The sequence below is a fragment of the Bombina bombina genome, chromosome 2 (genome assembly GCF_027579735.1).
Source record: "Bombina bombina isolate aBomBom1 chromosome 2, aBomBom1.pri, whole genome shotgun sequence".
NCBI lineage: Eukaryota > Metazoa > Chordata > Amphibia > Anura > Bombinatoridae > Bombina > Bombina bombina.
In genome coordinates, this window is record NC_069500.1 from 202,129,657 (window position 1) to 202,273,835 (window position 144,179).

Consider the following 144,179-nt stretch of genomic DNA (forward strand, 5'->3'; position numbering starts at 1 on the left):
GTATGTGCTATCTCTCAACTAGGCCCTAGTGCTCTGTACCACAGGTTGTAGAAAAAATCTACATATTGGGACAAATGGTCACAGAGAGAATATATACCAGAAAGAATGGGTCTACCTGGGGGATTATTGAGATCCTTGTGGATCTTTGGAAAATGGTAAAAAGTAGAAACCTTTGGAGAAGTTTCAAATACAAATAGATATTCCTCATTGGACAAATTTTGCTTATCTTTGGCTTTACATAACATTAGGTTTAGAGCTCTCCCAAAATCAGCGGTAGAGACGACATCTAAAATGCTATCGCCTAGATTACGAGTCTTGCGTTAGCCTTAAAAAGCAGCGTTGAGAGGTCCAAACGCTGCTTTTTAATGCCCGCTGGTATTACGAGTCTGGCAGGTACAGGTGTACCGTTCACTTTTTTTTCCGCGACTCGAGCATACTGCAAATCCACTTACGTAAATTGCGTATCCTATGTTTTCAATGGGCTTTTCCTAACGCCGGTATTACGAGTCTTGGAAAAAGTGAGCGGTACACCCTCTCCTGTCAAGACTCCTACCGCATTTAAAAGTCAGTAGTTAAGAGTTTTATGGGCTAACGCCGTAACATAAAACTCTTAAATAAAGTGCTAAAAAGTACACTAACACCCATAAACTACCTATTAGCCCCTAAACCGAGGCCCCCCCACATCGCAAACACTATATTAAAATTTTTAACCCCTAATCTGCCTAACCGGACATCACCTCCACTTCAATAAATGTATTAACCCCTAAACCGCCGCACTCCCGCCTCGCAAACACTAGTTAAATATTATTAACCCCTAATCTGCTGTCCCTAACATCGCCGACACCTACCTACATTTATTAACCCCTAATCTGTCGCCCACAACGTCACCAACACTAAATCTAAGTATAACCCTAACCCAAACACCCCCCTAACTTAAATATTATTTAAATAAATCGAAATAAAATTACTATAATTAAATAAATTATTCCTATTTAAAAATAAATACTTACCTATAAAATAAACCCTAAGCTAGCTACAATATAACTAATAGTTACATTGTAGCTATCTCAGGGTTTATTTTTATTTTACAGGCAACTTTGTATTTATTTTAACTAGGTACAATAGTTAATAAATAGTTATTAACTATTTAATAACTTCCTAGTTAAAATAAATACAAATATACCTGTAAAATAAAAACTAACCTAAGTTACAATTACACCTAACACTACACTACAATTAAATAAATTACCTAAATTAAATACAATTAATTACCATTAAATTAAATACTAAATTACGAAGAAAAACCCCCCACTAAATTACAGAAAATAATAAACTAATTAAAAAAAATTTAAACTAATTACACCTAATCTAATTCCCCTAATAAAATAAAAAAGCCCCCAAAATAATAATAATCCCTACCCTATACTAAATTACAAATAGCATTGCCCCAAAATAATCAGCTCTTTCACCTGTAAAAAAAAATACAATACCCCCCAACATTACAACCCACCCACCACCCACACACCCAACCCCACTCTAAAACCCACCCAATCCCCCCTTAATAAAACCTAACACTACCCCCTTGAAGATCACCCTACCTTGAGACGTCTTCACCCAACCGGGCAGAAGTGGTCCTCCAGATGGGCAGAAGTCTTTATCCTATTCGGGCAGAAGAGGTCCTCCAGACGGCCAGAAGTCTTCATCCAGGCGGCATCTTCTATCTTCATTCATCCGGAGTGGAGCGGGTCAATCTCCAAGACATCCGATGCGGAGCATCCTCTTCGTTCGACGGCGACTGGAACAATGACGGGTCCTTTAAATGATGTCATCCAAAATGGCGTCCCTTCAATTCCGATTGGCTGATAGGCCGATTGGCTGATAGAATTCTATCAGCCAATCGGAATTAAGGTAGAAAAAATCCTGTTGGCTGATCCAATCAGCCAATAGGATTGAGCTTGCATTCTATTGGCTGTTCCAATCAGCTAATAGTATGCGAGCTTAATCCTATTGGCTGTTCTAATCAGCCAATAGGATTGAACTTCAATCCTATTGGCTGATTGGATCAGCCAATAGGATTTTTTCTACCTTAATTCCAATCTTTTACAGGTATAAGAGCTGATTACTTTGGGGCAATGCCCCGCAAAAAGCCCTTTTAAGGGCTATTTGTAATTTAGTATAGGGTAGGGATTTTTATTATTTTGGGGGGCTTTTTATTTTATTAGGGGGAATAGATTAGGTGTAATTAGTTTTAAAAAATTGCAATTATTTTATTATTTTCTGTAATTTAGTGTTTTTTTTTTTTCGTAATTTAGTTTATTTAATTTAATTGTAATTAATTGTATTTAATTTAGGTCATTTATTTAATTGTAGTGTAGTGTTAGGAGTAATTGTAACTTAGGTTAGGTTTTATTTTACAGGTATATTTGTATTTAATTTAACTAGGAAGTTATTAAATAGTTAATAACTATTTAATAACTATTGTACCTAGTTAAAATAAATACAAAGTCGCCTGTAAAATAAAAATAAACCCTGAGATAGCTACAATGTAACTATTAGTTATATTGTAGCTAGCTTACGGTTTATTTTATAGGTAAGTATTTAGTTTTAAATAGGAATAATTTATTTAATAATAGTAATTTTATTTATATTTATTTAAATTATATTTAAGTTAGGGGGGTGTTAGGGTTAGACTTAGGTTTAGGGGTTAATAACTTTATTATAGTGGCGGTGACGTTGGGGGAGGCAGATTAGGGGTTAATAATTGTAGGTAGGTTGCGACGACATTGGGAGTGGCAAAATAGGGGTTAATAACTATAATGTAGGTGTCAGCGATGTTGGGGGCGACAGATTAGGGGTTCATAAGTATAATGTAGGTGGCGGCGGTGTCCGGAACGGCAGATTAGGGGTTAATAATATAATGCAGGAGGGGACGATGTCGGGGGCGGCAGATTAGGGGTTAATAAGTGTAAGATTAGGGGTGTTTAGACTTGGGGTTCATGTTAGGGTGTTAGGTGTAGACATAAGAAGTATTTCCCCATCGTAATCAATGGGTCTGCGTTAGGAGCTGAACGCTGCTTTTTTGCAGGTGTTAGACTTTTTTTCAGCCGAATCAGCCCCATTGATTCCTATGGGGAAATCGTGCACAAGCACGTTTTGCCAGCTCACTGCTACCGTAAGCAGCGCTGGTATTGAGGTGAGATGTGAAGCTAAATTTTGCTCTCCTCTGACTTTTTTGCGGCTAACGCCGGGTTTGTAAAAACCTGTAATACCAGCGTTGTCTTAAGTGAGCGGTGAGAAAAAAATGCTCGTTAACACCGCACACCATTATCGACAAAAACTCGTAATCTAGCCGTATATGTGGTTGAATCATTTAGCAAATTATATGCTTCTTTCAAATATTCTTCTCTATTTTGGATGATTAACCCCCAACCTTTATCACCCCCCCCTTATTATTATATCTCTATTATTCGTTAATTTCTTAAGAGATTTTCTCTCTAATAAACTGAGGTTATCAGTGTGTTTGTTCAGGAGTTTGTTTTTTGGGGCAAATGCTTTTTCTAGCTCATCTAATACTAGTATTAAGAAAATAGGTATTTGATCCCCCTGTGTTCCAAATGGATAAAAGCTCAATTTTCTTTTAAAGTTTGAATGTGATAATTGAGGCTCCTCCTCATAAATGGACAAATTAAGTAAATCATCAATTTCAAAGGGGTCTGGGGATTGTACTTGATTATTAGAGGTGTTTGCCCTTTACAATTCCCAAGGGGTTTTTAAAGTTTCTAAATCCTTGTATTCTAAGAATATGTATACTTACCTTCATGCCACTATGGACTCCCATACCTCGGGGCTCCAGTATGACCTTGAGCAGTGCACTTTTGCGCTTGCTAACTTTATACTACTCTTGTTACATGCAGCCTTATTTGTATTCATTGTGACCCTGTGCAACTCTTCTCCGTCCTATCTCCCTCTCTTTCCCCTTTTTTTTAATTATTTCTTTCTCTCCTACCCTCTTCTCGCCCTATATCTCACTCACGCATTTTTCTCCACATATCCCAGTGGTCTTTCCCAAAAAACCCGACAAGGTTTTACACATGTGTACCCTACATTTATATGCCTCCACTGAAGTTATCCACTCTTAATGTTAAGGGTTTAAACTCCCCCACCAAAAGAAGCCTACAAATATCGTTATCTACAAATATTTAAAATTGGAATTGCTTATTTACAAGAGACCCACTGGAAAAACTCATCTCCCCTAATGCTTAACTCTAAGCTCTACCCAATTTGTGAGAGGGAATCTTACTTAAAAAAAAAAAAAAAAGGGGTTTGCGATATTATTTAGAAGGGATGTAGCCTACTCTCTGACACTAATAGAGAGGGACCCAGAAGGTGGATTTCTGATAAAAGTCTGCAAACTGAATAACATACTATGCACCCTGGTAAATATATGTGCACCAAATACACGCCAGTGCACCTTTTTAAGACAACTCCTTCTTGAAAAACTTAGGAGGGGACCCCTACTTGTAGGGGGAGATTTTAACTTGACTTGACTCACTGACACTATCCAAGAAATTCCAAAGCCTAATGACCCAGCACAACATGTTTGATATATGACGATGCCTACACCCAAACAACAGAGATTATACTTTTTATTCAACGGCCCACAGTTCTTACTCCCATATAGATACGTTCTTCTGTGACTCGAGGACCCTAGATAAAACAAATAAAGTGTAGATATCCATTTGCCCCTGGTCAGATCATGACATGTGTCTAAAAATTTTAAACTTTCCTCCTCTGATGTAGGCCCAAGGTTCTGGCGCCTATCAGACTATTTACTTAAGAACCCCTGGACGACTCAAACGGGCAAAGACTTACAGGACTTCTCTACTCTAAATGACAATGGCCAGATTGCTGACAACATTCTCTGGGCCTCAATTAAAGTGTACATCAGAGGTACTTTGATAAAAAGAGAGGCACAGTTAAGACATGAGAAGGGGGCTACCTTAGCACAACTGTTTGGGGAATTAAGGACCATAGAAAGGAAGAAAAAAAAAAAGACCTGATCCACACCTTGCTACTCAGATCCATAAACTAAGAATAGACATTACGGAGAGAGAAACACAAAGAGTACAAGAGAATATCTTGAGACTTCAGATCGGTAACTAGCAAATAGATTAAGAGCCAGAACTAAATCTACCCGGATACAAAACCTAAAAGTAGATGACAAAATAGTACACTTTCCCAATGATATAGGTGAGGCCTTCCAGTCCTAATATAGAGCCCTATATAATATTGGATCCTCTCCAAATATTAAAGTGGCAGACCGACCCACAATCTACAAATTCTTAGAATCATTAAACCTCTAACAGCTAAATAAAGACAAATTTGCCCAACTCTCAAACCCCATCACCATTTCGGAGGTTAAAACTGCTATAAAAACTCTCTAACTTCACAAGACCCCAGGCCCAGATCCCAGGCCCAGACGGCTACACTCCCCTATTCTATAAAACTTATTAATCTATTTTAGCCCTGTATTTACAGAAGCTTTTCTTGAGAGAACTTGATACTGGTACTTAACCCCCAGAATTCCTTGAAGCCACCATTTTTACTTTGCTGAAAAAGGAAAAGATCCCCAGCTATGTAGTAGTTATCATCCCATATCCCTCATCAACATTGACATAACGCTTTATGCTAAGATCCTTGCCTTTAGGTTACGCCCGTTACTCCCATCAGTGGTCCATAGAGACCAAGTTGGATTCGTACTTAACAGACAGGGTACCAACAGCAAGAGAAGTTTACTAAATATATTCCTTGAAACAAATAGATTAGGACTCCCCCTTCTAACCCTTTTGTTCGACGCGGAAAAGGCTTTCAACAGGGTTTGGTGGGATTATATGACAACGGTTTTTGAGGTGATAGGTTTATCAGAAGCATTCCAAATGGCAGTAGGAGGTACTCCAACCCAACGGCTAGAATTAAAGGTATAGGTTTCTGCTCACAATCTTTCCCTCTCAGTAATGGAACGTGTCAAGCCTGCCCTCTCTCCCCCTTACTGAAATAGAACACACAGGTAGGTAACAGTACCTTTTGTATACAGTGAGCAACGTTTTGGGGCTCCTGCCCCTTTATCAAGCTAACAATAAGTGAACCACAAACAATATTTATAGAAAGTGCTTGAAACTGAGGTGACCAATCACATGTCAAGGGGAGGTGTTAGCAAAAAATGGGATCAAATCTGACCTCATCTAAACATAATTGTCAAACATATCTAACCCTTACTCTCCCTGTGTGAAAAGACACACCCCATTAAAAACAAAAGCAGCAAGTTGCCATATATATAAAAGGAGAAAATGAACCCCAAATGAAAATCTGTTTCATATCTATCATAAGCATCTGTTATATACCAAACCAGTTAAGCTAAATCTAACATAAGAAAATACAAAATATTTATATAAATGGAAGCAAATCAAATTCTCTGTTGAGTACCTTTGGGTGCATTGTTTCTAATCTCCAGATCCACCTAGCCTCGCTGTATAGGAGGTCCTTAGCCCTATCGCCCCCTCTCATATTTCTGGGGGCATGGTCTATGATAATATACCTAAGTTAGCTAGCTTGGTGACCTTTTTCTATAAAGTAAGAAGGAACTGGGAGGTGAGCAGTTTTATCATTTCTAATAGTGGACTTGTGCTGGCATATACGATCCTTGACCCTCTGGGTTGCCTCTCCTACATACAATAGCCAACATGGGCACTTTAACGCATAGACCACATGGGTCAAATTGCATGTATAATACCCTTTGATCAGGAATTTTTTGCCAGTATAAGAATGTGAGATAATGCCCCCTTTAATTACACTGCTACATTGGACACAGCCCAGACATGGAAAGGTGCCATTCTTAGGAGTACCCAAGAATTATTGTTTAGATTTCTGCTCAATGTCTTGCTTGGCAGGGCATGGCGTGTACCAATCTTTTGCCTATTTTATTGCCCCTGCGATAAGCTTCCTTCAGCAAAGGCCAATTTTTCTTAATAAGTTTGAAAACTTTCTGGCTCATAACATTATATGAAATTCAGTCTTTTAGGTTGAGGAGTAGTATATCTCTTTGGAAGATTGTGTATGGATTTCTCCACAATGTCTAACTCCTGACTGCCAATGCTCTCTGTGTAAATTTCTTTACCATCTCTGCGGATCTAACCCGCTTGATACTAGGGTCTGAAACAATCCTGTCTACCCTTATAAAATGAGATTTGGGAACACTCTCAAATACTCTTGGGGAAGAAAACTTTTGCGATGTAACAAAGTGTTATGGTCTGTAGGTTTTACAAATAAGTCAATGGTAAGGGAGCCATTCTGCTTTGACACCATTGTGTCTAGAAACTCTACTTTGTGAAGATCCTCTTTTCCTCTTTACAGCTACATTTTAAGAAAGGGATAGCACTTTTAATGTTCCTTCTCAACTGTGTCAGTTTGTCAGGGGGGCCCCGCCACACAATGAACAATTTATCAATGTAGCGGAACCACCCCAGGCAATACTGATTAGATAATCAGTCACCATATACCACCCTTTCCTCAATAGAATCCATGACCAGACAGGCATAAGCTGGGGCCACATTGGACCCCATAGCCGTGCCTTTCTTTTGCATGTAAAACTGTTTCTCCTGTAGAAAAAAAATATTGGCTAGTACCAAATCTAACAATTGTAACAACCATTCCTGTTGTATGTTACTATAATGTCCACTGGCTGCCGATGTATTACGTATACAGTCAAGCCCCACTGTGTGGGGTATCACTGTATACAGTGAAGTAACACCCCAGGTAGAAAGGATGACATCCTCCACCAAATTCTCCAGCCTAGAAATTAAATGAAGAAAATGACTAGTATCCCTGATGTATGACCTCCTTTTGATGACCATAGGGGATAGTACCTTGTCTAGGAACTGAGCTGTAGGGCTCAATAATGAGCCAATCCCTGCCACTATGGGTCTACCGGGGGATCTATTAACCTCTTGTGAACTTTCGGGACCACATAAAATACAGGCACAATTGGAAATTTAGGAATCAAGAAATCATACAATTTTCTAGTTAGCATATTATTATTATGTGACAAGCCTAACCCCAGGATTCTAACCAAGCTTTTAAAAATAAAATTCATAGGGTCACAGTCCAATTTAACATATATATTGGTATCCTCAAGCTGTCGCAATATCTCTTGTTTATATTTGGCTGTGTCCATTACCACCACCGCCCCGTCCATATCGGCGGGCTTGATGGTGATATCTTTGTAAGATTTTTTTAAAGCCTGGTATTAGTTTCTGGTTAAATTGTATGAGTCCCTTTGTTTACTTGTACTAATAAGTTTCCTAAAGTCTGTGTCTACCATTTTTATGAAAGTTTCCACGGCCACATTGTCTCCAGAAGAGTTTAACAAACTCTTGGGTCTCAGTCCAGAAGGGCAGAATGATAAGCCCATATTGAGTACATCAATTTCATCTTTACTGAGATCTTTAGAGGATAAATTGATAACATTTACCTCTTCTGTTTGTGCTTCATTTTCTGGCGTGTCCCCATTCCTTCTCCGTCTCCCACCTCGTCTGGTCTTTCTCCTCGGACACCTGTCTCCATCGAATCTGCTAAAAAAGTAGATAAAGATGCCGTATTTGGATGTTGGCTGCTTGTTATCGTTGTCGGTCCCCTTCTGCTGACGTATACGCGAAGCCATCCACCATGGACCAGCATTGGTTGGATATCTACGTGGCGGTTCCATCTGTACACGCTGCCTGAGGTATAGTCATATTCGTCACGCTTGAATTTGTGACTTTTGTGCTCCTCTATTTCATTTTTAGAGGTATTAACCCCTTCTTCAACCTCCTTGTAGGTACTTTGGAACTCCTCTTCTCCTACGGTGTCCCGCAGTTTGTTCTTCTGCAATTCGATTTTCCCGGTAAGCTCCTGCAATTTTCGGTTGGAGAAATCGATATTTAGTATAATTAAATCCATCAAATTTTTGTTCAGAATCTGCTGATACTTTGTACAGAACTTGTGTTATCCGAGAAGAAGGTGGATTGGAGGGGAGATCTCATACCATGGGGAATACGCTTAACTTTATAGTACTCCGCAAGTGTTGATGCATGCAGCTGTAGATTGACTTGTCTCCTCATCAATCTCTCCAACTCTCATTTTTGTAGGTCCTTGTCAGGAGCTGACAGAAAATTCCTAGGCCCCACTGTGAGGGTAGCAATCTGTGCCGCTTCTTCATCTGTATAAGAAAACATGCCTGTTTCACAGGCCATTTTGTAAGCAAGGTAGGTACTGTTACTACCAAAGTTACTCCAATTAATTTCTACTTAGTGGTGCTATATTCCATAAAAGGGCACAGTTCATGTAAAAACACACAAAGGAATTAGCACTCCCCAATATCCAATCCATAAAGTGTAAAGAAAATGTTCTGGTGTACACCTGAAGGGCCCCCCTTCCAAAGGTCCAAAACATAATATTGAAATTGAACACACAGGTGGCACTCAAGATGGGTAACAGTACCTTTTAATACAGTGAGCAGGGCCGGTGCAAGGATTTTTGACCACACAGGCAAGGATACATTTTGCCCCCCTCCCCCCGATTACATACCATCCCATTGCTAGTTAAAGGTATATGAATCCCAAATTGTTTTAGAGCATGACATTTTAAGCAACTTTCTAATTAACTCTTATCATCAATTTTTCTTCATTCTCTTGGTATCTGTATTTAAAAAGCAGGAATGCAAGCTTAGGAGCTGGGCCATTTTTGATTCAGCACCTGAGTAGCGCTTGCTAATTGGTAGCTAAATTCAAATCAAACAGTGGTAACGCAGCATAGCAAATCAAACAGTGGTAGTGGAGCATAGCAAATCAGACAGTGGTTTTACTGCATAGCAAATCAGATATTGGTTGCGCTGCATAGCAAATCAGACAGAGGTTGTGCTGCATTGCAAATCAGACAGTGGTAGTGCTGTATATATATATATATATATATATATATATATATAAAGCACTTAAAATATGCACTCGCTGGATTTAAAACACAGCACTCTTTATTTAAGTTGTGACATTTCGGGGCATTCACCCCTTCCTCAGAAACGTCACAACTTAAATAAAGAGTGCTGTGTTTTAAATCCAGCGAGTGCATATTTTTAGTGCTTTATTTGATGATTTATGCACCCTGGTCTTGAGACTTTGGCGATATGTATGTATATATATATATATATATATATATATATATGTATATATATATATATATATATATATATATATATATATATATATATATACAGAATCTCACAAAAATGAGTACACCCCTCACATTTTTGTAAATATTTTATTATATCTTTTAATGTGACAACACTGAAGAAATGACACTTTGCTACAATGTAAAGTAGTGAGTGCACAGCCTGTATAACAGTGTAAATTTGCTGTCCCTTCAAAATAACTCAACACACAGCCATTAATGTCTAAACCGTTGGCAACAAAAGTGAGTACACCCCTAAGTGGAAATGTCCAAATTGGGCCCAATTAGCCATTTTCCCTCCCCGGTGTCATGGACTCATTAGTTTACAAGGTCTCAGGTGTGAATGGGGAGCAGGTGTGTTAAATTTGGTGTTATCGCTCTCACACTCTCTCATACTGGTCACTGGAAGTTCAACATGGCACCTCATGCCAAAGAACTCTCTGAGGATCTCTCTGAGGATCTGAAAAAAAGAACTCAGAACAGGCCTCGCCGTGGTCAACCAAAGAAGTTGAGATGTGCTCAGGGTCATATCCAGAGGTTGTCTTTGGGAAATAGATGTATGAGTGCTGCCAGCATTGCTGCAGAGGTTGAAGGGGTGGGGGGTCATCCTGTCAGTGCTCAGACCATACGCCGCACACTGCATCAAATTGGTATGTATGGCTGTCGTCCCAGAAGGAAGCCTCTGCTAAAAATGATGCACGAGAAAGCCTGCAAACAGTTTGCTGAAGACAAGCAGACTAAGGACATGGATTACTGGAACCATGTCCTGTGGCCCGATGAGACCAAGATAAACTTATTTGGTTTAGATGGTGTCAAGCGTGTGTTGCAGCAACTAGGTGAGGAGTAAAAAGACAAGTGTGTGTTGCCTACAGTCAAGCATGGTGGTGGGAGTGTCATGGTCTGGACTTGCATGAGTGCTGCCGGCACTGGGGAGCTACAGTTAATTGAGGGAAGCATTAATGCCAACATGTACTGTGACATACTGATCCCCTCCCTTCGGATACTGGGCTGCAGGGCAGTATTCCAACATGATAACGACCCCAAACACACCTCCAAGACGATCACTGCCTTGCTAAAGAAGCTGAGGGTAAAGGTGATGGACTGGCCAAGCATGTCTCCAGACTTAAACCCTATTGAACATCTGTGGGGCATCCTCAAACGTAAGTTGGGGGAGCGCAAGGTCTCTAAAATCCACCAGCTTTGTGATGTTGTCATGGAGGAGTGAAAGAGGACTCCAGTGGCAACCTGTGAAGCTCTGGTGAACTCCATGCCCAAGAGGGCTAAGGCAGGGCTGGAAAATAATGGTGGCCACACAAAATATTGACACTTTGGGCCCAGTTTGGAAAGTTCCACTTAGGGGTGTACTCACTTTTGTTGCCTACGGTTTAGACATTAATGGCTGTGTGTTGAGTTATTTTGAGGGGACAGCAAATTTACACTGTTATTCAGGCTGTACACTCACTACTTTACATTATAGCAAAGTATAATTTCTTTAGTGTTGTCACATGAAAAGATATAATAAAATATTTACAAAAATGTGAAGGCTGTACTCACTTTTGTGAGATACTGTATATATATATATATATATATATATATATATGCGGTTAACGGGGAGGAGAACTGCACCCCTGAGATAGAACAAAAGCTAGAATAACTTCCATTCCTGTTCATTTATATTGCAACTCAGGGTGCTCGTTCTTTTAGCACACTATGCCCCTTCACAGAGAAAAAATATCCTGTAGCATATCAGTCTGATCCTGCCCAATGACAGTCCAGCACCGAAATACCAGGCAATTCTTCTCTGAACAAGGGAAGCAACAACCCCAGACGATCGTTTCGGCCTTCTGTGGGCCTCGTCAGTGAGGTGCAGTTGTATCTCTCTAAGGGCATGTGTGCACGGGGTCCACGTCTGGATTACCCATTACTCTTAGGGAGACCTAAGGGTAATTTACATATGCGGTTAACAGGGAGGAGAACTGCACCCCTGAGATAGAACAAAAGCTAGAATAACTTCCATGCCTGTTCATTTATATTGCAACTCAGGGTGCTCGTTCTTTTAGCACACTATGCCCCTTCACAGAGAAAAAATATCCTGTAGCATATCAGTCTGATCCTGCCCAATGACAGTCCAGCGCCGAAATACCAGGCAATTCTTCTCTGAACAAGGGAAGCAACAACCCCAGACGATCGTTTCGGCCTTCTGTGGGCCTCGTCATTGGGCAGGATCAGACTGATATGCTACAGGATATTTTTTCTCTGTGAAGGGGCATAGTGTGCTACTGAGTGTGCCTGGCCTTGGGGCAACCCCACTCCCATCCTCCCTTCTAAGTCTCCCTCTCCCCACCCCACTGACTCCCTGACGGGGACCCTGCTGCTCTTCCTGACCATAATCCTCTCCCTGCAACTCCCCTTCCCTCCTCCCCCCCGGCCTAGCACTCCCTGACATCCTCACACTACACACACTCACACACTCACACTCACTCCCACTTCAATCACACACAATCACAACCAAACACTCAGCCTTTCACACTGTAAAAGATAAATAAAATGTGTAAGGTGTTTTAAGGCGTAATTATGTGGCGCATATTTTAGAACTGGCGGTTAGTTTTTACGATTCGTTGCCTAATTTGCATAAAACTACACTTTATTGAGACTTTACGTGAACAAAATACTGGCGTAAGTACTTGCGACTACTAAAATGTGTATTTGCGCACATTTTAGATGATCGCCGGTTTTTCATACTTACGTCAGTTTAGCATCTGACGGCGAAGTATATTGGATAGGTCGAGTTGCGAGGTGAAATTACGGACGGCGCGGGTTCCCTCGCTTGCGCCGAAAACTACGCCGTATATCGGATCGCGCCCCTAGTCTTGGAGAATATTCTGAAAGGATTATTTCAGAATGAAATAGCAATTAAAGTACCACTCTGCATTTTGAGACAAAAACAAGAGCAAAAGCACAGAAATGAAGGAAACACATCTGATTGAGTTTTCAAAATCCATTTTAATATTGCAGACACCACAAGATAGACTGTACAATAACTATTACTTGGTAACATCTACAGGGTAAATAGCAAACAATGGAAATGTTTTTGCATTGTGTTTCTTTAATCTGCCAATACAACATCTCACACTTGTTAAGGATTACATAGCATTTGCAGGGTTAATACATCATTGCCACTTTATATCAACAAAGGTTTGGTTTATTATGAGAGGAGTCATCAAATCATATCAAGAGTACAGGCAACAATAACTGACATTAGTAGAGAATTTCTAAGCATAATCTCAGTTACAAAGATTTTAAGAAATACATTGGGAATGCTTAAGTTTTCAGTTATTTAGCAGGAGGGAGAGGGATCCTAGCTGGTAGAGGCAACTGGAAGAGAGGAGCTTGTCTGTAAGACACTTAAAATATGCTGGGAAACACAAAAAATATTGCCAAAATTGACATAATTTATAAGTAAGCCCCACCCATTTGAAGTTTCTAATGTTCTAAAAAAACATAATAAAGCAGGTGTAAGGCACTGAATAAAACTGCAAGACACTGCGCAGGCACTTTATTGCATACAGAACACTTACATTTTTTGGTTTTTGAAATTTTAAAAAATGGGTGGCATTATTGGTTTGTGAAAATAACTAGCAAAGGGCTAGAACAATACAGCAAGTAAAATGGGCGCCTACATATCTGCAGATATATTACCCCTACAAGTATATAAATTAAAGGAGCATATTTGCATGTTGTATTTAAGAGCCAGATTGGACCATCTGGCAATGTGTACAGTATAAAGTAGACCAAGCTCGAGTAGCCTAAAAGCCAAACCAGTACTGAAACATATCAGCAGAGGTAATGGTAGAGGAGTATATTGTCGATCTGTAAAGGGAGGTGGCAGATGAATCCCTGCGACCGATTTACAGAAAGCCTTAGAATAGATTTCCCATAGGTGAAAACATGGTATCATCAGGCAATACTCCCTTCACATCCCTCAAACACTGTACTTTGAGAGGAACTGGGCTTCAATATGCTTAGAAGCGCCTATCACAGAAGAAAATCAAGCACAACTTGCTTCACCATCTCCATGTGAGGCAAAGTTTGTAAAAGGAATGTATATCCCACACGTCACTAGCTCATGGACTCTTGCCACTTACATGAAAGAAAGCTGGAGAACCATCAACACTGGCTCCGTTTACCCTCTGACATTCAGCCACAGTAAATAAAAGACCAGATTACAAGGGGCATGCTAAATAATTTTTTTGCTTTTCCACCAATTTAAACGTGGCCAAATTAGCGTGCGTATTACAAGTTGAAAGTAAAAGGTAAATTTTAGGACTTCTAAGGGGTGCACTGAAATAAAAGCTGAAGATGCATTAGGAATACAGTACTTCAAATTCCTATGTTCTTCACATAAAAGAAAATGTTTTTTTATTTTAAAATATATATTACTAAACATATGTCTGAATATTTTTGTAAAATAGATAGATATAAATATTGTATTTACAGATATATAAAGAAATATTTTTTTTCTAAGTGAAGAACATAGAAATTTAAAGTATTTCTATTCAAAACACATTAAAAGACATTAAACATGAACAAAAGCTATATTGCATGTGTATATGTATTTGACTGAGAAGGGCTCAAAAGGATTAAAAGAGATATGGTATATGGCAAGGTGACTGGAAAAGGCTCCAATGTATATATACTGTATATATATATATATATATATATATATATATATATATATATTTCTAAATATGTGTGTGTATATATATATATATATATATATATACGTGTATGCATGTATGCACATATTTATACATGTATACACAATTATATACATATATACACATATAAATATATATACATATACACATACATAAATTTAGAAATATATATATATATATATATATATATATATATATATATATATATATATATATAAAAGAAAGTAAGTCCCACCAGGGGGAGAAAAAGTAGGAAACCCGAAGACAGGAGACTTGATGTAAATAAGTATCTTTATTTAGCAAGATTGCCAAATAACAGGTGTAAGTTCAGATGGACACCTGACGCGTTTTGCGCATGCATACATGCGCTTCATCAGAGGCTAAAGAGTCTAAGTAGGTCAAGACCTATGTAGGGGCCAGAAAAAATAGGAGAAAGTAGAGCACTCGCAAAGGGAGACTAGTATAAGTGGCTATTCAGTGGGTATATAATATTAAAACAACATTTATTATTCAAAAAATATCCACAATGACCCCAGAATGTATACCATAGAAACTCAGAATAGAGTAGGAGGGATTTTTAGGCAGATATACACCAAAAAATGGTTCACGGATTGCACCAAAATCTATCTAAAAAAGAGGATTGACCTCAAACAAAATTATACTATCTAGTGCAATACTGGACCGGTGTAGGTCTGTCCAAAATATTCCCTATGACAAAATTAGTATAGTGACTAAGAGGGGAAGTGTAGGTAGCAAGATTCACATAGTCCATACATTCAGCATATTACACAGACCCATTTCTATAGGCAAGAGTGAAGTGTTCACAAACACAAATTAAACCAAAAATACGATCAATGAAAGGTAATATGATTCTATAGATATGTTAGAATAAACACATTGACTAGTGAAATGTCACTTGCATAGTTACACTTAGTGGTTGATACAGCCGTAGGAAGAGTGCCTTTATTGGTTAAATTGTGGTAAGCTAATACTTGACGGGGAATCATTAAATACAACTTCCATTACCACTATCCCTATCTTTATTATATACTATATAGGGGCCAGCAGCCAATCAGCAAACAGACTATATATTGCAATAGGCAAATGGTGAATAGATTACTGTTTGTGAAAGGGTGTCGGCTCCCTCACAGGTCTCTCAAGATACAATATTCATATCTAACAATAAACACAATAACATATCTTAACAATAGAAGCAAAGGTAAAATAATAATAGTAAACATTGTACATTTTCAAAAAAAATCTGATTATTTTTCGACAAATTAGTTTTTTGCTTAAAAAATTATAGAAATAAATATGAGGGTAAACAAATAATATGCATATATATACACTGTGTTGCCACTTTATTAGGTACCGGTGTTGGTGTAGCGTGTTGAGCCTCCTTTAGCCTTCAAAACAGCCTGAATTCAATTAGGCATGGATTCAACAAGATGCTGAAAATGTTGTGGAGGTACCTTTTATACATGAGTGTGTTACGCAACTCCTGGAGATTCAACAGAGGTGTAGGCCTGCAGCGAATAGCCCTTTCCAACTCATCCCAAAGATGTTCAATAGGATTGAGATCCGGGGACTGAGCGGCCCACTTTAGCAAAGAAAACACGTTGTCATGTTTCCAGAACCATCCCATAGTGATGCAAGCTTTGCAATAGACCAAACGTGTGCCAGAAAAACATTCCACCACACCATAACACTGCCCCCACCACCTTGCACAGCTTTCATCAGACATGACGGGTCCATGGATTCATGCTGTTTTTGACAAATTTGGAGCCTGCCATAAACATCATGCACTAGGAGCTTTGACTTGTCAGACCAAGCAACCTTTTTCCAGTCTTCGATGGTCCAGTGCTGGTGGTGTTGTGCCCACAGAAGGTGTTGCTCTTTTGTTCTTCTCTGATAACAATGGCACCTGACATGGCCGTCAGCTGTTGTAGCCCATTCGAGACATGGTGCGCCTAGTGGTGCATTGCAATATATTTTTTTCTGCACCAAGGTTGAATTCTGATGTGATTCCCAAAATTGTGGTCTGTCTGTTTGCTTGCACAAGTCTAGCCGTCCTTTCCTCAACTAGTGTTTTTCTTGCACAGGACTGCCTCTTACTCGATGTTTTTTGTTAATTGCAGCATTCTCGATACACCCTTGAAACTTTGGTACGTGAAAAGTTGAGGAGTGCTGGCATTTCAGACACGTTTTGTCGAGCACGTCTTGCACCTACTATCATACCACGTTCAAAGTCCATTAGATCACTGCTTGATCCCATTCTCCCTGCGGTTTTTACGTTTAACTGATAGTAGGAAGGTTGTTCTGCTGTTTTTATATCAAAACTTTGGCCTTGTGATGTGCAGCATAGTGGAGCGAACCATTTGTGTGCACAGCAGGGCTGTACCTAATAAAGTGGCCGCACAGTGTGTATATATATATATATATATATATATATAGTGGCCGCACAGTGTGTATATAAAAAGGTGAGTCATTGTGAACCTCATTTGCATATCATACCCAGATTCCTTTGCTGCATTGGAAACAGTGTAGTCAGAGAGTTTCTGGGTTTAATGCAAGTCTTCTGACTTGTTTAGATTTGTAAATGGTTTACACAATGAGTTATTTTCTCTATATTTTGTATTTAGTGGAGGATTTTAAACTCACTTTTCGCCTCCCCATAATTTTAATTGTTGTTGAATTTCCCCCAGAAATGAACTTTTCCAAGCAGTGATTTAACCTACTCCCAGCTGATGAGTGGCAATAACCACGAAACAGCTGTCCTGGGATTGGTCTAAATCACTGTACTAACCCTAGCTAAGCATTAAAGCTGTGTAATGCAGCAGTGCTATGGCATAAAGGGAAGTCTGTCTTAAAAAGCAGGCTAAAAGTAAAAAGGTGAGTCATTGTGAACCTCATTTGCATATCTTACCCAGATTCCTTTGCTGCATTGGAAACAGTGTAGTCAGAGAGTTTCTGGGTTTAATGCAAGTCTTCTGACTTGTTTAGATTTGTAAATGGTTTACACAATGAGTTATTTTCTCTATATTATATATATATATATATATATATATTGGAGCCCTTTCCAGTCAAACACCTTGTCACATACCATATCCCTTTTAACAACTTTTTATTAATATTAAAATGTTTTTTTGTTTTGTGAAAAAACATTTTAACCCTTACACTTTACTCAAGTCGCACTATATATTCTAGCGCAATTTTGGCTTTCACTCAAGCGAAAACTATAAATTTAAACTTGTAATACCAGCGCTATTTAGCGCAGTTGCGATCTCTTTTGCTAAAGTGGTCCCTTCTTCATCTGATGAAGAAGGGACCTATACGGATTTAACCCCTTCGAAACGCGTAAGGTTGCTAATGTTTTATGGGAAGGATTACCCCTATTTGATTTACCTGAACTTTTGGGTTTGAATTCTTTGCACTTTATTTGTGCATTTGAGAATTAAGGATATCGACTTGTTTGTGTACCAAGCATATTTTATGCTCCATTTGTCTTACGTGCTGTCTCCATACCTCATGTGTTGAGGATTTTAAATGTTAGTTGAACCTATCAACCTGTTCTTATATTAAGTGTGTATTAAAAACGGTTTTACACTATGTGCTCTTTTCTGTTTTTTTCTATATAATGGTGACTGAGATTGAAAGTTTCCATCCACCAGAGAGTGCAAGATTACAAGTGGCACGTTGAATTTTGAATACAGACAAAGGGCTTCATTCATTTTTTGGAGCTTGTACATAAAGAAACCCAATTGTTCGGCTGATCCATACTTCAGGGGGTACCAAGCCTTTCAGCGATATTGCTTCATTCTTACCTCATAGGATTGAGGTTGCTTAAAGTAAGTGCACATCTAAGGGGGAAAGATTGATGAAGACTCCATTATAAACATCTACTAACAGACAGTGTTACAGCAATCTGGGACTGTGTACTTTGTATTTTCATCCTAACCCTAACTGTTTATTTCTTTTATTATTATGGTTATTGTTTTATGATTAAGTGGAGACTGATTAGTATCAGTTTGTATTATCTGTTGTACCAAGCGCCATCCTGCTACCCTTTTGTTTATATGTTTTTGTTATTAGAGGTATGAAGGGACTCCTCTAGCCACTAGGGACTGGCTGCAGGTATATCCAACAGTAAGAATAGTATATAGAGGTGCCCGATTTAGGGGTACTTGATTCCCTTTCTAGTAGCGCTATAGGGTGAGTTTGGGGCTCTCAACCCCTACTTTCAACTTTTCATTCTAATGAATTATCTATGCCTACTTAAATTGACAGATATGGATTATAACATATAAGCATGTGTTTAACATATCAACAGAAAAGCAACAGTCCATAAAAATGATGGGTCAGATTACGAGTGGAACGTCAACAGTTACGCACAAGCGATAAGGGGTTTATCACGGTGTTTGCGCTCATTGGGTTTACCGCTGGTATTACAAGTTGAAACAATACATTACAAAGTACATTTAAAGTCATAATAACTCCATCTAATAAAAATGATTTTCAAAAAAGTATTGAACACAAAAGTTATAAGGGCTCAAAAATATGAGGTCTCAGGTGTTAGGAAAAAAAGGCAGGCAAAGGGCTTTAACATAGAGAAACATACATATACATGTCTATTGATGGATATGTATGTGTATGTGTATATATACAGTATGTATTTATGTATTTAGATGTGTATTTATGTATTTGCAGACATACTATAGAAGACATTTATAGAAGTGCATTGAAGTTTTTTGCAGTTAAATAGATGAAAACATGAAAAAACATGTTCTAATGTTCTATGTATTTATAAATAACTATTCCTATATATATATATATTAGATTTAGTTTAATTCATCAGATGTATTTAAGTTGTGCTATAACTTCCTTTTTTATATAGATATGAAATTAAAATACCGCATGCTCCACCGTGCCATATGGGAAGAGCACTGATTGGAGGACATTTCAAACCGGTAGCTCAGAGAAAAATTAACTTTTGAATAGGGCGGCGGAGCACAGGATATTTGAATTTCATATTTATATTAAAAAGTAAACTATAGCTTATATACATTACAACTGATGAATTAAACTCCATCTAAAATATCACTAATATTACAGATCTGTTTTTTATAAAGGGAAGAGTTTATCATCACTTTAATTTCCCACCTCTGAGGTGGTGGAGAGGTTAAGAAACCACAAGGGCTCAAAAGCTGAGAGAGAGATGGTATAAACAAAGGTTTATACTTTATGGGTTTTGTGCATTTTTATTGCAATTTTAAAAAAATAAAAAAGAGTTTTTATTCTGTTTCTGATTTATTGTATTTATTTTTATTTTCCATTATAAACATTGGATTTATGTAGCGGAACTTTATGCCAAAGATAATGGATCCTAATGCCGATGGTTCCAGTCATTATGAATACATTAGTTGTATGTTATGTGCCTCTCGGATTACAACTTCCTAACGCCACCTGGTAGCTTTCTTACTAACCAATGTAACAATGTTATGATCTATAATAAATCATAAGGAATCATTACATAAAGTGGATTGAATGGTCAGAAGAAGCAAAGACCATAACATATAAAATAGATTATTATAGCAAAATCTCTTTATTACGTAAACATCTCCATGCTATATTGACATTTCAGGAACAAAAATGTGCAATGGTAAATTAAATCTAATTCTATATGCTTTATTTAATTACAAAAATAATTATAAAGATTTATGGAATGACAATAATAAACACAAATACATGGGTTGGTTTACAAGAGAGCACATTGAAGGTGTAAATAAAAAAAAAATATGTTCATATTTAAACCATTTGAATAAGTAAATGAATAAATGCTACATTCTTTAACTGCTGTTTTTGAAATCAACTAAAATAGAGATATGATTTTTTTTGTAACCCTCTAGTTATAAACATTTTAACAAGAAAGTATTGCATGACGTCCGCCGAGGGCAATCGCAGAGTTTCCCTATTCTGGCTCCTTTGCGGACAGCACACTGCTCTCCTGCATCACACTGCAACAGAAAAACACAGTTAAATGCATCCACTTAAAGGAGTATTTATTCATTAATGCGTAAGAAATTGTTAACTGCATTGTAAAACACATGCATGAAAAATAAATGTTTTAAAAGCAAGGTCCTTGACACACACCCTTTCTCCCTTTGGCCAATTAGGGACAGATATAAACAATCTCTAACACATATAATCTAATCACTGTGCAGCAAGTAACAGTGTTGGGGTTCTGCATTCTACAGAATGCACTCTAGCCTCTCTGGGGGACTACAGTTTTCAGAATTAAATTAATTTAAAGCAGGTAAAATATGCATAATTAATCTTTTAACGGGGAATAACATTTTAGGTTTAATGCCCCTTTAATGTCTGAAAGCACCTTAAACCTATAGTTGTGTAACTAGTACCTAAAGTAACCTATAGGGGTAGATTTATCAAGCAGCGGATGCTGCAATCTACCCCCGAAATTTCAGGTCTGCCTGAAACTTAAGTTAAGAAGCAGCGGTCGTAAGACCGCTGTTTCTAAACTCATCCGCCACCCGAGGTGGCAGACAGCAATCATCTCGATCTGATACAATCTGGATGATTGGCACCCCCTGCTAGTAGCTGATTGGCTGCGAATGTGCAGGGAGCGGAATTGCACAAGCAATACAGCGGATCATGTCCACCGGAATTGCACAAGCAATAAAGCGGATCATGTCCACCCGACATTTGATAAATCTACCCCATAGACTAAAGATATTGCTATGACTAATTCTATTTAATTGTTAGTGAAACATAGATTTTCCTGGTTTCTTTCGTACAGTTTATTAAAAGGATTTTGCTATAATCTGTATATATTAGTGGTGGGCTTCAACAAATACCCATTCCATTTCTGCATAAAGCAATATTTTATTTTCTTGTTGGGCTTGTAAAGGTTCCTCAACAGAATTGTAGGACTTTATCAGGGAATACACACATGTTACTATATTATGCTCATTTTAAATTTAAAATGTAAAATACAAATATTTTTCAACATGATTAATCATCAAAAAAGTATTATGAATGTGTCAGGCATTCACTTGCTTCGTTATTTTATTTATCACTGTCTCTTCCATCTAGCAATCCTTTCTGTATAACGTGATTTTGCCAATTAGTCCTGAACCTTTTACACTCTAATTTTAGATCATGCATTAAATTGATATAAATGATCTTAATATATATGAAAATGTATATTGCATGACACCGGTCACTACTCTCCTTCAGGATATATATACCTCAGTGATTCATTTTCTACTTGGAAATTTGCAACAAGTAACAACTCTGTAAAGTGGGCTGTAGTTGGTGTTATAAACCTTGTAACTATTAGCTGTTTAGATAAGTAAAGCCGTTAGCTGGAGAAATGTTACTGTTGTGTAATCAAAAGTATCATGAGTTCTGTAACTATTGGGTCTTACAAAATGAGTTATATACTGGATAAGTTTTACAAGGACCTATGCAAGAGATCATTTCTTTCTCCCATGTGACCAATCTCCACAATATCTGCTCTACTGCAGTTCTTATTAAGTATGAGGAATTCAGTGATGTCTTTGAGGAAAAGGGGGCAGATAAATGACCACCACATCCTCGCTACCACTGTAAAATGTAATTATATCCAGGAGTCTCTATTCCTAAGGGAAGGATTGACACCAAAGCACCAGAGGAATATATTAAGTGAAATATCATCATCCCCTGAAGGAGCTGTATTCTTCTTCTTGTAGAAAAAAATGAGGGTCTACAACCTTGCAATGATTATAGAGCCTTGAATAACATTACAATAAAAAAATATTCTTTACACATGATACCAGAGCTTTTTGATTACCTTTGAGTACTAAGCTGGATTTATTTTATTTTTTTACTATTTTTAAAAATTGTTTTTTTTTAACTCCCCCCCCCCGATCCCCAAGACTTATACCATTGAAAAGGTTAGGCTATTACCTTTCCAGCGGTGGGTCTTGGGGGTCTGTAGCTGCTTAGATGCCTGAGAAACAGGCTTCTAAGCAGCATGCCCCCTTTCCCTATCTTGTCCATTGTCATTTTTAAATAAAGTTGCACAGTGACATCATCACGTCATTGCGCGTGACGTCACCACACATAACAGGAAGCCCTGGCGATGCCTGTCACTATACATGCCCGATCGCCGGGGTGGGAGTCGATGGGAGCCCCCAGATTGCTCTCAAGGTAGGTGAGTGCTAGCGACAGCTCTAAACCATCGTTGGCACTCAAGGGGTTAAGAAACCAAATTCTTCACTAAATTAGACCTATGAGGGGCCTATAATCTTGTAAGGATTCATCCTAGACAAGAATGGGAGACCATCTTTAACACCCACTCAGGAAACTATGAGTACTTAGTAATGCAATTTGGGCTCTGCTTTTGCAGTGTACCAAGTTTTAAACTTTATCTTCCAAGATCTTTTCAATCAAACTGTGATCAATTACTTAGATGACATCCTAGAAGACATCAGATTCACGTAAAGCAAATTCTCTCTAGACTACGAGAGAATTCTCTGTTTATCAAAATTGTAAATTTGAAAAGACACAGACATCATCTCCTCAGATGGTTTTGGTATGAATCCAAAGAAACTTACTGAAATTTTGCAATTGCCTCAACCCACATCATTTATTGGGGGGCAACTATTCTTGGATTATCCAAATTATTATTGAAAGCTCATCCCAGATTGTTGCAACAATTAAAGCCTTAACTAAGAAAGGGGCTAACTGTTCTTCAAGGCCATTACCTGCAGTTGAGGCTTTCCAAACACTTAAGTCTGCCTTCTACCCTTTCTATTAAATGTCATCTTGATCCTAAATTACAGTTAATATTAGAAGAAGATGATTCAGATTTGGGAAACAAGGCAGCCGTTACAGAGAGAGTTCCTTTTATTAATAAACTACATCCTGTGTCTTTCTTTTAAAAGAGATTCTCCCAATCAGAGTCAAACTATGATGTAGATAACAAAGAACTTCTAGCTATCAAATTAGCTCCTACTGTGTGGAGACATTGGCTAGAAGGAACCAGTAGTAATATGTTGATTCTTACTGACCATACAAATTTGAACCATCTACTAATGTCTCTATATTTGAATACCAAACAAGCCAGGTGGGCCAATGTTTTTCTTCAGGTTTTACTTTTTGGTATCCTATATTCCTAGGACAAAGAATACTAAGGCAGATGCCATATGCAAATTGTTTTCTTTGGAACCCTTATCAACTCCAGACTTTAGTCTGCCTAATCTTCCAGCTCATTGTTTTATAGCACAGAAGTCCATTAATATACTAAGATAATTTCAATAAGTTCAATCTCAAATTCCCTCAATTTACAAACCACGTTCTAATGTTCTTCATGCACCTACCTCCATCTTTAAAGGGACAGTAAACTCAAGATTATATTTTCACTATTTGTATAGAACATGCCATTTTAAACAACTTTCCAATTTACTTCTATTGTAACATCTGATTTGTTCTCTTCATATCTTTTGTTGAAGAGTTAACCTAGATAGGCTGAGGAGTGTGCACATGTCTTTAGCACACAACAGCAGCATCAGTGATTGAAAGAATGTATTACACTTCTAGAAACAATGTTGCTAAACACTGCTGCCATAAAGTACTAAAGACACAAGCGCACTTCTGAGACAAAGGATATCAAGAGAACAAAGCAAATTTGATAATTGAAGACTGAAGACAGTTGTTTAAAATTACATACTGTATACAAATACTGGGCACATGAAGGAAAACCTTATGGACACCCAGGTCAAGATCAAACATATTACTTACTTCACTAACTTGTATGGTGGTCTACTATGGAGAAAGATTCTATTGATTATGTCTCAGCTTGTATTGTTTGTGCATCAAATAAAAATATACATTCCCCACCTCCGGGATTACTTCAACCCTTGCCTGTACCAAAAACAACCATGGATCCATCTAGCCATGGACTTCATTGTAGACCTACCTCCAACCAATGACAATACTTTGATTTAGGTAGTAACTGACCAATTCTCCAAACACACTTCTTTTTTTAAATATTTTATTTATTTCCAGCACCAATCACAACAACAAGCCATGTCAATTAAAGATAACTTTGCACAGTACAACAATGAGCTTTGTCACTACAATAGCACTGGGATTTTATTTCTATTTTTATTGTCCCTTCTCATTTATCTCAATTCTCCCTACTCCTCTTACTCTTTCCATTCTCTATGCTCAACCTTGGTTGCCTTAATCTAAATATAACTACTATTGGAAGTAACCTAACTGATTAACATTTATACATTTGTTGCTAAACTGTCGCACACTCCTCTTGTTTGAGTAGTTACTCCAGTGTCCCGTTTTTCTCTTCACTGAGAGTGTCCAAAAGTCTGTGATGTGGAGTCTTATCCTTTGTGTAATAAGATCTGTCTTTCTCACAGATTGACCTCTTATTGTTCCACAGTTGACCCATTACAACGCATTCCATATCATTTCTATCGCTCTACCCTGTCTCCAAAAGTTTATTTCTCAATCTCACCTCGAGGCGCCCCCCCCCCCAGGGTCCTCCCTCCATTTTTTTGTTCCTGTCCATCTACCACCTCCCTTATTTATTTAAATGTTTAGGTAAATATATTCCATTTTCCACGTAGCTGTGCTTCTAGCACCTGTTCTGAATCTTTAAGTGGGTAAAGGATTTGTCTCTGATGCGATCGATCTAGGCTACAGATCAGGGGCTCCCATTTGGAGAGGAAGTGTCGTGTCCTTTGTGTTATGTCTCCCAATGTGTCTATTTGCTCACATACCATTTGTTTTAGTAGTGTTTCTTTTAGGTGAGTTAAGCTTGGTGGTGTGGGTGTCATCCACTGTTTAAAAATGAGTTTTCTAGCATGTAGTATTACATTGTGAATAAACTTGTTGTGGTTCCGTATCTCTGCCTGTGGGTGTAGAAATATCACCATCTCTATTGACAGTTCTATTCGTTCCCTGGTACTATGCTCTAACCACCTCTGTGTCATACCCCAGAATTTTGTTAACCTTGGGCACTCCCATATCATGTGTACGAGATTCGGGTTGGGGAGTGAACATTTTGGGCAGAGACCCGAAGCCTCCGGGCTCCACCTGTGGAACATTTTGGGTGTTATATATGTGTTGTGGACTAGTTTTGTATGTGACTCTCGTATTTCGTTTGACAAAGATGCCTTTCTCACCTTTATGAAGCTTTGTGTAATACATTGTTCTGTAGGTGTCTGTCCAGTCAATGTGTTGCATATTTTTAGGATATGGACCGTAGTAGCATTGTTAAGTGCGGTTTGAAGGGTTTTATATGTATGGGTGATTGAAGTCATTCCCCCCTTCGTCACAGTCAACAGTTTGTAAATGTCACATTTGGTGTCGGACATATCTCCAGCCCTCAGGAGGTCCTGTACATAATGTCTCACCTGGAGAAACGTAAAGTGGTGATTGTTGGGTATATTAAAGTCTTTTTGCACATCTCTAAAGGGTCTAATCGTTGTTTGGTTTTCCATCAAGACCTGTCGGACAGTTGTCACACCCCACTCCTCCCATTGTCTAAAGGGTTTTGTGGTGAATCCCGCCTGGAAGCCAGGATTACCCCGCAAGGGTATGTATATAGTATGCCGATGTGAGATTCCCAGGGCTTTACATATTTTCCACCATGCCTTTATAGGCTGGTGTAGAAGGGTTGCTTCTCTAGTTATGGCGTTGGCTTGTACGCGAGTCATATGTGGGAGCATCTTCAGTGACCAAGGTTTAATGATCTCTGACTCTAAATTGTAATTGGTAAAGTGTCCCCTATCCAAAAACCAATCCATCACATACTTGGCCAAAGCTGCCCAATTGTAATGTTCAATGTTTGGCAGACCGAAACCTCCCATCGCAGGCTCGGATGTCATTTTAAGGTGGCTTATTTTATGTTTTTTCCCCTTCCACAGGAAATGCAGTATGTCCCTATTTAGCAGCTTGAGATCTTGTTTGTGTATGAGCTCTGGAAGCATTTGCATGTTGTACAACAGTTTGGGAAATAGTATCATCTTGATTAGTCCTACTCTCCCTGATAGGGTGAGCGGGAGGGTGTACCAGCTTGACAACCTTCACCGTAAGTCTTTCAACAGTGGGCGGAAGTTAACCTTGTACCATTGGGTGGGATCTCTGGTTAGGGTGATACCTAGATATTTGAATGTGTTAGTGATTATTTTAAAATTGTCAGGAAGAGGCACAGAAGGGTTACCATTCTGTAACCATAGCAGTTCTGATTTATCTTTTTTTTATACAGTATCCCGAGATTTCGCTAAAATCAGTAATAATCTGCATTATGTTAGGGATATTTCGCCTAGGTTCATGTGTGTAGAGGACCATGTCGTCTGCAAAAAGGGACATGTGAATATTCTCCTTACCTATTTTTAAGCCCTCCATGTATTTCCTAATTCTAATTGCCAGAGGCTCTAGGGCCAGGTCAAAAAGTAGCGGGGACAGGGGGCATCCCTGTCTTGTACCCCTCATGAGCGAGAACAATTTTGACGGTGTGCCATTAATCAGTATCGCTGCCTGAGGCTCATTGTAGATGTCCTTTATAGCTCTCATGAAAGAGCCCTGTATGCCAAACTTTCCCAGGGTAGTGAATAAGTGGTCCCACAATATCTTGTCGAATGCTTTTTCCGCATCCACAAGTATCAGACAAGCGTCGTCAGTACAATTGGTCTGGTCGCGTCCGTCTTTTCCTCAGTAGTGTTTGAGTACTAATTGTAATTTTCTCATGTTTTTAACTGAGGATCTGCCTTTCACAAATCCAGTCTGGTCACTATGTACCAAAAGGGGAAGTATCTCTGCTAGTCTGTTGGCCAGAATTTTTGTGAATAATTTGTAGTCGGAGTTAAGTAGGGAGATTGGTCGATAAGATGAGGTTAGTAATGGGTCTCTGCCTGGTTTGGGGATAACTGTCACGTTTACTTCCGTAAATCTATTGGATAAATTTGCCCTCCCTTCTAGGATCGCATTGTAGAGTCGTGTGAGGGTGTCTGAGGTCTCTTCTTTTACCATTTTGAAGAATTCCCCTGGTAATCCATCCGGCCCCGGGGACTTGTCTAGGGGCAACGCCTCAATTGCCCTAGTGACCTCTAGAAGATGTATTGGGGCATTTAGTTTAGTAATTTGGTCTTCATGTAGCTGTGGAAGATTCATATCCTTCCAAAATGTTTGCTTCCTCACTATGTCTATATCTTGTGAGTTGTACAGGTTAGAGTAGTAGTCAATGAAAGCTCTATGTATGTCCGTTTCCTGTGTGAGTATCTTGTCCTTGTCCCTAATGGCAACTATATTATTAGGCTTTCTGTCTAGTTTGGTGATTTTTGCTAATAGTTTCCCTGTACGGTTCCCATACCGGTAAAAGTCAGCTTGCAGTCGATTATGAGCAGTTATTGAGGTCTGTATAAGATGTGTGTCCCTAAAGGCTTTAGTATTTCTGTATTTAGTTCTGTTTTGGTCTGTCGGGTTTCGCAAGTATAGATTCCTGGCATTCAAAAGTTGACTTAGGAGTAGGTCCCCTCTCATTTTGTGAGTTTTTGTTAACTTTGCCGCATAAGCTGTCACTACCCCTCTCAATACTGCCTTTGCAGATTCCCAAAACAGTGAGATGTCGTTCATATGTTGGATGTTTAGCTCTTTGTATACTAACCATTCCCCTATTAAGTGCTTCTTAAGATTAAGGTCATGGTACAAGTATGTGGGAAAACTCCATTTACGAGTCTTTCTATGAGGAATGTCAGTGTCCAGCTCCAGCAAAACTGGGGCATGGTCCGAAATAGTGATGGGGTCTATCTTTACCTCCCTGATCCTTGGGCATAGAGATCTAGAGACTAAAAAATAGTCTATGCGAGACAGAGTAGTTTTAGAGGGGTGTAAACACGTATGATCTCTCGCTTCTGGATTTCTTTCCCTCCAAACATCTAAGAGGCATAGAGTATTTCTAAAATGTTTTAATATCAGCGTTTCTCTCTTGGAGTTTGGCCATGACTTTGGTTGGGGTGTGACTAGATTAGGGTTACGAAACCTATCTGCTGGTGATTGTGGCGCTATATTATAGTCCCCCCCTGCTATTATGGGGAGATCTGAGAATTGTATGAGTTGACTTTGTAGGTGGCTCAAGAATTCTCTCTTTCCCGTATGGGGACCGTATACTCCACATAGAATCAAGTGATGTGTGCCTAATTGCAGTTTAACAACCAGATAACGTCCCTCCGCGTCAGTCACTATCTGTAAGATATTGTAGTCCAGACCTTTCCGGAATAGCATTGCCACTCCCCTTGCTCGTTTCCCCTCATATGGAGTGTATATTACCTCACCTACCCAGCTTTGTCTCAGTTTCTGGTGTTCTGCTTGTGAGAGATGTGTCTCTTCAAGTATCGCTATGTCTGTTTTCCTATTGTTGAGCTGTCTTAGGATCGCCTTTCTTTTAATTGGGGATGTAATCCCCCCCATGTTCCATGTGACTATCCTCATTCTATTATGTTATAGGTGGATAGTGTGTGGTCTAATCTCTATATATCAGTGAGAGAATGTATGTTGTGATGTGGATGACTCCTCTGGTTTGTCAGAGTGTGCTTGATTTACTTACATATGACGTCACCGAGATCTCTCCTTCTGGTCCCCTGGGGCAGCACCTCAAGACTAAGTATACTAAACCTACTCTCAGAGAAGATAGTAAATAAACAGAACAATAAACAATAACTTTTCCCTTCCCCCCAACAATTTAATCACACACAAAGTTTCTTCCAAGAAGAAGAACAGCCCCCCCCCCCCCACTTGTAAAGGATATAGCTTCACATGACTAAGTCTGTAAGTTCTTTGTAGTGCTCTGTTTCATAGCATTGATGTTGATCTTCAGGTTCACGAAGTAGAAGGTGAGTTTTCCTGATCTACTGTTGGCTGTAGTTCATTCTCCCTCCTCAGGTGTAGTTTGAGTTGCATTGGTGAATCAAAGAACAGGGGTCCATTTGTTGTATGAAGTTGAAGTCTTGCTGGGTACAGTAGGGCTTCTCCCCTGCTCGATGAGTTGCTTGCAGTAAGGTGAGAATTATTTTCTCCTAGCTGCCACAGCCGCAGAGTAGTCTTGAAATAGGTATATTTTTTTGCCTTCATACTCCAGGGAAGAGATCTTCCTATACGCTTGCAATATGAGTATTTTTGTCTTGAAATTGAGATATTTTACCATGACCTGCCGTGGTTGTTGATTATTTCCTCCTTGCCTTTTCAGGTCTCCAACTCTGTGGGCTCTTTCTACTGTACATGGTATACATGATCAAGGAATATGTAGCAGGGTTGGCAGGGTGGTTTCTGCAAATTCAACCAGCTGTGCCCCGGGAAGGGACTCTGGTATCCCCACTATTCTTAGGTTGTTTCTTCTCGACCTGTTCTCCAAGTCATCAATCTTTGCCCACAGCCATTCAGTCTGCTGTTGCAGCGATTGTATATTAGTTTCAGCTTCCCTGTGACGAGTTTCTCCTTCTGCAACCTTTTGTTCCACCTGATTCAGCCTGCCATTGAATGACTTAACTTCTGCTGTGAGTCCATCCCTGTTTGAAGTTGACTCTATCTTTGGCAAAAACAAGGCAGATATCTGGGAAACAATCGGGTGTGTGTCTCCAAAGTTGGTGTTTGGCGTATCTTCAGGGTTTAGTGGAGTCTGTGGCGTCTCCATTTGCTTCTTTTTTTCTGCATTCTTCAGCCTGTTCGCCATGGTGGCTGTTTTTTTCACGTATGAGTTGTAATATTTTTGCATGCAGATGTAGGCGCCACTCAACCGTGATCCCCAGTTAGTAATATTTTGTAAACAGTTCCAGGTGCCCCTCAGCTGTATTCTTTTATTGTGTATATCTAGCTATAGGTCGTCAGGGTTATGAAATGATCTCAAGGCTACAGAGTTATAGTCTATCCAGACTCCCTATGAAAATTAATATTTGGTGGGTGAGCGAGGGGTATGGACTCGTGGCCTCTATCCCTGCATCTCTCTAGGGTGCGCTTTTAGTACTATGCAGAGTCTTAGGCCCTAGAGCCAAGAGAATGGCAGCAGAATCAGGCCACACAATACCATGAAATAGTGTGCTCTCTCTGAGACTGTTAGTGTCTCTAGGAACACTGAGCTTGACCCTTAGAAAGTCTATTCTTGTCAGTTTAATTTTCCTATGGACTTTATTTGAACAGGGCCAACTTGTGTCACTTGGATAAGTCCATTATTCCTTTAGCTCTTATGCCCTATGTCTGCTGAGAAGGGTGCCTGAGATCTGATGCCCCCAACTTCTGTGTCATGCAGCAAAACAACAGCAGCCTGTCAGCTATCTTTAAATTTATCCCAACGCTGTTTCTTAGATTAAAGGGTTGTTCTTTTGTGTGGTTTTTAATGTATATGGGTGTTAACTGTGAGGCGAAGCTGCTTTTAGTAACCTGGGCAGCAATCTGATCTAAGCCAGCCCTCTCCAGTCACGCCGGGCCGCCACTATACTATGTAGGTGTGTTGCGCACTAATCAGGCCTCTGGCAGTGAAGGCAAGATGGCGGTTTTCCCGCCGGTGGCCAGACTCGCCCTTTGAGCTTGGGGACCTGTCTGTTCAGCAGCCCGGACTTGTGTTAGGTATGTGAGTCCTTGCCGCTTGCTTCTTGTAAGGTGATGGGTCTTCCTTGAGTCTCGCGCTGTCAGGAACTCCTGTGGCTGCAACCGCAGCCCTTCTCCGCTCTCTCTGTCTGATTGCTTTTGCGGTGGGGGAATCAGATGACAGATTCCTTGCTGCTCAGGGTCCGGACAGGTGCTTGTATCACCTGCCAAGGATATCAGCACTGTTTTAGGTGTTTTCCTGGTTTTAACACAATTTAAGAACCCAGATGCTCTGGAGCTCTATCTCTTGCATCCACTCTGTTACACCCTCCCACCGGAAGTCTGCTCCCAAACACACTTATTTTATTGCATTAACTTAATTAATAACTGTTTGGGAGCTTGCCACCTTATTTTTTTTTCTTCATATCATCCATCTCAATGGCATCCCAGAACAGATTGTGTCAGAAAGAGGCTCTCAGTTCATCTCTGCCTTTTGAAAAGGCTCTGTTGTGCATAAGGTACTACTTTTTGTCTGTCCTCTAGCCCTCTTCCTCAAACCAATGAACAAGCTGGGAAAATTAAAGGGACAGTCAACACCCGGCAGAACTTAATACCATCATTTAGATACTCAGAATAAGATCCGCCTGCACCACCTCCCATGTTAAATACCTCTAACCATATGGAGTAATCGTCCACAACACATACGTTTTTCAGCTGTAGACATGGCCGCCAAACTCCACCCCTCTTCCTTCATCCCCCTTTTCTATAGAACTCATGCTCGTTCATGCTCTTGCTAATGCGCATTCCTGTCTGCTCGCAAGCAGAAACTTTAAATGCTGCTGGGTGACCGCTGGTATAGAATCCGACTGAGGATTCTATTATGATTGGCTGTTTATTTAAAAAAGAAATGTATTACGTTACGTTGGGTGGAGTTTGTCGGCCATGTCTACAGCTGAAAAATGTATGTGCTGTGGATATCGTTAGAGGTATTTAATATGGGAGGTGGTGCATGAGCATCTTATTCTGAGTATCTAAAAGATGGTATTAAGTTCTGCCGGTTGTTGACTGTCCCTTTAATCATGATCTGAAATCCTTCTAACAAGCCTATGTAAATGATCGGTAGCCAAATTTATGCAAACCTTCTTCTTCTGCCAGAACAGAATACTCTCTAAAATTCTTAATTAAAGTGTTCTCCTTTTCCTGAAGCCTTAGGTTTGTCTCCTAGCACCAAATAAATGTAATATTTTCAATGATAAAATGAAACCAATGTTAACGCATCTAATCACAATATGTTATGCTAGTACGGCTATAGTATATGAATACTATAGCTGGAGATTATTTTTGAAGAAGATAGAGCTGCAGTTAAATGGACAGTATAGTTAAAATTAAACTTTTATGATGCAGATAGATTATTCGATTTTAAGCAACTTTGTGGTTTACTCCTATTATCAAATTTTCTTTGTTCTTTTGGTATCCTTACTTACAGGGAAAGCAATGCACCACTTAACTGTCCCTTTGTTGAAATATGTTTTTGCATGAAAATAACTAAATACTGTTACATTTCATTTGAAGCTAGTGAGGTATTATTGTATTGTTCAATGGCTGAGGGCATTTTGTTATATTTAAATCTTGCAACATATTACAATATCATTATTTTGCCAACCAAAATTGTAACCCCCCAAACAATAAGAAAAACAAGATTATTTATACTGATAATTTGACAGGTACTTCAGGAAAATGGAAAACTAAGATACATACCTAAAGCATAGTCATACAAATATAAAAACAAATATAATTCAAAAACAAAATGATTGACATTTCTATTCCACTGCAAACCTTTTGTAAGTCACCTCACACCTGAGATCAGATCCATAGTCCTGCTGCACTCTATAAGTCACATGGAAACATCAGCTATAAGATCAGACCCATTTGCCCTGCAATCCCCTCTATCATCCACATGCCCACATCAGGTTTCTAATTAGTCCTCTGGCCCTGTTGCCTGTTATCTTAAGTCACTGATGGTTGTGACTGATGTTTCCCTGTGTATGTTCTACTGTAACTTAAGCACCACTTTTGGATTATTTCTGTGCGAGTGGAGTGGTAAAAGGAGGGAACTGGCCTGGTAGCTTATCTGGCCATAACGTGCATAACCATTTTTCTTTGTTTAAAGGGATATGTAATCCAATGTTTTTCTTTTCTGATTCAGATAGAGCATACAATGTTAAACACATTTCCAATTTACTTATATTATCATCATATGCTTTGTTCTCTTAGTACCCTTTGTTGAAAGAGCATCAATGCACTACTGGCAGCTTGCTGAACACACTGGATGAGCCAGTCACAAGAGGCATATATTTGCAGCAAACAATCAGCAGCTAGCTCCAAGTAAAGAATTGCTGCCATTCTTTCAACAAAGGATACCAAGTGAACAGAACACATTTAATAACAAAAGTAATCTGGAAAGCTATTTATGCTATATGTGAATCATAAAATAAAAAAAGTGAGTTTTATGTCTCTTTAAGGTTAAACTTATTTTGCTCTGGTTTATAAGGAGTTAAACTTAGTATCTCAGCTTTAACAGATTTGATTAAACTGTCTTTAAAAGAAAATTATAATTTCCATCTAATTGTGTGCAAAACTAACAATTTAACTTGTAGCACAAATATTCATTTTTCCATTGGGTCTATTGACTGGTATAGAACAACGCTTATATCCTGTTTATCTGCAAAAAATCCTGACTCACTCTCCATTTCTGATTTCCCACAAAGAATCATTGTAACTGTATCTGTAAAACATCATCACCCATGTCCCTGCCTGTGCTTCTAATTTATTTAATAACATTTATAGCATTATATAATAAAATGTATAGCCTGTGTCAACATTATTTAGATTTATAATCTATATGTATAAATTATTTAAAATGAAAAAAATATCTGTCAAAGTAAATTAAAATGTCCCATCATGTTGCTTCCATTTTAGAGATGCTGTGTATTGCATATATTGGCTATTTTTTATTTTACTTTTTTTCTCTCTCTCTAAACATCTCTGCAAGCAGAACTTCTACCCCAGTCTCTGACCACATACCCACCTCTAGTAATTAAAGGGACAGACTACTCTGGAATTGTTATTGTTTAAAAAGATAGATAAACCCATTCCCCAGTTTTGCATAAGCAACACGGTTATATTAATACACTTTTTACATCTGTGATTACCTTGTATCTAAGCCTCTGCAGACTGCCCCCTTATTTCAGTTATTTTGACAGACTTGCATTTAAGACAATCAGTGATGACTCATAAATAACTACAGATGAGTGAGCACAATGTTTTATATATATGGCACACATGAACTAGCGCTGTCTAGCTGTGAAAACCTGTCAAAATGCACTATGCACTGAGATTATCAGTGGCCTTCAATGTCTTAGAAATTAGCAAATGAGCCTACTTAGGTTTCGTCTAGAGCAAAGAATACTAAAAGAACAAAGCAAATTTGATGATAAAAGTAAATTGGAAAGTTGTTTAAGAAAATTACATGCCCTACATGAATCATTAAATTTTTGACTAGACTGTCCATTTAATTGTCAGCTCCTACCTCGATCTCTCGCTGATAGAGATCTGATAATTTATTCTACATCAACATATGAAATAAGGATATTAGTATTAATAACTAGTATAAACCACAGGAATGCACTTCTGTTTTTTCCAGTAGTGTAAATAAAAATGCTGTTTAGTCAAACTCATAATTATGAGACATTAATGCACAGACCTCTACAATATCATTGTTCATTTTACTGAATTCTTCCTGAATTTCTATAAAATGTTGTACCATATTATCTTTCTATGGTTTAAAGGTATTGTTTCCTGCATTTGTATGCATAATAATTTAAATTCTATTTTTACTTTATCAGTTCCAAAACAATAATTTATAGTATTTTTAGGAATATATAGCCATTTACAAAAAAAAAATTGCAAATCCTCATATGAAATGTTTCTCAAGCAACAGTAAATAACCAAATCAAAGTTACAAACTTTAAAGAGAAATCTAATTATTTAATTAACAGATTTACTGAAATGGCAAAAACAGAAAACCACTGTATACACAAGATAATCAGCACTTAGTGCAAGGTGTGATTTAAAAAATATAGTTACACTCACCATAGGTACCTGGCTAAATTTTTTTTCATATGAAGAAATCCTTTTACTTTTTAGCTTTTCTAATACTTCTTGCAATGCATCAATCTAAAAAAACAAACATATGTTTAGATCATCACTTGAAGTATAATACTGGTATATTCAAGGTGTATATATGTATATGGCAGGCAATATACCTGTATATACCTGTAATTGCCTGTATATATACCTGTAATTGCCTGTATATGGCAGGCAATCTTCAGGCAAACAATGCCAACAAAATATATTTTCCCCATACAAAATATTTGAGAGTTAGCATCGTTTTTGGCACTAATGAAATATTAATTATTTTTTCGGTAAGCTTAAAAAAAGTAGATTTGCATAATAAGTTATGCAGTTATATAATAGAATTGGATACGTCTGAACTTCACTGTAAGAAAAAAGGACAAAAATGCCAATGAAAGCCCAGTTACATCTGCTCACACAATCTCTGCATATAAAGTTCATAATTTACCATCATTTTAAACGGTAAGACAAAGTCTTCTACAGTGTTACATCGGATGTATTCATTAGATTAATAGGATATTGTGAACAAATTATTTAGTAACAGACTAAAAGCCTAAAAACTATATGTATCAGCTATGTTGGCCATATATTCCAGCTAGTATAGGTTGTAATTCTGAAATTAGGTACGTTTTTATAAATATTTGGGAAAAAAATGTATTAAGTACAATTATCTTTTAATTCACGTTCCCTTCCCATTAAATAAAAACAAAATAAAAAAAAAGAAAATATGCAAAATACAAACCAGCTCCTTCTCGTGGAAGTTGTGGTCTATGGGAGAGTAGAATTCTACAGCTCTGGGCTCCACATAGTCTGTGTCTTGGCAGCTCACGGTGATTAGGAGGAGCAGATAAGTGCCCAGCAGGGTGATCAGATGCATCATGGAGCTCTCCGTGGTGCTGAATCTCGCTCTGCTGACACCAGGGCTGCAGTGAGTGCTATATATAGGGTGAGGGGAATCTACATTGACATCATTGCTTGCCAATAATCATTTACACAGGGATTTACCAATAGTAGGGTAGTACACAAAGCAGCGTCTTACACACAGTAATAAATTAACAAGTAATAAATTAAGCCATTACTAAGCAGGGTATAGTGGGTAGTTTACATACCCGTTCTTTCAAAGCTGAATTTATTAACTGTCTTTATATAATAAATAAATGTTGTGTCACTTTGTTCATTTTGCCAATACAAGTCATTGCAACAGTGTAGAAAAGATATGGTAACAATACTCGATAGGGGGGAGTTTAAATTAACCTTAATAGAGGTGCTAAAATATTGCCCATAAAAAGCTTAATATCATAGGGGGGGGGGGGGGGCGTGATTTTCTACTGCTTATTTCTGTTTTTCGTAATTAAAGGGACTTTAAACTTTTTTTATTGCACTAAGGTTATGGATACTTTTATATTCCTCAGGCTCATAGCAACTCAACTGTCTAATCCAAAAGTCTAATATAAAAAGTCAGAAACATAGGCTTAGACAAAGAAAAGCTGGTGGTGACCTGGTAAGTATAAACCTTTTAGGTTGTGAATAAACAATAAATTAAAATGAATACAGTCACTTTATTTTAATATTAACACATAAATAAATATGTATATAATCATGTACATATATAAATGCTGTTTATCGCTGCACTACTTGCCCCCTTCATTGCACTAGTTCTTGTGCTGTGTCTCACAGAATGAGAACAAGGCTTCAATTGCAGCCTATGGAAGCACGCTCTCATGAGCTTGTGTTCGCATTACGCTCAACTTGTAATACCAGCACACATTAGCGTGGGCTCACACATTAGCGTGCACTGGTATTACTCAGTGAAGCACTAATAATGCTTTTGGTAAAGCGATATTTAGCGCCTCACTTGTAATCTGGCCCCAGGTGAGGTAAGAAAAAGGAATAAGAGCCAACAAAGGAGTAGGGAAAAAATATATGTGCTGAAACAAACTAACCCCCAAAAAAACACAGGGTGGGCTCTCGTGGACTCTCACCATCATGAAATAAATTAATTTATCAAGTAAGCAAATATTATGTTTTCTTTCATACAGGTGGTGAGAGTCCATGATCCATTACTCATTGGCACTAATAAACAAGCGGTGGAGTTTATGAGTAATAACATAAAGGGAGGATTTTAAAAACATCTTTTTCTCTGAGAAAATAAATCCACAACCCCAAATAATTCTTTTTATTTTTATTTTTTTTTGTTTCTTATAATGCACTTAAAAACAGACATAACCATCAAACTGAAAAAACTGTCTGAAAAACCTTTCTACCAAAGGTTACTTCAGAGAAAGCAAAAACATAAAAATGGTAGAATTTAGTAAAAGTATGCAAAGAAGACCAAGTAGCTGCCTTGCAAGTTTGATCAACTGAAGCTTCATTCTTAAAAGCCCAAGAAGTGGAAACTGACCTAGTAGAATGAGCAGTAATCCACTAACCTGTCTCCAAATAAGCTTTGTGAATCAAATGGATGCTTTTTTTTAAAATGTTTTTTTATTGAGGGTTGAAAAAGAGGTATTCATACAGGTATCTTGCATGAAATAGATACAGCGCTCCAAGCAAACTGGGATTTGCTTGGAGCATTTTCTTCACACTTGCAAGTGAGAGGCTGGGGTTTTTTTTAGCGCTCTGCTGAAGTAAGTCCCAGCACTTCCAGCGTGCTGGAAAAGCTGGGACTTTTCAGAGCAAGCTCAGATGCTTGGCAACATGGCAGTCCCCACACACGTGTTGCTCGTGGAGGCTGCCATGTTTTTATAAGGAGCAGAGGAGGGACAGGTATTTCCACTTTGCCCTGTACAAAATGCTGCTGTCAGGCTTATCCGGTTTGGACACATTTCCAGAATCAGCTGCTTGTCCTGTCTCAAGCTTTTTTGAATTCCAAGTAATCCTGAACAGCCGTCGCCCTACGTTTTAAATGGCATCAAATAAATAATGATTGTTTCCACATGTGTGTTTCTGTACTTTGAAAGCAATAGTGATCTACATGCCTTTAGGCTACTGAAACGTTGTTATGCCGAAAATGGTTTCCCCAGTGTTTCTGGTTTCCCCTGCCTCTCGGCAAACATCGGAACTTTGACCCACCACCATTCAGTTGCTCTCAGCTCAGCCCTTGTAAATTAACCAGCCCCATGTGAGTGATGGGAGCTGCATCCCTTATATATTTATTTATTATTAGCTGAATGGGGCATGATAAGCTACAGGGGATGAGCTGAGAGCAGCTGAATAGAGGGGGGGGCAGAGTTCCAATTTTTGCCGAGAGGCAGGGAAATCAGAAACACAGGTAAAACCATTCACGGTTTTGTGTAACAATGCTACAAGAGAGCTTAGAAAAAACGCTTGCATGCACAAAGTCCATTTCTAAGCTCCCTTGCTTGTGATGTCACCTAGCGCCACATCATCGCTGAAAGTGAAGTTCTTCCACTAGCTCCTGAGTGCTGCCCGAACGCATCCAAAGTCATACAGCTTATATAGTAATAGGTTAAGGCTTACATTGGCATTTGCAGATAATACATAGTAGAAAATAATAAACCTTAGAGTAGCAGACTGTCCAGACTACTTGCTGTGTAAAATATAAGATCTCAAATACTGTCTCTCATATTTTAAATTCTACTTAAAGACAGATGGGGCCACTCTTGGACTTCCAGATCATATAAATTGCACAGAAAGGTCACTTTTGGACCTTCAGAACGTTACTAAAACACATTCGGCTAGTTTACGAGTTTTGCAGTAAGCTGAAAAAGCAGCTTTTACAGGTCCTAACGCTGCTTTTTCACTACCGCTGCTATTACGAGCAGTGGCGTCACTAGGGGGGGGCGGGGGGGGGGGGCGGGCCGCACCCGGGTGACACCCTCCAGGGGGTGACACCAAAAAAAAAAAAAAAAAAAAAAATTTTTTTTTTTTTTTTTTTTTTTTTTAATTTTATTGAAATTCAAAGAAATACAATGTTGAGATGCATAGATTTTTTTTTTATTAGAGGGGCTGGCATTTGTAAACATTGGTGGGACTGGGGAGGTTGTAGACACACATTTTTTTTGCCCCTTGAGCCAGTGCTGCAATTTCAACAAATAGTTTTCCCGGCTGCTTTTGCTTGTTTGTACTTTGCTTCTCCCCTGCCCAATTTCGCTATGAATGTTGTGGGCATGCCGTGGGGCTTGCAAAGTTGCGCTGCTAGCCTAAACCTGCCTGCCTATCTGTGCTCACTGCTCAGTGACATGTGGAGCAGTGGAGTCACTCATTGCTGTGCTGTCTTTCTAAACTGGAACTGGCAAATCATGAGGGGATGCCTGGCACCTGACCGCATGACTGTTTGACACTGTCTTTAAAGTGAAGGAGCCATGTATGATGCCCACCAGACCATTACGGTTACGGTACACTAAGTGCACACTGAACAGGTAGGAGGGTGGGCGGGGGTCTGGGGGTGGGCAGAGTGCAGAGGTGATTGGCCATAAGAAGCGGTAGGCACGCGGCCCGGGGCTGTGCACTGACAGGCTTGGAACAGAGTCAGAGAGCAGAATTTTCATAGTTTGCGCCTAAACCTTTTCTTTAATGATTTATTTTTAGAGTGCTCTGTTTATCTTTCATTTGATGCTCTGCTGAGCCAGGGAGCAGCTCTAGGCATGAGCTTTATAATTAATGCAGTGCAGTTTACATATTTTGTAAGTGTAGTGTGTGTCTGAGTTTTTGTGTGTGTGTGTGTCTCAGTGTTTTTGTGTGTGTGTTTTTGTGTGTGTGTCTGAGTGTGTTTCCGAGTGTTTGTGTGTGCATCTGAGTATGTTTTTAAGTGTGTCTGAGTGTTTGTATGTGTGTGTGCCTGTGTTTTTGTGTGTGTCTGCTTTCTGGGGGGGGGGTGACACCATGACTTACCGCACCGGGTGACACCAACCCTAGTGACGCCACTGATTACGAGTCTTGCAGGTTTAGGGGCTCCACACACTTTTTTGGCCTTACCACAAACCGACTTACGTAAAGTTTGTAAACCCTGTTTTCTATGGGACTTCCATAGCGCTGGTATTACGAGTTTGTCCTGGGAGGCCAAAAAGTGAGCGGTACAGCCTCTACCTCCAAGAGGTAAGAAAAAGGAATAAGAGCCAACAAAGGAGTAGGGAAAAAATATATGTGCTGAAACAAACTAACCCCAAAAAAACACAGGGTGGGCTCTCGTGGACTCTCACCATCATGAAATAAATTAATTTATCAAGTAAGCAAATATTATGTTTTCTTTCATACAGGTGGTGAGAGTCCATGATTCATTACTCATTGGCACTAATAAACAAGCGGTGGAGTTTATGAGTAATAACATAAAGGGAGGATTTTAAAAACATCTTTTTCTCTGAGAAAATAAATCCACAACCCCAAATAATTCTTTTTATTTATTTTTTTTTTGTTTCTTATAATGCACTTAAAAATAGACATAACCATCAAACTGAAAAAAAAAAAACTGTCTGAAAAACCTTTCTACCAAAGGTTACTTCAGAGAAAGCAAAAACATAAAAATGGTAGAATTTAGTAAAACTATGCAAAGAAGACCAAGTAGCTACCTTGCAAGATCAACTGAAGCTTCATTCTTAAAAGCCCAAGACGTGGAAACTGACATAGTAGAATGAGCAGTAATCCACTAACCTGCCTCCAAATAAGCTTTGTGAATCAAATGGATGCTTTTTTTAAAAATGTTTTTTTATTGAGGGTTGAAAAAGAGGTATTCATACAGGTATCTTGCATGAAATAGATACAGCGCTCCAAGCAAACTGGGATTTGCTTGGAGCGTTTTCTTCACACTTGCAAGTGAGAGGCTGGGCGTTTTTTGAGCGCTCTGCTGACGTAAGTCCCAGCACTTCCAGCGTGCTGGAAAAGCTGGGACTTTTCAGAGCAAGCTCAGATGCTTGGCAACATCGCAGTCCCCACACACGTGTTGCTCATGGAGGCTGCCATGTTTTTATAAGGAGCAGAGGAGGGACAGGTATTTCCACTTTGCCCTGTACTAAATGCTGCTGTCAGGCTTATCCGGTTTGGACACATTTCCAGAATCAGCTGCTTGTCCTGTCTCAAGCTTTTTTGAATTCCAAGTAATCCTGAACAGCCGTCGCCCTACGTTTTAAATGGCATCAAATAAATAATGATTGTTTCCACATGTGTGTTTCTGTACTTTTAAAGCAATAGTGATCTACATGCCTTTAGGCTACTGAAACGTTGTTATGCCGAGAATGGTTTCCCCAGTGTTTCTGGTTTCCCCTGCCTCTCGGCAAACATCAGAACTTTGACCCACCACCATTCAGTTGCTCTCAGCTCAGCCCTTGTAAATTAACCTGCTCCATGTGAGTGATGGGAGCTGCATCCCTTATATATTTATTTATTATTAGCTGAATGGGGCATGATAAGCTACAGGGGCTGAGCTGAGAGCAGCTGAATAGAGGGGGGGGCGGAGTTCCAATTTTTGCCGAGAGGCAGGGAAATCAGAAACACAGGTAAAACCATTCACGGTTTTGTGTAACAATGCTACAAGAGAGCTTAGAAAAAACGTTTGCATGCACAAAGTCCATTTCTAAGCTCCCTTGCTTGTGATGTCACCTAGCGCCACGTCATCGCTGAAAGTGAAGTTCCTCCACTAGTTCCTGAGTGCTGCCCGAACGCATCCAAAGTCATACAGCTTATATAGTAATAGGTTAAGGCTTACATTGGCATTTGCAGATAATACATAGGAGAAAATAATAAACCTTAGAGTAGCAGACTGTCCAGACTACTTGCTGTGTAAAATATAAGATCTCAAATACTGTCTCTCATATTTTAAATTCTACTTAAAGACAGATGGGGCCACTCTTGAACTTCCAGATCATATAAATTGCACAGAAAGGTCACTTTTGGACCTTCAGAACGTTACTAAAACACATTCGGCTAGTTTACGAGTTTTGCAGTAAGCTGAAAAAGCAGCTTTTACAAGTCCTAACGCTGCTTTTTCACTACCGCTGCTATTACGAGTCTTGCAGGTTTAGGGGCTCCACACACTTTTTTGGCCTTACCACAAACCGACTTACGTAAAGTTTGTAAACCCTGTTTTCTATGGGACTTCCATAGCGCTGGTATTACGAGTTTGTCCTGGGAGGCCAAAAAGTGAGCGGTACAGCCTGTACCTCCAAGATTCCTAACACATTCTAAAGTCAGTAGTTATGAGTTTTACACTACAAAGCCGTAACATAAAACTCATAACTAAAGTGCTAAAAAGTACACTAACACCCATAATCTACCTATTAACCCCTAACCCCCTCCTACATCGCAAACACTATAACATTTTTAACCCCTAATCTGCCGCTCCGGACATCGCCGCCACTATAATAAACATATTAACCCCTAAACCGCTGCACTCCCGCCTCGCAAACACTAGTTAAATATTATTAACCTCTAATCTGCCGCCCCTAACATCGCCGCAACCTACATTATACTTATTAACCCCTAATCTTCCGCACCTAACATTGCCGCAACCTACATTATATTTATTAACCCCTAATCTTATGCCCCCAACATCACCGCCACCTACCTACATTTATTAACCCCTAATCTGCCGTCCCCAACGTCGCAACCACTATTCTAAATGTATTAACCCTTTAACCCTAAGTCAACCCTAACACCCCCTAACTTAAATATAATTTAAATAAATCTATATAAAATTACTATCATTACCTAAATTATTCCTATTTAAAACTAAATACTTACCTATAAAATAAACCCTAAACTAGCTACAATATCACTAATAGTCACATTGTAGCGAGCTTAGGGCTTATTTTTATTTTACAGGCAAATTTGTATTTATTTTAACTAGGTAGCATAGTTATTAAATAGTTATTAACTATTTAATAACTTCCTAGCTAAAATAAATACAAATTTACCTGTAAAATAAAACCTAACCTAAGTTACACTAACACCTAACATTACACTACAATTAAATAAATACCCTACATTAAATATAATTCAATAAATTAAATTAAATTAGCTAAATCACAAAAAAACCCACTAAATTACAGAAAATAAAAAACAAATTACAAGATATTTAAACTAATTAACCTAATCTAAGAGCCCTATCAAAATAACCCCCCCCCCCCCCAAATAAAAAAAAACCCTAGCCTAAACTAAACTATCAATAGCCTTTAAAAGGGTCTTTTGCGGGGCATTGCCCCAAAGAAATCAGCTCTTTCCCTGTAAAAAAAATACAAACAACCCCCCAACAGTAAAACCCACCACCCACACAACCAACCCCCGAAATAAAAGCCTAACTAAAAAAACCTAAGCTCCCCATTGCCCTGAAAAGGGCATTTGGATGGGCATTGCCCTTAAAAGGGCATTTAGCTCTATTGCAGGCCCAAAGCCCTAACCTAAAAAATAAACCCACCCAATACACCCTTTAAAAAATCCTAACACTAACCCCCGAAGAGTCAATTACCGGGAGAAGTCTTCATCTAAGCGGCAAGATGTCCTCAATGAAGCCGGCAGAAGTGGTCCTCCAGAGGGGCAGAAGTGGTCTTCCAGATGGGCAGAAGTCTTTATCCAGACGGCATCTTCTATCTTCATCCTTCTGGCGAGGAGCGGGTCCATCTTCAAGACATCCGACGTGGAGCATCCGCTTCTTCCGACGGACTAATGAAGAATGAAGGTACCTTTAAATGACGTCATCCAAGATAGCTTCCCTTAGATTCCGATTGGCCACTCGGAATTAAGGTAGAAAATATCCTAATAGAATCCTAATCAGCCAATAGGATTGAGCTCGCATTCTATTGGCTGTTCCAATCAGCCAATGGAATGCAAGCTCAATCCTATTGGCTGATTAGATCAGCCAATTGGATTGAAGTTCAATCCTATTGGCTGATCCAATCAGCCAGTAGGATTTTTTCTACCTTAATTCCGATTGGCTGATAGAATTCTATCAGCTAATCAGAAGCTAAGGGACGCCATCTTGGATTACATCATTTAAAGGTACCTTCATTTGTCGTTAGTCCGTCGGAAGAAGTGGATGCTCCGCGTCGGATGTCTTGAAGATGGACCCGCTCCACGACGGAAGGATGAAGATAGAAGATGCCGCCTGGATGAAGACTTCTGCCCATCTGGAGGACCACTTCTCCCAGTTTGGAGGACCACTTCTGCCGGCTTCCTTGAGGACATCTTGCCGATAGGATAAAGACTTCTCCCGGTAAGTGAATCTTTGGGGGTTAGTGTTAGGATTTTTTTAAGGGTGTATTGGGTGGGTTTATTTTTTAGGTTAGGGCTGTGGGCCTGCAATAGAGCTAAATGCCCTTTTAAGGGAAATGCCCACCCAAATGCCCTTTTCAGTTAGGCTTTTATTTGGGGGGTTGGTTGTGTGGGTGGTGGGTTTTACTGTTGGGGGGTTGTTTGTATTTTTTTTTACAGGGAAAAGAGCTGATTTCTTTGAGGCAATGCCCCGCAAAAGGCCCTTTTAAGGGCTATTGATAGTTTAGTTTAGGCTAGGGTTTTTTTATTGGGGGGGGGGGTTATTTTGATAGGGCTATTAGATTAGGTGTAATTAGTTTAAATATCTTGTAATTTATTTTTTAATGTAGGTGTTGGCGATGTCGGGGCGGCAGATTAGGCGTTAATAAGTGTAAGATTAGGGGTGTTTAGACTCGGGGTTCATGTTAGGGTGTTAGGTGTAAACATAACTTTAGTTTTCCCATAGGGATCAACGGGGCTGTGTTACTGAGCTTTACGCTGCTTTATTGCATGTGTTAGACTTTTTCTCAGCCGGCTCTCCCCTTTGATGTCTATGGGGAAATCGTGCACGAGCACGTACAACAAGCTTCCCGCTGACTTAAGCAGCGCTGGTATTGGAGTGTAATGTGGAGCTCAATTTTGCTCTACGCTCACTTTTTGTCTTTTAACACCGGGTTTGTAAAAACCTGTAATACCAGCGCTGTAGGTAAGTGAGCGGTGAAAAAAACTGCATGCTAGCACCACACAGCTCATAACGCAAAACTTGTAATCTGGCCGATTCATAATTAATATATATGAACAAACAAGATCACCATCAACTATAATGAAATGATATCAGCATGGATTTTCAACTCAAGGTTAAAAGACTTCTAACAATATCACATATAATGAGAGAGGCGTGAAGTTTAGGGCCACTTTAGAACCCTTAGTCATAATATTTAGTGGGACAGGAACCTCAAGACCATGTGTCATATAAATGAAGATAGGGCCTACCAATCAGTTAATGTGTTAAACTTCTGTTATATTGAAATGTAAGTCGATGGGCTAGACTAGACATGTGCGTTTAGTTTAGTTCCGAATTGAAATTCGGAGCTTCGGATTTCGAATTTCCGAATTACCGTAGCAACGAAACTAACGAATAAATCCGAATTAGTCGAATTTGTTCGTTACATTCGGATGGCCATGGACTAATCACAATTACACTATCGGGGACTTTAAAAATGCCTAGGACAAGCATAAGGCTATCCTATGAACTAGATAAGCTTATACTGTTAGGTAATATCGGGCAGACTTGCTGGGCCTATGGCTCTTATATGCCGTCAATATCTATGTTTCTATGTTACACTAGTATTGTACAGTATATTAGGTTATATCACTCTGCTATGGGTTACACCTAATATTACAGTACATAATACTAGTCTAATACACAGCACATCCCACCTAACATATACCGAACTTCCGAATTTATGAATCTAATCCGAACTGAATACATCTGAATTTATTCGAATCCGAATGAATCCGAAATTAATGCATTTGAATGTATCCGAATTTGAATCGATCCGAAAACGAAATTTGAAAACATCTGAATCAGTCCGAAACAACCAAAACTAATTTTTCTGCCGTGCACAAGTCTAGACTAGACCGCACAGTCAGAGGGCTTAATTTAATTAAAGCACTAATGAGGTGGAGTAACACTAGAGAGGCATGAAGTTTAGGGCCACTTTAGAACCCTTAGTCATAATATCAAGTGGGACAGGAACCTCAAGACCCTGTGTCATATCAATGAAGATAAGGACTAACATTTAGTTAATGTGTTAAGCTTCTGTTATATTGAAATGTAAGTTGATGGGCTAGACTACACCGCTCAGTCAGAGGGCTTAAGTTAAATAGAGCATTAAGTTATTGAGATATGAGCGTGAGCTTATTATATAGCAGATTAAACTTTCTGCTAGAGATACTAAGGGGGCATGAACCAGTACTAGTTACCTTCAGTATATGTGCTACATAGCTCTAAGCCGTCACTATGAGGACTACTAGTAAACATGTTTATCTGAGGTTATAATATCCTCCTGTCTGAAGTCTAACCTATTGATTGCTGGTTTATTTCCCAGTCCTAGGTGTCTCATAATTCAATGCCCCTCACCTTCTCGGCCGCGGTCAATGAGGCGGCAGAGTGATATGACATTGGGGATATAGCCAGGAATGAGGGCAGATCAGACAAGGTAGAGTGTTCCTTCGCTAATCCTCGGGCTTTGCAGGATAGCTATGCTAGGAGATAATAAAAATTAAGGCTAGAGTGCAAATATATTATATGATTTAGTTCCCAAACTCCCTTACTTATATAATTCTCCATGGATGCTCGATGGCTAATAAGTCACTCTATGTTGTGTAAACATCTAGCGGGTCATGGCAAAAAATTAGGTCCCATAAATGTAACCTAGTTTAACAGAAAGAGTAGTGAGATATACTTAAGGAGCATTGTAAACCAAAAGAACAGGGTACAATCCAAGTTAGATGATAAACAAATATAGTACAATGGAATTAGTGTAAAATGCTGCATAGTTTCTAGTCGACCCTCATGGACATGACAACTTAGTTGTATGAAAGCAGTAAACAACAAATATATTACAGCCTAAAACAACTACAGATTATAACAAGTTCAGTTTAATCTAAACAATTAACATATATGTCTTTTAACATCTTATACCCCTGACATTGAAAAATAGGAGCAATATATAAATAGGAGCATATATAAAAATATATGATTTATATTGGCATCTCAGAAAGTCTCCTAGGGCATAATAACTTATAAGGCTGTTAGAGCTAAACCCTATAGCAGTGATGGCGAACCTTGGCACTCCAACTACATTTCCCATGATGCTAGACTGGACTTCAGAATGCCTAAGCATTATGGGAAATATAGTTCTGAAACATCTGGAGTGCCAGGGTTCGCCATCACTGCCCTATAGAAGTGTCACTGATTGAACATAACAACTTGTCATAGTTTCTCTCTACTTCCAATCGTGTAAGGGGAGCTTCAAGTTGCAAGGCCTGAGGAACTCTTGTTAGAGCACAGTGTTCTGGGTGGTACCGCGGCCATATCCATCTAATGGTCTCTGATGGCTGCCTATTTCTTATATAACTTCGGTTCTTGAGAGAATCCCTGGTGATATCTGAAGTCGGGAGTGAGTAAATAATATTAACTGCACCACTAGGATTGGAAAATAACAGGTGTGTAGTTCCGACATAGACCCCACTCTGTCCCTTGTAGTCAGCCGCTACAGCAGCATGGGTGTCAGCAGGGCCGGATTTCCCATTAAGCACAGTAGGCATGCGCCTACAGGCGCATTGCAGTGAGGGGTGCCTGCCTGAAGTCAGTGTATTAAAAAAAAATACATTCTGAGGGCATTAATTTTAGTAAGAATGGTGCTGCCAGCTGCTTACAGAGTCAAGTGTTTCATTGGGAATATGTTACAGCAGTCCAGGGAGCCATGAAGGAGAGAGGGGCAAAGATTACAACTAAATCCTTCCCATTTTCGCCCAGGCATGTTTACTGTGAAAGTTTCACTTTTATTTTATGTACTTCTGTTGCCTCCCTCACACAGCCAAGCTCCATGCTGATAACTGTGGTGCAGACACTTTTTAGGACTGTACAAGTTTTCTAATGCTGCCTAGAATGACATAACATAACAAGCAGAGCACACTTTAACCCCTTGGCTACCAGAGAGGATTGCAGTGTATTCACTTGTTATGTGCTGTAGTGCATTTTGATAGGCAGGGGGTTAAATTCTACTTCAGGATGTATGTTTTTGTTTTATAAAGGCCTTGGAGGTGAGGAGGTTATGTGCTGCTCTGCTCTTTATTAGAAGCTGCCGATTGTGATTTACAGCCTTTAGGGCACTTTGACAACAATGTTTGTAGACTGTAAGGCTGTTGCTATAAATGAAGAGCTTGATTACTAAAGGTTAACTAGCAAAATAAAAATGTGTATGTGTGTAAACCACTCACATGGCATATTTGTGTATATATATATATATATATATAATTTATACATATCACATTAAAAATTGTTCATCTTATTTTATCTAGTGAGTGTGGTATGTTTGTGTTGTGTGGTAAATTGGAATTTTACGCCTGACTCGTGACTCCTAAGTTTCTGGATTATTTACTATAGATCTATATACAAATACCACTCTCTAGGTCCTAAAAGTAGAGCTCCTAAATATGATTACTGCCTTCTAATTTTAAACACATTTGTTGACCCCTGGATTACATATAATCTACACTCACACATTTTCCTTTGAGAGCAACATCATATTATATTTATATTACAGAATAAAATAAATTTAACATCTGTGTGTATTTGTACTAAAAATAGAGTTTTTTCATGTAGTAGAAAAAAGACCTACATTTTGGATTTTCTTCCACTGACTGCAAAGGTTGTTGATGAGCTTGCATGCTGTGTTTAACTCCAACAAAATGTTAAGCACATAGTAAAAGTCATCTCCAGAAAAGCAATACACTAATGGCTTGTCAGTAAACATGTCCTATGAGCCCATCTGGGTCTGCACAGATCTGTATTGCTGTCGCAGAACTGACATTGACTATGTGTTTAACTCTTTTGCAAGAGGCTAACACTCTTCTGTGCAAGCTCTAGTGCAATAATAAAACGCCCTAGCAAACTGTCACATTTTATGTCCCTTTAAATAGGTTTTTCTTTAGATTTTTTAAATTCAGATACAATATCATACACAAGCACATTTAAAAATACAAGTTAAATATTTGTTTTAATGATAAATGTATTACAGGAAAAATGTAATGAACAGGGCCGGACTGGGAAATCAGACCGGCCCTGGAAATTTGTATAGACTGGCCCAGCCCAGCCCCGCCCCCTCCAGTCTAGCCTTGCCCCTGGTTTTCCCTTCAATATATATATATATATATATATATATATAGATGTACAATATATATATATATATATATATATAATACAATATATATATTATATATATACAGTATATATATATATATTATATACAGTATATATCATATATATAATATATATATCATATATATATATATATATATATATATATACTGTATATATATAATATATATTTATATAATATATATATATATATATATATATATAAAATATATATTTATATAATATATAGTGATTTACAACCACACATTAGCCAGTAAAGAACACTACAGCACTAGCCTAGGCATAAAGTTGATATTATATTGTTATTTAATATGATTTCTGGTAAATACTGTCATTTTACCTGGCTTTGAGGAGCAGTGAGCACAGACTGTCTGAAATAGATCAATCATCGGTGACAGTGAATTCTACGGCCTGGGTAGCACTCTCTTTGCCTCTGAGCGCGCAAATCTCCTCCTTGCCTCGACCGGCCTTTTCCCCCCTGTCACACTGAGTCCAGTGGCAGCCGGGCAGCCCCATCTCTCACATGATCCCGGCTAAGAACTCCCCTGGGCAGGCCTATCTATTCTGTGTCGACTGCTCCCTGAGCCCTCTTGCTGCGCTGATGCTGTGCGCGCTCTCTCCTCCACTGTGACTGCAGCTGTCTGAGCAGCCTCTGCCGGCCGGCAGCCCTCCGGGATTTTTCCCGGTATCCCGGCAGCCCAATCCGGCCCTGGTAATGAAGGAAGTGAATAATATACACACACACACACACACACACACATATATATATATATATATATATATATATATATATATATATATATATATATATATACAGGTGGCCCTCGTTTTACAACGGTTCAATTTACACCATTTCAGAATAACAACCTTTTTTTCGAGTCATGTGACTGCTATTGAAAAGCATTGAGAAGCAGTGCATTTCATAAAATAGCCAGTAGGTGGAGCTGTCCGCTTGTGTTGCAGCAAAGCCAAGCAAGCTGAAATTAATCAGTTTAACCACACCTGAGCTATCGAGCAGATTTCAAAGGAACAAGATCTTCCTGTCTATAACTCAGTTCAGATTGGAATGCATAGAAAGAACTGTTTGCAGAAAAATGTAAGTGAAGTCTGTGTTGTGTGATTATTTTATTAGGTTTATAATGCTGTTTAGCAAATGTTTTTGTTCATTTAACTTAGTTTAATTATATATTTTGTGTTGTGTGATTATTTTATTAGGTTTATAATGCTGTCTAGCATTTAAAGTCTTCATTTCTAAGCTTTAAAAATAATGTATTAGGTGTTACTTATGACAATTTTGAGAGGGGCCTGTAACCTATCTCCCTTACTTCCCATTGACTTACATTATAAACTGGGTTTCAATTTACAACGGTTTCGATTTACAACCCTTCCTTCTGGAACCTAACCTGTATATATATATATATATATGTATACAAGAAAAACTCTTTTCTCTTTTTCATACGTTTTTCAACATTTATTTTCCAATGTTTCGGCCCCAACCTGTGCCAAAACGTTGGAAAATAAATGTTGAAAAACTTATGAAAAAGAGAGAAGAGATTTTCTTGTATACCTATATTCATCTGTGACTCAGGCTCTAAGAAGTTATGCTAGAGTGCTAACCTTGCATGGAAACATATATATATATATATATATATATACTGCATATATATATATGTGTGTGATTGTGTGTATATTTTTCCCATATACTGTATATAAATTTTTTTTTTTAACACATATATATGTATATATATACAGTATATATATATATATATATATATATATATATATATATATATATATATATATATATATATATATACACAAATTCCTACTCTAACACATATACAAATATATTAGAGCGGGAAAAACAGATTAACAGATCCAGCTATGAATTTTGCACTTTGCTGCATATTTTCTGTCTTTGAATTGTAATATAGTTCAAAATAAGGAATATCATTAACTCCCTGTGACACATACAAGGAATAAAACACAATTAGTGAGGCTGTGTTTGAGGGGTCAGACAAGTTGTTGTGTTTGCATACACTGTGGCTGGAAAATCTCATAGGAGTGAGTAACAGTAAACTTAACTGTAAGTAAGTCAGTGTGTTTTATTTGCAAATTGATCTATCTGATGCAGAATTATTTGCCCAAGAGGCCATAAAGTGGGTGACTGAGGGGTACAAAATTTAACCCCAAGAGGCTGAAGAAGTCCTGTGGAGCCTCTGTCAATAAATACACAAAAGAAAGTGAGGAGTAGATTGCTTAGCTCTGCCTTTAGACTCAGGTAGTGGTTGTCTATAAGTAGTGTCATCTCTTCTCATCTGATTAAGGCCTCCATATTCAGGATATTCAGGATAAGCTTCAGGCTGATCCTCCACAATAGCGCTTAACCTTCTGATATCTGATATATCAATAGATGGTGAAACACAGTCTACTCAGTGCTGCTTACCCCAATTTATGGGGGGGGCTGCTGAATCCCTGTAGAGAGGCCACTGCCCGAGGTTTCAATGGTCTAGATCTGGGTCTAGTGTTCATAGAACTTTTTGGACGGCTTAGGCAGATCACATTAGGAGCCACAGATATTGTGAACAAATCCCAAGAGGCTTAAGAAATAGCAGAGATCTTTCAGAAGCATTCTTAGAATTAGGACACAAAGAGGGAACAACAATCTCTCTACTAAAGTTGTCTGAAGAAACAACCTTAGGCAAAAAATGAAATGATGTCAAAACAGGCTTATCTTGATGAAAAATCAAATACATATGCTCACAAGAAAGAGCAGAGAATTCAGAAACTCTTCTAGAAGAGGATATAGCCAAAAGAAAAAACACTTTCCATGAAAGTAGTTTAACGTCCAATATATGCATAAGTTCAAATGGAGGAGCCTGCAAAACCTTTAACACTAGGTCAATATTCCATGGAAGAGAAATAGGCTTGATAACAGGTATAATATTGACCAGAGACTGAATAAAAGAATGAACTGGAAGATAAACCCTTATCTAGGCCATCCTGCAGCATCTGAAGAATCATAGGAATCATACAACCATGATTTATGCACCAGGAAATGAAGGTTTTCCAAACCTTATGCTATATCTTCCTTAAAACAGGTATACGAGCCTGAATCAGAGTTACAATCACAGAATCAGAGAAACCCCTATGTCTCAGAACTAAGAGTTTAATTTCCATGCCCTCAAGTTTAAAGACTTAGGATCCGGATGGAAAAACAAGGATCTTGGGACAGAAGGTCTGACCACAGAGGAAGAGGCCAAGGAGGGCAACTGGACATTTGAACCAGATTCACATACCAAATCCTGCGAGGCCACACTGGGGCAATCAAGATTACAAATTACTTCTCTAGCCTTATCTTGGAAATTACTCTGGGAAGAAGAACCAGAAGAGAGAACAGATAAGCAGGCTGAAATGACCAAGGAACTACTAAAGCATCCACTACCTCTGCCTGTGGATCCGTGGACCTCACAAAGTACCTGGAAAGTTTGTTGTTCAAATGAGAGGCCATCAGATCTATTTCTGGGAGAACCCAAAGATCCATAATCTGATTGAACACATCCCGGTGAAGAGACCACTCCGGTGGATGTGGAGACTGACGAATGAGAAAGTCTGCCTCTGAGTTGTTCACTCCTGGGATGTAAATCGCAGAGACTAGACAAGAATACGCTTCTGCCCAAGAGAGAATCTTAGAAACCTTCATCATTGCCAGGGAACTGTGAGTTCCCCCTAATGGTTGACTTAAGCTACTGTTGTGAAATTGTCTCTCTGGAAATGGATATGACTCCCTTTTCAACAAAGGCCAAGCTTGAAGGGCCCTAAAAATTGAATGAAGTTCCAGAACTTTGATTGTAAAACTCACCTTCCGAGGATCTCAAACCCCCTGTGCTGTCAAAGACCCTCAAACAGCTCCCCAACCTGAAAGACTTGCATCTGTAGTGATCATAGTCCAGGTAGAACGAGCAAAAGAAGCCCCCTGAATAATACGCTGATGATCCAGCCACCAAAGTTAGAAACTGACTTGTACTGGGATTCAAAAATATCTTTTGAGACAGCCGAGTATAATCCCTACACCATTGATGCAGCATACAAAGCTGAAGAGGCCTCATGTTAAATCGAGCAAATGAAATTGCATCTGAAGCAACAATCATGAGACCTAGTACTTCCATACAAAGAGCCACTGAAGGAAACGAAAGAGACTGAAGGTTTAGACAAGCTGACACCAATCTTAACCATCTCTGCTCTGTTAGAGAAAGATTCATGGACACTGAGTTTATTTGGAAACCCAGGAAAGTAACCTTTGTCTGAGTAACCAAAGAACTCTTTGAAAAATTGATCCTCCAACCATGCTTTTGAAGAAGCAACTAGAGTTGTTTGGTGTGAAATTCTGCTAAAGGAAAAGATGGAGCTTAAACCAAGATATCGTCCAGGTAAGAAAATACTGCAATTCCCTGAGCTCTAATTACAGACAAAAGGGCACCCAGAACTTTGGAAAATATTATTGGAGCTGTAGCCAGACCAAATGTAAGAGCAACAAACTGAAAGGGATTGTCCAGAAAGGTAAACCTCAGAAACTGGTTATGTTCTTTTTGAATTGAAACATCAAGGTAAGCCTCCTTTAAATCTATTGTGGACATAAACTGACATTGCTGAACAAAAGGCAGAAACATCCTGATAGTTTCCATTATGAAAGATGGAATCCTTATATCCTTACAAACTTATACAGAGTCTTTAGATCCAAAACTGGTCTGAAAGTGCTTTCCCTTTTTGTAACAATGAATAGATTTGAATAAAATCCCATCCCCTGTTCCTGCAAAGGAACTAGAACAATCACTCTCATATCTTCCAGATCCAAGACAGATTAAAGAAAAGCTTGAGCTTTTACATGATTCCTTGGAACATTGGACAGAAATAAACCTTTCTTCAGAAACTGGTTATGTTCTTTTTGAATTGAAACATCAAGGTAAGCATCCTTTAAATCTATTGTGGACATAAACTGACTTTGCTGAACAAAAGGCAGAAACGTCCTGATAGTTTCCATTATGAAAGATGGAATCCTTATATCCTTACAAACTTATACAGAGTCTTTAGATCCAAAACTGGTCTGAAAGTGCTTTCCCTTTTTGTAACAATGAATAGATTTGAATAAAATCCCATCCCCTGTTCCTGCAAAGGAACTAGAACAATCACTCTCATATCTTCCAGATCCAAGACAGATTAAAGAAAAGCTTGAGCTTTTACATGATTCCTTGGAACATTGGACAGAAATAAACCTTTCTCTGGGAGGCCTTGTTCTGAATCCAGTTCAATATCCCTGAGAAACAATATTCTCAACCCATACATATGAGAGAGACTGAAACCTAGCCTCCTGATAGAGGCTTAATCTGCCTCTACCAGAACTTCTGGGTTGGGGGCTGCATATGCATGTGGTTTTAGAAGAAGAGATAGATTTCTTACCCCACATAGACTTGTTTCAGTTAGCATTAGGTCTCCAGACTGAACCAGAGGAACTTGGCTTCTGAACAGAGGAGTCAGTTTTCTGTTCCTTATTCTCACAAAAGGAACGAAAACAATTAGAAGCTTTGAATTTTCCTTTAGACTTCCTGTCTTTAGGATGAAAATCTCCTTTACCTCCAGTAATAGTAGAAATAATAGAATCTAAATCAGACCCAAATAACTTATTTCCCTGAAATGAAGGAGACAATAATCCAAATTTAGATACCATATCAGCAGACCAGGATTTAAACCACAAGGTGCTCCTGGCAAGAATTGCTAAAGACATCCTTTTGACATTAATTTTCATAATATCAAACACAGCATCACAAATAAAAGACTTGGCACTCTGAAGCAAACCCAATAGATTTCTACAAACAGGATCAGAAAACCGCTCTGAAAGACTAGACCACTAGTAAGAAGAAGCAGCCGCCATATAAGCAGTAAAAATAGCTGGCCTAAAAATATAGCTAGCATGTAAAAAGGCCCTTCTATGAAGGGATTCTAACTTTCTGTTTAAAGGGTCCATAAAAGAAGTGAGAGTAGATTGTACAAATAAGTGCAATCTAAAAGTTCCTAGACTTTTAGATTGCAGTTATTTGTACAATCTACTCTCTCTTTTTATGCCTATTTAAATAATTCTATTTCTAGGTTGCACTATAAGAAATCCCATAAAAGAAGTACTGTCTTCCAAAGGAATAGTTGTACGTTTAGCCAAAGTGGAAATGGCCCCATCCACATTGGGAAATGTTTAGCATAACTCTAGATTAGAAGCAGGTAAAGGATATAACTTTTTAAACATTGCAAAATTATTAAAATACATACCTGGCTTAGACCATTCCCTAGCAATCTTGTCAGAGACAGCATATCATGAAGTCCTAAAAACTGAATTTAAATGATTACAAGGTTTATCATCAGAAGTTTTAGGATCTTTAACCCCTAAATTAATTAAGACCACTTTTAAATGAGAATGAAAAAATGTTTAACTTTAAACAAAAAAGAGGAAGTATCAGGCTGAACTTCAGATGAGGAATCCTCATCCCCAGCAGAAACTTTACCATCTGAAGATACAACAGTATCCCTGGGTTCAGGGCACATAGCACTTGTAGAAGGTAAAATCTGAACTGACCTTTTATGCTTATATGAAGGCAAGAGAGTAGCCAACGCCTCAGAGACTGCAGCCTTGATGAAAGTTTTCATGGCAGGAGGCACTAATGCAGAATTAACCTGTAATTAACAAATAGTAAGTGCATTAGTACCCAAAGAAACAACATTAGATTGGTCGTATGCATTAACAAATCTAAACACAAGCCACATAAATGAGCTGAAGAGAGCGCTAACCCGATAAGTGTAAACCCAATGTGTGCAATCCTGATGCGTGAAAACAGTCCGACGCGAAAATAACTAAGAGCGCCAAAAAAAGGCGCATAGTGAAAGATAATAATTTTAATAATAAAATAATATTTTTTTAAAAAAGTGCCCATTATATAAAATTACAAATATATATATATATATATATATATATATATATATATATATACTTACCAATACACACTCGTCCACTAGCAATCAAATAGCTAACAGTATTGAAACATATCAGCAGAGGTTATGGAATAGGAGTATATTTGTAGATCCATAAAGGGAGGCAGAAGACACATCCCTGAAAACAATTAGAGGGTAAATAAAAGATTTCCCATGAGGTGAAAACAAAGCAACATAAACCATACCCCAAATACATCCCCTGACAAGCACTATACTCTGAGGGGAACCGGGCCTCAACATAAACTGAAAACCCCTTTCTCTGAGGAATCACATGCACATCTTCATTCTTCAACCACCTCTAGCGGAGGCAAAGTAAAGACTGAGGTATGTGTGAAGTGGGAGAGGTTTTATAGAGCTCTTGGGGTTTATGAATCTTTGTCTCCTCCAAGTGGTAGAGAAGAGTAATTCCCATGAGTAATGGATCACCGACTTTCACCACCTTTATGAAAGTATATTTGTAAGTAAAAATATTTTCCCAATCCGTCAGAGCATATGAGGCTCAGTGCTAACCAGTGAGATCTCACTTCTATTATTTATCGACTTAATCACTTAGATATTTTCTTAAATGCCAGCAATGTAGATTTTTTCTCTATACTAACAGATATTGCGATGCTGTGTTTATATCACAAGGTTATATTACTTTCTTGATTTACCTGCCAAGTCCTACTCTGTTGCCTTTTTCACTACTCCCTTAAGTTGATGCTTTTCTCCATGCACATGCCAAAACTAAAGGTGCAATGACACTAAACAGGGAGGGTTGACATCACATTCTTTCCCTATAAATTGCAAGGTACTTACTCAGGAGGTTTGCTTTCCCGTAGTTCCATCTGTTTTCAGTATGGCTCATTAGTAGCTTCTGTTCCAGTCAAAAACTGAGATTTGAAGGCATTGCTCCAGTTTGTTACTGACTGTAAGATTTCCAAGACCTGCTCTACTACCAAGTTGTTGATCTGGTAAGTTCCTGACTATGAGAGTGACAATACCTGTTATATTTCCAAGTTGCTGACCAGATTAGTTCCTGACTATGAAATTGCAAACTCTCATACTTCTACCAAATTGCTGTTCAGATTACCTGTTCAATGTTTATCTCAAGTATACTCAGATTTATCCTTCAGCAATTGACTTTTGCCTATCTATACAAATTTACAGCCATTTATGAGAACTAATACTACTGGAGTAAAAAATATCTGAAGTAGAGTAAAGAAACTGCAATTTAAAAACAGTAGAGCCTACATTTTTGTGTGAAGATAAAGATCAATGGCTTCAAACAAAATTGAAGAACCCATAGACATCATTGTCATTTAAGCATATTCATTGGTCTCCATTTATCATGTATGTTGTTTTTGTAGCACTTGCTGTGCAGAATCACTCATATGAGCCTGCTAACTGCAAGTTAAGATGTATCAATCCAAGGCTTTCTAGGCTTCTTGCAGAAGAATTCTCACCAGTACTATGAAGTCTTGTCCTAATTCTCTAAAGGCACAGTATGTCTCGCAAAGGGGCGTTCCCTGCTTTTAAGTATGTGAAGGAAATGTACACATTACAATAGGACTCACAAAACATTGCAAAATTAAAATCGTATAAAACGAATAAATTACTTATTGAAATAAAATTATGAAGTAAAAATTTGTAAATTTTTAATCGTATTAAAATTGTAACAAAATTGTTCTGCAAAACTTTATTGAAATTGTGCAGAAAAGAAACAATATCAGGTACACTGTGGAAATTGTAATAAAACCACACTGCACATGCAAAAACGCTGTGAAATTTGTATTTACAATATAAAATTCCAAGCCTATTATTTTCCTTATTATGAAATTAATTTCACCACCACTGCTAATAGGCTTGGCTGAAATTTCCCAGCCATGTCTGGCATATTCTCTAAACATTTCCCCCTGCAGATCTCACAGTTATTTCTTACAAACTAAAAGGTAGTGATTGTGTCATAACGCACAAAACAATTATTACCCTCATAGAAAATCATCTGCATACAAAAATAAAGGTTATTGTAAGGTACTGTACACTATTAACAGAGTAATCTGATTAGCTGCAGGATTTAATGTTTCACGTGTGCCCCCTGCTTACTTTGTTCTTCCCAGCAAAGTTTACCTTTCCAGCGAGCACCAACTTTGGGAGACATCTCACCTCTTGCAGGTACAGCCCTTTTTTTTAATAGAATTCCATGAGGGCCGCCCTTACGAGTCAGTGTGATTCTCCATGCCTGACCCAAGTAAGTTTTAATAATTGGGCACTAAGAGTATTAATGTGTATATTTGATGGAATAAGCAGAGTACCATCTCAGACCAGAGTTTTAATAATAGGCTTTTATCTTAGAGCGAGCGAAGCTCTAGGTTATGTGAATGCAAGAAAAAGAAAAAACTGAGTCCCACTGTTGTAGTCAATATATCCGATGTTTATTGGACAGGAGCCATACATACGTTTTGCACATGCGTACATGCACTTCATCAGAGTTCTAGGTTATGTGAGTAACCCTTTGGCAATTTGCCCAACCTTGCTACATTTGATACAGTGTTATTCCTCTATTCTTTTTGGTATAATCACAGAAGAAACAGTATTGGAGTGTATACAGGACCTTGTACAATTTCCTTTTCTTTACTTTGGAAGGCAGGTGGGTGGTCCAGCAGCAAAGGGGGAGGGAGTGGGAGTGGGGGGCCCTACAATACAAAAAAAAATTGAATGGGGAGCTATGCTATAACTAAAAGGTGTGGCGGGTGGTGGCGGCATCCCTAACCAACAATCACTGGTATTTATAGGTACTGGCAGACATCTGCCAGAGCCTAAGATGATGGAAATAGTTAGAGGGGGAGGGTTAGAGAGCTGTTTGGGAGGGATCAGGGAGGTTGAAGGGTAAGGGGGGGATCCTACACTGCAGAAAATATTAAAGAAAAAATATAAAAAATATTTAATAAATTTTGTGGTGGGGGTGAGGGAGGGAAGAGAGCTGTTTGGGAGGGATCAGGGGGTGGGAAGTGTCAGGTGGGAGGGTAATCTCTACATTAAAGCTTAAATTAACTTTACAAGCTACCTGATTAACCCCTTCACTGCCGGGAATAAACAAGGTGTGGTTCGTAGCTGCAAATAGCAGCCTTCTAATTACCAAAAAGCAATGGCAAAGCCATGTATGTCTGCTTTTTCTGAACAAAGAGGATCCCAGAGAATCTTTTACAATCATTTGTGCCATGATTGCACAAGCAGTATGTAAATAATTTCAGTTTGTGAAAAAGTTTACGATTTTATTTTTTTAAATATAATTTTTTATTAAGGTAAATAAAGCGTAGAGCAAAACAGGATTCAACATTATAATGACCACAGTAATACAATGTTACATTACATCCCATTCCGTACACAGAAATATTCTCCGTATATTTGTTTAGTTCAAAATTTCACACATGCTCTATATAAGAACAATATAAACATAATACCCATACCTTACATTTTTTATTTCTTTATGAACTAATATTACAACGAAACCTATAAATGATGTTTTGCCTCCTGTTACTGTGATATATTATATTATGACAACATAAGCATAAGTAAAGTTTATTATAGAGGTTACATTTTTTATCCTCGGCACACCAAACTATCTCAGTCTGTAATATTGTGAAGACTCTACAAAATAAAATATGCTTTGTAATTTCACCAGTTGTTTCTAATTCTGATCAACTTATGATCTTTATGAAAGAATTATTTGAAAGTTCAGACTGCCTCTAGGAAGTGACACATTAAACTCAGCGGACACGAGCCACTAGGGGATTTTTTGCCCAGAAACTTGACTGGGCTTAACTAATTCTATCACTGTATTCTGAATAAAAGTGATGTAATAGTTAATATTAATAATAATAAAGATAATAAAAATGGTAAGAATAATAAAAATAGTAATAATAGTAAAAATAGTAAAAACAGGATGGGCGGTGGAGGGTTTATGTAAATTGAACCCAAGATGCAAGTAAACCAACAGTGAAGTTTAACAGTTGAAAGTAATCAGACCACTTTCTGCACATTTCCAATACCAACTTTTCCGTATCAAGATGCTGGAGCTCCAGAAGGCTCCGGGGGGGGAGACACCTACCCATCTGGAGGCTACATCACACCAGAAGAAGTTACCTCATACTGCCTTCTGTGCCTTTAAAGACAGAGAGGAGGAAATCGACCGGTACCTACAGGTATTTGAGATCTAGTGTGAGCTGCAGGGCATTGATTAGGCAGACTGGGTTACCCTTCTGATCGGGAAGCTATCGTGGAGAGCTTTGTATGCTTTCGAGGCTATCTCCCTGCAAGACAAGCAGAGTTATGATCGGGTGAACGAGTGCATCCTGGTCATGTATGCCATCACTCCAGAGGCTAATCGTCTTAAATTCTGGAGCCTGAGACGGAGTCAACCCTTTACTGAGTGGGCTCACCAGCTAACCTTCTCCTTGGACTACTGGTCCACGAGTTGCCAAGTGACCACCCAGGCACAGGCATCACAACTCATACTCTTGGAGCACTTTTACAATCATTCTCCATGGGTCTGAGATCGGAAGCCCCTCACTGTAGATTGAGCAGCAGCTTTGGCGAACCAGTTGCTGGATGGACGAACCTCGTTTGATTGTCTGTCCTCCTACAGCAACAGTCCGACCTCTAGTGACCAACCGGTACCCTTCAGCGCCACCGGCTCAACCCTTCTTCTGGCCCAACCCAACCATAGAAGACAGGAATCCGGTGCTACGGGTGCGACGAAGTGGGGCATGTGAGGTCCAATTGCCCATGGAATCCTCCCTTTGCCCACTGAACCAGAGCCCCGACAGGGGTTCCCAGAGCTGTTATCCATTTTGTGGAGACAGGGGGCACCACTAACCCCTTCCGTCTGGAGTGAGTAAGAGTTTTGGGTCTTGCACGAGGAGGACCCGGTACAAGCTGCGCCTGGCGACAACCGTTTTCATCATCGTCAGCCAGTTTGGGTTAATGGCCGCTAGGCCCAAGGATTATGGAACAGCAGAGCCGCCATTACCCTTGTGTCCAGCCACACATGGTCACAAGCTCAGACCAAATGGGAAAATCTATTGCAGTTTGTGTGGTTGGGGGTAAGGTGCTCCGAATTCCCACAGCACAGGTTCACCTGGATTGGGGTGTGGGCTCCCATGCTGTGGAGGTTGGTATTATGGGCAATTTGCCAGCAGAGGTCTTACTGGTGAATGACTTGGGACATCTTTCCAAGTAACCAAGTGTTGGGCCAGAACTACTGTGGGGGTGCTCATGAAGACTGGGGTATACTGCCAGACCCCTCTAAATAACAGTATTCACAAAATGTCCACAGCACCTTTTTTAAAACAAGCAACGTTTCAGGGATTAACCCCTTAGTCATACAGCATGACTAAGGGGTTAATCCCTGAAACGTCGCTTGTTTTAATGTCTGAATAAAGATTTATACTTCTTAAAAAAGGTGCTGTGGACATTTTGTGAATATTGGGACATCTTTTATCATCCTTTCTTGTGGATGTACACACAGATATTTGCCCTGTCACCACCCGACAACAAGATAGACTTAATGCAGAACCACTCAAGAATGGGACCCAGGTAAGCCACTCCAACCCGACAGTTGTCCCGACTGATTCCTCTGTCTCCTGGAATTCCCCCTCTGACTTTGTCCAGGAAACGTTAAATGACCATACGTTGGCCCCCTACCAGGAACAGGTGGGAACAGACCTATGTGGGTTAGGTGGAACCGCTTTGAGTGGGGCCCAAGGCCTCCTTTACCGGGTTATAAAGGGTAGTGGGCGGAGGCAGGTGACCAAGTGACAGTTGGTGGTACCACAAAAATATTGGTAAGACCTACTATGCATAGGGCCCAACATTCCCCTTGCAGGACACCTAGGGATTACTCTGACCCGCCACCGATTTACCTAGAACTTCTTCTGGCCAGTGATTACGGGGGACATTAGGCAGTACTTCCATACTTGTGACACATGTCAGAGAGTGGGGGAAGATAGGTGACCACTCTAAGGCTTCCCTGTATCCCCTCCCTATCATTGGTGAACTGTTCAGCAGGATAGCTGTTGACATAGTTGGACTTTTGCCCTGTCCCAGCCCCTTGGAAAAGAGTTATATCCTGTCGGTAGTGGATTACGCTACCCGGTACCCTGGAGGCAATTCCCCTGGCCAACATTCAGGTGGAGACAGTGGGAGATGCCCTGCTCCGGATCTTTGGGGTGGGTTTCCCCTGTGAAATTATCTCGGGTCAAAGGAACTCAGTTTACTGTTGAGCTCACCCAGCAGCTATGGAAGCTCTGCAGGATAAAGCCCCTACAGAGCTCAGCATACCATCACCAGACTGACTGTGCAAGAGGTTTAAAGGGATAATGAAGCAGCTGCTTCGTACATTCTCTGCCACACCTCCTGTTCGCTTACCGGGAGGTGCCGCAGGAGTCTACCGTTTTTTCTCCCTTTGAGTAGATCTACTTAGAGTCCACTGGGAAGGGTCTGTTGGGGAGGAGGGACCTTCCATTGTAGGTTATGCCCTAGAGTTTAGGGACCGACTGAAGGAACTTGCCAACACTTTGCGGGAGAACCTTCAGGTCACCCAGGGTAGACAGAAGTGGTGGTATGACCATAAATCTCGCAACCGCACCCTGGATGTAGGGCAGAAAGTTCTTGCCCTAAAGCCTACCAAGACAAATAAGCTGCAGGCCGCTTGGCAGGGGCCCTACCAAGTAGTTGAACAACCAGTGGCAACACTAGGGGGTGCAGGCTGCACCTGGGTGACACCCTCCAGGGGGTGACACCACCAGCCAAATTTTTATTTTTTTATTTTATTGAAATTAGAAGAAATGCAATGTAGAGATGCATAGATTTTTTTTATTAGATGGGCCAGCATTTGTGAACATTAGTGGGACTGGGGAAGTTGTAGACACTTAATTTTTTGCCCCTTGAGCCAGCACTGCAATTTCCACAAAAAGTTTCCCTGGCTGATTTTGCTTGTTTGTACTTTGCTCCTCCCCTGCCCAATTTCACTATGAATGTTGTGGGCATGCCGTGGGGCTTGCAAAGTTGTGCTGCTAGCCTAAACCTGCCTGCCTATCTGTGCTCACTGCTTAGTGAGCGTGTAGGGCAGTGGAGTCACTCACTGCTGCGCTGTCTCTCTAAACGGGAACCGGGAAATCATGAGGGGGGTGTCTGGCACCTGACTACATGACTGTCTGACACTGTCTCTAAAGTGAAGGAGCCATGTATGATGCCCACCAGACCAGTATGGTTATGGTACACTAAGTGCACACTGAAGAGGTAGGAGGGGAGAGCAGGCAAGGGTCTGGGGGTGGGCAAAGTGCAGAGGTGATTGACCATAAGAAGCGGTAGGCACACGGCCCGGGGCTGTGCACTGACAGACTTGGAACAGAGTTAGAGAGCAGAATTCCCATAGTTTGCGCCTAAACATTTTCTTTAGTGATTTATTTTTAGAGTGCTCTGTTTATCTTTCATTTGATGCTCTGCTGAGCCAGGGAGCAGCTCTAGGCATGAGCTTTATAATTAATGCAGTGCAGTTTACATATTTTGTGTGTGTGTGTCTGAGTTTTTGTGTGTGTGTGTGTCTAAGTGTTTGTGTGTGTGCCTGAGTGTTTTTGTGTGTGTGTCTGAGTGTTTTTGTGTGTGTGTCTGAGTGTGTTTCTGAGTGTTTGTGTGTGCATTTGAGTGTGTTTTTAAGTGTGTCTGAGTGTTTGTATGTGTGTGTGCCTGTGTTTTTGTGTTTGTGTGTGTCTGCTTTATGGGGGGAGGGTGGGGTGACACCATGACTTACCGCACCGGGTGACACAAACCCTAGTGATGCCACTGAGAACAACTTTGTGATACTACATACCTAGTAGCTAAATGTTCTGATGAACGAGTCTGCCAGACTTTTCATGTGAACATGCTGAAGGCATACTAGGAGAGGCCGGAAAAGGTAGCCAGCATATGTGCTCCGGCCATGGAGGAATCAGAGAGTCTCCCCATGCCGGACCTGCCCGGGAGGAATAGGGAGCAGACAGGCATAGGACATATAAAGGTAGACAAGAGGCTAGGAACCCTGCAGCGGGAGCAAGTCAGGCAGGTGTTTGAGAGTAGACAGGAAATGTTCTCCACAGACCCTGGGTACACCACTGTAGCGGTGCACCGAGTGGAGACCTCAGGACAGTTGCCCTTTACGGCAACCGGCGTACCAGATCCTCGAGTCAGTTAGGGAAGGTATGTGCAGCGAAATTAGAGAGCTGCTCGATACTGGAGTTTATCGAGCCGTCCAATAATCCCTGGGCTTCCCCGGTAGGGCTCATGGGTAGGCTACCGTAGACTTAACGACCGGACCACAACCAACATCCTATGCCCTGGGTTGATGCACTGTTAGACAGCATCGCCTGGGGTAACTTCCTGAACATGTTAGATCTCTGTAAGGGTTACTGGCAGATTCCTTTAGACCCGGAATCTATTCCGAAGTCAGCATTCATCGCCCTATTTGGCCTGTACCAGTTTAAGGTAAATTCCGTTTGGTATTGAAGAATGCTCCGGCAATGTTCCAGAGGATGGTGGATCGACTCATCCATGGCCTCCAGGATTATGCTTGCGCATACCTGGATGACATTGCGATCTTCAGCGATACCTCGGAGGAACATTTGGTTCACCTGGGTACCGTATTGGACCGCATCAGAGCTGCTGGTCTGACTCTGAAGCCAGATAAGTGCAAGGTAGGGATATCTGAGGTGCAGTACCTTGGACACAGAGTGGGATAGGGGTAGCAGATCATAACCGCCTGGTATGGCTTAATAGGGTCTCTGGGGACAATGGACACTTGTTGAGGTGGATTAAGCCTTGCAGCTTTTTAACTTTACCATTCAGTATCACCCGGTGAAGAGTAACGGCAATGAGGATGGCCTTTCCTGGCAAACTGAATTAGAATGACACCACCGGAAAAGCCCCAAGCCGACCTGACAGGAACTATCCGGGCCTGCCAGACTATGGGTCAGGGGGGAGCACTGTCACGGATACCAGGCTGCAAGGGCCATCCTTTCCCAGTTGGAACCACTATTGTATTTTCTTTGGCCAATTGTTTGTTACAGCAACTGGACTTTGCCCTGGAAGAGCCTAATTTTCCCTGTTCAGGCACCCTGGACTCTTTTTTCACAGGTCACCCTTCTTTCCCCTGACTGGGTTCCAACCGGAATCTTATGGAACTTTATGCTGGCTGAGATCGGCGGGGACAGCCACTGAACTTTATCCGGCGTCGCTCCGGAAGCCCATTGCTTCAGCACACCACTCTTTTGGAGACTTATTATACCTTTGAAGGAACCTGGGCTGGGGTGATTACTTAGAGGGAGCTCACTCAGGAACCTGGAGTTCTTGTCAACCTCACTGTGACGGAAGAGTGGGTGCCAAGGCTCACTGGTGGGGGGTTGGGCCCACATGGTTTCCCTTTGTCACAGATACCGGGCTGCAAGGGTTAAACCTCTACCCCCTACTACATCACAACCTCTTGTTTTTTGGTGCTTTTGGGGTCCTCAGAGCAACCGCAATCAACAAACCCTTCCCTTTTGTGAGAAATGTATGTTGAACCTGATCTTGAAAGAGGTGGTGACTGACCTATCCCTCTCCGGCCGGCAGGGCTCCTGGAACTACCGGCCGGCCGCCGCATCCAGCACCCTCCGGGAAACTTTACCTCCGGCCACTCCAGAGGCCCCTTGTACAAGAGCTCCGCTCTCTTGGGGATTGGTACCCCATGGGAAGGGCAAGAGGTGGGTCAGTTGCCGGAGGTGAGCTCCATTGGGTACAGGGGTTTCCGAGCTCTTTTAAGCAGACCGTCCTTCGGCTGGCCAGCCCCATGGAACTGCCGGCCGGCGGCATCAGCTTGTATCCCCGACCCTCTTTAACCCAGGTCGCTCCAGCAGTCCTTTGTCCCAGAGCTTCACTCTTCTGGGAATTAATACCTCATGGGGGGGACCAGGGGTGGGGTGATTGGCCCAGTTTCCAGTGGCCTTCCCGGTGTATGGTTGGATGTCCATAGCTCCGGCCCTCAGTCATGAATGCACCATCCCCGTACCGCTGGACCCTGGGGAACAATGAACACTTTGGTGGTGACAGCCTGTCTGGAGGGGCTGGAATGGCGGGAGATTTAAGGGACTGATAAGACTCTTATCAAGATCAGTTTGCGTATAAATGTTGTGTGTGTTTCCTAATAAATTGTACTTCGTGTTTTCACCTGAATGCTAGTGTGTCTAGTTATTCGGGTGGGCTTCTGCTAAAATCACTTTCTCCGCAACATAGCGGCTGGATCCAGGTACTGGGAGAATCCTTGGCGGAGCTACCCAGTCGGAGTATCCGGTAATCAGTCACACCATTATTCTGTGTTTTGATGCCTGCCTCTCATGCATGTATGTCAATAACAGTGTGTACAAAGAAAGATTTTCACAGTCTCTGCTTAGAAGACTGATTTACATATCTGAGCAGGCTGCTTCAAAGCAGAGAGTTAATTACTCATAGCAGTAAATCTTCTAGGGACAAAAGTGGTATCTTGTCCATCTATTACCCTCAGATCTGGCACTTCAAAAGGTTAAGGAAATAACTGCATTTGTACATCCTCAGATTAAAAGTGTCCAGCTAGCCAGACTGACTATATTCTCAGCAGGTGATCAGTGAGTAGGACTGATAGCTATTAACAGTGATGCCCCTCTGTGTGCTGGGTTACGATTGGTTGCTAAGATCATCGCTAGGGGGCGTGTTGTGAGCTGACAAGAGAGGATGGGCAGTTTTCAAAACCACTTTGCATGGGAAAAAAAGAGAGTTATTCCAAGTTGCCTGAACTATACAGGAGTCAATTAACCAAGAGCTCTCTAAAGGGCTATAACAAGACAGTGCAAGAGGACTGTTCTACTGACTGTGGCTGATAGAACAGGGTAGTTTTTATCCTAGCCCCAAAGTGAGTGTGTTCTTTCTGTATTTTGTGTAATTCTGTGTGTTTGCTTATTTTTAGTGAATAAAGTACAATTTATTTCACCATTCATTTTGCTCATTGAAATGATCCCAGTAAAACAACGTTATAGAGTGCTGGTCTCCTGTGACACTCACCATGGACTGTTCCTGGGTACCTTTACCAGGCTGCCGCTCCGGTCCCCAGCCACGGATCATGTCGCTTTTTGGACTGTTGCATCTGGGGGTCTGGGGCTATTGAATGGTACCTTGGGATTACCGCTGCTCCCTCAAGATCACCCCATTAGATTAGGTAGGCTCTCAGATGGTGATAGTTTATAAACAGTGGCGGCTCATGGGTTTTTCAAATGGGGGTTCACAATATATAAATTGTGAAAATTAAATGAAATGTTGATTACTCAAGTGAAAGTTTTGTTATAAAAGATAACTCTTTAGGTAAGTAGTTTTGCTGTTATATAGCTCTGCCTTTTTTTACAGCACAGAGCACTCCAGTCTTTAGATATCCCTCCCACCATCCACCAATGTATATCTGCAAAAAGGCTGCCCTGCTTAAAGGGACAGTCTAGTAAAAATTAAACTTTGATTATTCATATAGAGCATGCAATTTAAAAAAACTTTCCAATTGACTTTTATAATTAAATTTGCTTTGTTCCCTTGGTGGTATTTTTGAAAAGCTAAACCTAGGTAGGCTAGTTCACGTGTGTCATATAGATAACATTGTGCTCACTCCTGTGGTTATTCAGGAGTCGGCACTGATTGGCTGAACTGCATGTCTCTCAAAAGCACTGAGATAAGGGGACAGTCTGCAGAGGCTTAGGTACAAGGTAAAACACAGAGGTAAAAACATATATTAATATAACTTTTTCGGTTATGCAAAACTGAGGAATGGTTAATAAAGAGATTAGCTATCTTTTTAAACAATAAAAATCCTGGTGTAGACTGTTCCTTTAATAAGTCTTATTTTTTTTACTGTCAGTGTCTTTTAAACTTAACTAAGCTAACTAAAGTAGCTACTCTCAGCAGATATCCACCAGTGTATGTATCTGCAAAAAGGCTGCATGCAGCAGTTAAACTGTCTTTTAAAATAACTTTTTAAACTGAAAATCTAAATACAAGAGCTTCTCTCAGCAGATATCCCTCCAAGTCCCACCATCCACCAATGCAGAAGGTAGTGATAAACTAATAGCCAGAGAACACTTTAGACTACACCTCCCCTAAGCCAAGGTGCTTTCAATCTAACAAGAGTTCATCATGGATGGGATACTACAAGGCCTGTCAGTGACACTGTAATATGCCTCTTTACCTTATCAGAGTTGTTATCCTGATATCCAATCTCACCTGGCTTTATCCCTTGGCCGACTTTCCTCCCCCGCTCATTGCTGCCGGGACCGGACCACTGGGTGCCGCACGTCCAGTCCCTCCCACCGAATCTGGTGTCCTCCAGCTCGGCTCCGGTTCTTCCTGTAATGGTGGCACCAGAGCCCGAAATTGGAAAAATTCTATTTATTCAGCCAAAAAGTTTCTTTTTCTTCTTTGTTTTTTTTCTCTTAGGGGTTCACGTGACCTGTGCTCCTAGGGAGGAGCCTCCACTGTGTATAAATACAGTGCAGTTGCTGTATTAAATCAGTTCTTGTTTCACATTAATACTGTTCTTGTCTGGTCATTAGGGTGTGCTATATGCTATTTTTACTTACTAGCTCCATTGCTACATGTTCCAGTATTGAAGAAGGTCCTTCTGGCTGAGATACCTAGTTGGGGTATCCGGGAGTCCATCACAGTAGTCAATAATTCGAACCATCAAACATGCTGCACCCTTTTAAATCAAAAGGGGGTTAAACTTGTGACAGACACAATCTGGACAAAATGCATCAAGTAATAATTTTATACAATATCCCTTCAATGCACAATTTATATGACAACTGTTGTCTTGGCTGATAAGCATTGACATCCTTGCATTAATAACTTCTTATCCTGAAGGCAAAATCCAATAGAACAATTCCTGAAACTGTCACTCTTCTGGCTCAAGCACATTTTCAAAATAAGATTCCCTAGGAAAACTTTACTCATGGGTTTTATAAAACACATATTGAAGACTGTAATCACCATGGTAAGTATGAATGAGAGCTCATTCAATATAACTGTCAAGTTTAAGTGCCATGTGACTCCATTCAGAACTTTTATCAAATTAATGAGATGTAAGTTTTATACAGTAAAATTATTTGTAACTTTGTTACCAAAACAGTCTGTTAATTATTAACGTTCTAAAGCACAGTATCAACACTAAGTTTAGGACTTTGCAATCCACTATTGTTAGTTGCTACTGTTTTGGCTTTTCATTGACTGTGGTTACTGTTGGTGCTAGAGAGGAGGCAGCTGTTAGTAAATTGATTTAATGTATGGATAACAAGTAGCAATAAATCTAACTTGACTGTGTAAAACACTACTTTTTGTAGACAACTTATATTTAGAAGACTAGCTCTTACTGATTGTATTAATTGCCTTCTTCAGCATTCACTACTTAGTCTTCAATAACTTAAGGACATTTGCTCTGTTTGGGGAAACCAATAACAAATGATATTTGTTTTTAATGAAAGGAAGCAGCGGCTGTTTGTTGGGTTTTCAATATATGAAACAAAAGTCATTACTAACTCATTATTTCTTAACGTCTGTGTAACGTCAGCAATCATATTAAAGGAATTAAAGACATGTTTATGCAAATAACTTCTTTAATACTTTGTTATGCTTCCTAATAGAAGTAATTTTCAAGAGGATAAAAAAATGTATAAAATAAAATGTTTTAGATAGATAGATATGTTTATATAGAAAGAAAATTGCAAAGGAAGATTCATAAAAGTTGCAGCACCCAATTGTGCTGATTCAGCCCGGCTGCACACTCACAGAGGACTGGATTCCAAGTCTCAGCAATCTAAAGACTCAGCAAGCTTAAAAGATATACAAGGGGGCCCTAAACAAAAAGTGTACTTGTGTAAAAACAATGTGTATTTGCAATCTGTTGCTTAGTTAAAAACAAGCCTTTTCCTCAGGCATGTGCACAACACCACCAGTGACACCTTCCCACCAAATTACACGTTTATAGTTACTTGCGATCTTTGTAGGTCTTGAGCACTATATGGCAGCAGTGATTGCCATAATGTCATACATGTTATACCATACTACCTAAGAGTTACACATGGCAACTAATAGGACAGGAGATGCTATACCCCTGAATTGGATTTCTACAGCTGATGAATCAGCCCCTTCATGTTTCATACACTTAAAATAAATGTATTAGTGTTTCATGTGCAAGTGTCAAAATACAAATAGTGTCCCCAATAATGCACTTCACAGCTATCATGGGTTTCACAGGTCCCACAAATTCATAATATTTGCGTTGACAGGATTCACACCATAAACACTAGATGCTTTATGAGCCAGGTCTGGTAATTACAAATACTTTTATTAAAGGGATATGAAACCCAAATAATTTCTTTCATGATTCAGATAGAGCATGTCATTTTAAGCAACTTTCTAATTTACTCCTATTAGCAAATTTTCTTCGTTCTCTTGGTATCTTAATTTGAAAAGTAGGAATGTAAGCTTAGGAGACGGCCCATTTTTGGTTCAGCACCTGGGTAGCGCTTGCTGAATGGTGGCTAAATGATAACAGGCGTAAATTAGAAAGTTGCTTAAAATTGCATGCTTTGGGGCATATGTATCAAGCTCCGAATGGAACTTGATTCCCCGTGTTTCTGGCGAGCCTGTAGACTCGCCAGAAACAGCAGTTATGAAGCATTGGTCACAAAGACCGCTGCTCCTTAACCTGTCCGCCTGCTCTGAGCAGGCGGACAGACATCGTCGGAAATCAACCCGATCGAGTACTCAAATCCAAAGTGCTTCCCTCCTTTTAAGGAGAAGTTCCCTATTGCCCCCTCTCCTTGGAATAGGTATATGGTCAATTATTTGGAACCTTAATTGTGAGACTGTATGGCCATTGTCTACAAAATGGTGTGCTACTGGGGCATTAAGGTCACCATTTCTAATATTAGATTTGTGTTGGAGGATTCTATCTCTGACCCTTTGGGTCGTCTCGCCAATGTAAATTATACCACATGGGCATTTAATTAAATAAATCACATAAGTGGCATTACAATTATAGTATCCTAGGAAGCCTAGTGTAGGCAGGCATAGGCAGTTGTCTAAATGCTTTCACCTCGGGGTTACACTCAGTAACAATATGCCAATGTTTACGTATAATCCGTTGTATTTTTGGACTACAGGCATTATATTCTGTAATAAACACCATCCTATCAGGATCTTTTGTTTGTCTTTTCTTGTTAGGTGTTAGCAATACTCTTTTAGTAACCTCATCAATCATTTTCTGTGGATATCCACGCTCCACAAATCTACACCCCATTTCCTTAAAGGGTTACTTTCTGTTATACCTTTTAAGCTAAACAACTAACATATTAAAGTTAATAAACATTAATTAAAACCTACTGACCTATATTTTCTCAAAAACAAAGTTTCATAACGTTCTAAAAGTTCTAGCTTTTATAGCACACCATTTTGTAGAGAAGGACCATACAGTCTCACAATTAAGGTTCCAAATAATTGACTATATACCTATTCCAAGGAAAGGGGGCAATAGGGAACTTCTCCTTAAAAGGAGGGAAGCACTTTGGATTAACAAATTAGAATCACTAATTCCCAAAGGCATGAATAGGGAGATAGATTTGAGTGTATTTTAATATAGGTTAAGTTTAAGTGAATATCTGGAAGTGTTAAAGAATTATCTTTGATGTAATCTGTTTATTAGAACTATCCCCTCCTCATCAGTATTTATACTATGTTTTTAACTTTTAAAAAAATGTTGTTTAAAAAATGTTTGTAACATTGACAGGTGTTGACCACTGGGTGTCAGTATTTAGAAATAAAGAATTGTGAAGTATACCTGAAAGTGTTAATCCAAGAGGTGTGGTTACACCTGTCTGTAGGTATTTAAGTTTGTATGTAGTGGCTCATTTTGTATGAACATGAATAAGGGTACATAACCCGAAACATTGTTCTATTCTATTGCTGTTTGCTATACTTGTGTCATGGAATAAAGAAAAAAAGATTGGAAATACTACAGTGGTGCTGCTGTGATTTTGTTAATTAAAAATAAGAGTATAAACAGAGTGCAGGCTTATATACGTTACATATGCAGTATTTTTCATGGAACCTTAGCATACTCTATATTTGTGTTCTATATCTCTAAAATATTTTGACTATAAGAATAGGACAAGTTTGCAGGGTCAAAGTATCCAGATATACACACCAAACAATAGAGGACATACTAATACCTGTATATGCCAAACAAATATCTGCTAATAAGCATCATTAAGGCAGTCGTTTAGTAGTCATTATTGAATGTTAGCAAGCTAGAAAAATAACTCACGCTACACAAAATTACATGCATTGTCAGATAAGCTATAGCCTGAATCTTTAAGAGCTCCTTCCTCAGCCCACTCCAGTCCTCCAGTATATATCAACTAGCAGGTAGCATGGCCATGGGGACAAAAGAATTAGAACACTGGAAATGTTCACTCTTTTCTGTAGTCCGTCCAGAATAAACCTTGTGGCACAAACTATCAAGGTAAACTGTCTCTCCATTCTCCGCGACCATGCTGCCTATCCGAAGCTACGTATATCTCTTTCGTGGCTCTTGTTCTGGTAAGAGGGCAAACTTTTTAAAGAGTGAACCATGTCACTTCCTGTGATTTTTCATCAGCTGTTTCACACATTTTGGACCTAATGTGCATGCGTGCCAGCGTCATCACATACCTGGCCGCATACGTCACTGCTAAAATATTTATTGCTGTTAAATTCAGGAACCCTTTATAGAGCGCATGCGTGTGATTTTGTATCACAAATGGTGCGCTCATGGAAAGCTGTTTATTAGGCTCCTCGGCAATATTCGGAACTCCGCCCCCCACTGCAACTACTCCCATTACTACTACTACTACTACTGTAAAGCTGAGTCTCCGTGCATGAGAAACACTGCTTCTGATGATCCAATGCAGCTTTTCACAGGCTCCGTTCAATGTCATTATCTTTCATAAGATAATGACATTGAACGGAGCCTGTGAAAAGCTGCATTAGATTCTCATGCATGAGCACGAAGACTCAGCTTTATAGTAGTAGTAGTAATGGGAGTAGTTGCAGTGGGGGCGGAGTTCCGAATATTCCCGAGGAGCCTAACAAACAGCTTTCCATGAGCGCACCATTTGTGATACAAAATCCCATGCATGCGCTCTATAAAGGGTTCCTGAATTTCACAGCAATAAATATTTTAGCAGTGACGTATGCGGCCAGGTATGTGATGACGCTGGCACGCATGCACATTAGGTCCAAAATGTGTGAAACAGCTGATGAAAAGTCACAGGAAGTGACATGGTTCACTCTTTAAAAAGTTTGCCCTCTTACCAGAACAAGAGCCACGAAAGAGATATACGTAGCTTCGGATAGGCAGCATGGTCGCGGAGAATGGAGAGACAGTTTACCTTGATAGTTTGTGCCAGGTATGTGATGACACTGTGCAACAGCTGATTAAACGTCACAGGAAGTGACATGGTTCGCTCTTTTACAAAGTTCGCCCTCTTACCAGAACACCGGTGTTCTGTATTATTCCCCGACTGAGTTACGTTTTGCACGCATGCGCTCACTGGCACATTCCCACAATAACATTGAAAATTACACTAAAGAGCATGCATGCACTCACTGCGGCAGTCGGCAAATTTTACAGAAGCGGGACCTCCACAATTTGGGCACTAGCCAGAGGGCATACAAATAATATTGTGGGGAAAAAAAGGATTGTAAATAGTTACAAACACTCTGGGGACATCTTAGTACCACTAGCCAAATAAAGAGTAAACGAGTGAACGTTTTGCATAAAAAAACACAAAAATATAAATAATTACAAACATTCCCTTTCAAATTATGGTTTCAGCTGGAAAGGGATTGTGTGTAATTATTTATATTATTGTTTTTTTTTATGCAAAACATTGACTCATTTACTCCTTATAAAGCGCACGCATGCGCTCACTGCCGTAGTCGGCAAATACTACAGAAGCGGGACCTCCACAATTTGGGCACTAGCTGGGGGGCATATAAATAATATTGTGGGGGGAAAAAGGATCGTAAATAGTTAAAAACACTCTGAGGACATCTAAATACCACTGGCCAAATAAGGAGTAAATGAGTGAACGTTTTGCATAAAAAAACACATTAATATAAATAATTATAAACATTCCCTTTCCAGCTGAAACCATAATTTGAAAGGGAATGTTTGCTGTTTCTGGCAAGCCATTCGGTCCTTTTTAAATCTTCCCCATAGTGTGAATACTGCAGAATGTATAGCTATGGTTATAAAGAAAATAATGTTTGCTTTATTCTAGTTAGGAAGTAGCAAAGTTACCCAGCAAGAACGGGGGTGGGGTTTCGGCCTTGTGATTAGCCACAACTATAGGCATTTACTGTCTGGTTCCCAAGTCATAAATACAAAAGCTAATACTATTACAAGGACTCCACATTGTTAAGCACAGACATATTTTTCTTCTTATAAGTAGATGCTGAAGATTAAGGCAAATAATCAGTGGATTATTAAATACCATTAAGAGCTTATGTAGATGCGTCTTTTCAAGAACGCTTTCTGGGCATCCCCCAATAGTTTATTTATCGATTAACAAAGCTCAAAGGGAGTGAACAGAAGAAAAATCAAATTAATATTTTGTGTGATCACCCTTTACCTTCAAAATAGTCAGGAATTTTGTAGGCATATAGTCAGGTGCATGATTAAATAATTAGACTAGACAGGTGTTAATAATCATCAATTTAAAATGTAGGTTGAAGAACAATCATTAACTGGAACAAAATGTCAAAAGTCATACAGTATGGCAAGAATGAGCAAAGCAACAAGACACAAGGAAGTTATACTGCATCAGCAAGTCCCTCCCAAGCAGAAATGTCAAGGCTGAGAGGGATTTTCAGATGTGCTGTTCAAGCTCTTCTGAAGAAACACAAAGAAATGGACAATGTTAAGGACCGTAGACGCAGTGGTTGGTCAAGTAAACTTAGTGCAACAGATGGAAGACATATAATGCTTACTTCCCTTTGCAATCAGAAGTTATTCAGTAGTGCCATCAAAATTGGCAGAAACCAGTTGGACTCTGGTATGCCCGTCTACTGTCTGGAGAAGTCTGGTCAGAAATGGTCTTCATGGAAGGTTTGTGGCCAAAAAGACATACCCCCAACATGGAAAAAAAGTCCAAGCGACTCAACTATGCACAAAAAAAAAATATTTTATATATAGTAGGCAGTGGCATTGTTAATTCTGCCAGAATGTGAAGCATCATTAATCTCTACAGAAAATACTTAACAGTTCTTTTCAAGTCCCCTTAGCTCAAGTCCTGTGGAGGAAATGTTTCTGGTTGGCAAAGAGCAGCTCCCTTTTTTTTTTTTTCTTCAAACGCCAACTAACGCCAGAGCTGCTCTTTGCCAACCAGACTTGAAAAGAACTTAAGTATTTTTCGGATTACACATATTCACTATATTATCTTCCGGGACTTTTGCACAGCCAGTATTTACTGGATTAGTACTTTGATATTGCATCAAGAATTATAAAGACTTGTACATTCTGACCTACAAGGATTATAGAATTAAATAATCCTTACCAGTCATTTTTTAGAAGGAACTTTTATATATACTAATCGTTTTACATAGAATAAATTGGTTTAATTGAATTCCTGTTCATTATTTGTGATATCAAAGATTATTTTTGCTACTAGACATAGCCCTACTAAAACTAATATCAAGTTCCTCATAAGTTACTGCTCTTTACTCCTGGTGATTTGCTAAAAATTTCTGCAAATACTCCATCTTCAACACAGTGGAGATTACATGCTACTCCAGATGAAACACAGTGGGGATTACAACCTACTCGAGTGAAAAATATACCTCATAACATTAAGGTGTAACCAGGTGAGCAGTTTTCAATTTACTGTCTAACAGCACTACCAGAAGTGTTGTACATACTTCACTATAAGGCTTTTTTCTTTTTGTATCCCTCACTCTTTCTATATTTCTTTCCCTCCTTCCCACCCCCTTTAATTCTTGTGAGTGCAGTCCTATATCTCCTTGTTCCAAATTTCTCCTATAAGAGATCCTTCAAGAGTGACACTAGAGGAATCAATCTTTCCACAAGACAGCAGCACAGAGGAATATCTTCACCAAGAGACACATTATCTAAAAATATTGACTCTTACCTTAACATATGAGACTATAAAAAGACTGTTGATTTGCAAAATAGTTCTATATATCTCTGGAATATCTCATATAGAGAATTTTAGTTATGTCATTCAAACATAAGATACTAGGGCCTAGATTTAGAGTTCGGCGGTAGCCGTCAAAACCAGCGTTAGAGGCTCCTAACGCTGGTTTTGGGCGCCCGCTGGTATTTGGAGTCAGTGATTAAAGGGTCTAACGCTCACTTTTCAGCCGCGACTTTTCCATACCGCAGATCCCCCTAAGCCATTTGGGTAGCCTATCTTTTCAATGGGATCTTTCTAACGCTGGTATTTAGAGTCGTTTCTGCAGTGAGCGTTAGAGCTCTAACGACAAGATTCCAGCCGCCTGAAAATAGCAGGAGTTAAGAGCTTTCTGGCTAACGCCGGTTTATAAAGCTCTTAACTACTGTACCCTAAAGTACACTAACACCCATAAACTACCTATGTACCCCTAAACCGAGGTCCCCCCACACCGCCGCCACTCGATTAAAATTTTTAACCCCTAATCTGCCGACCACCACCTACGTTATACTTATGTACCCCTAATCTGCTGCCCCTAACCCCGCCGACCCCTATATTATATTTCTTAACCCCTAACTTGCCCCCCACAACGTCGCCGCAAGCTACTTAAAATAATTAACCCCTAATCTTCCGACCGCAAATCGCCGCCACCTACGTTATCCCTATGTACCCCTAATCTGCTGCCCTAACACCGCCGACCCCTATATTATATTTATTAACCCCTAATCTGCCCCCCTCAACGTCGCCGACACCTGCCTACACTTATTAACCCCTAATCTGCCGAGCGGACCTGAACGCTACTATAATAAAGTTATTAACCCCTAATCCGCCTCACTAACCCTATCATAAATAGTATTAACCCCTAATCTGCCCTCCCTAACATCGCCGACACCTACCTTCAATTATTAACCCCTAATCTTCCGATCGGAGCTCACCGCTATTCTAATAAATGTATTAACCCCTAAAGCTAAGTCTAACCCTAACACTAACACCCCCCTAACTTAAATATAATTTACATCTTACGAAATAAATTAACTCTTATTAAATAAATTAATCCTATTTAAAGCTAAATACTTACCTGTAAAATAAACCCTAATATAGCTACAATATAAATTATAATTATATTATAGCTATTTTAGGATTAATATTTATTTTACAGGCAACTTTGTATTTATTTTAACCAGGTACAATAGCTATTAAATAGTTAAGAACTATTTAATAGTTACCTAGTTAAAATAATTACAAATTTACCTGTAAAAGAAATCCTAACCTAAGTTACAAATAAACCTAACACTACCCTATCAATAAAATAATTAAATAAACTACCTACAATTACCTACAATTAACCTAACACTACACTATCAATAAATTAATTAAACACAATTGCTACAAATAAATACAATTAAATAAAATATCTAAAGTACAAAAAATAAAAAAGAACTAAGTTACAGAAAATAAAAAAATATTTACAAACATAAGAAAAATATTACAACAATTTTAAACTAATTACACCTACTCTAAGCCCCCTAATAAAATAACAAAGCCCCCCAAAATAAAAAAATCCCTACCCTATTCTAAATTAAAAAAGTTACAAGCTCTTTTACCTTACCAGCCCTGAACAGGGCCCTTTGCGGGGCATGCCCCAAGAATTTCAGCTCTTTTGCCTGTAAAAAAAAACATACAATACCCCCCCCCCCAACATTACAACCCACCACCCACATACCCCTAATCTAACCCAAACCCCCCTTAAATAAACCTAACACTAAGCCCCTGAAGATCTTCCTACCTTGTCTTCACCATCCAGGTATCACCGATCCGTCCTGGCTCCAAGATCTTCATCCAACCCAAGGGGGGGTTGGCGATCCATAATCCGGTGCTGAAGAGGTCCAGAAGAGGCTCCAAAGTCTTCCTCCTATCCGGCAAGAAGAGGACATCCGGACCGGCAAACATCTTCTCCAAGCGGCATCTTCGATCTTCTTCCATCCGGTGCGGAGCGGGTCCATCTTGAAGCAGGCGACGCGGATCCATCCTCTTCTTCCGATGTCTCCCGACTAATGACGGTTCCTTTAAGGGACGTCATCCAAGATGGCGTCCCTCGAATTCCGATTGGCTGATAGGATTCTATCAGCCAATCGGAATTAAGGTAGGAATTTTCTGATTGGCTGATGGAATCAGCCAATCAGAATCTAGTTCAATCCGATTGGCCGATCCAATCAGCCAATCAGATTGAGCTCGCATTCTATTGGCTGATCGGAACAGCCAATAGAATGCGAGCTCAATCTGATTGGCTGATTGGATCAGCCAATCGGATTGAACTAGATTCTGATTGGCTGATTCCATCAGCCAATCAGAAAATTCCTACCTTAATTCCGATTGGCTGATAGAATCCTATCAGCCAATCGGAATTCGAGGGACGCCATCTTGGATGACGTCCCTTAAAGGAACCGTCATTAGTCGGGAGACATCGGAAGAAGAGGATGGATCCGCGTCGCCTGCTTCAAGATGGACCCGCTCCGCACCGGATGGAAGAAGATCGAAGATGCCGCTTGGAGAAGATGTTTGCCGGTCCGGATGTCCTCTTCTTGCCGGATAGGATGAAGACTTTGGAGCACCGGATTATGGATCGCCAACCCCCGCTTGGGTTGGATGAAGATCTTGGAGCCAGGACGGATCGGTGATACCTGGATGGTGAAGACAAGGTAGGAAGATCTTCAGGGGCTTAGTGTTAGGTTTATTTAAGGGGGGTTTGGGTTAGATTAGGGGTATGTGGGTGGTGGGTTGTAATGTTGGGGGGGGGGTATTGTATGTTTTTTTTTACAGGCAAAAGAGCTGAAATTCTTGGGGCATGCCCCGCAAAGGGCCCTGTTCAGGGCTGGTAAGGTAAAAGAGCTTGTAACTTTTTTAATTTAGAATAGGGTAGGGAATTTTTTATTTTGGGGGGCTTTGTTATTTTATTAGTGGGCTTAGAGTAGGTGTAATTAGTTTAAAATTGTTGTAATATTTTTCTTATGTTTGTAAATATTTTTTTATTTTCTGTAACTTAGTTCTTTTTTATTTTTTGTACTTTAGCTAGTTTATTTAATTGTATTTATTTGTAGGAATTGTGTTTAATTAATTTATTGATAGTGTAGTGTTAGGTTAATTGTAGGTAACTGTAGGTAGTTTATTTAATTATTTTATTGATAGGGTAGTGTTAGGTTTAATTATAACTTAGGTTAGGATTTATTTTACAGGTAAATTTGTTATTATTTTAACTAGGTAACTATTAAATAGTTCTTAACTATTTAATAGCTATTGTACCTGGTTAAAATAATTACAAAGTTGCCTGTAAAATAAATATTAATCCTAAAATAGCTATAATATAATTATAATTTATATTGTAGCTATATTAGGATTTATTTTACAGGTAAGTATTTAGCTTTAAATAGGAATAAGTTATTTAATAAGAGTTAATTTATTTCGTTAGATAAAAATTATATTTAACTTAGGGGGGTGTTAGTGTTAGGGTTAGACTTAGCTTTAGGGGTTAATACATTTATTAGAATAGCGGTGAGCTCCGGTCGGCAGATTAGGGGTTAATAATTGAAGGTAGGTGTCGGCGATGTTAGGGAGGGCAGATTAGGGGTTAATACTATTTATGATAGGGTTAGTGAGGCGGATTAGGGGTTAATAACTTTATTATAGTAGCGCTCAGGTCCGCTCGGCAGATTAGGGGTTAATAAGTGTAGGTAGGTGTCGGCGACGTTGTGGGGGGCAGATTAGGGGTTAATAAATATAACATAGGGGTCGGCGATGTTAGGGCAGCAGATTAGGGGTACATAGGGATAACGTAGGTGGCGGCGTTTTACGGAGCGGCAGATTAGGGGTTAAAAGTGTAATGCAGGGGTCAGCGATAGCGGGGGCGGCAGATTAGGGGTTAATAAGTGTAAGGGTAGGGGTGTTTAGACTCGGGGTACATGTTAGGGTGTTAGGTGCAGACGTAGGAAGTGTTTCCCCATAGGAAACAATGGGGCTGCGTTAGGAGCTGAACGCTGCTTTTTTGCAGGTGTTAGGTTTTTTTTCAGCTCAAACAGCCCCATTGTTTCCTATGGGAGAATCGTGCACGAGCACGTTTTGGAGGCCGGCCGCGTCCGTAAGCAACTCTGGTATCGAGAGTTGCATTTGCGGTAAAAATGCTCTACGCTCCTTTTTTGGAGCCTAACGCAGCATTTGTTTGAACTCTCGATACCAGAGTTAAATTTATGGTGCGGCCAGAAAAAAACCCGCGGAGCGTTAACAGCCCTTTTACCGCCGAACTCCAAATCTAGGCTAACACAAATCTTCATCTTGCATATATATATATATATATATATATATATATATATATATGCGAACAAAGAACTTGCACTCACTAGTCTTTTCAATAAAGTAACATTTTTACTGTGAAAAGTGACGTTTCGGGGACAAAGTATCCCCTTCCTCAGACACAGAATATACAAAGTGTAACAAACTTATAGCAATTCTCAAAACAAACCCCCCCCCTCCATTAGGATAAAAAAATGCCAAGCGGTCACTATGGTAACCACTTAAGTCACAGAATGAACAAAACCTTCATGTGATTGTAATAGAAGCTGTCTGAGCATATCATCAATCAGTGATATAATGTGAAAAGTGACTGTTTAAAGCAGGAGGAGTAAATAACAAGGAGCACAAACAGAAGAACACATAAGAACTAAATATGTTACACATATACATGTACGGTCATCTAAACTATAATAAAACTCATAGGATGAATGGGCATATCAGACACATGTATGTAAGGCACAAGCTCACTTTCTTATGGCTACAAACTGATCCGATCGTCAGAATTCCAAATAAACATTGCATTGTTGCCGCACCGTGTACCCAGAAGTAACCGCATCATACAACCCGGCACACGTCATGGTCACGTGCGTTCTGGAGCCAGTCAGGCAACGACATCATAGTAGCCATGGAGATTTAAGTGTTATGATCGCAGCAGTAAAACAAGCCTCCTGATTAGTAAGGAGAGGGTCAAAATACTCACAAGTGACTAAGGCTATGGGTATACCATGTGGGCCATCTAAAGACTTATGGCAATATAAGGCACAACTCTATAGCGGTATGCTAGGAACCAGCGTATATATAAGAGACAAGGTGACCCATACACAATAAGTGGACAATGTGTACATAAAAAAATAGCATATACCATACAGACTGTGCATATAGCACCTATGCAGGGCAGAGTCGGGTCTAAGGGGGGGGCATTGGGGGGCAATGCCCACCCAAATGGAATGCTGTGCCCCCCAGGGAAAAAGAAGTGATTTAAACATTATTTTTTTATTTTACATTTTAAAAATGACGGAACGTCCAGGGCCCCAAATGTAGCATAAACCATTTGCAGCCACTGGACACTGGAGATCCGCCACTTAGGAGGGCCCATCTAATCTCTTTACTCTCCTCTATTTACAACCAGATAACAAATAAAGTTGCATTTCCCTGCTGGTGCTCTCACAGTTAACCTAGGACTTGCACTGCCCCTCCTCCTGCTAGCCCACTTACTACAGAGCTGAAGTGAGATGATGATATCAGACCTCTGCAGGAAGTGCTGGGAGAAGCTAACAGTCAGTGAGAGGGAAGGCAGAAGTAATTTTGTGAAAACACAGCCGTATAACAAATGTGTGTGTGAGAGTAGTATCCCTTCCCTATTGTGCTTTATATCCTGGCAGCCACAGATAAAGAAGCAAATTGGGAATTCCTTGGTTTCCCCACTGCAGGTCAAACAAAACAGTGTGCATTGTGCCTGCTTTATCTGCAGTGATCAGTGTAAAATGTGTGTCAGATTATAGGTGCTCAAATACACACACTTCAAATGTAGCTGTGGGATAATGAGTGAAATAGCCTTATGTTTATTATTTACATGTTTCAAAACATCTCCTATTTGTCCCCAAGGTTGTTTTATTATATATATATATGTATATATATAGTATCCATTTTCGTTAGAGCGCTCCGTTGTGCAGGTACCCTGTGGATTTCTATGTATATATATATATATATATATATATATGTACATATATATATATATATGTACATATATATATATATATGTACATATATATATATATGTATATATATATATATATATATATATAAAATATACACATACATACACACACACACACAATACACAGTGTGTGTATATTTATATATATTGTTAGTGTGTGTATAAATATATATATATGTGTATATACATATATACTGTGTGTGTGTGTGTATATATATATATATATATATATATATGTATATACATATATATACTGTGTGTATGTTTGTATATATATATATATATATATATATATATACTCAGTGTGTGTGTGTGTACATATATATATATATATATATATATATATATACATACATACACACAGTGTGTGTGTGTATATGTATATATATATATATATATATATATATATATACTGTGTGTGTGTGTGTATATATATATATATATATATATATATATATATACTGTGTGTGTATATATATATATATATATATATATATATATATATATATATATATATATATATATATATACTGTGTGTGTATATATATATATATATATATGTGTGTGTGTATATATATATATATAATTTGTGTGTATATACATACTGTATATACTGTGTGTGTGCTGGTAAATATCATTAATAATATCTGTACAAGTAATGTACTGCTTGGCACTCAAACGTATTGTCACATAACAGCTTATTTGTTCATTAGTAGGGTCATTGGTAGAGCTACACATGCAAACAGTGTCCACTGGCTGTGTCATATGTGGGAGACATTCCTGAGATATGACAAATGTAACCCCTGCACTGCCATAAATCTGGTAAATGTAACTGCTGCGGTACTGCCAGACATCTTATAAATATAACCCCTATACTCCTTGAGATATGACACATGTAACCACTGCACTTCCAGAAATATAAACAAATCTAACTCCTGCACAGCCAAAGATCTGATAAATGTAACCCCTGGACTGCCACAGTAGGTCTGCTCTTATTTTGACTCTCATACATGCTTTTTAAATGCGTCCCCCCTCGTGAAAAAAAAAATGCCCCTCCATTTCATTCGTTCTGGAGCCGACCCTGATGCAGGGGCAGAATCATATATATGTAATCAAATATCCAAGACATCTAAAAAAGGGCATACCATAGGGCTTCTATTGAAGTTGATCTAAACATATACAGTCATATGCAAAAGTTTAGGCACCCCTGACAATTTCCATGATTTACATTTATAAATAATTGGGTGTTTGGATTAGCAATTTCATTTTGATCTATCAAATAACTGAAGGACACAGTAATATTTAAGTAGTGAAATTAGGAATATTGGATTAACAGAAAATGTGCAATATGCATCAAAACGAAATTAGACATGTGCATAAATTTGGGCACCCCAACAGAAATATTGCATCAATATTTAGTAGAGCCTCCTTTAGCAGAAATAACAGCCTCTAGACGCTTCCTATAGCCTGTAATAAGTGTCTGGATTTTAAATAAAGGTATTTTGGACCATTCCTCCTTGCAAAACATCTCCAGTTCATTTAGGTTTGATGGTTGCCGAGCATGGACAGCCCACTTCAAATCACCCCGCAGATTTCCAATGATATTTAAGGTCTGGGGACTGGGATGGTCATTCCAGAACATTGTACTTGTTCCTCTGCATTAATGCCAGAGTAGATTTTAAGCAGTGTTTTGGGTCGTTGTCTTGTTGAAATATCCAGTCCCGGTGTAACTTCAACTTTGTGACTTATTCCTCAACATTATTCTCAAGTATCTGCTGATATTGAGTGGAATCCATGCGACCCTCAACTTTAACAAGATTCCCAGTACCGGCACTGGCCACACAGTATGATGGAACATCCACCAAATTTTACTGTGGGTAGCAAGTGTTTGTCTTGGAACGCTGTGTTCTTTTGCCACCATGCATATGCCCCTTGTTATGACCAAATAACTCAATCTTTGGTTCATCAGTCCACAACACCTTCTTCAAAAATGAAGCTGGCTTGTCCAAATGTGCGTTCGCATACCTCAAGCGACTCTGTTTGTGGCGTGTGTGCAGAAAAGGATTCTTCCACATTACTCTCCCATACAGCTTCTCCTTGTGCAAAGTGCGCTGAATTGTTGACTATGCACAGCGACACCATCTGCAGCAAGATGATGTTGTAAGTCTTTGGAGGTGATCTGTGGGCTGTTTTTGACTGTTCTCGCCATCCTGTGCCTCTCCGATATTTTACTTGGCCTGCCATTTCTGCCCTTAACAAGAACTGTGCTTGTGGTCTTCCATTTCCTCACTATGTACCTCACAGTGGACACTGACAGCTTAAATCTCTGCAATAGATTTTTGTAGCCTTCCCCTAAACCATAATGTTGAACAATCTTTGTTTTCAGGTCATTTGAGAGTTGTTTTGAGGCCCCCATGTTGCCACTCTTCAGAGGAGAGTCAAAAATAACAACTAATTGCAATTGGCCACCTTAAATACATTTTCTCATGATTGGATGCACCTGTCTATGAAGTTCAAGGCTTAATGGGCTCACCAAACCAATTATGTGTTCCAATTAATCATTGCTAGGTAGTTACAGGTATTCAAATTAACAAAATGACAAGGGTGTACAAATTTATGCACCTGTCTAATTTAGTTTTGATGCATATTGCACATTTTCTGTTAATCCAATAAACCTCATTTCACTACTGAAATATTACTGTGTCCTTCAGTTATTTGATAGATCAAAATTAAATTGCTGATCCAAACACCCAATTATTAATAAATGAAAATCATGGATATTGACAGGGGTGCCTAAACTTTTGCAAACAACTTTATATATTTATATATTTGACATATAGAACCATGCAGAACCTGCACTCAACAAAGGCTGTGATAAATTTGTATTTTATTTATCTTGTTGCCTTTCTGGACAAAGCAATAAAAAATTAATTGCTTTATAAGGAAAGTTTAAACAATTCAGTGAATGGCTCCAGTGACCATATTTGCTCATCACAGAATAAATGTTCCCACTTCCAAGAACATCAGAGTGAGGGACATGCTGAAATTTACAGCCTTTTAAAAGCAATTATTTGATGGACAATTAAAACCAGATAATGTTCACTGTCATTGACCCTTTAAATAGTCTTTATTTATAGGAAATGTGAGCATGCCTGACATATCCTGTCCAACAACTAGTGACTACTGATGCATCCGTTATGCTGTGGCTTAAACAGCTGCCCTCTCTGGGGAACTGGCAACCTGCCTTTGTCTTGGAATAATTCATTGTTAAAGAACAAGTCAATACGCTGTAGGAATTTTACTTGCCGAATATTAATCTTTGCTTTTGTCTGGACATTTGCATTGCTTGGGGTATTAATTGACATGTCAGCAGAACCATTGCAAAAGAAACACTGACCCCTAGAAAATCAGGATACACCAGCAAGTTCTAACCCTATTGGGAGGAAGTACCAGTTGCACAAGCTAATGATTGGACACTGATGGATAACATGGTAAGGCTATGTACATGTAAACTCTGATTAAAACACTAGTTTATCTAATTGCAACTATGCAGGGGCATACTCATATACAGTATCTCACAAAAGTGAGTACACCCCTCACATTTTTGTAAATATTTTATTATATCTTTTCATGTGACAACACTGAAGAAATTACACTTTGCTACAATGGAAAGTATTGAGTGCACACAGTGTAAATTTGCTGTCCCCTTAAAATAACTCAACACACAGCCATTAATGTCTAAACCGTTGGCAGCAAAAGTGAGTACACCCCTAAGTGGAAATGTCCAAATTGGGCCCAAAATGTCAATATATTGTGTGGCCGCCATTATTTTCCAGCACTGCCTTAACCCTCTTGAGCATGGAGTTCACCAGAGCTTCACAGTTTGCCACTGGAGTCCTCTTCCACTCCTTCATGACGACATCACGGAGCTGGTGGATGTTAGAGACCTTGCGCTCCCAACCTTCCGTTTGAGGATCCCCCACAGATGCTCAATAGGGTTAAGGTCTGGAGACATGCTTGGCCAGTCCATTACCTTTACCCTCAGCTTCTTTAGCAAGACAGTGGTCGTCTTGGAGGTGTGTTTATGGTCGTTATCATGTTGGAATACTGCCCTGCGGCCCAGTCTCTGAAGCTCTGCTTCAGTATGTCACTGTACATGTTGGCATTCATGGTTCCCTCAAACTGTAGCTCCCCACTGTCGGCAGCACTCATGCAGGCCCAGAACATGACACTCCCACCACCATGCTTGACTGTAAGCAAGACACACTTGTCTTTGTACACCTCACCTGGTTGCCGCCACACACGATTAACACCATCTGAACAAAATAAGTTTATACATGGTTCCATGTATTCCAGGTCCTTAGTCTGCTTGTCTTCAGCAAACTGTTTGCAGGCTTTCTTGTGCATCATCTTTAGAAGAGGCTTCCTTCTGGGACGACAGCCATGCAGACCAATTTGATGCAGTGTGCGGCATATGGTCTGGGCACTGACAGGCTGACCCCCCCACCCCAGCCTATTGGGCTGTAAGGTGTTCAGTCGAAGGATCCATCTCGCCTCTACCTGTAGTAATGTTCTATTCCTGTCACCACCAAGTTTCAACGTGGGGGGGGGCATGATCAATTAGGACAAAGCAGAGATTGTTGACACTATGTCCGGCCTCCAGAAAGTGTCTCGCCATTTGCTGGTCACATTTTCCGTTCTTTATAGCACTCCTAAATGCAGACCTTTGATTGGCAAAGCACACTCTGGCATAGTTTGTGGTCTTGCCCACTTATACCTTATCACAGCTATAGTTCAACATGTATATTACATGTGTGGTAGTGCAGGTCATGAAGTTTCTGATGGTATACCTCTTCTGCATTTGTGGACGGCCAAAGGTGGAACCCGGGATAATTGCACTGCACGTAGTGCATCGTGTGCACCAAAATTAACCATTCTTCTTACCCTGTTGGAGCCAGGTATCTTTTTTATAGCAGTGAATGGGATCAGTGATCAGTAGCATATCTTTAAGACTTCTGTTTTGTTTAAAACCCACCCTAGGGTTATACCATTTGGTGAAAGGTAGTGTTGGGTCACTTTGTTTAATGTACCAATGTTGATTTAGGCTTTTGCCCAATGATCTTACAGATGGGCTGTACATGGTGGTAAAGGTCATTCTTTGATCATTATCCTTGGTATTATCCCTTGTTGGTGCTGTGGGGTCTTTAACCATTGCCTTGCTTTGGCGGATTATAACCTCTCTGGATGAATTTCTGTTTAATTTCTAACAGTTGCTCCTGTCTCCCCCGTATGTCACTGGTGTTTCTAATGACACAAATCATTTGGGCCTTTGGAATGGCCTTTAGTAGTGACATGGGATGACTGCTGGTCGCATGCAGGAGGGAATTTCTGTCGGTGGGTTTCCTATAAAGTGCAGTACCTATTTTGTTGTTTCCTTTATTAAAAATCTTTAAAACTAAAAATTGAATGGATGATTTGTCATGTGAGATCTTGAACTTCACCAGATTGTTCAGGGAGTTCAAATGTGCAAACCAATCCTCCAGTTGTTCTGCTGACCCCCTTCATATGATGAGGAGGTCGTCGATATACGGTCTGTAAAACATCACTTCTGGTTTATCATAGATCCGCATCACAGTTGTTTCATATTTCTCCATGAATAAGTTAGCTAGTGAGGGGGCCACGTTTGATCCCATGGCCGTACCAGAGATTTGTTGGTAGTACTGACCCTCGAAACGAAAATAGTTGAGCCTTAGACCAACAATTTGATTAGAAACTCTCTTGGGGAACCAATGTAAGGGTATCTATCCAAGGCCTCAATGGTATAAAGTATCCCCTTCCTCAGACACAGAATATACAAAGTGCAACAAACTTTTAACAATTCTCAAAACAAAATCCACCACCTAATTAGGACAAAAAAACTGCCAAGAGGTCACTATGGTAACCACTTAGTCACAGAATAAACAAAACCTTCATGTGATTGATGATATGATCAGACAGCTTTTATTACAATCAGTGATATAATGTGAATAGTGACTGATTAAAGCAGGAGTGAATAACAAGGAGCACAAACAGTAGAACACATAAAGAACCAAATATGTTACACATATCATACATGTACGGTCATCTAAACTATAATAAAACTCATAGGATGAATGGGCATATCAGACACATGTATGTAAGGCACAAACTCACTTTATTATAGCTACAAACTGATCCGATCGTCACAATGCCAAATAAACATTGAATTGTTGCCGCACCGTGTACCCTGAAGTAACCGCCTCATACAACCCGGCACATGTCACGGTCACGTGCGCTCTGAAGCCAATCAGGCAGTGGCATCATAGTAGCCATGGAGATGTAAGTGTTATGATCGCAGCATTAAAACAAGTCTCCTGATTAGTAAGGAGAGGGTCAAAATACTCACAACAAGTGATTAAGGCTATGGGTATACCATGTGGGCCATCTAAAGACTAATTATGGCAATATAGGGCGCAACTCTAGCGGTATGCTAGGAACCAGCGTATATATAAGAGACAAGGTAACCCATAATAATAAGTGGACAATGCACACAAACTGAAAACAAGGGAAGGGTGCACAGGAATATGTAACCACCCTAGACATATACAAAACACGGAAGGGAACTGCACTCTCATACCGGACTGGGTACACATCCCATGACCCTGCAACATGCTCAGCCCTGGGTGCCACTGGCACTCACAGGAAGCTGTGCTGTCCCCAGAGCCACAAGCAGTTAACCCCATAATTTGTTTTGTAATTTTCCCTAAAATTCTTGCACCCAGACCTGTCTGGGGTTAACTGCTTGTGGCTCTGGGGACAGCACAGCTTCCTGTGAGTGCCAGTGGCACCCAGGGCTGAGCATGTTGCAGGGTCATGGGATGTGTACCCGGTCCGGTATGAGAGTGCAGTTCCCTTCCGTGTTTTGTATATGTCTAGGGTGGTTACATATTCCTGTGCACCCTTCCCTTGTTTTCAGTTTGTTTGGATTTGAAAGCTTGCATTGTGTGGCTGTTTTAGGGTCTCAGGTATTGGAAAGGACCTTGACGTGGTACCTGAGCTTGTCCCATTTGGCCAGATGCGGTGACTAACCTTTCCATTTTTGCTTTTAAATCTTAGCTGAGAGCTTGTAAGTGAGTGCTGGGTTTTCTCTGTGTGTTGTATTAATTTGTTTTGTAATTTTCCCTATGGTTCTTGCACCCAGACCTGTCTGGGGTTAACTGATTGTGGCTCTGGGGACAGCACAGCTTCCTGTGAGTGCCAGTGGCACCCAGGGTTGAGCATGTTGCAGGGTCATGGGATGTGTACCCGGTCCGGTATGAGAGTGCAGTTCCCTTCCATGTTTTGTATATGTCTAGGGTGGTTACATATTCCTGTGCACCCTTCCCATGTTTTCAGTTTGTTTGGATTTGAAAGCTTGCATTGTGTGGCTGTTTTAGGGTCTCAGGTATTGGAAAGGACCTTGACGTGGTACCTGAGTTTGTCCCATTTGGCCAGATGCGGTGACTAACCTTTCCATTTTTGCTTTTAAATCTTAGCTGAGAGCTTGTGAGTGAGTGCTGGGTTTTCTCTGTGTGTTGTATTAATTTGTTTTGTAATTTTCCCTATGGTTCTTGCACCCAGACCTGTCTGGGGTTAACTGCTTGTGGCTCTGGGGACAGCACAGCTTCCTGTGAGTGCCAGTGGCACCCAGGGCTGAGCATGTTGCTGGGTCATGGGATGTGTACCCGGTCCGGTATGAGAGTGCAGTTCCCTTCCGTGTTTTGTATATGTCTAGGGTGGTTACATATTCCTGTGCACCCTTCCCTTGTTTTCAGTTTGTTTGGATTTGAAAGCTTGCATTGTGTGGCTGTTTTAGGGTCTCAGGTATTGGAAAGGACCTTGACGTGGTACCTGAGCTTGTCCCATTTGGCCAGATGCGGTGACTAACCTTTCCATTTTTGCTTTTAAATCTTAGCTGAGAGCTTGTAAGTGAGTGCTGGGTTTTCTCTGTGTGTTGTATTTATTTGTTTTGTAATTTTCCCTATGGTTCTTGCACCCAGACCTGTCTAGGGTTAACTGCTTGTGGCTCTGGGGACAGCACAGCTTCCTGTGAGTGCCAGTGGCACCCAGGGCTGAGCATGTTGCAGGGTCATGGGATGTGTACCCGGTCCGGTATGAGAGTGCAGTTCCCTTCCGTGTTTTGTATATATATATATATATATATATATATATATATATATATATATATATATATATGTATGTATGTATATAAAGGGCATACTCTATATACTATATAGGGCTTCTATTGAAGTTGATCTAAACATATATATATATATATATATTTATATATTTGACATATAGAACCGTGCAGAACCTGCACTCAACAAAGGCTGTGATACATTTGTATTTTATTTATCTTGTTGCCTTTCTGGACAAAGCAATAACCAATTCATTGCTTTATACGGAAAGTTTAAACAATTCAGTGAATGGCTCCAGGGACCATATGTGCCCATCACAGAATAAATGTTCCCACTTCCTAGAGCAGCAGAGTTAGGGACATGCTGAAATTTACAGCCTTTTAAAAGCAATTATTTGATGGACCATTAAAACCAGATAATGTTCACTGTCAGTGACCCTTTAAATAGTCTTTATTTATAGGAAATGTGAGCATGACTGACATATACTGTTCAACAACTAGTGACTACTGATGCATCCGTTATGCTGTGGCTTAAACGGCTGCATTCTCTGGGGATCTGGCAACCTGCCTTTGTCTTGGAATAATTCATTGTTAAACAACGAGTCAATACGCTGTAGGAATTTTGCTTGCCGAATAATAATCTTTGCTTTTGTCTGGACATTTGCATTGCCTGGGGTATTAATTGACATGTCAGCAGAACCATTGCAAAAGAAACACTGCCCCCTAGAAAATCAGGATACACCAGCAAGTTCTAACCCTATTGGGAGGAAGTACCAGTTGCACAAGCTAATGAATAGACACTAATGGATGACATGGTTAGGCTATGTACATGTAAACTCTGATAAAACACTAGTTTATCTCATTGTAATGCATATTATAAATTATAATCTGGCAAACTCTTAGTAATGGCTGAGCAGTTAGCTAAAAATGACATTTCTCCCTGCCTAGGTTAGCACATTGCATTACAAGGGTCTGCAAATTAAAAACAGATTAACTGGTTATTTTATTGTAATTATCTAGGCTCTTGTCTATATTATTATATAAATGCTATATGTAAAATCTCACCATAGTATTGTTTTCTGAACATATGAATTAAAACCACATAAGACAAGCACACTGGTTTGAAAAAAATAGCATTACCTAATTCTATATTTATGTAAGAACATTCTTAGTATAACATATGGTTGTTTGTATTACAATTAAGCTACTGCAGATAAGGTTGGATCTAGGTTTGCTGGAAGAATGTAACATAGATAGGTAGGTAGATATATAATATAATAATAATGTCATGTCTTTAACATGAGGATAGACATAGAAGACTGAATGCATTGATCTATTAGTGAAAGTACTGTATGGTGGTTTAGCACAGATGTGAAAACACTAACAATTTGTAAAGCTCAGTGTCATATAATGGTGAATAAAATCTCCCTCAGCTAGACAGATTGATAAACCACCTGACAGCAGAGGTGAAGAAAACATAATGCTGGCTTGGGGGAGAATACTAACTGTCTATCTGAGAGTTAGAGTCCTTATACATATGCACACAAACGCATGTGCTCTAATTGTGTTTGCATAAGTGTAGGAATAGAGAAGCATATTATCTGGCAATATATTAGAGCATCAACCCTGCTCAGTTTTATTACTGTTATCGCCCCCTCAAACAATGAAATGGCTAGCTGCCCTGAATTATTTTTTTTAATAAACCTTTTCTCTTTTCTCTCATATGGCTGAACAACATACTGCATATCTTCTACCCGTACTCAGTGCCAGCTAATTCTTTTGTCTTCACTTTTTTATTGCTCCCTGACTATGTTAGCCTGTGGGCAGGGAAGATATCAGGAATAAAGTATTTGTAAGAAGTCATGGTCATAAATACACGGATAGTTTTTTTTTCTCCCTGAGAGCCCTTCATCCTATATTGCACCTTGCTGGCCCCTCCCTCATCTTGCTTAATTTTATTTAAATTTATTTTTTAGTCTTATTTTTATAATAAACCTATTTAAAAAAAATGTGTATTTGATAGTATTCATAAATGATAGATGACATAATCACATACTGTATCTAATATTGCTGACAGCCAAAAACAAAACCATACTTGATTAAACAAGTTATTTTTAGCCAGCTTATCTGCCAACCAAAGCTTTGAAGGACCTTAAAGGACCCTTAAATACAGTAGAACTGCATAATAAAAAAAATGCATAATACAAAGACAATGCAAAAGCACGGTCTGAAATTCAAATCAGTAGTAGATTTATTTTCTGACAAATTTCAAAGTTAGTTCCATGTTCCTTCAGCCAATCACAAAATGAATAAATGTATTTTCAGTGCATTCTTGCAAATGCTCAGTAGGAGCTGGTGCATTAGAAAGTGTGCATATAAAAAGATTGTGCACATTTAGATCATGGAAGTGATTCGAAAAGTTGTTTAAAATTGCATGCTCTAGTAGATGCTCTAGGAGGTTCCGGTGGAGGAGGAGCTCAACAGGTGTTGCTGAGCCCACACCTCCAGCCACACACATACTGGCGGTGGATTGTTTTGCGCGCCTGCCCCAAGTCCTGGGGCTCTTTGTAAGGACAGCTTGGTAAAAGCAGCTCTGGAACCCTTTACCAGTGGCCCACCATCCCACTGGTTCATACTAACTCTTTTCATTGCCTGGACTCAACTTGTCTCTATTTTGACTTACCCAGCCTAAAAGCTATCTCTCACCACGCTACCTACCCTCTCTGCTTTAGACTGTATCTCCCTCCTCCTTCAAACTAAACTCTGCCACTCCGCTCAAACTTCAAACCTTATCTCCCCCACTCCGCCTGTAGCCCTCGCCAGGAAAATTCTCAGCATCTTCGACCGCTCTGTAATTACCTGAACCTCACCTGCGGCACCGCTGGAAGTGCCCCCCCTGCAGCGTTGCAGCTTGGTGTCCGCCCTCTCCCTCCCCCACCGGTGCTGCGCGGGAGGGAGCTGGGCTCGATCTTGGATTGGGGTTCTGACGCTGGAGCCGTCCCTCTCCGGCTGACGCCGGTGTTTGATGCAGCCCTCTTGCTCTCCTCCCACCGTTGCTGCGTGAGGAGAGCCGAGCGCGATCCTCGATAGGGGCGGAGGGGAAACGGCTACTGGAGGCAGCCCCGTGTCGGCTTGCGGGGACCTGGACGTCGCTGGCGAACACGGCGAGTGGACAGGCGGAGGCAAGGGGTGAGTTTACCTGAACTTCTTTCTTACTGCACTGTGGGTCAAACACTGCTCCTGGATACCTGAAGAGGCTCCTAAAAGTTTCAGGCCAGACCCGTTAAAAGTCAATTTGCTAAAGGCAGAGGTGAATAGGAGGAGGAAGGGGGGAGAAAGGGAAAGAATCAGGCTGATGGCGAATGGCCTGGAAGCTTACCAAGGGGGATAAACCTGAGACGCTAAAATCGTCTAGAGCACTTAATTACATTCAACAAGCTCTCTTGCTCCCTATCTTGATATCATAACTGTGGACTAGAAATATATAAAGGGGCAATTTGAACCTAAGAAGAGACCGAGAACAAAAAGACTTCTTCTATGAGAATATTTGCTTAATCTTTAACAACTTGAATATGCTCTCTCACTTTCCCCCTACTTGTTACAAAAGTTTCAAAACCTGATATTATTAACTGATTATCTTGCACTTCTCTTTTTATTTGGGATATAACACTGTCTAGCTTTATTAGATTGCGTACATACTGATACTATTGATGCAAAAAGGAATTGTCTTTGTTTGATGGCTTTTTAAAAGCGTTACTACGCTACACATATCTTCCTAAAGATGGGTCATTAAGGTTTAAACTGAATCATATCACTAACCAACATTCTTACTGACCCTTTGAAAGGTCTACATGATAGTTAGTATAGCTGCAAAAAGCAAAAATTATCTGTATTACCTGAGTTTTTTCCCTGCTCTCTGCCTACGAAAAAGATACAATAGGGATACAGGCAGCAATCTCCTGACCTAACTGTGGTATTTAATACTTTACTACTACAACAATAATAAACAGGGGTAATCTCCCCTAGTTTCTTCCCTTAAAAATAAAATATCTCTAATCAAGTCTTTAGATTTTAAAGAACTCCCTGAATCAATATTACCTGCTTATTCATATCACCTACTACTAATAAGAGCGTGGTAACTCCTGATACTCAGTATACTGAAAATTACTGTGCCACATGAAATAAGCATATATCTAGCACTGCGCAATATCTGGTAGTCTCAGTCTTTAACAAACTTGAATAAGCTCCTTCATTTTTTTTTTTTTTTCCTCTCTGATACAAAAGTTTCAAAACCTGATACTACCAACTGATTATGTTGCACTTTTCTTCTTGTTTTGTATATAACACTGTCTAGCTTTGCCAGATTGCGTACATACTTATACTGCATATGCAAAAAGGAATTGTTTTTTGTTTGATGGCTTTTTAAAGGCGTTACTACGCTATATATACAGGTATCTTACTAAAGCTGGGTCACTAAGGCTCAAACTGAATCTTCTTATTAATCAACATTCTCGCTGACCCTTTGCAAGGTCTACACGATAATTAGTATAGCTGGAAAACCAAAATTTATCTGTATTACCTGAGTTTCTTCCCTGCCCTGTGTCTAGGAAAAAAAAAAAAAAAAATACAATAGGGATACAGGCAGCAATCCCCTGACCTACCTGTAGTATTCAATACTTTATCACAATAATAGTAAACAGGGGTAATCTCCCCTAGCTCCTTCTCTTAGAAATAAAATACCTCTAATCAACCCCTTAGATACTAAAGAACTTCCTGAATCAATATTATCTGCTTACTCATATCACCTATTACCAATAAGAGCATGGTAACCCCTGATACTCAGTACACTGAAAGATTCTGGGCCATAAGTAAATAAGTATATGTCCAGCACTGTGCAATATCCGGTAGTTTCAAAATTTGGGAAAGATACTCTATCTCAGCGATTTTGCACTAAAACTAAAAATACAACAAGAGCACTGATAATTGACTTCTTATTGCTAAAGAGGTTTCCCACTAACTTACTGTCGTTATTATTCTGTCAAATATCCTAAACCCAGTGATTAAAAATACTAAAGCCCTCATACCTTAGAAAAAGCGAGCAGATAAATAACATATAGGGTAAACGCGAATACACAACGTTACTCTAAACGCCTTTTCCTTTTTTTTCCCCCTCCCCTCCCCCCCTCTTTTCCCTCTTTCTCCTCTTTTCCCACTTATCTACACAAATCACCCAAATAGCACGTAAATTAAATAGGGCATCACAAGCCACAGCCCGACACTGAATTGGCGCATTCCTCTACGCCCACCCCACTGATTCCCTTTTAGGGATCTTGAGATATATTCTTCCTTAGTTCACTTCTTCCTTTTTTTTTTTTTTTTTTTTTTATATAATCACAAACAACACAATTGGAAAATTCCACACGAAGGCACTACCCTAGATTTGGCGTACTCACAACTTCCTGCCCGACTCAATCACCTCCCATAGGTCACGTACCATCTCCCCACATTCCCCCACTTCCCTTGCACTTCTACGTTCCTTTCTTTCCTTTTTTTTTTTTTTTTTTTTTCCTTTTTTCCTCTCCCCCTCCCCCCTTCTTTCCTTCTCTCTGCTTCTCTCTCTTCTATAGAGAAGTACATGGATAAATTTCTTGGTATCTCTTCTAAAGCATCCTCACCAGGAATGGCAGGTAGACAAAGAGATAAGAAATCCAAAAACACACAGGACTCAATAGCTGAGATTCAATCAACTTTATTAAGTGCAGCCACACCTGAAGTACTAAATGTCCAAAATTTAGTTGCCAGCATTTCTGATGCCCTCTCTCCCAAATTCGATGCTCTTAGGATGGAAATTAAGCAGGATATTTCCTCTCTATCTCAGGAAATCAGACAATTCTCCTCAAGAATGCAGGAGGTCGAGCAGAGAGTATCGGATCTGGAAGACACGGTAGTAGTACAAGGCACTAAGCTGGACAGCATCAGTAGCAGTAATCAAAAAACCCTTATGAGACTAGAAGACCTTGAAAACCGTAGCAGAAGAAACAACATCAGAATAATAGGTCTTCCAGAGGAGAAACAATATGAGGACCTTGCCCTCTTTGTTTCTGACACACTAAAGACAGCTCTCAAACTCTCGCCCTTACACAACAACATCTTGGTAGAGAGGGCCCACAGATTGGGCCCACCACAATTAGCTCAAAAATCTAATAGGCCTAGACCTGTTATTGTAAAGCTACTCAATTACCAGGACAAAATCTCTATTCTCCAGCATTACCATAAAACACAACCTCTCATTATTAATGGAGCTAAGATCCTTATTTTTCAGGATTTCTCGGCTGAGACAGCTTCCAAAAGGAGAGATCTGGCACCTATATGCACTAAATTCATAAATTCTGGAATAAATGCGACCATACTTTACCCAGCTAAATTAAAAGTTACTGTGAATGGAATGGCACATCTTTTCCTGGAGGCACACGCAGCCGAGAAATTCTTCTCATCCTTAGACTCCCTAGCAACAGACGATGCAGCTCCCACTTAAACAGTGTAGGTTCGATAACTGGGAAGACCTCTTATATAGGGCTAAATGGGTCAAGTTCCATATGTGTCAGGTGGTTTTTTCTTGGTTTTTTTTTTTTTTTTTTTTTTTTTTTTTTTCTCTCCATTCCCTTTTCCCCTACCTCTCTCCCTCATCTTACTTTCATGCTATAAAGACACAGAAAAATAGAAAAACTTAGAATAGTTTCGTGGAATGTGGGAGGGATCTCCACCCCCATTAAACGGAAAACCATATTAACACAACTAAGGAAATATCAGACTGATATAGGATTAATCCAGGAAACCCATCTCAATTCAGAAGAAGCTAACAAACTTAAGTCCTCATGGGTAAGAGACGTATACTTCTCGCCAAGCATAGGCAAAAAAAGGGGAGTGGCAATTTTAATTGGTAAAAGAGCTCAGCTTGAGGTGATCCACTGCGAGCCTGATCCGGAGGGGAGATATGTCCTAATTAAAGTAAAAATCGCCCAGGAAATTTATACAATTTGCAACCTATATGGCCCTAATACCTTTGACCCAGAATTCTGGAATAGAATCCAAACTAAATTCCTCCTGTACAATCAGGGGCTATCAATTATAGGTGGCGATTTCAACATGCACCGCACTCCCCATTAGATAGACTTAGAGAATCTATGAAGCAAAAAAAACAGAAAAAGGATAATTTAGAATCTAAAATGTTTAAGAAACTAAAACAAAACCTAGCATTATACGATATCTGGAGAAGTCAGAATCCAGATGTTCAGGAATTCACGTGCCTCTCAAAAGCGCATAAAACTATGTCTCGCATAGATCTCTTTCTCGTAGATGAGCGCTTGGGCTCCTTGAGAGCCCAAGCAGGAATCACCTCTATATTGCTATCAGATCACGCCCCTATTACTTTAGACATTAAGCCTGAACAATCAAGATTCAAGTCTTCGCGCTTCTTCTTTCCATATTATTTAGCGACAGATATGAAATTCAAAACCCACATTAGATCTAAATTTGAGGAATATCTCCGGTTTAATTCAGAATATACCGAACGTCCAGAGTTGTTCTGGGAAGCCGCCAAGGCGGTCCTTAGAGGAGAAATTCTAACCTACAAGATAGCCCTGACCAAGAAATTGAAGGTAAGGGAGAGAGAGATACAAAAAGCATTAACTAATGCATATAATAAATTCATATTACAGAAGAACGCCTTAAACTGGTCTAAGTACGTACAGGCTAAGGAAGCCCGGGATACATTCTCTTTGACTCAACAAACACAAAAGGAATTAAAAACCCAGGCTAAACTTTATAGATTCAGGAACAAGTCCGGAAAGATGCTTGCCAGAATGGTCAATAACGAAAAAAAGCAACCCTATATCGAAGAACTTCTAGAGAAGGGTGTGCAAATCCTAAATCCGGATAAAATCGCATCCACATTGGTGAACTATTATCAGGAATTATACTCCTGTAAAGGCTATGATCATGACAAGGCCACGGAGTTCTGGAATATGATTAAAAGCCCTTCACTAACGGACGAAGATATCAGTATCCTTAACTCCCCCATATCAGCGCAAGAACTAACTGAGGCAATCTCTGGTCTTCCCACTGGTAAGGCAGCAGGTCCGGATGGATTACCTGGTGAATTTTACAAAATTCTTTCTTTAGAAATCTCTCCATATTTAATAAATTTATATAATGATCTCTATATGAATGGTAAACCAATCCCTCCTTCATTCTCGGCATCACATACAACTCTGATCCTCAAGGAAGGGAAGGACCCAAGGCTCAAAGAATCTTATAGGCCAATAGCCTTACTTAATTCAGATTATAAGATTCTCACCTCCATCTTAGCAGCTCGATTACAGCAAATACTCCCACAGGTAATCCATCCGGACCAAGCGGGCTTCATGAATGGACGGAACTCCTCGGCAAAAATAAGGGAATTATTACTTACACTTGAATATTTGGAAAAGGCCCGGCAGGCGGGAGGGGGGAGAGAGGAAATGCCCGGAGCACCGGACATGGCTATTCTGTCCATTGACGCAGAAAAAGCGTTTGACTCTGTCACTTTCAAGCATCTCAACACCTCCCTGACAAAATTTGGAATTAAGGGCAAATTTCCTGAATTTGTTAAGAACCTTTATAAAGGATCAGCTACACGCCTAATCATTAATGGCATGGTATCCCCATCAATAACTCTGGAAAGAGGAACCCGCCAGGGGTGTCCTCTCTCCCCTCTCCTGTTCAACGTGGCCATTGAACCTTTGGCAATCATGGTAAGACAAAACTTGGAAGGAATTAAGATCTCAAATCATGAAATGAAAATCGGCCTATATGCAGACGATGTACTATTATATATATCTAACACTAAAATTAACATCCCAAAACTTATGCAAATAATAGACCATTTTGGTACCTTCTCAGGATACAAAATAAACACAGCTAAGTCAGAAATTCTCTGGATCCGTAGGGATAAAGACTCTTGTACAGAAAATCCTTTCAAGAGAATAACAGATTCATTTAAATACTTGGGAATAAATGTTCCGGTGAATGCCGACAAACTATATGAACTTAACATACCCCCTATTATTAGGCAAATTAAAGAAAAGCTGAGAACCTGGCACACACTTCCACTCTCGGTCTCGGGTCGAGTGGCAATATTTAAGATGGTTCTTCTCCCGAAACTCCTTTATATACTTCTGAATGTCCCAGTAATCCTGTACGAAAAGGATGTAAGATTAATCAATAGCTTGATTAGCCAATTTCTTTGGCAAGGGAAAAAAGCACGAATTTCCCTTAAAAAACTCTCTCTCCCATGCGATTCTGGAGGTATGGCACTGCCAGATATCAGAGCATACAACCTCAGCTCCTTGGCACGAATAGCTAGTAGCTGGATCTTATCTAAGGATTATATCCTAAATAACCATCTTGAAAGTAATGTCTGCGATCCTTATCTTCCCCTAGCACTCCTACACTCCCCTCCTAAAGAGCTACCCCTAGAAATTAAAAGACTTAAATCTATATCCAACCCTATCAGGGCTTGGTGGAAAATATCAAAGCTTTTATCTTTCAACCCTAAAATTTCAAAACACCTCACCTTGATAGGGAACCCAAAGTTTCAACCCGGTCTACAGTCTGAGGTCTTCAATAGATGGCACAATAATGGATTAAATAAACTGATCTTACTGATAGATGGGGACGGAAAAACCATTAAAACATTTGAAAAACTAAAAGGGGAATATAACTTACCCAACAAAGACTTCTTTGCTTATTTACAGATAAGGCATTATTTCTTGGAAACAACTAGAGAGGTAGGATGGTCTTGGAAATTAGGTAAACTTGAAAATTGGCTTACACTTACGACTGTGGATCGGATTTCTATCTCTGTATGCTATCATCTTTTGGCTATTAGCAGGGGCAACCAGAATTTAGCAAGACTTGCTCTAACATGGACTTCACTGTCAGAACAAAATAGGGTAGACTCAAAAATAGTGCAACATTCTATAAGCAAAGTGAAAAAAACAACTCTCTCAGCTACTTGGCGGGAAGCACATATCAAAATTCTTCATAGGGCATATTTTACTCCGGAAACGGGTCGCAGGGTTCACAACTCAGGCTTCGATAAATGCCCCAAATGCTCATTCCCGGCAGCCAACTTAGAACACATGCTTTGGTTCTGTCCAAAAGTAAGAAATACTTGGTGCAAGCTTGAATATTGGTTGAATAAGGTGCTGAAAATTCCCCCTGTAACTCTTACCCTATATCAAATTATATTATGTAACGATAATTTAACTGAACGCCACCCCAATGATAACTTGATCTCCGTCTCGATATTAGCCACTAGATACTTAATTTGTAAAAAATGTAAAACGCGCTCAGCGCCCAGCGTATGCGAAATCCAAAACTGTCTAAAAAAACAATGCTTATTAGAACAAAAAGATACAGACATAGACAATGAAGAGGACATAAGGAATTTTTTCAATAAATGGGCAGTATATATTAAATCACTCCCTGAAAATGAAAACGAATATATGATCTTCCCATTTCAAAATTCTGAACTAATCTTACTAGGCATCTGGTAGCTGGGCGAGATGAATGAGAGATGGCCACCTTCCCTTTCCCCTCCCTCCCCTTTTTTTTTTTTTTTTTTTTTTTCCTCTCGGGTTGTTTTTGTTTTGTTTTGTTTTAATTTAAATAAAATAAAAAAACTCCAACAATGAGTAATGACCAAATAGGTGGATAATTCAGGTTAATCTATTATATATATGAATTATAATATATACTTCATGTTTGGTTGATATTGTTTCTCGTTTTCTTTTCTTCTCTGTTATCATAACATGTATGACAAACTGAAATATCTCTTGTTTTTTTTTTTTTTTTTGCCGATATGGATATTGTATTCATTGTTGGTTATAAATAAATATTTAAAAAAAAAAATTGCATGCTCTATCTGAATCATAAAAGTTTAATTTTGACTTTAGTGTTCCTTTAAACACTGAATACATTTCATGAACATCCCTCTAATTATGGGTGCCGCCATATTTCAACATGGTTGCCCCCATGACTAGAAGGAAGTGAAGGATAACATCAATACTAAGTTTATAAAATGTATTTAGTGTTTAAAGGGACATGAAACCGAGATTTGTTCTTTCATGATTCAGAACACTAATTTTTAAAGAACTGTTCAATTGACTTCTATTATGAATTTTGATTCATTCTCTTGGTATACTTTGTTGAAGGAACAACACTGCACTACTGGGAGCTAGCTGTAAAGCCAATAACAACATGCATATATGTGCAGCCACCAATCAGCAGCTAGCTCCCAGCTCCTGAGCCTACCTAGGTATGCTTTTTAACAAAGGATACCAAGAGAACTAAGCAAACAAAATAATAGAAGTAAATTGGAAATTTGTTTAAAATTGTGTGCTATATCTGAATTATGAAATACAATGTGTGGGTTTCATGTCTTTAATCACCATGGAAGTGTGGCAGGTCAACCATTCTTGTAAATATGCTCTTACCAGAATGCCATAAAGGTAAAAGGTCACGGACATCTGATGTTGTCCCTACTTCACCTGCATATTTCAATTGACTTATAAGTCAAGGCTATCTATGACCCTGGTATTGTTTATTCTATATGTTCCATTTTGCTGACAAAGCGAGAACAAGTTAATGTTGTATAAAAGTTTTTTTATTTTACATTATATCAATATCTTAGAACATTTAAGTCCATTGATTTTTCTTGTCTCTAGCAGTGAGGCTGAATTCATTTTGAACAAAAGTAGATCACATTCGAAATACTCCAAACTGGGTTTTCTGTGTTGGTGCATTAAGGGCTGCACTGAGACTCAAACCCAAAACCAGCCTGGTATCAGCTGGATCAATAATGCCATCATCCCACAACCTGAAATTACAAGAAAGCAAAGAATAAATCAGATTCATTTAACAAAACAGGAAACGAAAAGAAGGCAAGAATGAAAAGAACAGAAAGAAAAGGGAGGACGATAAGAAAGGAACGAATGAAAAATAATTAAACCATCATCACTTTCAAGAGACACCATAACATTTTCAATAAATGTAGGTATACTGTTGGGTAAAAAATAAAATGAATTGTCAGCACAACATTTTCACCACCCAGCTATAAATTACACAAATTAAAGGGACATTAGTCAGTTTTTTTTATTTATTCATCTACAGCATTAAACAAAACATCTTAATAAAATAGAAAAATTTCTTAGTACAATATGTATTGTTTTCCACTTGAATGCGGATTATCTTTATCTGTCAAGCAATGGTGAAATTGTTAAATAAATTCATGAATAAAATTATTTCAGAAGCCTTGAAAATGCTTTATATTACAATAGCACTGATACAAGGAACTTTGGTGTATTTTTTAATTATTATAGGTTACTATTTTATTTTAAGACAAAAAAGAGAGAGCTTGCCAGGCACCAAAATATTAGTATAAAATTGCACTTTATTGGTATTCCATTAAAATATTATTACAAAAGAAAAAGAGAATGTGGGGCAACCCCCAAAAGAAACAGACTAACGCGTTTCGGCTAGGAGAGCCGTACTCATAGTCCATAAAACAGTTAGTGACACACAGGTTTAAATACCCAGTGCTCAAATCTAATTGGTTGGTCATTTAATTGTATTTTAAAGGTATATCGTCTCTAATGATTGAGACAGAGTTATACTTGTTTTATAAGAGTAATATCATCAAATTAACCTTTATAATCACATTAAATGACCAAATTGGGGTAGGAATTGATTCTTATATCAAAGCTTTTTACAGCAATTGTGCTTTCACAAGATTATTTCTTAAATCAATTTATACTTTATACATTTGGAACGATTCCCATAAGCTGTTAATAAGTAGATAGAAAAAAAAATAAAATAAAAAAAAATACTATTTTATTTTGCATATATGATTGTTACCAGAAATGAAGTTTATCATATTTTTCTAATGTTTTATTTTAAGTAAACACATTATGTAAACAATGATTATAAACTCTCATAGAATACAAACATTGCATTAGCATTACAGTTCACAAAAAACATAAATTATGCTTACCTGATAATTTCCTTTTCTTCTGATGGAAACAGTCCACAGCTGCATTCATTACTTTTGGGAATTAAGAACCTGGCCACAAGGAGGAGGCAAAGACATCCCATCCAAAGGCTTAAATACTCCTCCCACTCCCCTCATCCCCCAGTCATTCTGCCGAGGGACAAGGAACAGTAGAAGAAATATCAGGGTGAAAGGTGCCCGAAGAATAAAAGAAGGATGCCCCACAGAAAAAGTACGGGTGGGGAGCTGTGGACTCTCTCCATCAGAAGAAAAGGAAATGATCAGGTAAGCATAATTTATGTTTTTCTTCTTAAATGGAAAGAGTCCACAGCTGCATTCATTACTTTTGGGAAAACAATACCCAAGCTGAAGAGGACACTGAATGCCAAGAATGGAGGGTACAATAGGCGGCCCATTCTAAGGGCTCCAAGCCTGAAACCAATGCCCATAAAAACCCCAGCTTCGTCCAAAGCAGAGAAAACTTTGAAAAGAAAAGCCCTGAGGACACTGACCCGCAGGTAGTCCAGAGCCTAGCTAGACACCGCCAATCAGACTCAACTGAGCCAGCAGGCCTCCAGGAGACACTGTCTCCCAACAGTCGGTCCCTTACCACTCACCCCTTACTAAAGAAGGGAACACCAGCCTAAATCTCTAAAGGAATAGCCGACAGAAAAAAACTAAAGGTCACAAAATCCATAAAAGGAAACCCCCCATAGCGAGCCCAGCTCACAAGGGCCCAAATGGGTCCCGACAGAGAAGGGGGGACTACCCCTAGATCAGGAGAAAACATAATTTATGTAAGAACTTACCTGATAAATTCATTTCTTTCATATTAGCAAGAGTCCATGAGCTAGTGACGTATGGGATATACATTCCTACCAGGAGGGGCAAAGTTTCCCAAACCTCAAAATGCCTATAAATACACCCCTCACCACACCCACAATTCAGTTTAACGAATAGCCAAGAAGTGGGGTGATAAGAAAAAAAGTGCGAAAGCATATAAAATAAGGAATTGGAATAATTGTGCTTTATACAAAATCATAACCACCACAAAAAAAGGGCGGGCCTCATGGACTCTTGCTAATATGAAAGAAATGAATTTATCAGGTAAGTTCTTACATAAATTATGTTTTCTTTCATGTAATTAGCAAGAGTCCATGAGCTAGTGACGTATGGGATAATGACTACCCAAGAAGTGGATCTTTCCACACAAGAGTCACTAGAGAGGGAGGGATAAAATAAAGACAGCCAATTCCTGCTGAAAAATCCACACCCAAAATAAAGTTTAACGAAAAACATAAGCAGAAGATTCAAACTGAAACCGCTGCCTGAAGTACTTTTCTACCAAAGACTGCTTCAGAAGAAGAAAATACATCAAAATGGTAGAATTTAGTAAAAGTATGCAAAGAGGACCAAGTAGCTGCTTTGCAGATCTGGTCAACCGAAGCTTCATTCCTAAACGCCCAGGAAGTAGAAACTGACCTAGTAGAATGAGCTGTAATTCTCTGAGGCGGAGTCTTACCCGACTCAACATAGGCAAGATGAATTAAAGATTTCAACCAAGATGCCAAAGAAATGGCAGAAGCTTTCTGGCCTTTTCTAGAACCGGAAAAGATAACAAATAGACTAGAAGTCTTACGAAAAGATTTCGTAGCTTCAACATAATATTTCAAAGCTCTAACAACATCTAAAGAATGCAACGATTTCTCCTTAGAATTCTTAGGATTAGGACATAATGAAGGAACCACAATTTCTCTACTAATGTTGTTGGAATTCACAACTTTAGGTAAAAATTCAAAAGAAGTTCGCAACACCGCCTTATCCTGATGAAAAATCAGAAAAGGAGACTCACAAGAAAGAGCAGATAATACAGAAACTCTTCTGGCAGAAGAGATGGCCAAAAGGAACAAAACTTTCCAAGAAAGTAATTTAATGTCCAATGAATGCATAGGTTCAAACGGAGGAGCTTGAAGAGCTCCCAGAACCAAATTCAAACTCCAAGGAGGAGAAATTGACTTAATGACAGGTTTTATACGAACCAAAGCTTGTACAAAACAATGAATATCAGGAAGAATAGCAATCTTTCTGTGAAAAAGAACAGAAAGAGCAGAGATTTGTCCTTTCAAAGAACTTGCGGACAAACCCTTATCTAAACCATCCTGAAGGAACTGTAAAATTCTCGGTATTCTAAAAGAATGCCAGGAAAAATGATGAGAAAGACACCAAGAAATATAAGTCTTCCAGACTCTATAATATATCTCTCGAGATACAGATTTACGAGCCTGTAACATAGTATTAATCACAGAGTCAGAGAAACCTCTTTGACCAAGAATCAAGCGTTCAATCTCCATACCTTTAAATTTAAGGATTTCAGATCCTGATGGAAAAAAGGACCTTGTGACAGAAGGTCTGGTCTTAACGGAAGAGTCCACGGTTGGCAAGAGGCCATCCGGACAAGATCCGCATACCAAAACCTGTGAGGCCATGCCGGAGCTACCAGGAGAACAAACGAGCATTCCTTCAGAATCTTGGAGATTACTCTTGGAAGAAGAACTAGAGGCGGAAAGATATAGGCAGGATGATACTTCCAGGGAAGTGATAATGCATCCACTGCCTCCGCCTGAGGATCCCGGGATCTGGACAGATACCTGGGAAGTTTCTTGTTTAGATGGGACGCCATCAGATCTATTTCTGGAAGTTCCCACATTTGAACAATCTGAAGAAATACCTCTGGGTGAAGAGACCATTCGCCCGGATGCAACGTTTGGCGACTGAGATAATCTGCTTCCCAATTGTCTACACCTGGAATATGAACCGCAGAGATTAGACAGGAGCTGGATTCCGCCCAAACCAAAATTCGAGATACTTCTTTCATAGCCAGAGGACTGTGAGTCCCTCCTTGATGATTGATGTATGCCACAGTTGTGACATTGTCTGTCTGAAAACAAATGAACGATTCTCTCTTCAGAAGAGGCCAAAACTGAAGAGCTCTGAAAATTGCACGGAGTTCCAAAATATTGATCGGTAATCTCACCTCCTGAGATTCCCAAACTCCTTGTGCCGTCAGAGATCCCCACACAGCTCCCCAACCTGTGAGACTTGCATCTGTTGAAATTACAGTCCAGGTCGGAAGCACAAAAGAAGCCCCCTGAATTAAACGATGGTGATCTGTCCACCATGTTAGAGAGTGTCGAACAATCGGTTTTAAAGATATTAATTGAGATATCTTCGTGTAATCCTTGCACCATTGCTTCAGCATACAGAGCTGAAGAGGTCGCATGTGAAAACGAGCAAAGGGGATCGCGTCCGATGCAGCAGTCATAAGACCTAGAATTTCCATGCATAAGGCTACCGAAGGGAATGATTGTGACTGAAGGTTTCGACAAGCTGTAATCAATTTTAAACGTCTCTTGTCTGTTAAAGACAGAGTCATGGACACTGAATCCATCTGGAAACCCAGAAAGGTTACCTTTGTCTGAGGAATCAAAGAACTTTTTGGTAAATTGATCCTCCAACCATGATCTTGAAGAAACAACACAAGTCGATTCGTATGAGATTCTGCTAAATGTAAAGACTGAGCAAGTACCAAGATATCGTCCAAATAAGGAAATACCACAATACCCTGTTCTCTGATTACAGACAGCAGGGCACCGAGAACCTTTGTAAAAATTCTTGGAGCTGTAGCTAGGCCAAACGGCAGAGCCACAAACTGGTAATGCTTGTCTAGGAAAGAGAATCTCAGAAACTGATAGTGATCTGGATGAATCGGAATATGCAGATATGCATCCTGTAAATCTATTGTGGACATATAATTCCCTTGCTGAACAAAAGGTAACATAGTCCTTACAGTTACCATCTTGAATGTTGGTATCCTTACATAACGATTCAATATTTTTAGATCCAGAACTGGTCTGAAGGAATTCTCCTTCTTTGGTACAATGAAGAGATTTGAATAAAACCCCATCCCCTGTTCCGAAACTGGAACTGGCATAATTACTCCAGTCAACTCTAGATCTGAAACACATTTCAGAAATGCTTGAGCTTTTACTGGATTTACTGGGACACGGGAAAGAAAAAATCTCTTTGCAGGAGGTCTCAACTTGAAACAAATTCTGTACCCTTCTGAAACAATGCTCTGAATCCAAAGATTGTGAACAGAATTGACCCAAATTTCTTTGAAAAAACGTAACCTGCCCCCTACCAGCTGAGCTGGAATGAGGGCCGCACCTTCATGTGGACTTAGAAGCAGGCTTTGCCTTTCTAGCTGGCTTGGATTTATTCCAGACTGGAGATGGTCTCCAAACTGAAACTGCTCCTGAGGATGAAGGATCAGGCTTTTGTTCTTTGTTGAAACGAAAGGAACGAAAACGATTATTAGCCCTGTTTTTACCTTTAGATTTTTTATCCTGTGGTAAAAAAGTTCCTTTCCCACCAGTAACAGTTGAAATAATGGAATCCAACTGAGAACCAAATAATTTGTTACCCTGGAAAGAAATGGAAAGTAAAGTTGATTTAGAAGCCATATCAGCATTCCAAGTTTAAGCCATAAAGCTCTTCTAGCTAAAATAGCTAGAGACATAAACCTGACATCAACTCTGATAATATCAAAAATGGCATCACAGATAAAATTATTAGCATGTTGAAGAAGAATAATAATATCATGAGAATCACGATGTGTTACTTGTTGCGCTAAAGTTTCCAACCAAAAAGTTGAAGCTGCAGCAACATCAGCCAAAGATATAGCAGGTCTAAGAAGATTACCTGAACACAGATAAGCTTTTCTTAGAAAGGACTCCATTTTCCTATCTAGAGGATCCTTAAACGAAGTACCATCTGACGTAGGAATAGTAGTACGTTTAGCAAGGGTAGAAATAGCCCCATCAACTTTAGGGATCTTGTCCCAAAATTCTAATCTGTCAGGCGGCACAGGATATAATTGCTTAAAACGTTTAGAAGGAGTAAATGAATTACCCAAATTATCCCATTCTTTGGAAATTACTGCAGAAATAGCATCAGGGACAGGAAAAACTTCTGGAATAACTACAGGAGTTTTAAAAACCTTATTTAAACGTTTAGATTTAGTATCAAGAGGACCAGAATCCTCTATTTCTAAAGCAATTAGGACTTCTTTAAGTAAAGAACGAATAAATTCCATTTTAAATAAATATGAAGATTTATCAGCATCAACCTCTGAGACAGAATCCTCTGAACCAGAGGAATCATCAGAATCAGAATGATGATGTTCAGTTAAAAATTCATCTGTAGGGAGAGAAGTTTTAAAAGATTTTTTATGTTTACTAGAAGGAGAAATAACAGACATAGCCTTCTTTATGGATTCAGAAACAAAATCTCTTATATTATCAGGAACATTCTGCACCTTAGATGTTGAAGGAACTGCAACAGGCAATGGTACTTTACTAAAGGAAATATTATCTGCATTAACAAGTTTGTCATGACAATCAATACAAACAACAGCTGGAGGAATAGCTACCAAAAGTTTACAGCAGATACACTTAGCTTTGGTAGATTCAGCACTTGACAGCGATTTTCCTGTAGTATCTTCTGACTCAGATGCAACGTGAGACATCTTGCAATATGTAAGAGAAAAAACAACATATATATAAAGCAAAATTGATCAAATTCCTTAAATGACAGTTTCAGGAATGGGAAAAAATGCCAAAGAACAAGCTTCTAGCAACCAGAAGCAATAAAAAATGAGACTTAAATAATGTGGAGACAAGAGTGACACCCATATTTTTTCGCGCCAAATAAGACGCCCACATTATTTGGCGCCTAAATGCTTTTTGGCGCCAAAAATGACGCCACATCCGGAACGCCGACATTTTTGGCGCAAAATAACGTCAAAAAGTGACGCAACTTCCGGCGACACGTATGACGCCGGAAACGGAAATAGAATTTTTGCGCCAAAAAAGTCCGCGCCAAGAATGACGCAATAAAATGAAGCATTTTCAGCCCCCGCGAGCCTAACAGCCCACAGGGAAAAAGTCAAATTTTAAGGTAAGAAAAAATGTTAAATTAAAATGCATTATCCCAAATATGAAACTGACTGTCTGAAAAATAAGGAAAGTTGAACATTCTGAGTCAAGGCAAATAAATGTTTGAATACATATATTTAGAACTTTATAAACAAAGTGCCCAACCATAGCTAGGAGTGTCACAAAAAATAAGACTTACTTACCCCAGGACACTCATCTACATATAGTAGATAGCCAAACCAGTACTGAAACGAGAATCAGTAGAGGTAATGGTATATATAAGAGTATATTGTCGATCTGAAAAGGGAGGTAAGAGATGAATCTCTACGACCGATAACAGAGAACCTATGAAATAGACCCCTTAGAAGGAGATCACTGCATTCAAATAGGCAATACTCCTCACATCCCTCTGACATTCACTGCACGCTGAGAGGAAAACCGGGCCCCAACTTGCTGCGGAGCGCATATCAACGTAGAATCTAGCACAAACTTACTTCACCACCTCCATCGGAGGCAAAGTTTGTAAAACTGAATTGTGGGTGTGGTGAGGGGTGTATTTATAGGCATTTTGAGGTTTGGGAAACTTTGCCCCTCCTGGTAGGAATGTATATCCCATACGTCACTAGCTCATGGACTCTTGCTAATTACATGAAAGAAACAGGAGGTATAGAACCGAGCGTAGTAACAGAGAACCGGTCTCTCAAACCTCGTGCAAGAGCACCAAAAGACAACAGAGTCCTCACATCGTCCAAGCTAAGAATACTGAAGTATTCCGCTACAAAAAAAGTCAAGAACACGCCGCCATCATCAAGATGACACAGATAATATTTGCTGAGAAGTAAAAACGGCCAGCAAAAGAACAGATTGCAAAAGACAGCTCCCAGATAGAGGGCACACCTTAGGCAATCCAGGCCCCCAGACCTACCACAGGTCTTCCCAAGAAAGGGGGAAAGCACATAACCTCCACGAGGCCCCCCAAGAGAGAGAGGTGATACCCAGAACCCGAGGTGAAGCAATCCTTGATCCCCAGCCTGTAAGCCTATGGAACTAGCTACTATGCCCACCTAGATTCTGGAGAAGACAACGTCTCTCAGAACCCACTCCCAGCCGGGGCAGCCCCAGCAACAGCAGGTCTGAACAGGGGAACATAAGAACCCCAAAACCAGCCCAAAGACTGGCGGTAGAATGGCCACAGCTAAGACACAGAGCAAGGGTACAACCCGACCCTTCAAACAACGTCTCTCAGAACCCACTCTCAGCTGGATTAGCCCCAGCAATGACAGCTCTGAACAGGGAACAGAAGAACCCCAAAACCAGCTCAAAGACGAGCGGAAAAATGGCCACAGACAATCCAACAGAGCACGGGTACACCCTGACCCCTTAGAACAGGCAACAGGACCGTAGACCCAAAGGTTCTAGCAAAAAGGTCCAACCAGTCTCGACACGGAGCCAGTAAGACTCCATATGGGGCGTAACACCCCAGAGAGAATATCCCTCTCTGCTAGGGAAACTCACAGTTCCCATCTCCTAAATCCAGGAGAAGCCCTAAAAAAGGACCACATCTCCATAAAAAGAAGAATAAGCTCTCACCCAAGAAGGGGAAAAAAACTAAGACGCAGCACCTTCCACAAGGCATGAAGCCACAGGCTAAAGGAGAGATCAACCCCCAACGCAAAAGCCCTGTTGGAAAAAGTTTCCCAAAAAACTAGCCTGCTAATGCACAATCATTGTGCAATAGTAGCAGTAGGGACACTGCAAATCCATTCACCTGCAAAGCAGTGAATACAATGGACACTACAACAAGCTGAGCAAGGGAACCACCTAAGGTGCAAAACAAGCTCAAAGAGCAACGGAACTCAGAAAACGTGACAAAACAAGCCTAATGAGCAACAGTACTCAGAAAATTTGGCCAACCAAGACCAGGTCAAGGAATCCGAGAAAAAGGACATAGCCCAAGTTCCCAGTAAACAGGGGAACCCTAAATAAGCCCTGGAGCCTAAAATCCGGTAATAACCCACAAGGGGATCCACAAGGGAAAATGCTGAGAGAGATACAGCAACCAGAAGCCCCAGGGAGAAACCGGTCCGAGCCCCCGATTGTTTAAACAAACAATACCTGAAGACCTAACACCCCGTCTGATATAACAACCCAGACCACAGGGGGCAATAATGTAATATCCAGATCAACCCGGATAACGAGAAAAACTTGCAAGTCCCAACCTAAGGAAGAGACCACCTCTTGCCGAAGTCCCACTCTCCAAAGGAGCTAAGGCGGTAAAAGTTGTACAACGACACTAGAGCTCCTAGACTCTCTAACAGCCTCAGGACACACTATGGTCCAACATTACCAGACGCAAGGAGAGAGTGATGCAGCGGAAACACCACTGACCCAATGAGCACTCCGCACCTTGACCGGACCAGCCAATCAGAACGGCGCCACGTGTCTGAACAGCCACAAGACATAATCGAACCCATCAGGACCAGCCTGCAACCCGGGACCTAACCGTCAAGCTGCATGAATCCTCCCGCAGAGGGGAAGAATAGAAAACAGACAAACATAGGACTAACATGTTCCCAAAAACAATTCCGCAGAAGTAACAGAGTATCGATCCCAGTTTAAGATTCCCGAAGGAATACCAATAAACAAAATAAAAGACATCCCAATCAGATAAAAGGAAAATAAAAGGCAACCCTTAGGTTAACGCTCAATAAGAAAGCAGGCCTAGCACAGGACCAGCCAACACGGAGCCCTAAGCTTCCAACAAAAAAACTGGGAAGGATCTCAAGAAAGAACAGTCAGGAGATTACATCATCCCCACATGTCTAATGAGGAGCACCATTCGAAGCAGACTGAAAATTCCTGTATCCGAGAAGGATAGGGTCATTTAATGACTGAAAAACATGTCTGAGTAACACGTGAAGGCATGCGACTCTGTAACGAAAGGCACAACACTCAGGGACAGTTACACATGCAGGGAACTGCACAGGCCCTCCCCAAGGTTGTAGACCCGGCACAATAGGGCACAAGCACAATCACGCATAATCGTCTGGACTCTGCAGTCGAATAATCGTCAAAAGTACATGGTAGCGAAAATGTGCTGCAACCTCCGGGGGGGAACAAGCCGCCCTGCATGGAGGAATAATCATAAACTGGGTTACACGCATGTGTAGAAGTATGGAGCGGTAGGGAACTCGCCTCTCGGAGGACTGGACCCCCAGAGGACCCCCAGCTGACCCTTGATTCCCTGAGTCCGAGGATCAAGGCGCTCTCATATGGCATACAGAACAGAACTGGTTGACATGCGTCAACGAGGCCAATCCGGATTCTTCACCGGACACAGAATCTGAAATTAAAATAGTCTCAGTATCAGAATTCTCCATAACTGAATCTGAAATTTGAACAGTCTCAGCATCAGAATCCTCCATAACTGGATAGAGGATATGTAAATATGGACTAAAGAAGTAAAACGCAAACGGCACCTAACACCCACAATGGCTGGGGCACTCACCACCTCCTATGACCAGACCCCTGCGGACTAGAATTTCTCCTTCGCCACACGGTCGAAAATGCGGAAATGGAGGACGAAATATAACCACGCCCGACCACAAGGTGAACCATACAGTCCAAAAAAGCACGCCCAACCATAAGGTTGCGTCACTTCCAAAGGCCTCAATGTTCCAAACATTGAACCATCACACATAAGCAGGTTGAATCACATAACAGGAGATATTAACCCTTGATTCCAAGATACTAAAGGAGACTCACTGAGAACCTTATGTTATAAACAATCAAAAAACCCTATAGAAATAGCCTAGCTTCCCCTAACAAAGTGAAATCCCATTCACTTCAATAGATATAAATGAAAGATAACAAATCAGGGGAGCGCTACAAAAAGGCAGCTATATAAGAGATCAATAATAATAAGAGTTGACACAAGTAAAGACTCTATATGAAATAGCAGAAAAACATAATTTATGCTTACCTGATAAATTTATTTCTCTTGTAGTGTGTTCAGTCCACGGGTCATCCATTACTTATGGGACATATTCTCCTTCCCAACAGGAAGTTGCAAGAGGATCACCCAAGCAGAGCTGCTATATAGCTCCTCCCCTCACATGTCATATCCAGTCATTCGACCGAAACAAGAAGAGAAAGGAGAAACTATAGGGTGCAGTGGTGACTGGAGCTTTAATTAAAATTTAGAACTGCCTCAAAAAAAGACAGGGCGGGCCGTGGACTGAACACACTACAAGAGAAATAAATTTATCAGGTAAGCATAAATTATGTTTTCTCTTGTTAAGTGTGTTCAGTCCACGGGTCATCCATTACTTATGGGATACCAATACCAAAGCTAAAGTACACGGATGATGGGAGGGACAAGGCAGGAACATTAAACAGAAGGAACCACTGCCTGTAGAACCTTTCTCCCAAAAACAGCCTCCGAAGAAGCAAAAGTGTCAAATTTGTAAAATTTTGAAAAGGTATGAAGTGAAGACCAAGTTGCAGCCTTGCAAATCTGTTCAACAGAGGCCTCATTCTTAAAGGCCCAGGTGGAAGCCACAGCTCTAGTGGAATGAGCTGTAATTCTTTCAGGAGGCTGCTGTCCAGCAGTCTCATAGGCTAAACGTATTATGCTACGAAGCCAAAAAGAGAGAGAGGTGGCCGAAGCCTTTTGACCTCTCCTCTGACCGGAATAAACGACAAACAGAGAAGAAGTTTGCCGAAAATCTTTAGTTGCCTGTAAGTAGAACTTCAGGGCACGGACTACGTCCAGATTATGCAAAAGACGTTCCTTCTTTGAAGAAGGATTAGGACATAATGATGGAACAACAATCTCTTGATTGATATTCCTGTTAGAAACAACCTTAGGTAAAAACCCAGGTTTAGTACGCAGAACTACCTTGTCTGAATGAAAAATCAGATAAGGAGAATCGCAATGTAAGGCAGATAACTCAGAGACTCTACGAGCCGAGGAAATAGCCATCAAAAACAGAACTTTCCAAGATAAAAGCTTAATATCAATGGAATGAAGGGGTTCAAACGGAACACCCTGAAGAACTTTAAGAACCAAGTTTAAGCTCCACAGAGGAGCAACAGTTTTAAACACAGGCTTAATCCTAGCCAAAGCCTGACAAAAAGCCTGGACGTCTGGATTCTCTGCCAGACGTTTGTGTAAAAGAATAGACAGAGCAGAAATCTGTCCCTTTAACGAACTAGCGGATAAACCCTTTTCTAAACCTTCTTGTAGAAAAGCCAATATCCTAGGAATCCTAACCTTACTCCATGAGTAACTCTTGGATTCACACCAATATAAATATTTACGCCATATCTTATGGTAAATTTTTCTGGTAACAGGTTTCCGAGCCTGTATTAATGTATCAATAACCGACTCCGAAAAACCACGCTTTGATAGAATCAAGCATTCAATCTCCATGCAGTCAGCCTCAGAGAAATTAGGCTTGGATGGTTGAAAGGACCCTGGATTAGAAGGTCCTGCCTCAGAGGCAGAGACCATGGTGGACAGGACGACATGTCCACTAGGTCTGCATACCAGGTCCTGCGTGGCCACGCAGGCGCTATCAGAATCACCGATGCTCTCTCCTGTTTGATCCTGGCAATCAGTCGAGGTAGCAACGGAAATGGTGGAAACACATAAGCCATGTTGAAAACCCAAGGGGCTGCTAGTGCATCTACCAGCACCGCTCCCGGGTCCCTGGACCTGGATCCGTAACAAGGAAGCTTGGCGTTCTGGCGAGATGCCATGAGATCCAGCTCCGGTTCGCCCCAACGAAGAATCAGTTGAGCAAACACCTCCGGGTGAAGTTCCCACTCCCCCGGATGATTGATGTAAGCCACAGTCGTGATGTTGTCCGACTGAAATCTGATGAACCTCAGTGTTGCTAAGCTAGAAGAGCATTGAATATTGCTCTTAATTCCAGAATGTTTATTGGGAGGAGTTTCTCCTCCTGAGTCCACGATCCCTGAGCCTTCAGGGAGTTCCAGACTGCACCCCAGCCTAGTAGGCTGGCATCTGTTGTTACAATCGTCCAATCTGGTCTGCGAAAAGTCATTCCTTTGGACAGATGAACCCGCGACAACCACCAGAGAAGACAATCTCTGGCCTCCTGGTCCAGACTTAGTAAAGGGGACAGATCTGAGTAATCCCCATTCCACTGACTTAGCATGCATAGTTGCAGCGGTCTGAGATGCAGGCGCGCAAATGGCACTATGTCCATTGCCGCGACCATTAAGCCGATTACTTCCATGCACTGAGCTACTGATGGGCTTGGAATGGAATGAAGGACACGGCAAGCATTTAGGATTTTTGATAACCTGGACTCCGTCAGGTAAATCTTCATCTCTACAGAATCTATAAGAGTCCCTAGAAAGGGAACCCTTGTGAGTGGTAACAGAGAACTCTTTTCCATGTTCACTTTCCACCCATGCGACCTCAGAAATGCTAGAACTATCTCTGTATGAGACTTTGCATTTTGAAAACTTGACGCTTGTATCAGAATGTCGTCTAGGTACGGAGCCACCGCTATGCCTCGCGGTCCTAGTACCGCCAGAAGCGAGCCCAGAACCTTTATAAAAATTCTCGGGGCCGTAGCCAACCCGAAGGGAAGAGCTACAAACTGGTAATGCCTGTCTAGAAAGGCAAACCTTAGGTACCGATAATGATCTTTGTGAATCGGTATGTGAAGGTAGGCATCCTTTAAGTCCACTGTGGTCATATACTGACCCTCTTGGATCATGGGTAGGATGGTTTGAATAGTTTCCATTTTGAACGATGGAACCCTTAGGAATTTGTTTAAGATCTTCAGGTCCAAGATTGGCCTGAAGGTTCCCTCTTTTTTGGGAACCACAAACAGATTTGAGTAAAAACCTTGCCCTTGTTCCGTCCGCCGAACCGGGTGGATCACTCCCATTACTAAGAGGTCTTGTACACATCGTAGAAATCTTTCTTTATTAGGTTTGTTGATAACCTTGACAGATGAAATCTCCCTTGTGGAGGAGAAGTTTTGAAGTCCAGAAGGTATCCCTGAGATATGATATCCAACGCCCAGGGATCCTGGACATCTCTTGCCCAAGCCTGGGCGAAGAGAGAAAGTCTGCCCCCCACTAGATCCGTTTCCGGATAGGGGGCCCTTTCTTCATGCTGTCTTAGGGGCAGAAGTAGGTTTTCTGGCCTGCTTGCCCTTGTTCCAGGACTGGTTGCCTTTCCAACCCTGTCTGTAACGATTAGCAGTCCCTTCCTGTTTTGGAGCGGAGGAGGTTGATGCTGCTCCTGCCTTGAAATTACGAAAGGCACGAAAATTAGACTGTTTGGCCTTTGATTTGGCCCTGTCCTGAGGAAGGGTGTGACCCTTACCTCCAGTAATGTCAGCAATAATTTCTTTCAAGCCGGGCCCGAATAAAGTTTGCCCTTTGAAAGGAATATTAAGCAATTTAGATTTAGAAGTGACATCTGCTGACCAGGATTTAAGCCATAGCGCTCTGCGTGCCTGGATGGCGAATCCGGAGTTCTTAGCCGTCAGTTTGGTTAAATGCACAACGGCATCCGAAATAAATGCATTAGCTAGCTTAAGGGCTCTAAGCTTGCTCATAATCTCATCCAATGGTGCTGTGCGAATAGCCTCTTCCAGAGACTCAAACCAGAATGCCGCTGCAGCAGTGACGGGCGCAATGCATGCAAGGGGCTGTAATATAAAACCTTGTTGAACAAACATTTTCTTAAGGTAACCTTCTAATTTTTTATCCATTGGATCTGAGAAAGCACAGCTATCCTCCACCGGGATAGTGGTACGCTTGGCTAAAGTAGAAACTGCTCCCTCCACCTTAGGGACCGTCTGCCATAAGTCTCGTGTGGTGGCGTCTATTGGAAACATTTTTCTAAATATCGGAGGAGGGGAAAAGGGCACACCGGGTCTATCCCACTCCTTGCTAATGATCTCTGTAAGCCTTTTAGGTATAGGAAAAACGTCAGTACACACCGGCACCGCATAGTATTTATCCAGCCTACATAATTTCTCTGGGATTGCAACCGTGTCGCAATCATTCAGAGCCGCTAACACCTCCCCTAGCAATACACGGAGGTTCTCAAGCTTAAATTTAAAATTTGAAATTTCTGAATCCGGTCTCCCCGGATCAGATCCGTCACCCACAGAATGAAGCTCTCCGTCCTCATGTTCTGCAAATTGTGATGCAGTATCGGACATGGCTCTCGTATCATCTGCGCGCTCTGTCTTTAACCCAGAGCTATCGCGCTTGCCTCTTAACTCAGGCAAATTAGATAATACCTCTTTCATAACATTAGCCATATCATGTAAAGTGATTTGTAAGGGCCTTGATGTACTTGGCGCCACAATCTCCTGAGCGGGAGGCGAAGGTACTGACACGTGAGGAGAGTTAGGCGGCATAACTTCCCCCTCGTTGTCTGGTGATAATTTCTTTACCAGTAAAGACTGACTTTTATTTAAAGTAACATCAATACAATTGGTACACATATTTCTATTGGGCTCCACATTGGCTTTTAAACATAATGAACAAGTAGATTCATCTGTATCAGACATGTTTAAACAGACTAGCAGTGAAGGCTAGCAAGCTTGGAAAAAAACTTTCAATAAATTTACAAGCAATAGAAAAAAAAAACGCTTCAGCGCTTTTAAAAACACAAAAAAAACTGTCACAGTTGAAATAACAATGAACTAATTCAGTTATAGCCAACAAATTTAACAGTAAATGTATGAATTTAGCAGAGGATTGCACCCACTAGCAAACGGATGATTAACCCCTCAATACCCAAAAAACGGACAATCAATTTCAGATTTAACGCTTTTATCACAGTCAAACACACTGTCACAGGTCTGCTGTGACTGATTACCTCCCTCAAAAATGAATTTTGAAGACCCCTGAGCTCTCTGGAGACGTCCTGGATCAAGGAGGAAGAAGCAGGAAGACTGTGCTAGAATTTTAACTGCGCAACAAGGCGCTAAAAAAAGGCCCCTCCCACTCATATTACAACAGTGGGAGACCTGTTACAACGGTTTCTATGCAGAAATAAACGTTAGCCATATGGAAAAAAATCATGCCCAAAAAGATTTAACACCAAAGTACCTCACAAAACGAATAACATGCCAGTAAACGTTTTAAAAACAACTTTTCCAGTGTTATGTAAAGTTATCACTAAGCCTGCTACCAGTCGCTTCTACTGCAGTTAAGGCTCATACATTTATTTCAGTATTAACAGTATTTTCTCAGTCAAATTCTAGTCCCTAGAAAATAACTCAACTGCGCATACATTTATCAGCCTGATACCAGTCGCTACTACTGCATTAAAGGCTGTACTTACATCATATGGGTAACAGCAGTGTTTTCTTAGTCAATTCCATTCCTAGAAAATATTATACTGCACATACCTCATTTGCGGGGGACCCCGCATGCTATTCCCTTTTCTGAAGTTACCCCACTCCTCAGAATGTGCGAGAACAGCCAGTGGATCTTAGTTACGTCTGCTAAGATCATAGAAAACGCAGGCAGATTTTCTTCTTCTAAATACTGCCTGAGAGAAAAAACAGCACACTCCAGTGCCATTTTAAAATAATAAACTTTTGATTGAAGAATAATTAAGTAAAAAACTCCTATCTCCTCTCACAACCTCCTTTGTTGAGACTTGCAAGAGAATGACTGGATATGACATGTGAGGGGAGGAGCTATATAGCAGCTCTGCTTGGGTGATCCTCTTGCAACTTCCTGTTGGGAAGGAGAATATATCCCATAAGTAATGGATGACCCGTGGACTGAACACACTTAACAAGAGAAATCTCATCTATAAAAAAATCTTATATACAATATATATATATATATATATATATTTAATAATTCAAGGCAATAATATTACATAAAACCACCGGTGGTAAACAATGTAAAATAGTGTAAAAATGTGTTAAAATTGATTAAAAATGTGAGAAAGGAATGGCCCCTATCAAAAAGATGTGGGCTGTCCGGAACTAAGACCCTCTATATCCAAACAGGTAGTCTATAACAATTTCATGAATCACTGCTAGCAAATGATCTGTTATAGTATTCCCTTGTAATTAGCATGTAGGGAGGGGTAGGGTAAAAGTTCTGCTGTTAATGGATGCAATATAGTGAGATACACACAGCTTCAATACTTTACGTTCCTGATGTCTGCTTAGTCCGTGACTCACTTTTCCCAGAATCCGAAATCCTTATAGATTTCTCCGCTTTATTGTTACGTGACTTAGCTTGCCCTTAGATCCGGCGTATCACCTTTCAAGACTCTGCCGTTCTTTACTGCGGGTTGCTTTTTCCAGATCCTAGTTCCGGGTCACGTGTTCAGGTCACCGGTTTTGAATGAACAAATGGAAGGAGTGGATTACCGGGTTGATGAAAGGAGATCTTTAAGTAAAGTATATCAAGTATACAAAGTATCCAACATGAATGTATCAAACACTTGTTGCATTGAACTCATCAGAGCGCTCTGATCCTAGAGTTAGAAATGGCTTATCATCTACGAGTTTCAGCTTTACAGCCTTTTTCAAGATGGAACTTTTCTTACCCATACTCCCCTATTTATCCGTCAATTTCTTAATTGATGTTCTTCCTTCAATTCTTTCTTAAAGTTGTAGTCATTTGTTATAGCCATACTTTAAAACTTTTTCTTGGGGCCAATGTTTTTGTATATTAAAAACAACTTCTTCAAAAACAACTCTGACAAAACAAATCTATTACTATTCATAAGAGGTAGAAGGGATTTAAAAACAGTTACATATATTAAGATATTAATACAATCAAAGTTAGATATATTAAGATAATAATACAAAAGTGGGCTAAATATTCACAATAAAAGATCATGACTCAAAATGCATTTTTATCTATTGTGAAAGTGAAAATAATGTTTTGTATATTAATAATAATATATTCCCCTTATATAGAATATATATATATATATATATATATATATATTTGTGTACATAAATATCAAATTTTTCAGTAGTGTAATAACTAGTGCCAGTGCTAAAAATATGATATTCCCTCTATTGTTATTCCATAATGGAATTCAAATCCTGCTTACATTAAAATCCTGTGATTCTAAACTTTTAAATGAAAAATGTAATTGTGCTTCTGCCCTTATACTTGTATATGGATAAATATATATTTGCCTAAATATTTAAAATAAATTTCTACTTTATTTTCTCAATAATGTGATAACTAGTGCTAGTGCTCAAATTATGGTGTTCCCTCTTAATATTGATCATTCCGTAATGGAATTCAAATCTAACAACATTAAGTCCCCTTGGTTCTAAACTTTTAAATAAGAAAATCAGTTCCGCTTCTGCCCTCAACACATTTTTATTTATGTCTCCCCCCCCCCCCCCCCTTGGGTCTCCTTTAATTTTTCTTATGCCCCAGTATTTGAAACCCCTTGTACTCTGGTCATGACACTCTTTAAAATGGCGAGATAGCAAGTGTCTCTCGAACCCATGCTTTATTTTGGGGAGATGTTACCTTATTCTATCTTTCAGGGGGCGGGAGGTCTCCCCTAAATACTGTTTTTTACAAGGGGATTGTGCTAAGTACACCACATTCCTATCTGTACACCTAATGCAATCTCTCATCTCATACTCTTTGTTTGTTGAGCTGGATGTTACCGGTTTGGTTTTATTACTAAAACTACATGCTTTATACCCAATGGATGGGTAACAGCCCATCAGTTTTTTTATTGTGCATATCAACCTCTATATATGTATTGCTTGGTTTCCTCGGAACACTCTGTGCTAATATAGATTTTAAATTCTTGGCCTTTTTAAAAACTCTCTGGTCTATCTGGAAGGAGTTCACCCATAATAGGGTCCCTTTGGAGTATGTACCAATGTTTATTGAAAATATTTCTTAATTCCTTGTGATTTATGTTATAATCAGTGATAAAGGGTGTTCATAATGTATCTTTCATTTCATCTATTTTGGGTTTCCTTTTTAGTAGTTCAGTTCTTTCTCTTCCTCTTGCTAGTTCCCTAGCTTCCTTTATCAATTTTCTATCATATCCCCTTTGATTGAATTTAATTTCTAGTTGATCAGCTTGTGCTTTAAAGTCAATGAGTCTAGAGCAGTTTTTTCTCACTCTTGTGAACTGATTCTTAGGTATGTTATCAACCCATCTTTTTAAATGACAACTGTCCATTATGTACATAATTATTCAAATCAACTGCTTTAAAATGAGTTTTAGTGTATAAATTACCATCTATGTCTATATCTAAATCTAAATAGTTTATATGGGTTTTACTGATTTCATAGGTGAAATCTAGACCAAAATGTTTGTCTTTAAGGTCATCCATGAAAAATTCAAATAATTCTATGTCATCCCTCCAAATAATAAAAATATCATCGATGAATCTGCGATAGAGTACCAAGTTTGCCCCCCAAGGCTCGCTGAACATGACATTATCTTCTAGATAACCCATAAATAGGTTCGCGTAGCATGGGGCAAACTTGGTGCCCATCGCCGTACCCTGAACTTGGAGGAAAAATTGGCCATTAAAATTAAAATAATTGTTTTTTAAAATGAACTCGATGCACTGTTTAATAAAATCTATTTGTTCTAAACGCATGTCTCTCTCTTTATTTAAAAAATAGTCTATAGCTTCAACTCCTATTTCATGTTTAATACTTGTATACAGAGAGCATACATCACAAGTTATAAGGAAATATTCATTGTTCCATTCAATATTTGATAATAGAATAAGGAGATCAGTTGAGTCTTTAAGGTAGGCCTCAAGCTTCACTACATAATTTTGTAAAAAGAGGTTGATATACTGTGACAGATTTGAAGTTAGAGATTGGATACCCGAGATAATAGGTCTCCCAGGTGGATTGGTGAGACTCTTATGTATTTTGGGTAAGTAGTAAAACTCAGGATTTCTTGGATGTTTCTCAATAAGAAATTCCAATTCTTTCCCATTTAATATACCTTTCTTGTATGTATGTTTTAATAATACTTCCAGTTCTCTTTTTTTGTTTACTCAATGGATTTTGTTTTATATTTTTATATGTACTTTCATCATTCAATAATCTCTCAGATTCTTTGAAATAATCTGTTGAATTTAAAATAACGATCCCGCCCCCTTTGTCCGCTTGCTTTATTACCACATTTTTATTATTTTTAAGTTGTTTTAATATTTCTTGTTCTTTTTGGGTTAAATTTGATCTTCTAGGTTTATCTATTTTTAAAGTTGCGATATCTTATTTTACAAATTTTTCAAAGAGTTCAACATTTTTTCCTTTTTCATTTGTAGGGTAAAAATTTGACTTAGGTTTCAACTCTGTATAAATTCTTTCCTTGCTGACTGCAAGTCTCTAGTAATTGGGTTTTTTAAGAAATATTGTTTCTGTGTTAAATTCCTTATACATTTATTTAGTATTATTGATCTCTTATATAGCTGCCTTTTTGTAGCGCTCCCCTGATTTGTTATTTTTCAACCTTATGTTATAGTTAGACCCGCAAGGTGGTAGCCTCTCAGGAAACATTTGCATTACAGTACATTCACAAAGAAGTAAAATTAAACGATCTTACCGGAATCTATGCTGTGGAAAAGGAATACGCCCCTTCAAGTGTGACGGATAGTAGCATCGCCTCTGCCATGGACTTGAGAGAAGAAAGCAGGCAGTGGAGCGAAGTTAGACAACGCGGATTGCTTGAGGAGCTGTTAACATGAGTCGGGATGGTTTCGCAGAAAGACTCTCCCTGCATCTCCGGACTCTAACTTTCATCCAAGCCCTCACTGAGAGACTGACAGGATTACTTAAAACTGCCATGCCAAAGAGTACTACCCTCCATAAGAGACAAAATAATTTCTGACACTTCTCTGCCAACCTCCTGGGACGAAAGACAAAGAATGACTGGGGGATGAGGGGAGTGGGAGGAGTATTTAAGCCTTTGGCTGGGGTATCTTTGCCTCCTCCTGGTGGCCAGGTTCTTAATTCCCAAAAAAGAAAAACACAGTATGTAACCTATCAACCTCCTTATGTGTAAGCAACTTTAAAAAAAAAAAAGATATAACATCAAATACTAGAGAATTTAAATATAATATTACTGATACCATCAGATGCTCGAGCAAAGGAATCATCTATTTATTTCAATGTCCTTGTAAAAAGCAATACTTAGGACAAACCCAGCGAATATTACATGATAGAAATAGAGAGCACATGAACAACATAAAAATAGGTTTTGCAGGACATCTTTTATCAAAACACTTTAAAGAGAAACACAATAGTGATGTAAAATGGTTTAAATTCTGGGGTATACAAAAGGTAGAAAAAGATTGGAAGGGTGGAAACTACGAAAAGAAACTACTATATCAAGAAGCCCAACTTATATTTGAATTTGGTAGTCTGACACCGAGGGTCTCAATGCAGAACTAGACCTTAACCCATTCCTGTAAAACTTTTGTTAAGTAATCTAGGCTATGTTTAATCATACTAGGTCTAGCTTACACACACAAGTGGAGGCAAGAAATACCCTTATTTATATTTATAGAACCTGTATAAATTATATCCATAATATAGCATCTAAGATCACATATGTGTGGTAATCTTGTCCCCAATATGACATCTAAGAATATACACATGCATGTGTAATACGTCCATAATTTATTTACTTCCTAGTTCTAACATATTTCTTAATAATTCCATCAAAAAGCTCTATAGTGATATAACAACATACAAGTGAGCCGGACTCTGCCTATATATATATAATGTATATCATTACATAAGAGAGAATATAACTTATAAGTGAGTTGTACCCAGCTATACCTAGTGAGATCCACTCTTACACGCGGTAATAATATCAATATTGTAGGACAAATGAGTTAATGTCATCATAATATACGATGAGAGGAGCAAAAGAATAATAATATTTATATACGATTTTTCATATTCAAAAAAATAGGCTTTACTTGAAAGGATTATTTATATGACGAATAAGTCATGCCATAATAGTGCCATCGTAATATATGATGAGAGGTGTTATATATCATATTTTCCCATATCTCTAAAATAGACTTTATTTGAAAGCATCATTTTCAAGTCTGTATGATTTGGTATTTATGAAACCTTCTAGCAAACTGTAACAATTCAAACATTCTTCCTTAGATTCATTCTTATATATGTCAAATATCTCAGTATTTCTCTATCAAGATTAAATGTGTTATCCCAAATGTCTCATAAAAACAATGACTGTTGTTATTATGAATTTAATTTAGGATGTTTTATATAGCTTATAGTTAACACAGCATATGTGACTGAGATATGCTGTAGTTAACGTTTAGCCGGTTCATGTAATACTAGTTGAGCAAGTAGAATAAACTTTCACAATATTTAGCAAATAGATGTCAGATAAATGCAATCAAATAATGTGTTTGAATTCTGAATTAATATGGAGATAGGTTCGCTTACCAAGCGTGGTCAAAGGATATGTGAACGGCTTGAGAGAGACCAGTGAGAGAGGTGTTTGCTTTGCAGAGCTGAACAAGCAGCGGAAGGAAGCCGGAGCCAGGATCTGTAGCGTGGCGTGTGCGGAGGTGATCGGAGCGGCCGTCGGTGACGTCACCCGCCTGTCAGTTGTTGCTCCGGAGCTGAGATATGGAATCTGAGTGAGAGATGTCCAGAGCGAAGTCCGGAGGTAAATGATTAAGCTGGAAATGCTACCTGATTAAGTTGGAGAGAGATGCTCAGGAGTAGACTTGATATAAGTAGGAGTTTAGATCCTAAGAGGAGCAGAAAGGCTAGTAACCAGGTGAGATCCTTAATACCAAGCAAAGGTATTAGGAAAGGGCGTTCCTTATAAAGGATAAGTGATTTGAAAAGGAGGCAAAAAGGATTAACCCTATAGAGAGAGGAAGGTTGTTACAGAGGGCCCCCCAAAAATGAACCACTCCGAGGTTCAAGGACGAGGCCGATCCGGATTCCGACGATGAAATAGCGACACCAACCTTGGGGCAGATAGATTAACTGACGGCTCCCAAGAGTCTTCATCGGATGAGTAACCCTTCCAATGGATGAGGTATTGTAACCTACCAGAAACTTTCCTAGAGTCAAGTACTTTCTCCACTTCAAACTCACAGTCAGGGACAATGGGTACCTGTGGAGTAGTTCTCAAGGATGTGTTCCTGAGTTCTTTATATGGTTTGAGTAAGTTGACATGAAAGGTGGGATGTATCCTGTATTTTTCAGGGAGGTCCAATGTCACTGCATTAGAATTTACAATCTTTTTAATTGGAAATGGACCAATGTAGAACCTATTCAGTTTCTTAGTTGGTGTACTGAGACGAAGATTTTTAGTCGATAACCATACTAGGTCTCCGATCATATAATTAGGCGAAGGACCCCTTCTGAGGTCGTAATACACTTTCTGTCTGTCCTGGGCAATCTTAATGTTTTCAGCAAGAATAGAAAAGGTTTCAGAAATGCTGTTAGTGGTGTCGTTAACAACAGGGCATTGACTGTCATGTTGTGGATTAACGTGAAAGATTGGGTGAAACCCATAATTCGCAAAGAAAGGTGTACTCTTGATCGCGGTATGATATGCGTTGTTGTGAGCGAATTCCGCCAGCGGTAGCAGGGATGACCAATTTTCTTGGTTTTGGGTCACAAAACACCTGAGATATTCCTCCAACCACTGGTTTGTCCTTTCCGTCTGGCCATTCGTCTGGGGATGGTAGGCAGTACTTAAGCGTTGTTCGATATTCAATGCTTTACAGAGTTCTTTCCACATACGAGAAGTAAACTGAGTACCTCTATCCGTAGTAATGGATAGCGGTAACCCATGCAATTTGATGACGTGTTCTATCAATAAAGTTGCAGTTTCCAATGATGTTGGGAGTTTGTGAAAGGGTATAAAATGTGCAAGTTTCGTGAATAAATCAACAACCACCAGAATTGTGTTATAGTTACTTGATTTAGGTAGTTCTACGATAAAATCTGCAGCTATGTGAGTCCATGGTTTGTCAGGTATAGGTAGTGAAAGTAAATAACCCACTGGCTTGTGTTTTTCAATTTTACAGGTAGTACAAATCTCACAAGACTGTACATATTTTTGAATGTCAGAACCCATGTGTGGCCACCAATAGGACCTCTTTGTTAATTCTAGAGTCCTACTTATACCTGGGTGACCTGCTAGGTAAGACTCGTGCATAGATTTGAGAATATTCATTCTCAATGAAGGAGGTACATACAGCTTATCATTTTTATAGTATAATCCATCAACATGTTTTTGTAACAAATGTTTGGGTAAAGTAATATCTTTTTGTTGTTTATCCAGAAAAAACAAGTCCTCATTGAAAGCTATACCAAGAGTCTCCTGGAAGCAGTGTTCTGGTAATATAGTCCCATAGGGAGTTTGTTGTTTAGGTTTTTCAGGTAGTCTCGAAAGGATGTCTGCTTTCGTGTTTTTGGAGGCGGGTCTATAGGTTATGGTATATGAAAATCTTGAAAAGAAAAGACTCCACCTCACTTGTCTGGATGTTAATGTTCGGTGAGTCTTAAGATATTGGAGGTTCCTATGGTCTGTATATATTTGAATAGGAATGTCAGTACCCTCTAGGAGGTGCCTCCAATGTTCTAAAGCTGATTTCATAGCGAGCAGTTCCTTCTCCCCTATGTGGTAGTTGAGTTCTGAGGATGTTAGTACTCTTGAGTAAAACGCAATTGGGTGAATGGGTTCTTGAGGTGAAGGTCTCTGAGAGAGTATGGCTCCTATGGCATAATGAGATGCATCAACTTCTAGAATATACTGAAGATTGGATTTGGGAAAAGACAATATTGGTGCAGTTGTAAAACAAGTCTTTAGATATTGGAATACTTCATTTGTTGATTGTGTCCATAAGAATGGAGTATTGTTTTTGGTTAAATCAGTTAAAGGTTTTGTTATGCCTGCAAAATTTCTTATGAATTTCCGGTAAAAATTGGAAAAACCAAGAAATTTCTGAATGTCCTTTTTTGTTTTTGGAATTGGCCAATTTTGTATGGTAGAAACCTTGTCATTTTGCATTGAAATACCTTGTGGTGTGATATGATAACCCAAAAATGTGATATCCTGAGAGTGAAAAATACATTTCTCTAATTTCACATACAATTGATGTGCTTGTAACCTGGAAAGTACAGTTCTGACTTGTCTAACATGTTCTTCAATATTGGATGAATAGATCAGGATATCATCCAGATATATGACCATGGAGGTGTCAAGTAAATCCCTGAAAATGTCATTTATGTATCTTTGAAACGTGGCAGGGGCATTACAAAGCCCAAAGGGCATATCGGTGTATTCGTATAACCCATATCGGGTTCTGAAGGCAGTGAGCCACTCATCACCTGGTCTAATTCTTATGAGGTTATACGCCCCCCTTAGGTCAAGTTTTGTAAATACAGTTGCACCTCGCAACCTCTCAATTAATTCGGGAATTAAGGGAAGAGGGTAGCGATTTTTTATAGTTCTCTTATTTAATTCCCTGTAGTCCACAATTGGACGTAGGGAATGATCTTTGTTTCTAACGAAAAAGATACCTGCTCCTGCCGGAGAGGTTGAAGGTCTTATGAATCCTTTTCGGAGATTCTCATTGATGTAAGTTTTTAAATGTGACAATTCGGATTCTGATAATGGGAATATGTGCCCATATGGTATGTCAGATCCAGGAATTAAATCAATTGGGCAATCATATGGCCGGTGGGGTGGTAGTGATTCAGCCTCTTTTTTACAAAATACTAATTCAAAATCTGTATACTCTTTCGGAATTTTAGTTTCAGTGATCGTTAGTAAGGGTATATGTGGTAAACAGGTGGTCTTACAGTAGCTGGAAATAAATTGTATGTTATTAGATTCCCAAATTATTGTTGGTTGATGTAATTTTAACCATTGTAACCCCAATACAAGTGAGAATATGGGTGATGACAACACATCGAATGTAATATATTCATGATGGTTGTTTTGTGATATAACCTTAATAGGTACTGTTTGGTGTGTAATAGGCCCGGATTCTAGTTGTTTACCGTCAATGAGACGCACTAATACAGGCTTTTGCTTTTTAACAAGTGGAATTTTATTCAACAATACAAGTGCAGAATCTATATAACAAGAATATGCCCCAGAATCGATTACAGCTTCAGAGCACAGGCGGTGGTGGTCCCACTGTAAAGAGACGGGAATAAGACAGTTTGTTACCTGAGTGTTAGTTAATTTCAGGGTTAACTCAGTGTCTGTTTTCTTACCCTTTTTAACTCTTTTAAGTACTGGGCAATTAGAGACATCATGATCCTTTGAAGCACAATACAGGCATAAATGATTGAGTCTACGTCTGATCTTTTCATCTGAAGTTAAAGGTCCTTTGATGGTCCCTATATCCATGGGTTCCTCTGTACCCTTTGTATTCTGCAGTGATGCTCTTGAGTCATGATATCTGATATTGGTGTCATGGGAAAACTTTTCCTGTTTCCTCTCTCTAAGTCTGTGATCTATCTTTATGCTTAACTGCATTAAAGCTTCTAAGTCATCTGGTAAATCTAATCTGGCAAATTCATCTTTAATAGGTTCTGATAAACCCAATCTAAATTGACTCTTTAAGGAAACCTGGTTCCATCCAGAGTCTATTTGCCAGATTTTAAACTCTGAGATATAATCCTCCACAGCCCTTTTATTCTGTTTTAAACCTCTGAGTTTATGTTCAGCAGTACTCTGTCTGTGTGGATCTTCATATAGGGAGGATAATGAGCTAAGAAAATTATCCAAAGAATTAATTATTGGATTATTTTGTTCATAGAGTGAATCTGCCCAGACACGGGGTTCACCTCTTAGATAAGATATTATTGTTAAAACCTTAATTTTATCATTAATAAAAGTTTTAGGTTTTAAAGTGAAAAATAATGTGCAAGCATTGATAAATTGTCTGAATTGTTTCCTGTCTCCACTAAATTTGTCTGGTGGACTTACAGGTGGTTCTGGGGGGGAATCAGTGTGTTGGTGTGCTGGGGTTAGGCCTTCTTTGATGATATTTTTTAGAGTCTGATTTTCTATCTGTAAATCTCTAAGGCCCTGATTTAGTTGATCAACCTTTTGGCCTAAGGTAACCACATAGTTTGAGAGTTCCACAGGATCCATCACACTTTATCTTGTTTTTATGGGCTTGGTATTCTGTAACAATTCAAACATTCTTCCTTAGATTCATTCTTATATATGTCAAATATCTCAGTATTTCTCTATCAAGATTAAATGTGTTATCCCAAATGTCTCATAAAAACAATGACTGTTGTTATTATGAATTTAATTTAGGATGTTTTATATAGCTTATAGTTAACACAGCATATGTGACTGAGATATGCTGTAGTTAACGTTTAGCCGGTTCATGTAATACAAGTTGAGCAAGTAGAATAAACTTTCACAATATTTAGCAAATAGATGTCAGATAAATGCAATCAAATAATGTGTTTGAATTCTGAATTAATATGGAGATAGGTTCGCTTACCAAGCGTGGTCAAAGGATATGTGAACGGCTTGAGAGAGACCAGTGAGAGAGGTGTTTGCTTTGCAGAGCTGAACAAGCAGCGGAAGGAAGCCGGAGCCAGGATCTGTAGCGTGGCGTGTGCGGAGGTGATCGGAGCGGCCGTCGGTGACGTCACCCGCCTGTCAGTTGTTGCTCCGGAGCTGAGATATGGAATCTGAGTGAGAGATGTCCAGAGCGAAGTCCGGAGGTAAATGATTAAGCTGGAAATGCTACCTGATTAAGTTGGAGAGAGATGCTCAGGAGTAGACTTGATATAAGTAGGAGTTTAGATCCTAAGAGGAGCAGAAAGGCTAGTAACCAGGTGAGATCCTTAATACCAAGCAAAGGTATTAGGAAAGGGCGTTCCTTATAAAGGATAAGTGATTTGAAAAGGAGGCAAAAAGGATTAACCCTATAGAGAGAGGAAGGTTGTTACACAAACAGATATAATGTTATAAATGGCAAATATGTATAAGTATCCCTTTTAATACATTGCCCTCAAATAAACTTCATGAAGTTATATGGCAATTGGATACAATATCATGAAACAACGATAAGTATCCTTCAAGAAAGCAGCAAGACAGGAAAGAAAAAATTTGGATTGACAAGCCTCAGAACCAATCAGAGAGCAAAATCGCAGCAGGAAACTCCCATGAAAGCTGCAAGAAATACTACAAAAGACGCAATATAGAGAGACCAGGTCATCTTGATAAAGGACCACGACTGGCTGAAACGCGTAGACTTACCTGGATATTGCTATAGCCAAAGAACAGAGCACTCTGACATACACTTGGGAGGAAACATGCTGAAATTTTGCCCAATCGATTATACGGCAATCTGATTTGTAGAAGGGTAACACGTGACATTACACACGGAAGCGGCCGATTCAAACTGCAGAGAGAATGCCAACAGCTGAATGCTGCAGATCCCACTGTCGCATCACGCAAACAAGGGGAAAATGTGGTAAGAAACCTTAATGGCCCCAAAAGGACACCAACTACTATAAGGTAAATGTACCATAAACAGTTGTTTTTGAACTGGGGCAATTAGAGGCTCCACATATCCCTAACTTAGAACACTGTCAAAAAAATGCTCTAAGAGGAATGGTTTTAGCGACATTTTAAGAAAATTATCCCTTCAAAAATACTATCTTGTGGACATTTAAAACAAGTGACTTCAAGCTGTTACATATTCCCTGTGATCAACAGAGCTACACTTTAAGACTGTAATATATCCGCTGCTATTTGAATAGAGGATACTTTCTCTGGAGATTAGTTTTAAAATTTTGGACAGAGTCCGTCTTTTTGTATTTTTTATACCACCGGTGGTCTCCATTTTTATTTTATGAATGGGTTAGTGTGATTGTATTTTCTACATTCTGGTTGATGATGTTGCTTTTTAGCCACTTTTGTTTTTTATATATTATATGTATCTTAATTCCCAAAAGTAATGAATGCAGCTGTGGACTCTTTCCATTTAAGAAGAAAAAATACATAATGATTAAACATTTTGTTTGAAAAATATTGTCAAAAACATCAAATTGTTATCCTTAACAATAGCTAAATGCCAATATACTTCAAATCAAATATATTTTGTAAAACAATGATTACATATTTAAATGTCACTATTGTGCTGATAGATCACTTAAAAAAAAAGCTCATTACGCACATCTCTCTCAAGTAAATTGGTGGAAAGGAACCAGCTGACATAATCTAGTTAAATTGATCAAATTCTGCAAAACAGCAATAGACAGACTGGATAACACTAATAGGCAAGGAAAGTAAATGAGTCTCATAAATACAAGCTGCTCAACAAAGACTTCTTAATGGGATATCAATTAAATGATATGCAAATAAATAGCAGTACTCAGAACAATTTTAATTAATGTTATTTACAAAGTATTTGTTGCTGGTTTGTATTGCAAATCCAATTATACAATAACATGTATGACTGAAAAAGGTACTAAAAACTTCATAATAGCATAAAAGGCTGTTGTATTGAATGCTCAGAACTTTAAAAGTTGTAGTAAACATTAGGAATTTCCAAAGTGATGTATTTGTGATGAATTCATTATACAAACTAAGAAAATAAAAGTTTTGCTTATCTGTTTTGTACATTAAAGGGACAGTATACTGTAAAATTGATTTTCCCGTAATGCATTTCCAATGACATGTTATACAAGCTGCATTTTCAGGTTTATTTGTGTATATAAAATGAGCTGATATTGTGCTTTGAAACCACACCATATTACAAAAGGTTAAGCTTGCATGTAAAATGAGATCTCATTATGTTATTACTTTGTGTACACACACTAGCTTCCTTATCTTAAACTTAGGCCACGATTTTCAAAACATTGACAGACTGACGAGAAACTGCCTTTCTGGCCTTTTCTTAAAAAAAAAAAAAAAAAAAAGAGGGGCCTGGTCGATAAGTGGCAGCAAGCAGAAATGTATCTCCCAAAGAAGTCAATAGGAGCGTGACGTCCCCACCGGCATCGCCTCTAGTCAGCATATTGCTGTAGTCGGGGGGGCCTATTTGAAGTGGGCCTACATGGTGCAGACAGCACACTCACTGAAACTAAAAATAGTTTCTGTGTAGGCACACTCCAAATATTGCCAGTGGGACCTAAGTTTTACTACACCTACACTAACTACCTCAGGCAACATGGCCGCTACCCTCCTCGCAACCTGCACTTCACTAATTCAAACATATTGCACTGGTGTAGATATGCCGAATCAAAGTGCAGCCTACTCCCACTAGCACGCCCTGCTAACGCCCCCTGAATGCCTATACTTACGTCACATCAAAACTACACTCCCCCCTGCACTAAGTCGCTACCTCCCACCGACTGCCTACAAGTACGTCAAAGCTAACCTACATTCCCTCTTCACTGCCCAGCTAACTCTCCTTGACCGCCCACACTTACGTCACGCCTAACCTACACAACCATGGAACGCTAGGTCCCTATATTATATAATATATCACTAATAATACAACAAGCTAACAAATACATTTTAATTTATATGCAATACTTAAAACAATATACACGACAATGCATAACATTTTAAATATTGAATATCAATGAAAGGCCAGACTAGATTATATCTACAATGTTTAAAATAAAATGCATGTTCATGTATAATGCATATTAGATTTGGATATAAATTAAATGTAGATATTCTTGCTTGTTGTGTTTATAATTTTTAACAAATATATTTTTAAAATATATATTTATGTATAAAAGATATTTGTATTATAATTATAGTATTATAAAACTGCATATCTGTTATGTAATAATACAATTGTAATACTAATGACTTAACTGTCTTAAATTTAAGGGTGGGGTCGTGGACTCACCATATCCGAAAATAAATAAATGTATCAGGTAAGCATAAATATTGTTTTCTTTCCTAAGATATGGTGAGTCCACGACATCATCAATTACTGTTGGGAACCAATACCTAAGCTAGAGGACACAGATGACTAGGGAGGGAGAACAAGACAGGCAGACCTAAACAGAAGGCACCATCGCTTGAAGAACCTTTCTCCCAAAAGAAGCCTTAGCCGAGGCAAAAGGATCATATTTGGGAAATTTTCCAGCAGTCTCATAAGCCAAACGGATCATACTTCTCAACCAGAGAGAAAGAGAAGTAGCAGTAGTTTTGACCTTTATGCTTTCCAGAGAAACAAACAAACAGGGCAGAGGACTGACGAAAATCCTTAGTAGACTGTAGGTAGAATTTTTGAGCATGCACAACATCCAAGTTGTGCAACAAACGTTCCTTATAAGAAGAAGGATTAGGACATAGAGAAGAAACAACAATTTCCTGAATAATATTTCAGAAACCACTTTAGGAAGAAAACCCAACTTAGTACGAAGAACCACCTTATCAGCATGAAAGATAAGATAAGGCAAATCACACTGCAGGGCTGAGAGCTCCGAGAACCTCCGAGCAGAAGAAATAGCAATAAGAAACAAAACCTTCCAAGATAACAACTTAATATCTATGGAATGTAAAGGCTCAAACGGAGCCTGTTGCAAAACCTTAAGAACTAAGTTAAGGCTTCAAGGAGGAGCAACAGACTTAAAGGGACACTGTAACCAAAAATTTTCTTTCGTGATTCAGATTGAGCATGAAATTTTAAGCAACTTTCTAATTTACTCCTATTATACAATGTTCTTTATTCTCTTGGTATCTTTATTTGAAATGCAAGAATGTAAGTTTAGATGCCGGCCCATTTTTGGTGAACAACCTGGGTTGTCCTTGCTGATTGGTGGATAAATTCATCCACCAATAAAAAAAGTGCTTTCCAGAGTACTGAACCCAAAAAAAGCTTAGATGTCTTCTTTTTCAAATAAAGATAGCAAAAGAACAAAGAAAAATTGATAATATGAGTAAATTAGAAAGTTGCTTAAAATTGCATGCTCTTTCTGAATTACAAAAGAAAAAATTTGGGTTCAGTGTCCCTTTAAAGACAGGCCTGATGGAGGCGGTGCCTAGCTGTGATCCAAGATGGAGGTGTGAGGGGAGAGCTCCGTGCAGCAGGGAGCTGAGAAAAGACATATGGTGTGCCTATAATGCGGTCAAGGAGTGGTACTTGACAGTGAAGAACCCCTGACACCAGCGATCCACTTTTCCTATGCTCTGGCCCCACATGAAGTGAGCAGCTGGAGGGAGATCGGGTGCGCCTAAACCAGGCCCAACATAGCGCCATACCTGACAAGGAGCCAGACGGCAAATTAGTTGAGCGGGATCCCCCGCACTCGCATCGATCCGCACAAACACCTGATCGGAAGGGAGAAGAGGCGAGACCGGGGGGTCACTGCTTGCAGCGCGGCAAAGAATAAGAACTTGCCAGAGAGAGAGAGAGCCGCCATTACCACGTGGGTAAGATAAGGCCCAGACATAAACTGCAACAAGGCTCCGGTAGACACATTGAACCTCCCCTTCACTAACGGCAGTGAGTATATGGCAATAAGGAGGCAAACAGAGAAAATGATGGCCCTTGGGATCCACAAATGAGGCACAGTAAACACCATACCTGCAGTGCAGGGGAATATGCTTACTACACTACAGCAGTATAACACGCAAGGGCCCTTAAACAGATAAAGTTTTGGCAGGGAGTGGGTCACCAACACTGCACTCCTTAAATAAGCAGGGTGACATTGGATGAATGAAACATACTTAGGGCTCTGGATGGTCTCTCACCATTTACCGCTTGCATAATCACTGGGGCTATATGAGGAGATTAGACCAGTAAGTAAAAGCTACATCATTAAACCTAGGTGGGTCACAAACAAAAGCTTTTTTTTTTCGGTTTCTTTTTTTTTCTTTTTTGACACTGCATCTGGAGATTCAGAGTAATATAATTTTAAACAACACCATGTCCACCAGGAAGGCTAACAAACCAGTCAGCCCCTATGGACTCCTTTTTTAAACCTTCAAAGACCAACAAACTCCCTGACAACATGGAGTCTGGAGATGAAGAAGATACAGATATAGACCATACTGTATTGACCCAAGCAGATCAAATCCCTGCCACAAAAGCTGATCTACAATTGTTGGTTTCTAAAAGGGACATTGACACTAATTTTGAAAAGCTCTGGAACAAAATTGATAACCTCCACACCTCTAAGACAACTAGTCTTAAAGAAATTAAAAATGACATTACAGAGATAGGGAGCAGGGTGGACACTCTGGAAAACAATCAGGATGAGATATCGGATGAAATTTCCACACTCTCCCAGTCTGTATCCTTGCAAAAACAAGAAATCCTGGACCTTCAGGATAAAATGGAAGACTTGGAGAACAGGTCTAGGAGATGTAACCTGCGCCTTAAGGGAGTCCCAGAGGCAGCCACAAACAAAGATCTAAACTCTTATCTCCTCCAGCTATTTAGAGCAATAACTGGTGATAACACAGAGGACTCCTACCAGATAGAAAGAGCTCACAGAGCCCTTAGAGCCAGACCTAGAGACGATTTACCACCTAGAGATATCATAGTGAAGCTTCTAAGTTTCCCTGAGAAAGAAAAATTTTTGCAGGCAGCCCGCCAAAATCCCGATTTTAAATTCCAGGGAAACGTGATACTATTTTATCAGGATCTTTGTGTACGTACCCTACAACGCCGAAGCTTATTAAGACCATTGACGACGCTCTTGCGTAAGCGTCAGGTACCATACCGCTGGGGCTTTCCCTTCGCCCTGATAGTGTTGAAGGACGGGAAAACAACAACCATAAGATCTATCGAGGAGGTTCCCACAGCATGCTAATCTCTGGGTTTGGACCCACCAGATTTCTCACCCACCATGTCACCCACAACAACGTCAGAGGTTTCAGAAACTAGAAACCTGTCATACAAGAACAAATGGACAAAGATCATTAAAGGGGGAAAGAGGCCCAAGACATGATCCTGTTCCCTGCCGTTGGAATTGAGGCGGGATTACCACTCACACTACAAAAAAGTTTTGGTTAATACTCCTAGTGAAAATCGAGTTATCTCGGCTCTGCAGTCAGATGTGCAATTCCCCTGCACAGGGGATAGAGCCACAGGGAGGATGTATATGGTTACTGAGACTCATGCCCCCCTTCTTTTTTTCTCTCTGATCCCCCTTGCTCTTATAAATTCTTGGGAAAGAACTGATCCGCAATACTCATGTGTTCATCTGTGGGACCATTATGTCTGTAATCTAAAGCCGAATTTTGGCTTACATCTGACACTCCTTGCTGCACGCTCCCCTTAATTTCTTATCTCTTCTATCTAATCTACCTAACTTAAAGTCTTTATTTTATTGGTTTACCCTCTCCTCCTCTTCTATTTCTTACATTTTTTTTTTTATTTTTTTTCCGCCTCCTTTATCTTACTTCATTTTCCTAAATCCCTTTTTCTCTCCCTTTTTCTACTTTACTTAATACTGGTGAGTTCCTCTGGGAACTCATTGAATTAAGGTTTAATGGTTAACAATGTTTATGTGTTTAAGTTAATGTTCATGTTCAGGTTGTTTGTGTCGTTACCTAGATGCTATATATGTCTTAATCCAAGTCCACCTTTGAGTCATACAAATTTGTTAAGATATACTTTTCCTCTACTAGGGGACTCAGATGACTCCTGCTACAGCCGCTCTTCGGATCACGAGTCAGGTAAGGCTTCCACCGCTCTCCTCCAATGGTTACTGTTGGGACAGGGGTTGTTGTTGGCCATTTTGTCACCTTACAAAGACGTTTACCCTCCATACATGACACAATGACGCTGCCCAGGGTTAACTTAATATCGCACAATGTGAGGGGCCTCCATTCGGACCTTAAACGACGCACAGCACTAACCCAATATAGAAATTTACGTGCAAACATCATATTTCTTAAGGAGACGCACTTCGTGTCCTCCTCTATCCCCAAATACTGGTCACGGGAATTTACACAACACTACCATGCTACCTCGACTTCAAAGAAACGAGGCATTTCAATATTAGTACATCAATCAGTGAGGTTCATACATGGGAAAACAATAGCAGATACTGAGGGACGATACATTCTTGTACAAGGTCAGCTTCAGGGGGTAGACGTTGTCCTATGCAACGTTTATGCCCCAAATGAACAACAGAATACCTTTTTTAGACAGATCTCTCATTTACTAACTAATTGGTCTAAAATGCAAATTATTCTGGTGGGAGACTTTAACCTGGACCTCCAACAATTAGTCTATAGGGCTCCTAGCGAATCCTCCAAGAAACATAAGAGATTGAGGTCTATGGCCAAAGATGTCCTTGACTCTCTGAACCCGCACTCCCTAGTAGATACTTGGAAAACCCAGATTGGCATAGCCACAGACACAACATACTACTCCGCAGCCCACAAGTCATATTCCAAATTAGATTATATTTTCATCAGTCAGATACTACAACCGGTCCTTCAAACCACCAGTAATCATACATGCGTCTGGTCGGACCACTCTATAACCCAGATGCAATTGGGGGAATTGAGGGATGTAAATAGGACGCGAGCCTGGAGCTTTGATCCCGCTTGTCTAAAAAATCCCCAAACTAAGGACAACCTGACCAGGGCATTAAGAGAATATTGGAATATAAACTTAGACTCAACTTCCGACCCCATAACAGTCTGGGCAGCACATAAGTCAGTAATCCGGGGTAGACTTATCAAGGAAAAAACTATATATACTAAGAAAACTCAGGCACATTTGTCACAGCTGTATACTGAGATAGAGGAATTAGAACGTTCCCACAAACTGACTTTGTCGGCAACTACCCTCCACTCACTACAACTAAAAAGACAGGCCCTAGCAACTAATTTGAACGAGCACTCTATCAGGGCGGCACATAGACTAAAAACAAACTACTTTTTGTATGCAAACAAACCAGATAAATATTTTGGAAAAAAAAATTAGAGATGCACAACAGGCCTCTTTGATAGAGCTTCTGCATAATAGGTTGGGCCTCCTCACTTCCCATCCGCAAGAGATTGTGGACACGTTTGCAGAGTATTATGGGAATTTGTATGACGGTAAAAAAGTAATCTACGACAACAATACACAACAACTACAGAATGACTTTTTAGACTCCACACAATTAGACATTTCGGAGGGGGACCGGGAATCATTAAATGCTAAGATTTCTCAAGCAGAGATTCTGGCAGTTCTTAAAGGGACATAATACTCATATGCTAAATCACTTGAAACTGATGCAGTATAACTGTAAAAAGCTGACAGGAAAATATCACCTGAGCATCTCTATGTAAAAAAGGAAGATATTTTACCTCACAATCTCCTCAGCTCAGTAGAGTTAGTTCTGTGTAAAAAGTTATACTCAGCTGCTCCCAGCTGCAGGTAAAAAAATTAAAAAATGAAGAAATGAACAGCAGCCAATCAGCATCAACAGTGCTGAGGTCATGAACTCTTACTGTGATCTCATGAGATTTGACTTAACTCTCATGAGATTTCATAGTAAGCTTCCTTTACCTGATTGGTGAAATAATATGAGAGTTCACGATGCTCATCCCTTCAGTTGTCCCGGGACAGACACACTAATATGCTGCTTAGAAATCCTTTACAATGGGAGGTGGCTACTGAGGATTTTTTTAGGTAAAATATCTTTCTTTTTTACATAGAGATGTTCAGGTGATATTTTCTAGTCAGCTTTTTACAGCTATGCTGCATCACTTTCAAGTGTTTAAACATTTGGGTATTATGGCCCTTTAAGGAACTTAAACCAGGGAAAGCACCTGGACCAGACGGATTCACGGGCGAGTACTATAAACTGTTTAAATCGGTTTTGATCCCTCACCTAGTTAGTTTTGCAAACCATATATTCATGGAGGGCCACGAAATCCCAACAGAGCTACTCCAAGCTAGAATAGTTGTTTTACCTAAACCAGGGAAGAACCCGAAATTTTGCTCCAATTATAGACCGATCTCCCTTATCAACCAGGACATTAAAATTGTAACAAAGGTGATGGCCAACAGACTTAAACGTATAATCCCGACAATGATTTACCCGGACCAAGTAGGTTTTATTATGGGTAGGGAAGCCCCCGACAACGTGAGGAGAATGACGGTGATGACGGACCACTTGACTGACGGGGGAGTGCCTTCTCTGCTCCTGTCATTGGACGCGGAGAAGGCATTCGACAGAGTAGACTGGCAGTATATGTGGACGATGCTTGAGAGGAGAGGGATTCATGGTTCCTTTCTAGTAGCACTTAAGAATATGTATTCCACCCCCACTGCACGCTAAGGGCCATCAGACATCATTCCACACCCATTAAGATTCTTAACGGGACCAGACAGGGTTGTCCCTTATCGCCACTCCTCTTTGCGCTATGCATAGAGCCATGGGCAGCCTCAATCCGAAACAATCCAGACATATCGGGAGTTCAGATAGGGAAATTTAATCACAAGATAACTCTGTTTGCAGATGACATCCTATTGACAGTAACCAAACCACTAATGTCACTTCCAAACCTGTACAAAACTATTCAGGAATTTTCCTTGGTCTCGGGGTATTAAATTAACTTAGATAAGTGTGAGGCACTTCCCCTTAACCTCCCAAAAAACACCATTAAACTTATTGAAACTAACTTCGCATTTAAATGGACCAGAAATAGTATCAAATATCTAGGAATAAATTTGACCCCCCACTTATCTAATCTTTACAAGCATAACTACTCTCCACTATTCAAGAAAATCCTTTCAGACCTTAAAAAATGGCAGACATATAGATTCTCTTGGTATGGAAGACTGACCTCTATTAAAATGAACATATTACCGAGACTACTATACTTATTTAGAGTCTTGCCAATAAAGATCAACACACAGGACCTTGATTCTATCCAATCAGCTTTACACTGTTACCTCAGAGACAAGAAACAAGCTAGGATCCAGGCTAGGGTTCTGGCGCGACATAGACAACTGGGGGGGGTTGCCCAATCTGCAGGATTACTATAGGGCATCTAGACTGGCCCAGATCTCTATATGCGGTAGGAGGGATGCAAACATCCTTTGGCCGTCCCTGTAATCTGAGTTGGGGGAGCTCAGCTCCCCTGAAGATATCATATGGGATCCGGGGTTAGGAGGGGTGGAGGCCATACATATTGCCCCAATTACTAGATTGTCGATACGGGATTGGAACTCAGCACTTGGGACTGCAGGCATCTTTCCTGTAAACTCGTTGAAAAACCCCCTGAAATATCTGATAAACCCAGACCTTGGACCTATCATAAGTAAATGGGAAAATAAGGGACTCTATAGGGTGACAGACTTTGTTAACAATGGAGCTCCTATCTCCTATGCACAGCTGAGCCTAAAAATAGACCCATTGCCACTACAGTGTTTTTTGTATCTACAAATAGCTTCCGCGACCCGCGCTTACATTGCAAATAGAACTATACAACCCACTACAAACTTAGAAAGACTTAGCTGCACTCCTAGTAGATCCAAACACGCAATCTCACTCATATATATTGACTTACAAAAAGCCAGGATTAATTCCAAGTCAACACTAACACTCAGATGGGAGACTAATTTGGGGGTGGAGAAGGATCAAGAAGATTGGGAAAAATTGTTCTATGACTCGGGCAAAAATTTATTAAGTGCGGACCTCAGGGAAAATATTATTAAGACCTCTTTTAGGTGGCACCTAACACCCATCCAAACAGCACATTCCGTTTGAAATGGAACTAGACTCTGCTATAGGGGCTGTGGGGAGGTGGGAACCTACTTTCACATGTGGTGGGAATGCCCGGGGGTCAGAGATATATGGAAAAATCTATCTAGACTTTTAAGCAACTTGTTAGACGAGAGCATACACCTAGAAAGCTCGCAGGCCCTCTTGCATGAAAACTTACCTGCTCTTAATAAACATATTAATGCCTTCATTAGGATACTTTGCACTATTACCAGAATAAGCATAACGAGATACTGGAAGACGGGTGTGCCCACCTGGGCGGAAATATTGTCCAAAATTAAACAGACATACTGCATGTATGAGTCAGCTGCTCAGGTACAGAACACTTCAGATTCCTTTCAGAAAATATGGTACTATTGGATGCTAGGACAGGTAGATGTGGGAACAGTATTAACGGACCCTGACCCATAGAAATGGGATTCTGGGGGCAGTGGAGGGGAGCGGTGGAGGTTCACAACTAGGGGTGCTTAAAGAAGACCGTGATGTGGTGGCAATTATAGGTTTACGAACAGGTGGAAGTAGCTTATATGGAACGACTTGTTAATGTTGAAGGTTCTTATTTGATGTTTCAAGTTTAAGAGTGTTTTTAATGATGTGATTGGTCATTTATATAGAACTGGGGAGTCCCTTTTCCTCCCCAAACTTTATCAACCATTCATTTGTCCTTTATTAATATGCTTGATGGCCTTTAAGATAACCACAGTGCTACTGAGGCAGTATAACTACCCAAACACAAACTAGGACATGGAAGACGGAACCCGATGTAAAATGAGGACTTATGCTCTATAATCAGAAGTGGCTACTCGTTGGTACCACAGAAAGACACTGAACTCTTGCCATAACCATGTTCCATTTCAACCAATTACTTGTAAAGGCCAGATGACCAGTAGATGGCTAATTATGATCGTTATGTTTTGTATTTTAACTTTTAAATGCTCAATAAAAAAGATTTAATCTAAAGACAGGCCTGATTCTGACCAGGGCCTGACAAAAGGATGGAACATCCGCCAGACGCTTATGTAACAAAACAGATAATGCAGAAAACTGGTTGACAAACCTTTTACCAGATCTTCCTAGAGAAAAGACAACATCCTAGGAAACATGACCCTACTCCAAGAGTAGCCCTTAGATTTGCACCAATAAAGATATTTATATAACTTATGGTAAATCCTTCTAGTAACAGGCTTGCGATCATAGTCTCAATGACCGACTCAGAAAAACCACGCTTAGACAACACTAAGCATTCAATCTACAAGCAGTCAGCTTCAGAGAAACGAGGTTTGGATGAAGGAATGGACCCTGAGTTAGAAGGTCCTTCCTCAGAGGCAGCCTCTAAGGTGGAAGAGATGACATCTTCACTAGGTCTGCATACCAGGTCCTGCAAGGCCACGCAGGAGCTACTAGAATTACCAATGCTTTCTCCTGTTTGATACGAGCAATGATTCGTGGAAGGAGCGCATACAGAGGAAACAGGTATGCTAGACTGAAAATCCAAGGTACCGCCACAACATCTATCAAGGCAGCCTGAGGATCTCTCGACCTTGAACCATGCCTCGAAAGCTTGGCGTTCTGTCGAGACGCCATCAGATCCAACTCCGTCATTCCCCATTTGAGAGTTAACCTGGAGAACACCTCCGGATGGAGTGCCGACTCCACGGGATGAAAAGTCTGTCTGTTCAGAAAGTCCACATCCCAGTTGTCCACCCTGGAATGTGGATGGCAGATAGACAACAATTGTGGGCTTCCGCCCACTAAATAATCCGAGCCACCTCTTTTATGGCTAATGAACGCTGAGTTCCTCCCTGGTGGTTGATGTAAGCCCCTGAGGTGATATTGTTCGACTGGAACC

General features: G+C 39.6%; 2 protein-coding genes across 2 annotated transcripts in view; both read right to left on the minus strand.

Moving 5' to 3' along the window:
- Positions 1-20,881: 20,881 nt before the first annotated feature.
- Positions 20,882-74,510, minus strand: CARTPT (CART prepropeptide). The gene is made up of 5 exons (XM_053699709.1): positions 74,442-74,510; positions 56,540-56,637; positions 36,511-36,742; positions 35,727-35,810; positions 20,882-20,989 (listed from the first exon to the last, which is right to left on the minus strand). Exons 1-5 carry the CDS (start codon positions 74,508-74,510, stop codon positions 20,882-20,884), a joined length of 591 nt encoding a protein of 196 aa, XP_053555684.1.
- Positions 74,511-103,187: 28,677 nt separating this feature from the next.
- The window catches only part of MCCC2 (methylcrotonyl-CoA carboxylase subunit 2), a 248,697-nt gene continuing 207,705 nt past the window's right edge, over positions 103,188-144,179 (minus strand). Inside the window, exon 17 of the mRNA XM_053701441.1 lies at positions 103,188-103,418. Within this exon, the coding sequence (XP_053557416.1) occupies positions 103,301-103,418 (118 nt within the window). The 3' untranslated portion in view covers positions 103,188-103,300. The remainder of the gene's footprint in view (positions 103,419-144,179) is intronic.

Bases quoted from the DNA above. Each gene is read 5' to 3' on its own strand.
- CARTPT (XM_053699709.1), bottom strand. From the start codon at position 74,510: ATGTCACTTCCTGTGACGTTTAATCAGCTGTTGCACAGTGTCATCACA. The intron at 56,638-74,441 runs GTAAACTGTCTC...TGTTAATTACAG, and splicing joins ACCTGGCACAAACTATCAAG to GTTAATTCTGCATTAGTGCC. The intron at 20,990-35,726 runs GTGAGTGTAACT...TTTCTGTTGCAG, and splicing joins AATTTAGCCAGGTACCTATG to TGTGATGCAGGAGAGCAGTG.